The sequence below is a fragment of the Neoarius graeffei genome, chromosome 3 (genome assembly GCF_027579695.1).
Source record: "Neoarius graeffei isolate fNeoGra1 chromosome 3, fNeoGra1.pri, whole genome shotgun sequence".
Classification (NCBI taxonomy): Eukaryota; Metazoa; Chordata; class Actinopteri; order Siluriformes; family Ariidae; genus Neoarius; species Neoarius graeffei.
Genome location: NC_083571.1, coordinates 27716289 through 27860467, shown reverse-complemented (window position 1 = coordinate 27860467; position 144179 = coordinate 27716289). Strand labels below are relative to the sequence as shown.

At 43.9% G+C, this 144179-nt stretch overlaps 4 protein-coding genes and 1 long non-coding RNA gene across 6 annotated transcripts in view; 2 read left to right on the top strand and 3 right to left on the bottom strand.

Moving 5' to 3' along the window:
- LOC132883231 (CD209 antigen-like protein 2) overlaps positions 1-14446 on the bottom strand; it is a 144508-nt gene extending 130062 nt beyond the window's left edge. For both annotated transcript variants that reach the window (XM_060916588.1, XM_060916589.1), the window contains exon 1: positions 14216-14446. In XM_060916588.1, coding sequence (XP_060772571.1) covers positions 14216-14372 — 157 coding nt within the window. In that variant the 5' untranslated portion in view covers positions 14373-14446. The remainder of the gene's footprint in view (positions 1-14215) is intronic.
- Positions 14447-32736: 18290 nt separating this feature from the next.
- LOC132882533 (C-type lectin domain family 17, member A-like) lies at positions 32737-35158 on the top strand. The gene is given in 5 exon segments (XM_060915634.1): positions 32737-34093; positions 34209-34320; positions 34526-34601; positions 34659-34765; positions 34863-35158. Coding segments are annotated over 5 exon segments (780 nt in total). The 5' UTR covers positions 32737-33744; the 3' UTR covers positions 34999-35158.
- Positions 35159-40045: 4887 nt separating this feature from the next.
- Positions 40046-42571, bottom strand: LOC132883236 (uncharacterized). Its single transcript, XR_009654293.1, has 3 exons — positions 42041-42571; positions 41744-41880; positions 40046-40127 (listed from the first exon to the last, which is right to left on the bottom strand). It is a non-coding gene; the product is annotated as an uncharacterized LOC132883236 (long non-coding RNA).
- Positions 42572-70321: 27750 nt separating this feature from the next.
- LOC132883230 (CD209 antigen-like protein C) lies at positions 70322-131310 on the bottom strand. The gene is made up of 6 exons (XM_060916587.1): positions 131120-131310; positions 118036-118416; positions 109730-109735; positions 92030-92154; positions 91797-91906; positions 70322-70511 (listed from the first exon to the last, which is right to left on the bottom strand). The coding sequence occupies exons 1-6, from the start codon at positions 131274-131276 to the stop codon at positions 70364-70366; spliced, it is 927 nt and encodes a 308-aa protein (XP_060772570.1). The 5' UTR covers positions 131277-131310; the 3' UTR covers positions 70322-70363.
- Positions 131311-136712: 5402 nt separating this feature from the next.
- LOC132882532 (C-type lectin domain family 4 member E-like) lies at positions 136713-140893 on the top strand. Its single transcript, XM_060915633.1, has 5 exons — positions 136713-136815; positions 137456-137674; positions 137784-137908; positions 140465-140571; positions 140683-140893. Exons 1-5 carry the CDS (start codon positions 136713-136715, stop codon positions 140891-140893), a joined length of 765 nt encoding a protein of 254 aa, XP_060771616.1.
- Positions 140894-144179: the final 3286 nt, after the last annotated feature.

The window sequence follows — 144179 nt, the reverse complement described above, 5'->3', positions numbered from 1 at the left end:
GACCCTGGTCCTGGGACGGGGCCACGGGGCCTCCTGTATGTCCCTCATCAAGCCCGGGCCAAGGTTCTCCAGTGGGGTCACTCTTCCCCTCTCACCGCCCACCCGGGAGCTCGGAGGACCCTGGACTTCTTGAAGAGATGCTTCTGGTGGCCTAACATGGAGAAGGAAGTGAGGTCATTCATCCTGTCCTGTGATATCTGCACCAGAACCAAGAACCCACGACAGTGTCCCCAGGGTCTCCTGCATCCTCTGCCTATTCCCCGGCATCCCTGGTCCCATGTGGCAGTCGACTTCATCACGGGCCTGCCAGACTCTCAAGGTAACACTGTCATTTTGGTTATAGTCGACAGATTCTCGAAGGCCTGCTGCTTCATACCACTGTGCAAACTCCCTTCTGCTCTGGAAACAGCTAAATTAATATTTAATCATGTCTTCCGAGTCTTTGGTCTCCCTCAGGACATCGTCTCAGACCGGGGGCCCCAGTTCTCCTCCCGAGTGTGGCACGGGTTTTGCAAGCTCATCGGAGCCACTGCCAGCCTCTCCTCTGGGTTCCACCCACAGTCCAATGGCCAGACGGAGAGGCTCAACCAGGACCTGGAAACCACCCTGCGAGGCCTGGCTATGGATAACCTGACATCGTGGAGCACCTGGCTGTCATGGGCAGAGTATGCCCACAACACCCTGCAGTCATCGGCCACCAAGCTGTCGCCGTTCCAGTGCCAATTTGGGTTCCAGCCACCTCTGTTCCCGGACCAGGAGGAGGACGCTGGGGTGCCCTCGGTCAACCAATATGTGAGACGGTGTCACAAGACCTGGAGCAAGGTCAGGAGGACCCTCATCCAGACCTCCAGAACCAACCAGACTCAGGCCAACTGCCATAGAAGGCCTGCCCACGTTTTCCGCCCTGGGCAGTGGGTTTGGCTGTCCGCCAAGGACCTTTCGCTATGGGTGGAGAACCGCAAGCTTGCTCCTCGCTACATTGGGCCCTTCAAAGTTGTGCGCAGGGTGAACCCTGTCTCCTACCGGCTCCAGTTACCACGAACGCTAAGGATCAACCCCACATTCCATGTTTCCCTGTTGCGGCCCGTATTGTCGTCCACTTATGCCCCTGTCCCTAGGAATCCCCCGCCCTCCCCGCATCTTCCAGGGTCAGACTGTGTTCACTGTGCATCGCCTGCTTGACTCCCGCCGGGTCCGCGGTGGGCTCCAATATTTAGTGGACTGGGAGGGCTATGGTCCTGAGGAGCGCTACTGGGTCCCAGCTCGGGACATATTAGATAAGGAACTTTGTCGGGACTTCCATTCAGCCCATCCGGATCGCCCTGGGAACGTCAGGAGACGCTCCTGGGGGGGGGGGGGGGGTCCTGTTAGGACTGGGACTGTTTTGGCCTCTAGAGGCCACTGTTATTTCCTTTTCTTGTCATGTTTGTTTTAGCCTCTAGAGGCCGCCACTGTTCCTGTGTTTTGTGTTTGTGTTGATTGCCTGTTTGTCTTCATTAGTGTCACCTGTTTCCAATTTATTTTGTGTATATATACTCCCTCAGTTCAGTCCCTAGACACGGAGTCTTTATGCTATGCTGTTAGTGCTAGTTCCCTCTGTCCCATGTACCTTGCCTGTTTCTTAGTATTCTTGGTTTTGTTGCTTTCTTTTGGACTTTGTGGATTTTTGTTTTGACCTTTGGATCTTCTGAGCGTTTGAGTTTTTGCCTCTTCTTTTCTGAGTTGGATTTTGAACATTGCACCTTGGGATATTTTTGTTTTTCTTCTGAACTTTTGGATTATTCTTTTTGTTTTTTTTCCCTTGGATTGTATATATTGTAAATAAACTGTTTTTGATACTCTACTTTCGCCTCACGCCTCTGCACTTGAGTCATCCCCCTGGTGGCCTAGTGGGGGTTTGCTAGATTATCACACCAGTGACCGGGGTTCGAATCCCAGCAACTCCTGTGCTCTCCCGGGTTTCAGCACCACTGTGACAGTTCATGTAGGTAGGTGGGTGGAGCACAGAAGGATGGCAGGCCAGAACTGAGTTCACAAAACTCTCTTTTTTTCAGCGTTCATATATACTCACACACTCTCAAGGCAAGGCAAGTTAATTTATATAGCACATTTCATACACAGTGGCAGTTCAATGTGCTTTACAGAAATAAAAGCAAAACAGTAAACAATAGAAAATAAAATTACATAAAATAAATGGAGTAGAAATAAAATAATAAAATGAGATAAAAGTTCAATTTAAAAAAAACAGCAGAATAAAATAGAATAAAAGTTAAGTAAAATTTAAAACATGGAGAGACTGTAAAAGTAAAGAGTTTAAAACATATAGAGATGGCAATATTAATAATTTAGCAGAAAGCATCTGAAAACAGCTTGGTCTTTAGTCTAGATTTGAAGCTGCCAACAGCAGGAGCATTTTTGATGTCCTCTGTCAGTTGGTTCCATAGCTGCACTGCATAGTAGCTAAAAGCTGCTTCACCACACTTTGTTTTAACAACAGGTTTTAACAGTAAATTTTTCTGCTGCGATCTGGTAGATCTGATTGGGTTAGGCCGCTGCAACATATCAGAGAGGTAATTGGGCCCTGTACCATTTAGAGATTCAGACACACGCACACACATCAGCCGTCTGGTTCGGGAGAGAGAGCTCTCTCTGCTCTCACGCTCTCTCCTTAAATAGGGTGCGGTCACTGGGAAGACACACAAACACATTAATTAACGACAGGTGTAGTGATTCTGCTACTTACCTTCCCTGACTCCGCCCTCCTGTCACAGACCGATGCTTGACCACGCCCCCGCTGCCACACACGCCTTTATAATAACGTGTGAATCGACACCAAGTTTGAGATAACTGATTGTTATTGTCGGCAGAGAAATAAAGGATAAAAACAAAAAGTTCAAAGTGGAGCAGTGTAAATATAGTTAAAACAACATCTTTTCAATGTACTTTACTCTCTAAAAAAAATATTTTTTCCAGTGGTGCCTGCAATTACATTTCCATTTCAAACAATGTCAGCTTTTGTGGAGCAGTGTGAATATAGTTAATACAAAAACTTCTGTACTTTTCTGTTCTTTTTTTGTAGCTTGCTAAATAAAAACATATTTTTTCCAGTTCCATTTCAAACAATGTGTCTGAATATGATGCGTAAGTGTGTAATGTTTGATGTATGATGTGTTTTGTACCAGTCCAATTGATTCCTCTATTCTAAATGATTACTATTTGAGAGTATTTTATGCAAAATTTATGCAAATGACATATGTAAATGTATGCAAATTTGTTTCAAGGTCATCCGATTGACCCCCACCCCCCTATATTTTCAATCCGTGGAGAACCTTGGAGAGCCTTTCAATATAACTGGTTCCAGAGCTACAACTGGCTTGAATACTCCTATAGAAGGAATGCTGCATTCTGCTATGGTTGTAGGGTGTTTGGTAGAAATTTGAAAAAGGATGTATTCGTGACTGATGGGGTCAAAAATTGGAGGAAGGTGCTGAACTTGTTTCAGAAACATGAAACCACTCAGTCTCACAAAGACAACGTAGTTCGCTGGCAAAGTTATCAAGCTAGTCTGTTAAAAGGCAGTGTTGTGCAGCAAATAGAGAGGGCAAGTTCCTCTGAGGTAAATGAGAGAAGGGAGTACTTGAAACATGTTGTGGCAGTGACCTGCATGCTGGGTAAACAAGGTATTCCATTCAGAGGTCACGATGAATCATCTGAAAGCCACAACAAAGGGGTTTTCTTGGCATGCATAGAACTTCTGAAACAGTTTGACCCTTTCATACAAAGTTACACTCCTCCATCAAATACTACATATCTTTCATGTGCTAATCAGAATTAAATGATAGTGTTGTTCAGAGGAGGTAACTGCAGCTGTTGTAAGCGAGATGGAGTCAAAGATGTATGCCATTATGGCTGATGAAGCCAGAGATGGAAAAGCGGAGCAGCTGTCACTCTGTGTTAGGTATGTTTCAGGGGGTATAGTGAGAGAGAGGTTCCTAGCCCTTACAGAATTGATGAGTTTCGATGCTGCATCCATAACCACCACAATTGAGGATCAGTTGACAGCAAAAGGCATTGATGACTTGAAATGTGTGGCCCAAACCTGTGATGGGGCGGCAGTCATGAGTGGGGCAGTGGGGGGTGTCCAGGCCCATTTTCGAAAGAAGCACCCTGAAGCAATTTATGTGCATTGTTATGCCCATGAATTAAACCTTGTCTTATGTCACACATGCAGAGCCATTTCTGAGGCCAAAGAGTTTTTTGACGTGCTGGAAAGTGTCCACTCTTTTTTTTTCAGTGTCTCACTTGTGAACCACCACAAGTTTGCAGACACACAAAAAAAGCTAGGGTTGCAGCCAAGTCAACTCGTCCAGTTGTCAAACACATGTTGGGCATGCCAACTTCGTTCAGTGAATGCAGTACTTGACAATTTCCCTGCCATCATTGAATGCCTACTTGCCATCAACACACCTTTAGCAGTGGGACTGAGAGCAAAACTCCTCTAAATTCTCATCAGTGTATTTGCTGTTTGTTTTCCACTCTCTCCTGTCTGTAACAGCATGTTTACACATGTATCTGCAGGAAGAGAGAGGCTAGTGATGTTGAGGACATGCTGACTGTACGACCTACTGGATGCTGACATGTTCCCTTCTCTTAAAGCTACTGTTCAGGCTGCTTTAACCATTCCTGTTAGCAGCTGTAGTTGCGAGAGGTCTTTCAGTGCCTTGCGTCATCTCCATACCTGGCTCAGGAGAACCATGGGGCAAAACAGACTTCATCATTTGGCTGTGATGTCAATTGAGAAGGAGCTACTTGACAGCATCAGTTATGAAAATGTGATTGATAGATTTGCCAGCTTTAAAGTGAGACGACACAGCTTAGTTCACCCAAAGTAGAGGGGATGATTTGCTTAGTAAGCCAGAAGAAGAGAGGTTAGGTTTTGGTGTGGTATGAATCAAGGTTAAAAACAGATATTGTATTATTATTATTATTATCTTTGACATCATTATTCAGTGTCTGTTTTAGAGTGTGAAGAATAAGTGGTTAATAGATATGCCACCCTTAAGGTAAGGCAACACAATTCACTTTTTTTTTCTCCCAAAGTTAAAGATGCTGTAAGTTGTATGCAAAAAGAATAGGGGAGATTTTGGTTTGAGATGGACCAGTATTTTTTACTTTGATTTGTCATTTATTAGGCATATATTCATTGACCTGTCTGGCTTTATTACATGTTTTGCAAAATATAAGATGATTGTAAAAATATAAGTGATTGTATAAGCTATGTGATTTCGGCTTACCATTAAAGTAGTGGCGATTTTAGGCTATTTTTAGGGGTGCTTTAATGATTAAAGGTAGTTCTTTTAGATGAAAGGTGTTTTGGTCTTATAATTGAATAATGAAGATATGCAATGGTAAATTTCCCCCACTTGCTTCAGAGGAATTATTGCATTTGAGTTTTTGTATGAGTATAGGTTGACTTACAATGAACCAACTAGCAACAAAGACAAAGAGGCTGTCCACACGGCAACGGATTCAGGTGAATCTGATAAAATTGTTTATCGTTTTGGCCTGGCGTCCACACGGCACCGGCGTTTTGGGTGCCCCAAAACGATATTTTTTGAGAACGGGTTCCAGAGTGGAAAAATCTGGCAACGGCGCCGTTGCGAAGTAGTCTGGATGAGTAGAACGGATTTGTTTACGATGACGTCACAACCACATGACTAGAACAAGCAGCACTCTCGCTGTTTTGTATGAACCACTGCATTGCATTCACTTTTGTATACAGCTTTTCTTTTAAATAAACAAGTAACTGAACCATTTCTTGAATTTCTTTTTTTATTGGATAAGACTGCTTTTCAAAATGTTCCCACACAATATCTCATCTCATCTCATTATCTCTAGCCGCTTTATCCTTCTACAGGGTCGCAGGCAAGCTGGAGCCTATCCCAGCTGACTACGGGCGAAAGGCGGGGTACACCCTGGACAAGTCGCCAGGTCATCACAGGGCTGACACATAGACACAGACAACCATTCACACCTACGGTCAATTTAGAGTCACCAGTTAACCTAACCTGCATGTCTTTGGACTGTGGGGGAAACCGGAGCACCCGGAGGAAACCCACGCGGACACGGGGAGAACATGCAAACTCCGCACAGAAAGGCCCTCGCCGGCCCTGGGGCTCGAACCCAGGACCTTCTTGCTGTGAGGCGACAGCGCTAACCACTACACCACCGTGCCGCCCCACACAATATAAAAAGTTATATAAATTATATAAAAATGCTTTTTCAAAATGTTCACACACAATAAGAATTTGTTATATAAAACTATGCACACTAATAAAACTAATTAGTACACACAGAAGGCACGATTTCCTCGCGTAGTCGCAGCCATCTTCTTGTTGTTGTGTGTTTGTTCCTGTGAGTGCTTCACGCTGGGTAGAAGGGGTTTATGCGCATGCGTCCTACTTCTTCTATTGTTCTGGTGTCTCCGATGGGACCGTCTTACAGCGCACGTAGAGGTGTGGCATGTGTATTGCATCGTTTTCAGCAAGCGTTGCGTTGCCATATGTACCTGATATTTTACTGATCCGTTGCCCATGTGGATGCGCTATTTTTTTTAAAAAATAAAATCTCGTTGCCGTTGTCATGTGGATGTAGCCAAAGAGCCTAGTGGTCCTTGAGTCAAGTTTTTCCTTACCACTTTACCACCACCACATTTCACCAGAGCATTAACACCCAGAAACTGACACAATGTTCTCTCATGCAGTAGGCCTATTACTCTTACTTACTTTGACATGACTAGCCTTGTCAGTTTATAATAAGCCTAATTCACTTTTGGAGAATGATGATGCATTCTTAACCATTACTATCATACACCCATTACCATTAGCCTAACCATTACTATCATACAAGTTTTACCAAACGTTCTAGGCCCTATCTAGTGAAAACATTTAAATCTGCATGATTTTATATTTATTTTTATTTATATATATTTATATTTATATTATATTATATTTATATTTATATATTGGGACATTAAGATAACAATGTCGGACTCTCTTTGGCAGGAAATAAGAAATTTTTTTTTTAATTTTATTAGAATCCGTTAACAGGTAGAACATTATGCCAGGCAATATAATACTTTTGAGGAGTTACATTCAATACCAATGATTGGTAGTCAACCGTAATGTCTGCAAACAGGGAACACTATTGTATTTATAAAAATGTGATATATTGTATGCTCTAGAAATTTGTTGAGTGGAAATTCAGTTGAGATGGCTGCTCGTGTTTTGTTTATTCAATTCACACAAAACAGTACTTTTTAATAATTTAAATGTTAAACATATTGGTATATACACCTCTTTATAATGGGAATGCGCATAAATTAATGTTACTGAAAGTCATTCCAAAATACTGAAAAATGTTTTCAAGAATACTGAAATTCAAAATTTGGGATAGGCATCTCTGCAATATCAGTTTTTGAGATTTGTAAATTATTGCATTCCGTTTTTATTTACAATTTGTACTTTGTCCCAACTTTTTTGGAATCGGGGTTGTATTAAAATGACAAATATGATAAAAATGTGTTAAAACCTCGAAAACATGAAAATCCATGCTTCGAAAGTTGTTACGTCACATATGCTCGAATGCACTCATTTCACTCAAAATCAATGTTCCTTGTCAAACGGTTGCTTTCTGCCCTGAAAAGGCGATAGAAACAGGCTGAAGGCGCTCCTGCTGAAGGAAAGCTGTTTTCATGCACTCCGTGACACAAAGTGTGTTTTCCCACTCTGATCAAGTGCATATCCCAGTACTATGTTGAAAACTCGTTTCAGACGTGCTTTTACAGTTAAAATGACCAACATGAAGAAAATGTGTTAAAAGCTCGAAAACATGAAAATCCATGCTTAGAAAGTTGTTTCATGTCACATATGCTCGAATGCACTCATTTCACTCAAAATCAATGTTCCTTGTCAAACGTTTGCATTATGCCCGAAATGGCGATAGAAACAGGCTGAAGGCGCTCCTGCTGATGGAAAGCTGTTTTCATGCACTCAGTGACACAAAGTGTGTATTCCCACTCTGAACAAGTGCATATCACAGTACTATGTTGAAAACTCGTTGCAGACGTGCTTTTACAGTTAAAATGACCAGTATGAAGAAAATGTGTTAAAAGCTCGAAAACATGAAAATCCATGCTTAGAAAGTTGTTTCATGTCACATATGCTCGAATGCACTCATTTCACTCAAAATCAATGTTCCTTGTCAAACGGTTGCTTTCTGCCCTGAAAAGGCGATAGAAACAGGCTGAAGGCGCTCCTGCTGAAGGCAAGCTGTTTTCATGCACTCAGTGACACAAAGTGCGTTTTCCCACTCTGAACAAGTGCATATCACAGTACTATGTTGAAAACTCGTTTCAGACGTGCTTTTACAGTTAAAATGACCAATATGATGAAAATGTGTTAAAAGCTCGAAAACATGAAAATCCATGCTTAGAAAGTTGTTTCATGTCACATATGCTCGAATGCACTCATTTCATTCAAAATCAATGTTCCTTGTCAAACGTTTGCTTTATGCTCTGAAAAGGCGTTAGAAACAGGCTGAATGCGCTCCTGCGTTAGGAAAGCTGTTATGCACTCGGTGACACAAAGTGTGTTTTCCCACTCTGAACAAGTGCACATCACAATACTATGTTGAAAACTCGTTTCAGACGTGGTTTTACAGTTAAAATGACAAATATGATAAAAATGTGTTAAAAGCTCGAAAACATGAAAATCCATGCTTCGAAAGTTGTTACGTCACATATGCTCGAATGCACTCATTTCACTCAAAATCAATGTTCCTTGTCAAACGGTTGCTTTCTGCCCTGAAAAGGCGATAGAAACAGGCTGAAGGCGCTCCTGCTGAAGGAAAGCTGTTTTCATGCACTCAGTGACACAAAGTGTGTTTTCCCACTCTGAACAAGTGCATATCCCAGTACTATGTTGAAAACTCGTTTCAGACGTGCTTTTACAGTTAAAATGACCAATATGAAGAAAATGTGTTAAAAGCTCGAAAACATGAAAATCCATGCTTAGAAAGTTGTTTCATGACACATATGCTCGAATGCACTCATTTCACTCAAAATCAATGTTCCTTGTCAAACGTTTGCATTATGCCCTGAAAAGGCGATAGAAACAGGCTGAAGGCGCTCCTGCTGATGGAAAGCTGTTTACATGCACTCAGTGACACAAAGTGTGTATTCCCACCCTGAACAAGTGCATATCGCAGTACTATGTTGAAAACTCGTTTCAGACGTGCTTTTACAGTTAAAATGACCAATATGAAGAAAATGTGTTAAAAGCTCGAAAAATGAAAATCCATGCTTAGAAAGTTGTTTCATGTCACATATGCTCGAATGCACTCATTTCACTCAAAATCAAGGTTCCTTGTCAAACGGTTGCTTTCTGCCCTGAAAAGGCGATAGAAACAGGCTGAAGGCGCTCCTGCTGAAGGAAAGCTGTTTTCATGCACTCAGTGACACAAAGTGTGTTTTCCCACTCTGAACAAGTGCATATCCCAGTACTATGTTGAAAACTCGTTTCAGACGTGCTTTTACAGTTAAAATGACCAATATGAAGAAAATGTGTTAAAAGCTCGAAAACATGAAAATCCATGCTTAGAAAGTTGTTTCATGTCACATATGCTCGAATGCACTCATTTCACTCAAAATCAAGGTTCCTTGTCAAACGGTTGCTTTCTGCCCTGAAAAGGCGATAGAAACAGGCTGAAGGCGCTCCTGCTGAAGGAAAGCTGTTTTCATGCACTCAGTGACACAAAGTGTGTTTTCCCACTCTGAACAAGTGCATATCCCAGTACTATGTTGAAAACTCGTTTCAGACGTGCTTTTACAGTTAAAATGACCAATATGATGAAAATGTGTTAAAAGCTCGAAAACATGAAAATCCATGCTTAGAAAGTTGTTTCATGTCACATATGCTCGAATGCACTCATTTCATTCAAAATCAATGTTCCTTGTCAAACGTTTGCTTTATGCTCTGAAAAGGCGTTAGAAACAGGCTGAATGCGCTCCTGCGTTAGGAAAGCTGTTATCATGCACTCGGTGACACAAAGTGTGTTTTCCCACTCTGAACAAGTGCACATCACAATACTATGTTGAAAACTCGTTTCAGACGTGGTTTTACAGTTAAAGATCTGGGTGAAGATGGGAGCCAGCTGGTCAGCACAGACCTTCAGACAAGAGGGTGACACCATCTGGGCCAGGTGCCTTGCTGATCTTCTGTCTGCGGAAAAGATGACAGACATCCTCTTCACAGATCTTGAGTGCTGGTGGGGGGTCAGAGGCGGGGGGTGGCAGAATGGCAGGGGGCATAAATGGGTCTTTAATGACTGAAGGGGGGAGAGGTGTGAATGTGTTGAATCTGCAGTAAAACACATTCAGCTCGTCAGCCAGTTGATGGTTCACTGCAGTGTTGGTGGATGGTCTATAGTTAACGTTCTGTAGGCCTCTCCACACTGACATCGGATCGTTTGCTGAAAGGCTGTTTATAATCTTATCAGCATAGTTCCTCTTAGCTGCTTTCACCTCCATTGTCAGTCAGTGGGTTTACATGCACATCCAAATCGAGCTACTGTCGGTAATCGAGCTAAGGGTCCCAGCAGGGGTGCCAGAGAAATCCAATCCTAGATGCACACAAGGAAATCGAGCTATTGTGTGAGGTACATTGTTGCACCCGAGCCACAGGTGGCGCTACACGCCCCATCGTGTTGGTACACTTCCGGTTGTCATCATGAAGAAGAGCTATTCAAGAGTATAAACAAAGTTATCAGGTCCGTGTTCACAAGAAGAGTGTATGTACGAACAGAAGTGTTCCTAATAAAATGGCCACTAAGTTGAAGTTGATCTGTAATGGTGAACATATTAACTGTTAGCCTGCTAACATGCTAATAACTTACCAACTAATTGGAAATGGGTGCGTACATGCCCAGACACAAGTGTTCCTAATAAAGTGGCGGCTAAGGTGAAGTGTCACGCCGACCGAGGCTGTTGTGTTTCCCGCTTGAGGTCTCATCACTCGTCACTTCTGGAAGGGGCAGTGCTGAAGTAAGTAGCTCGACTACATAGCTCGATAGAGTTTACATGCACTAAGTAGCTCGGCTACATTCGCATAATCTAGGTCGCGTAGCTCGATTATGAGAAATCCAGTTCGGTTCGATTTCAGCCGAGCTAAGGTGTTTCCATGGCATTTAGAACTTCGATTTCAGTCGAGCTATGGCAGAAATTCGATTTTCTCTATGTGCATGTAAACGCACTGAGTGTGTTTCTGGTCTGATTATACAGAAGTGTCTCCACTTTTGTAGGCATCTTCTTTGTTCTGATGAACTTGCCTGAGTTTTGCAATGAACCAGGGTTTATTGTTGTATATGCGGAAGGTTTTGGTAGGCACACACACATCCTCACAAAAACTGATGTAAGATGTCACAGTATCAGTCAGTTCATGCAGGTCTGAAGCTGCAGCCTCAAAAACACTCCAATCAGTGCAGTCAAAGCAGGCTTGTAGTTCCACTTTGGCCTCATTGGACCATCTCCTCACCGTCTTGACTACAGGCTTGGCAGATTTCAGTTTCTGCCTGTAGGACGGGATAAGATGAACCATACACTCAGTGCACTTACATGCACATCCAAATCGAGCTACTGTTGGTAATCGAGCTAAGGGTCCCAGCAGGGGTGCCAGAGAAATCCAATCCTACATGCACACAAGGAAATCAAGCTATTGTGTGAGGTACATTGTGGACCCGAGCCACAGGTGGCGCTACACGCCCCATCGTGTTGGTACACTTCCGGTTGTCGTCATGAAGAAGAGCTATTCAAGAGTATAAACAAAGTTATCAGTTCCGTGTTCACAAGAAGAACGACGACGAGGACAGCAACATCGAGAGAGAGAAGATGGACGCTGCTTGCTACTACTACTGTTGTCATGCCGACCGAGGCTGTTGTGTTTCCCACTTGTGGTCTCGTCACTCGTCACTTCCGGAAAGGGCAGTGCTGAAGTAAGTAGCTCGACTACGTAGCTCGATAGGGTTTACATGCACTAAGTAGCTCGGCTACAATCACATAATCTAGGTCGCGTAGCTCGATTACGAGAAATCCAGTTCGGTTCGATTTCAGCCGAGGGTGTTTCCATGGCATTTAGAACTTCGATTTCAGTTGAGCTACGGCAGAAATTCGATTTTCTCTATGTGCATGTAAATGCACTGAGTGATCAGATAGTCCCAAGGCTGCATGGGGGACAGAGTGGTATGAGTCCTTTAAAACAGTGTAACAATGGTCCAGAGTGTTGGTGTCCCTGGTGGGACACTTAATGTGCTGTTTATATTTTGGCAGTTCATGGCTGAGGTTTGCTCTGTTAAAGTCCCCCAAAACAATGAGCAAAGAGTCCGGGTGTTTTTTCTCCACATTGTTTATCTGGTCAGCCAGGTGTTGAAACGCCTCATTAATACACGCCTGAGGGGGATGTAGACTCCAAACAGAATAAACGAGGAAAACTCTCGCGGAGCATAAAACGGTTTGCAGTTTATGAATAATGACTCCAGATGAGGACTGCACAATTTGTTTAGAACTGTGACATCAATACACCTTCGTTAATATAAAAGCAGATTCCGCCTCCCCTCGTTTTCCCCATGAGCTCCGTTTCGCGGTCCACTTGATGCAGGTGAAATCCAGGCAGATGGAGAGAAGAGTCTGGGATGTGTTCACCAAGCCAGGTTTCGGTGAAGCACAAGGCAGCAGATCTGTAAAAATCCGTGTTAATTGAGTTGAGGAGCAGCAGTTCGTCCATCTTATTGGGCAGAGGGCGGATGCTAGCCAGATGAATAGACGGGAGCGCAGTGCGAAAACCCCGCTGCCTCAAGGCCTCTGTATGCTCGTGCGACAAGGCTTTCGCAGATAGCTTTTCGCAGACAGTTGTAATTTATTGTTGAGCGGGGATAATAGGCGTGCGCGATGTTATTCACCGGCACAATGCAAGGGGGCGCGAAGTCGCTAGGAGTAGTTGGTGGGTGTGGTTAGTGGAGTGTTTATCCTCCGGTTACTTATAATGACTAGAACTTTTTTTTTTTATAATGACTAGAACTGGAGTCGTATAGATGTACGTACTTCCTCAATCAACCGCTCTTCGTGCTGCTCCATCTTCGCTCGTGTTTTTAAAAATGCCGGTCGTGAAAACAAACCAAACTGGGAAAGTAGGGAAGCGGAAGTGCGTGTACAGCGGATGTAGAGTGGACCAATCAGAGCCCTCTTGTCTGCGGCGCTGTCAGCGAGGCTTCTGCGGTGGTCACAATTTTTGGGAGGTGCGCGCAGAGCGTCTGCGAAGGTGGGGGGGCTATGCAGACACTGTCTGCGACGCTATCTGCGAGGACTGGGTTGTCAGCATAAATTGGCCTTCAGTCTGACGAGCGCACCAGATCGCTTCCCCCGGTGTCTCCGGTGTCCTCTGCGTAATCCATAGAGAGCTGCTGCTCCTCCAACAAGTAGCTCTGGAAAACTTTCTGGATCAATGAAAACCGATGAAAAAACTTTACTGGTGGTTATTCCAATGTTTATAAGTTCTTTTCTGGAGTATGTGACCAGTGAAGGAGTGCAAAAAACACAACAAATACACAAAAACATAGAAAGTACAAGAGGGCAAAGTACCGAGGCAACCATCCGCGACGCCATTTTGGATAAGTCAGCTAAAGATGCAAGAAGTAACACTAATGTCAGCAGTTTTTTTTTTCTTCCACCAGAGCTCACTACTCTACATATCTTCTAGTCAAAGACAATAATGCAATGGTTTACTTTATTGGCAAGCACATGCACTTCTACAGTGGTATAGAGAATGGTGGATTCACACACATGATAGCTACAGTAAAGCATAACCAGATTGTATAAGACCAGTACTGAATTGGAGTGCATCAAATCATTACTGATTTAAATTTATTGTTCTTGTATCATACACTATGTATAATGTGTATAGCATCATGTGAAATGGGGAGATTTACACCCCTAGTGTGAATGTGATGGGAGCTAGTCAGTATTAGCCATATGCTAGTTGTGTGTGTTCTAATAAGTGTCAATTTTACAGATTTTCTTTTTTTATTTCATGAAATTTTACACAAGGTAATTAAATTAAGGAGATTAGTGGATTAGTACATACACTTATGAGTGAGTGTATTTCACCTGAGCTCTCAGATTGCTTGAAGCTTCTGGCCCTCTGGGTCTCCACTTTGTCCTCATTCACATAAATATCTTCAAATGAGTTCTGACTGCCACTGGAATCCACTTGATTGTCTTCTGTAACATCTACATTTGCATAAATCTCCTCACTCATCTCCATTCTTCTCTTTGCAGTAATCCTGAGCTTTCAATGAGCAGACACAGTTTTACGGGTGTTTAATTGTCTAAACGACACTCAAAGTGGCTGTCTGAAGGAGCACTGCCTACGTGACTAAATCTATTGCTATTATGTTGAATGCCTATTTCCTGTTTAATGCAATTCCTTTAAATGTCCATGAAGCAACGCATGTGGTCAATGTGTTATTTTTGGATGTGAAACTGACATTCTGAAGACAGTATAAGCTGGAAGGCCTTAATGTATCAGTGACATGTCACTACACTGTGATGTGACTACCAGACTCCCTCCTGAGGAGTTCACTGAATGTTTTATTCATATGAAGTTAATTATGGATGATGCTTGTGTAGATGTTTCACTGACATGGATGGATTTCTTGTTTCTGAATTGAAGCAGCTCCACCGCATACCATCCTGCTGCATCATCTGTTCATAAAGCAAAAACATATAGTGGTTAGTTCCACGTTCCGCATTACTGTGTTCAGAGAAGTAATGAACATTTTTTGGTTACGTTTTGTCAGGAACATTTCAAAACAGATCATACTACTATATGGTGCAGAACAATAAAGTATAGTCTCTGTCAGGCAAAATCATGATGAATGAATACAATTTCTTTCAGCACTGTTGAATTCTTGAATGTTTTTGTTCAGAAGATACTGACTAATTTTCAAAAACAGCAGATCTGAGAGTAGCTCTGTATTAATGCACTCCTTCGAGTAAGTTATAGTTGCTATAGAGATCTTGCAGTCACGTGACCGGAAAGTACACAACCGCCATCTTGTCGGTCAAAAACACCGCTGAATACTGCTGCACTCGTGTACAGAATGGATCGATTTCAACCGACGGACTACACGGCTCATTTTTCTAATGAACAGATAACTAGTTTTATGTCTAAAATAAACGATCTACAGATTTGTGACCCTTATGGCTTACCGGACGGAGTTTTTACGACCGGATTTTGAACTGTCAGCGGAATACCCGGACGTGTATAATTACCTCATTAACTTTCCCTCGCTGTTCAGTGGTGAAGCACTGCGTGCCTATAAATCTCTGGACAGTTATCTCTACAGAAATTCAGAATTTGTCAGCGACTCAGATGTGGCATCTTGTAAACAAGAATCCTCATTGGATGGGTAAGTCACTTAAGTATTGAATATAGCACTGACCAGCTGATTATAGAATAGAATAAGGTAATTCCAGTTATAATTCCAAATCGTCCGTCTTGTTTACATGGATCTGGCGTTGGAGAGGTAGAGGCCTGGCAGTGGAGATTTGAGTGGCTGTTTTCTGAGCTTAGTCAACAGGCCGGCTCTGCAGCCTCGCTTTTGCTTCCGCTCCCGGCACCGCCTCCTTCGCTTTGCTTCCGATAACAATCCACGGAAACCCCGCTGGTCTCGCTATCTCGTCCGGAATGTTTTTTTTTTTTCTCATCCGGAATGTTGTGCATGTGATAGAAATCGCTACAAACCATCATTTTCTGCTGGAAACCAATGTCCAGTAAGTCCATACGGTTGTAGTGGATATTGAAGTCCGGTACAGACAAACAACACGCAAAAATACACACAAAAAACATAAAAAATGTGCACAGGTAGGGAGAGCTTGTAGCCGCAGCCATTGTAGTAGAATTGTATATAGTAGGGTTTTCCAGAAGAAAAGGTAGAAGTAAAAGCAGAAGTAGAAGGCGGAATATGGCGTTTGACCGACAAGATGGCGTCTGTCACAATCTGGATCGGCTGTGACGTCACATGCAAGTTCTGTGGTTTTCACACTTTGACCCCAGGAAGCTACTGCAGTTAGGTCACTTCCTTTCTGGCAGTTGAGCAATTAAAGGTGGAGTATGAGATTTTTTTCAGGAGTATTTTTTACCATATTGCTTGGAAAGCTCCTCACACCCATGTTGCAAGCAGTACAATAGAAGGTTTGACCCAAAAACGAAATATTTTAATCCAGTCTACAGTGTAAAATAAAGGAAAAACGCCATCCAATCATATCGAGGTACCACCTCAAAATGATTGGATACTGACATGTCAATCAGACTGAAGCCCGCGAGAAGCCCGGCCCGTCTGTGTGTGTGTGTGTGTGTGTGTGTGAGAGAGCAAGCAGGGAGAAGTGGGAACGGGAGGGGGGAGGAGGAGAGTAAGGCGGCCGGCAGGCTTGGTGTTAATCGCAGTTCTTGGAAAGTTTGTGGTATTATATAACACAGCATCATTCTATTTTCCTTTTTTTTTTTTTTGCTTATTAGGATTATAGTAGTTTGAGTGGAGGGGGTATTTTGCGGGAGTATCGGCCAACGGCCTGTATAGGTCCGGTAGACGATACACTTGCGCAATATTCTCTACCATGGCATGTAGTCAGGAAGAGGAGGATTGCTGGAGCATGGATGATTTAGATGGGGATGGTGGTAGTTGGCAATTAAGGAAAATGCATAAAGCCAAACGACTGAGAGTTAAAGGTTCTGAGGAGAGATGGAATGTTGTTGTGAGGTTTGAAGATGGTGGAGTTAAAAACATGGATCCAATAAAGCTGACAAAATAATTAAGAATCAGGTTGGAGAGGTGAAATATGCTAGGATTCTAAATGATGGCAATTTATTACTAGGATGTACGTCTGAAGAGCAAGTTGGGAGGGCTGAAAAGTTGCAAGCTATTGGAAAAGCAAAGGTAGTGAAGGTGGCTAGAGTTGGTGATCAAGGGAGTAAAGGTGTGATTTATGGGATTCCCTTGTCAGTGGAGATCAAGGAGCTAGTTTGGCATCTAAAAGAAAGGTGTGACGCTGTTCAGAGTGCAAAGCGGTTAACTAGGGGATTTGAAAAAGCGGAAACTGAGTCGATTTTAATTCAGTTTAGTACTAAAGAGATGCCTACAGAGCTTTATTTTGGATACATGAGATACAGTGTGAGAGAATTCATCCACAAGCCAATGAGATGTTTCAAGTGTCAAAAATTTGGTCATGTTGCTAAAATGTGTAAAGGGGAGAAAAGATGTGCAAAATGTGGTGGGGCTCATGATTATGGAGAGTGTGTAGAAGGAACTACTCCTAAATGTTGTAATTGTGGAGGACGTCATAGTGCAGCTTATTGGGGGTGTGAAGTAATGAGAAGGGAGACAGAAATTCAGAATGTGAAAATGAAAAGCAAAGTTACCTATGCAGAAGCAGTTAAAAGGGTGGAACAGTCAAGGACTAATGGAAGAAGCATTAGAGGGGAATTAGCTACAGATAAAGAATGGTTGATGAGACAAGAAATTGTTAAAGAGAAGGAGAAAAAGGAGTGGGTGGAAAAGAGAGATCTAGTTATCTTTATTGCAGGGGTGATTAATGCAACAGCTGAAGTTAAGTCCAAAACAGAGAGAATTCAAATTATTGCCAAAGCAGCGACTCAACATCTGGGTATGTTGGGTTTAAAATGGGAGGAGATCAGAGATGGCCTTAGTGTGGCATCAGCAGGCCAGGAGGGAAGTAGTGTGGGATGATCATACCGGTTATGTTACTTTTACAATGGAATGCAAGGAGTTTGTTAGCAAATGGCCAAGAGTTTAAACAGTTTATAGACAACAGGAGTGTGGTTCCAGACATAATGTGTATCCAGGAAACATGGTTAAAACCTAGGTTTGATTTTGGTATTTCTAATTATATAGCTATTAGGAGGGATAGAGAGGAAGGGAGTGGTGGGGGCTGTATTACCTTTGTAAAACAGGGTATGCCATATAGGGTGTTGGGTATAGGGAAGGAACAAGAATATGTGGTAGTTGAAATATGGGCAGATAATAAGAAAATAGTAGTAATTAATTACTATAACCCATGTAGGCAAATACAGTTAAAAGAGCTAGAAGAAATAGAAGAGCAGGATAGAGATAATATTATTTGGTGTGGCGATTTTAATGCTCATAATACATTGTGGGGGGGAGATAAGATAGATAATAATGGGCAGGTGATTGAGGAGTTAATGGATGAAAAAAAATTAGTTTGTCTGAATGATGGTAAAGGTACTAGGTTTGATATTAGAACTGGGAAAGAGTCAGTACTAGATCTGACAATTTTATCTAGCAGACTGGTATCAAAATGTGAGTGGGAAGTACATGGAGGAAGTACTATGGGACGTGATCACTACCCAATTATATGTAAGCTAGACATTGATGTAAGGATGAGTACAGATGACAGTCATGGGAGGTGGATTTTTAAAAAGGCAAACTGGGACAAGTTTATGGAAACTAGTGATTTGCTCATTAGTTCAGTCCAGTTAACAGATGATATAGAAAGGAATGAAATAGAGGTGCGTCAGAGTATTTATATGGCTTCAGTGACTGCAATACCAAAAAGCTCAGGAAAATTTATAAAAAGAGCAGTTCCATGGTGGAATGCTGAATGTGAAGAGGTTGTGAGGGATAGGAACAGAGCCTTCAGGAGGTTAAAAAGAACGCATAACTTTCAGCATCTAATTCAGTATAAGAAGTCTCAGGCAGTAGTTAAAAGGACGATAAGACAGAGGAAAAGAACATATTGGAGATAGTATTGTAGTTCAATTGGAAGTAATGTTAGTATTAACGATGTATGGGGAATGATTAAATAAATGGAGGGTAATAGGAGGGAGTGGAATTATCCCGTTCTTACAGATGGAGTTCAGTTGGCTATATCAAACCTGGAAAAAGCAGAAATGATAGTTAATACTCTGAGTAAGATACATAGTTCTATTAATTTATCAGAAGAAAGAAGGGGAAGGGAACAAACAAGGAGTATTTATGCTGGGGTTATACAAAAGAAAGGAAAATTAGAGGATAAATATAATGTTCCTTTTACAATAAGAGAGTTAAGAAATGCCCTGGATGGGTGTAAGAACTCAGCTCCTGGTAAAGATGAAGTGTGCTATGATATGTTAAGACATTTAAGTGATAAGGGAATTGAGGTTGTTTTAAAGATGTTTAATAAAGTTTGGGAGCAAGGAAAGATTCCTGCAGTACGGAAGGAGGCTGTTATTGTTCCAATTAGAAAACCAGGAAAAGATGCTAGTAATCCGGCAAATTATAGGCCTATAGCTTTAACTTCTCACTGAGGTAAATTGATGGAAAGAATGGTTAATTGTAGGTTAATGCACTTTATTGAAGAAAGGGGTTTGATGGTGAGCTGTCAGAGTGGTTTTAGGAAGGGGAGACGTACTGTTGACTCAATCGTATGTCTTGAGGATGAAATAAGGAAAGCACAAGTAAAGAAAGAAACTGTTGTGGCAGTGTTTTTAGATGTAGAAAAGGCCTATGATATGCTTTGGGTGGAGGGACTTTTAATTAAAATGCATTTATTAGGGATTGGGGGAAACATGTTTAATTGGGTAATGGACTTTTTAACTAATAGAAGCATCCAGGTGAAAATAGAGAAAGATATGTCAAGAAGATGTTTGGTTGAAAATGGAACTCCACAAGGAAGTGTTATTAGTCCATTGTTATTTAATATAATGATTAATGATATTTTTTCTAATGTTCAGCCAGGGATAGGGAGATCTCTATTTGCTGATGATAGTAGCTTGTGGAAAAAGGGGAAAAATGTGAAGTACACCCTGAAGAAGGTTCATGAAGCTTTAACCTCAGTAGAAGAATGGGGTAAGAGATGGGGTTTTAGATTCTCTATTGAAAAGACTAAAGTAATGTTTTTTTACTAGAAAGAAGGTACCTGAAAATATGCAACTACAGCTGTATGGTAGACCATTGGAAAGGGTTAAGAATTTCAAATTTCTTGGTGTTATTTTTGATGTAAGACTTACCTGGAGAGATCATATTTCAAAAATAATAGACAAAAGTAAAAGAATCATGAACTTAATGAGATGTCTTGCTGGAACAGAATGGGGAGCAGATGTAGCATCCTTGAAGCAGATTTATGTTTATTTAATTAGGTCAAGAATTGACTATGGGTGTTTAGTGTATGGTTCTGCAGCCAAATCCGTTTTAGCTGGATTAGATGTAGTTCAAGCTAAGGCGTTGAGAATATGCATGGGAGCTGTACGATCTTCTCCAGTGTGTTCGCTACAAGTGGAAACAGGTGAAATGCCACTTGGTTTAAGAAGAAGGCAGCTTCAAGCTAACTATTGGGTCAATTTGATGTGTCAGAGATGTGATCACCCTGTAAAATGTGTAATTGAACCATCATGGGGGAGGGAGGTGGCAAGACTCTCAAGTTTTGGGTGGTCTGGAGAAATCGTAGCACAGGAATTGAACATTCTTAATAAGAGCTTTTGTTCAGTAGTAATGTGGCCTTTAATTCCTGTATGGCAATTGGAGGTTCCAGAGACTGACTTGAAGTTGCTTGAAATTAAGATGGAAAATCCTGAGGTAGACTTGGCATTTGAATTTCAGTGTCATGTAAGAGAAAGATATAAGAACCATATATTAATTTTTACTGATGGGTCAAAAGATCAAGAAACAGGAGCTACAAGGTCAGCCTTTTTTGTTCAGAGTTTTAATTTTCAAGCTTTTAAAAGAACCTCAGATTTTTTAAGTGTATTTACTGTGGAGCTCTATGCAATCCTAATGGCAATACAGTGGGTTGAACAGATACAGAGTCAGAAAGTACTGATATGTAGTGACTCTGTGTCAGCTATTAGCTGTATTGGAAAAGGTTCGTCAGAAAGCAGACAGGATCTCATTTATGAGATTTTACTGATAATTAATGAGGTGAAAAGAAGAGGGATAGAGGTGTCGTTTATATGGGTCCCAGCTCATGTAGGTGTCACATCTAATGAAAAAGTGGATAAATTAGCTAAGAAAGCTTGTCAAAGAGAGTCCATAGATGTAAATATAAAGTTATCAAAATCAGAGGGCAAAAGTATTGTGTGGCAAGAAACAATTTTAAAATGGCAACAGAGTTGGCAACAAGAAACAAAGGGTAGGCATCTATTCTCAATTTCTAGTAGAGTAACTGACTCGGTTGTAAAAGAGGGAGTAATCGTAAGGAGGAAGTTATTTTTGCAAGGTTGAGAATTGGGCATACATTTTTAAATAGCACTCTGTTTTTATTGGGAAAACATCAGAATGGTCTGTGTTCTTGTCAGGAACCAGAGACAGTTCATCATCTCATCTCATCTCATTATCTCTAGCCGCTTTATCCTTCTACAGGGTCGCAGGCAAGCTGGAGCCTATCCCAGCTGACTACGGGCGAAAGGCGGGGTACACCCTGGACAAGTCGCCAGGTCATCACAGGGCTACAGTTCATCATGTCATACTCTTTTGCAGAAATTATGACAGTCAAAGACAGGAACTGCTCGCACAGTTGTGTGGACTTGGTTTGGAAGAGGTGACTTTGAAAAGCATTTTAGAAATAGGATCAAGTGGAAAGGGAAGACGATTTTTCTTAAAGTTTTTATTGGATACTGGTCTGTATAGTAGGATATAGTGTAATTGGGCCTTAATTAGGCATCGATCCTGTAGATGGCAGCAATGCAACTATTTGGATGCCGGCTGCCGTAAAACTCCAAAGAAGAAGAAGAGCAAGCAGGGAGAGACAGAAATAGGTCCCTCCAAACAACGGGGATTTACACGAAAATGGTAGGAGATATTCACAAAATTCTTTCACAGTGAGCGCTACAAGGATCTCCTGAACACACTGATGTAAGTTTTTTGTCTGTAGTGTAAAAAAATGAGGTCACTAGAGCGAGTTAAAAACGATTGACTTTTCTGCTAAGTTTATAATGGAAGTCAATGGGGCTGCGCGGCTGTGCTCTCTTCACTTTCAGGCTTCTCATTCAAAAACTGCAAGTCCTATCATGTAGGTAGACACATTGTGTGAATCAGGACAAGTGTGGCTACTTTTGAGAAAATTATGTGTGTGGAGTGAAAATTGGGGCTGAAAACACAGTTTAAATGAGAAAGTTTGAGATTTTTCCAAGCTCTCTACACTCTAACTTAATGAGACGCGGGAGGTGGGAGCATGGTGAGGGCGGGCTTGCTTCTTTTCAAAATATGGCTTTCGGGAACCGTTATTCCAAAATCTAGTACCCCATCTTTAAGTCTTTTTCTGCATACGAAGCTGATCATTATTAGGAAACTTTACAAGACTAGACTATGATGGCAGCACAGGGTCACACTCTTTGATCACTAATGTACACATTTGTAAAATGATTTAATGAACTGTTCCTTGCAACTTCTTAAATTATATTTAAAACCAAATTGACTACACGTGTAAGAGCCCAGCTTGGGGCTGCATTTCTGGCCACCAGAGGAAGGAATAAGACTGGTTTGAAGTAATCAGGAGCAATGAGCAACACCTGTCTTCCTGGATACTGAAGAGTTGCATGCAGGCTTTCATTTGCTCAGTCTTTGTTTCAGAGTCCTGGGAAAAGTCTTGGCCGGTAATCTCTGTTATTTGAAGACTAGAGCTATACTCCAGTCTTTCCTCTGGTTTCTGTGTCTGTAGTATTCCAGAGATTCTGAGTAGTGCAGGGTGGCCTTGTTTGAAGACTGTCGTGCATTCTGGTTATTGGAGTCTTGCATGTAAATTGGAGCAGACATGACACTCCAAACTAAAGTGTTGTCAGATTGCCTGTCTAAAACAACTTCAAAAGTGCTTCAAGGAACAGTTCACTGCATAGCCGAGACACTTTACAGTGGGAGATGGAGAGCCAGAACCATCCTGAGTCAGTCACATTTTATTTAACTTCACTTTTTTCAGTATGTTGAAAGTTGGAATAAAGCAGAAATAGCTGCTGCTTGAATTGACACCTGAACTACAAACTGATCCCCTGCAAACAGAGCTGTGTGACAGGTCAACACACTTAACTGGTTTTCGTAAGTTCATGTACATAAAGGGTCAAACTTCTCCATCTGTCGCTATAGACAGAGTTTTCTATTCTGATTGTTCAGAAGGTGTTGATTAATTTTCTTGAACAGTACCTTTGAACCTAATGCCAGCTGTAATTCAAATCATAGTGTAAAAACTTGCTGCCCCAACATGATGAACACAGACACAGACCCAAGAGGATAAACTGGAGAATGCATTTTATTTAGAATAAATGTTGAAGTTAAGGTGGAGCCATTGCAGCAGAGCGTGATCAGTGATGAGCATGAACTGATGACCTGCTAGATCAGATGAGCAGAGTCTACTACTCCTTCACCATTCAAGCTACTTCCTCTTCAGTAGCATAATGGCAGGCCTCTGGGAAGCGGTATGGGCACCGGAGGGGTTGCTATCGTGTTAGGTCAGGTAAGTGTGCTGGGATAGCTCTGGTTCTCTGCTGTATCAGCACCTGTGTTGGTACCAGAGTCCCCTGGCTCCCTCTGGTGTTACTTGCTGCTGCTGGAGGCTGGACTAAAGTAGGTGTTGAAGAAGAGGTTCCATCTTGCTGCTGTAGTGTGTAGAGGGTAGTGCTGTTTTGAGACCCGCATTCACCACCACTGTAGCAACTCATTGCTGAACACAGACATGGACCCAAGGGGAATGTTCTCTTTTATTTATAACCCTGATTCCAAAAAAGTTGGGACAAAGTACAAATTGTAAATAAAAATGGAATGCAATAATTTACAAATCTCAAAAACTGATATTGTATTCACAATAGAACATAGACAACATATCAAATGTCAAAAGTGAGACATTTTGAAATTTCATGCCAAATATTGGCTCATTTGAAATGTCATGACAGCAACACATCTCAAAAAAGTTGGGACAGGGGCAATAAGAGGCTGGAAAAGTTAAAGGTACAAAAAAGGAACAGCTGGAGGACCAAATTGCAACTCATTAGGTCAATTGGCAATAGGTCATTAACATGACTGGGTATAAAAAGAGCATCTTGGAGTGGCAGCGGCTCTCAGAAGTAAAGATGGGAAGAGGATCACCAATCCCCCTAATTCTGTGCCGACAAATAGTGGAGCAATATCAGAAAGGAGTTCGACAGTGTAAAATTGCAAAGAGTTTTGTGGCAGCGGGGGCATGGTCAAGCGTTGGTCTGTGACCGGAGGGTGGAGTTGGGGAAGGTAAGTGGCAGAATCACTGCACCTGATGTCAGTTAACCTGTTTGTGTGTCTTCCCCAGTGACCGCGCCCTATATAAGGAGAGAGAGAGCAGAGGAAGGGGGCTCTTTCCCTAACCAGACGACTGATGTGTGTATGCGTGTGTCTGGGAGAGTGTAAACGCTGAAAAGTGTGACAGAGTTTTTGGAAACTCAGTTCTGGCCTGCCGTACTCCTGTGCTCCACCCACCCGCTCAAAGTTTTACAGTGGTGCCGAAACCTGGGATCGGAGCACAGAGGAGAACAGCCCCATGGAGTCCTCCCCCTTCACAGACCTGATCCACGCCCTCACCATGGCCCAACAGAGCCAGCACCAGGCGCTGATCGCCCTCCGAAAGGAGCAAGAGCAACTGTTCGAGGCCCTGGTGCTGGCGCAACAGGAAGATTGTCAGGCGTTCCGGCACCTCCTTGCGTCAGCGGGGTCCACCACCTCCACAGGCCCACCCCACCTCACCCTAACGAAGATGGGCCCGCACGCCGCCGCCGAGGCCTTCCTTGCACTATTCGAACAAGCAGCAGAGGCCTGGGGCTGGCCGGTGGAACAGCGCGCGGCATGCCTCCTCCCCCTGCTAACGGGCAAGGCGCAGCTGGCCGCGCTACAGCTCCCCGCTGACAGGCGGCTGGTCTACGCAGACCTGCGCCAGGCCGTCCTCCAGCGTGTGGGGCGCACCCCCGAACAACAACGCCAGTGCTTCCGCTCTATGCCTAGCGGAGGTCGGCCAGCCGTTTGCGTTTGGCTAGCAACTCCGGGATGTCTGCCGGCGGTGGCTGAGGGCTGACAACCACGACACTGAGGGAATCGTCGATCTGGTGGCACTGGAGCAGTTTATCGTCCGACTTCCCGAAGGAACAGTGGAGTGGGTCCAGTGCCATCGCCCGGCGTCGCTGGATCAGGCTATCGAGTTGGCAGAGGATCATTTGGCGGCTGTTCCCACAGCAGGATCGCAGCTCTCCTTCTCTCTCTCTCTCTCTCTCTCCCCCTCCCCCCCTTCTGTGTATGTCTCTCTCCCCCTTCAGGTGAGTGAGCCCCAGAGCGCCGGTGCAAAGAGAAAGCCCAGGCCGGTTTGCTGGCGCTGCGGGGAGCTGGGGCACCTCCAGCATCACTGCTCGGCAATGGAGGTGGGCGCGGTGGTCCGGATCCCCAATGCGCCAGGAACCGCCCTCGATCGGGCCGGAGCGTATCGCATACCGATGAGTGTCCAAGGGGATATGTATCAGGTTTTGGTGGACTCTGGCTGTAATCAGACCTCAATCCACCAAAGCCTGGTGCAACATGAGGCATTGGGGGGAGCACAATTGGTGAAGGTGTTGTGTGTGTGCATGGGGATGTTCACAGCTACCCTTTAGTGTCGGTCCACATTCTGTTTCGAGGGGAGAAATTTAGAGTAAAGGTGGCGGTTAATCCTTGCCTTACCCACTCGATAATTTTGGGGACTGATTGGCCGGGATTTCGGGAATTAATGACTCATTTAGTGAAGAGTGGGTCCTGCCATAGTTCAGCAGGGGGAGGCCCCGGTGTGGGATTGGTGGGATCAGCTGTCTTAGAGCCGTCTATGTCATCTCCACGTCAGAGTAAGGAGCAGCAGGCTCCTCCTCCCTCTCTCTGGGAATCCCTCGCGGATTTCCCTTTAGAGCAGTCGCGAGACGAGACTCTGTGGCATGCGTTTGACAAGTGAGAGTAATCAATGGTCAAATGCTCCAGCCAAACGCCACCCCGTCCTTCCCCTGCTTCTCCATTATGTGGGATAGATTATACCGAGTGACACAGGACACTCAGACTAAGGAGACGGTCTCACAACTTTTGATCCGAAAGAGCTGCCGGGAATTGGTATTCCAGGTGGCTCACTTTAATCCCATGGCTGGACACTTGGGGCAGGATAAGAAACTAGCCCGAATAATGGCCCGGTTCTATTGGCCAGGGATTCACTGCGATGTCCGTAGGTGGTGTACGGCGTGCCGCGAAAGCCAGTTAGTAAATCCAGCGGCCATTCCAAAAGCACTTTTGCGCCCTCTACCGTTAATCGAGACCCCGTTCGAAAGAATTGGGATGGATCTCGTCGGGCCATTAGATCGGTCAACATGAGGGTATCGCTTTATTTTAGTTCTAGTGGACTATGCAACGCGATACCTGGAAGCAGTGCCTCTTCGCAATATCTCAGCACGCAGTGTTGCGGAAGCACTCTTCCACGTCATCTCCCGAGTCGGAATCCCCAAAGAGATTCTGACTGATCAAGGCACTTCGTTTATGTCACGTACACTGCGCGAACTGTATGGGTTACTGGGAATTAAACCGATCCGCACCAGCGTTTATCCCCCACAAATGGACGGTTTAGTCGAACAGTTCAATCGCACCCTCAAGAACATAATTAAAAAGTTTGTACACAAGGACGCATGCAATTGGGATAAGTGGCTCGAACCCCTGTTATTTGCAGTGCGAGAGGTCCCACAAGCCGCCACGGGGTTCTCCCTGTTCGAATTATTATATGGGCGCAAGCCGCGCAGCAGCCTAGATGGGAAAATTGTGGGAGGAGGAACTGTGGGAAAATTGGGAGGAGGAACCTTCACCGAGCAAAAATGAAATCCAATACGTGATTGACCTGCGCGCAAAACTCCACACACTCACACACCTAACCCAGGAGAATTTGCAGCAGGCCCAAGAATGGCAAATCCGCCTGTATGACAGGGGTACGCGCCTTAGGGAGTTCGCACCGGGAGATAAAGTACTTGTACTGTTGCCCACGTTGAGCTCCAAATTGATCGCCAAGTGGCAAGGACCCTTTGAGGTCACACAGCAAGTCGGGGACATTGACTATGAGGTGAGGCGAACGGACAGGGGTGGGGCGCTACAGATTTACCACCTCAATCTGCTCAAACTCTGGAACAAGGAGGTCCCCGTGGCATTGGTGTCGGTGGTTCCGGAGAAGGTGGAGCTGGGGAGGCGGAGCCGGAGGTTCAAAAAGGAACATTGACATCGCTTACCTCTCCGGTCCCCTGTGGAGACCACCTCTCCCCGACTCAACTCACGGAGGTTGCCCAGTTGCAGACCGAAGTTTCAGACGTGTTCTCGCCCCTGCCCGGCCACACCCGCCTCATAGAACACCACATTGAGACGCCCCTGGGGGTGGTAGTGCACAGCCGCCCTTACAGGCTACCCGAACACAAGAAAAAGGTGGTTCGGGAAGAACTCGAGGCCATGCTTGAAATGGGCATCGTCGAGGAGTCCCACAGTGACTGGAGCAGCCCGGTGGTCTTGGTTCCCAAGGCCGATGGGTCGGTCCGGTTCTGTGTGGACTATAGAAAAGTCAATGCAGTGTCTAAATTCGATGCATACCCAATGCCTCATATTGACAAGTTGCTGGATCGACTAGGAACGGCTCGCTTTTACTCGACACTGGATTTGACAAAGGATTATTGACAGATCCCCTTGACTCCACTATCCTGAGAAAAAATGGCCTTTTCCACACCGTTTGGCTTAAACCAATTTGTCACACTTCCTTTTGGGCTGTTTGGGGTGCCCACTACGTTCCAGCGGCTTATGGACAGGGTCCTCCGCCCCCACGCCACCTATGCCGCCGCATACTTGGACGACATAATAATCTATAGTAATGACTGGCCGCGGCATCTGCAACACCTGAGGGCCGTCCTTGGGTTGCTGAGGTGAGTGGGTCTCACGGCCAACCCAAAGAATTGTGCGATTGGGTGGGTGGAAGTACGGTATCTGGGCTTCCACTTGGGCAATGGGCAGGTGCGTCCCCAAATTAATAAGACAGCAGCGATTGCGGCCTACCCGAGGCCCAAGACCAAAAAGGGGGTGAGACAGCTCCTGGGGCTGGCTGGCTACTATCGTAGGTTTATGCCTAATTATTCGGACATCACCAGCCCACTGACTGATCTCACTAAAAAGGGGGCACCAGATCCAGTCCAGTGGACAGAGCAATGCCAGCGGGCTTTCTCTGAGGTGAAGGTTGCACTGTGTGGGGGGGCCACTGTTACACTCCCCTGACTTTTCTCTCCCCTTTTTGTTGCAGACGGACGTGTCAGACAGAGGGCTGGGGGCTGTTTTGTCCCAGGAGGTGGAGGGGGAGGATCGCCCCGTGCTGTATATCAGCAGGAAGCTGTCAGTGCGTGAGGAGCGCTACAGCACAATAGAGGAGTGCCTAGCCATCAAGTGGGCGGTCCTCGCCCTCCGCTACGACCTGCTGGGACGCCCTTTCACCCTCTGTTCGGACCACGCGCCCCTCCAGTGGCTCCACCGCATGAAGGATGCCAACACGCGGCTCACCCGTTGGCATCTGGCACTCCAGCCCTTTAACTTCAAGGTGATCCACAGGCCGGGGGCGCAGATGGTTGTAGCGGACTTCCTCTCCCGTCGGGGGGGGGGGGGGGAATCGGCTGCAGGCCAGACAGCTGCCCGGCCTGAGTCGGGCGGTGGGGGTATGTGGCAGCGGGGGCGTGGTCAAGCGTCGGTCTGTGACCGGAGTCGGGGAAGGTAAGTGGCAGAATCACTGCACCTGATGTCAATTAACCTGTTTGTGTGTCTTCCCCAGAGACCGCGCCCTACAGTGGTGCTTGAAAGTTTGTGAAGCCTTTAGAATTTTCTATTTTTCTGCATAAATATGACCTAAAACATCATCAGATTTTCACACAAGTCCTAAAGGTAGATAAAGAGAACCCAGTTAAACAAATGAGACAAAAATATTATACTTGGTCATTTATTTATTGAGGAAAATGATCCAATATTACATATCTGTGAGTGGCAAAAGTATGTGAACCTCTAGGATTAACAGTTAATTTGAAGGTGAAATTAGAGTCAGGTGTTTTCAATCAATGGGATGACAATCAGGTGTGAGTGAGCACCCTGTTTTATTTAAAGAACAAGGATCTATCAAAGTCTGATCTTCACAACGCATGTTTGTGGAAGTGTATCATGGCACGAACAAAGGAGATTTCTGAGGACCTCAGAAAAAGTGTTGCTGATGCTCATCAGGCTGGAAAACATTACAAAACCATCTCTAAAGAGTTTGGACTCCACCAATCCACAGACAGACAGACTGTGTACAAATGGAGGAAACTCAAGACTATTGTTACCCTCCCCAGGAGTGGTCGACCAACAAAGATCACTCCAAGAGCAAGGCGTGTAATAGTCGGCGAGGTCACAAAGGACCCCAGGGTAACTTCTAAGCAACTGAAGGCCTCTCTCACATTGGCTAATGTTAATGTTCATGAGTCCACCATCAGAAGAACACTGAACAACAATGGTGTGCATGGCAGGGTTGCAAGGAGAAAGCCACTGCTCTCCAAAAAGAACATTGCTGCTTGTCTGCAGTTTGCTAAAGATCACATGGACAAGGCAGAAGGCTATTGGAAAAATGTTTTGTGGATGGATGAGACCAAAATAGAACTTTTTGGTTTAAATGAGAAGCGTTATGTTTGGAGAAAGGAATGCACGGCATTCCAGCATAAGAACCTTATCCCATCTGTGAAACATGGTGGTGGTAGTATCATGGTTTGGGCCTGTTTTGCTGCTTCTGGGCCAGGACGGCTTGCCATTGTTGATGGAACAATGAATTCTGAATTATACCAGCAAATTCTAAAGGAAAATGTCAGGACATCTGTCCATGAACTGAATCTCAAGAGAAGGTGGGTCATGCAGCAAGACAACGGCCCTAAGCACACAAGTTGTTCTACCAAAGAATGGTTAAAGAAGAATAAAGTTAATGTTTTGGAATGGCCAAGTCAAAGTCCTGACTTTAATCCAATCAAAATGTTGTGGAAGGACCTGAAGTGAGTAGTTCATGTGAGGAAACCCACCAGCATCCCAGAGTTGAAGCTGTTCTGTATGGAGGAATGGGCTAAAATTCGTCCAAGCCGGTGTGCAGGACTGATCAACAGTTACCGCAAACATTTAGTTGCAGTTATCGCTGCACAAGGGGGTCACACCAGATACTGAAAGCAAAGGTTCACATACTTTTGCCACTCACAGATATGTAATATTGGATCATTTTCTTCAATAAATAAATGAGCAAGTATAATATTTCTGTCTCATTTGTTTAACTGGGTTCTCTTTCTCTACTTTTAGGACTTGTGTGAAAATCCGATGATGTTTTCGGTCATATTTATGCAGAAATATAGAAAATTCTAAAGGGTTCACAAACTTTCAAGCACCACTGTATATAAGGAGAGAGAGAGCAGAGGAAGGGGGCTCTCTCCCCAAGCAGACGACTGATGTGTGTGTGTGTGCGTGTCTGAATGTCTGGGAGAGTGTAAATGCTGACGTGTGACAAAGAGTTTTTGGAAACTCAGTTCTGGCCTGCCGTACTTCTGTGCTCCACCCACCCGCTCAAAGTTTTACAAGTTTGAACATATCATCAAAAGATTCAGAGAATCTGGAAGAATCTCTGCGTAAGGGTCAAGGCCGGAAAACCATACTGGGTGCCTGTGATGTTCGGGCCCTTAGACGGCACTGCATCACATACAGGCATGCTTCTGTATTGCAAATCACAAAATGGGCTCAGGAATATTTCCAGAGGACATTATCTGTGAACACAATTCACCGTGCCATCCGCCGTTGCCAGATAAAACTCTATAGTTCAAAGAAGAAGTCGTATCTAAACATGATCCAAAAGCGCAGACGTCTTCTCTGGGCTAAGGCTCATTTAAAATGGACTGTGGCAAAATGGAAAACTGTTCTGTGGTCAGACGAATCAAAATTTGAAGTTCTTTATGGAAATCAAGGACACCGTGTCATTCGGACTAAAGAGGAGAAGGATGACCCAAGTTGTTATCAGCGCTCAGTTCAGAAGCCTGCATCTCTGATGGTATAGGGTTGCATTAGTGCGTGTGGAAAGACACAATCAATGCTGAAAGGTATATCCAGGTTCTAGAGCAACATATGCTCCCATCCAGACGATGTCTCTTTCAGGGAACACCTTGCATTTTCCAACATGACAATGCCAAACCACATACTGCATCAATTACAGCATCATGGCTGAGTAGAAGAAGGGTCCGGGTACTGAACTGGCCAGCCTGCAGTCCAGATCTTTCACCCATAGAAAACATTTGGCGCATCATAAAATGGAAGATACGACAAAAAAGACCTAAGACAGTTGAGCAACTAGAATCCTACGTTAGACAAGAATGGGTTAACATTCCTATCCTTAAACTTAAGCAACTTTTCTCCTCAGTCCCCAGATGTTTACAGACTGTTGTAAAGAGAAAAGGGGATGTCTCACAGTGGTAAACATGGCCTTGTCCCAACTTTTTTGAGATGTGGTGTTGTCATGAAATTTAAAATCGCCTAAATTTTCTCTTTAAATGATACATTTTCTCAGTTTAAACATTTGATATGTCATCTGTGTTCTATTCTGAATAAAATATGGAGTTTTGAAACTTCCACATCATTGCATTCCATTTTTATTTACAATTTGTACTTTGTCCCAACTTTTTTGGAATCAGGGTTGGAGAATAAATGCTGAAGGGAATGGTGGTGGGGGGTATAAGTGTAATGCTCAGTGTCAATCAGGTGCTTGTTCGCAGGTGGACTATGAGGTGTAGGCCAAGATCCCTGGAGCCCAGTAGCCTCCGTGATGCAGGGGAAATCGAGGAAGGCAGCTCTTGTAGGGAGCATGCCATCTTCTCCATCAACTTCAGTGTCGGCTGAGTTTCCTGGAAGCAGAAAAGAGCCGTGTTAGTGACTATGCTGCACTGCAACTCAACTGACCTGTGGTGGTGGCAGCACCTGTTTATACTCTTCTGATTTCTGGAGGAGGGTGAGGAGAGGTGCCACTTAATCAGCTTTAGGTAAGGCTGGTTTGTCTACACCTCCCTGTCATCATGTACTCCCTGAATGTCCAAAGCAGGAGTGTTGACCTGGAGCTACCCGTTCAGGACCTGAGGAGCAGGAGTGTAAAGAGTGATGATTTGTGTGGATGGATTTTAGAGCTGCCATTACTCCAGGTTGTAATATATTAGTGTTTCTGTAGGAACAGCTAATTTAAAAGGACTTGCATGATGGACACGAAATGTTATCTCAGACTAATAATCAAACAATTAAATATGTGTAAATAACAAAGAAAAACACAAACATTGCTGTAGTGAGCACTTTTTGTTCCAAAAAATGTATTGAACATTTTGGGAAGGAGCATCCATCATCAAGTTTTGCGAGTTTTCAACCACAAGAAAGAATTCAGGGCTGAAGAATTTACAATTTCCTGTTTTTTTTTTTTTTTAATTTGTCTTATTATCTTAACAAGCAAGGAAAATGAGAAAAGGGAGTGAATGACAGTTTATATATGTCGCAATTTTATTCATTTATTTTTATTTTAAATTGATAGTAAAATTGCTGTTGTTGCATTAAAGGAATAAAACACTTCAAGATGAGTTGTTACATGAAAATAATCTACTTCGGGGTGATTGTAGTCACTCTGCTTCACATCCAACTACATCACATGACCTCATTGTTGATTGTTTTATGCCTGACTCATTGTTTTTGCTTATAGGTTCAGCAATACATCAACAATCACAGCTCAACACTCCATCAGAGACCTGATTAACACCACCACACACATACACACTCTTCTTGCCTGAGAAAGAAACACAGACCTTGACTGTAGTCAGGACTGATTTGCTGTAATTTCAGGCTGATTTGTAAAAGCTGTTTAGTCCAAGATCAGGATTAGTGACGAGTTCAGAATGGAGATGAGTCAGGAAGTATACAAAAATGCAGGAGTTACTGCACAGAAAACATCTCACTCAGATGAAGGCACTTATGAGGATGAGTTGAACTTGGAGACTCGTGCCATGGACATTCCACAATATTCAGTCACGCACATATTCATTAATTTGTTCATTTATTAATTTATTCATTTTCCACATAACTTGGTAGCAAGTCAAGTCAGGAGAATTCACCCCAGATGGGATAACAGTCCATTACAGTTTAGCAATACACATTATTGAAAATATCTTTATACAGTGTAGTATGAAAGTTTTACCTGCGCAACATGTAACACCAAAGAAAAAAGTTATTACACACCACAGATATTACCATGGAGAAGTACTTCTTACTTTGCTGTTAAAAAGGAGGAAGGAGAGGGAGAGAGGAAGAGAAAGACAATACTTTAGTCTCATAGTTTCATCAGCAGATTTTTCTTCAGTTGATTGTCTCCATGACTCATTCAGTCTATTTAATTATCTGTGTCAAGGTCACAGCTGTAAACTTCCTCTGGAAAAGGTCATCTGCCAGATGTTGTGAATGTAAAAGTAAAGTTGACTTTTAAAAGTCCAAATGTCAACAACATGTACTGCCTCTAATTCCAGCAAACTCCGGCCTGTACGGCTTGTCCGCAAGTCTGCAGTTATGTCTGAAGATTGAATAACAATGTGCAAAATTCTGCTTTTAACTCCTCACTCAAATGTGTGTCTGTGTCCGTTATCTTCCATAGGATCCAATGCTGCATGGAGCAGATGGTACAGACTGACTGTAGTGTGTGTGATGCTGCTGTGCGTTCTCCTGCTGAGTGCCGTCACGGTGCTGTCGATCAAATTCAACAACCTGAAGACAAAAAACAACCAGCTGCAGACCAGTTACACCAATCTGACTACAGAGAGAGACCAGTTACACCAATCTGACTACAGGAAGAGAGACCAGTTACACCAATCTGACTACAGGGAGAGAGACCAGTTACTGTGGGAGAAATTTGGACTATATAGTGTACTTCATAGACTTGGTAAGTGAATATTATACATATGTTGAATGTTAAAAACTCACATGTACACTCACATCTGAAGCATTATGAATAAATCATGATGCGTGTTAATATTTATGTAAATACTCTGTACAAGGATGGAGAGTTTTCGGATCGAGCATTTACTACATTTCTACTGAAAGGAAGAACTGGACTGAGAGCAGACAGGACTGCACAGATTGAGGATCAGACCTGGTGATCATAAACAGGTGAGAATAAATGAGTATCTAAACACATCATCCACTATAATAGGAACACCTGCACATGTATGCTGTTATCCAATCAGTGCCAGTGATGGCCAAGAACAAGAATGTGAGGTTGGTGGGGTGGAACCTGATGGTTTTTTGTTGTTGGAGCCCATCCACCTCAAGATTTGATGTGTTGGGTTCTGAAATGCTTTTCTGCTCACCACAGTTGTAAAGAGTCTGTATCTGTACGATTGTGGCAGCAGTGCAATGCCACATGGTTGGCTAAAAAGATGAATGTGCAGGTGTTCCTAATAAAGGGAAGGTGAATGTATATTCATATTGTGCGATTACAATTACAGGGCTTCATCAGGAAATACTTTGGCAGTACTGAAGCTTGGATTGGTCTGACTGACAGTAAGAGAGAGGGAGATTTTAAATGGGTAGATGGTTCACCACTGACCACTCAGTAAGTCAGCACTGAACTGAATTTTACTCATCATGCAGATTTTCTCTCTGTTTGAAGCTTTCAATATAAAATAGACATTCTGACTCTGTATTTTCAGATTCTGGTTGCCTGGAGAACCCACTAATGCTGGAATTGGAGAGGACTGTGTTATAACAAGCTTTAGAGCTGCTAAATCTACCCTGTCGACCTGGGTTGATTATCCCTGTGACCTTAGATGTAGCTTGGATTTGTGAGATGAAGATATTCTCATCTCAGGTGGCTGATACAGCTGTTGCAGAAGCCATGTATCAGTTGTTTCAATTGCATTGACTGAAGGTGTGTAACTCCCCAAAAGTTTGTTTGTTTTTTAAGTCTGGGTGTCAACAGTGGTTAAATTGATGTGTTTTTGATGAAAATAAGTATTTCATGATGAAGGATTTTTCTCTGAATAAATTTATTTCAATTAAAGGTTGGATTTTCTTTTTTTTTCAGTGTGAGATGAAGCGGGGGTTTTTTTCCCCATTTTAGTTCGGTCAGGCACCACCCGAACTGATGATCACATCATCAGCTTTTCTTTAGCTAATCAGACACAAGGTGCTCCACCACTCTTACCAGAGCAGTTGGGCATTAGGTGCCTTGCTTAAAGGCACTTCTGCCATTTCTGCTGGTCCAGAGAATTGAGCCAGCATCCTTTTGTTTGTAAAATTGCTTCTCTAACCATTAGGCCATGGCTTCCCCAATGAATAGATGAAGTGACTTCACCAAGAGTGTAGTGGTTAGCGCTGTTGCCTCACAGAAAGAAGGTCCGGGTTCGAGCCCCGTGGCCAGCGAGGGCCTTTCTGTGCGGAGCATGTTCTCCCCGTGGGTTTCCTCCGGGTGCTCTGGTTTCCCCCACAGTCCAGAGACATGCGGGTTAGGTTAACTGGTGACTCTAAATTGACCGTAGGTGTGAGTGTGAATGGTTGTCTGTGTCTATGTGTCAGCCCTGTGATGACCTGGCGACTTGTCCAGGGTGTACCCCGCCTTTTGCCCATAGTCAGCTGGGATAGGCTCCAGCTTGCCTGCGACCCTGTAGAACAGGATAAAGTGGCTACAGATAATGAGATGAGACTTCACCAAGAGATAGATTTTTTTTTGTCTAAACTCTTTTTACTAATCTTGACAAGGAGTGCCAAAAATTGTGGAGAACACTGTGCACATACGCGCGTGCGCACACACACACACACACACAAAGGCAGATATGCATTTATGATTTCTAAGGGTATTTCACACTTAGTCTGAATACTCAAGTCCACATCCAGGACCAGGTATCAGTTTACTTTCATATGTTCCTCCCAATCTGTCACTCAATTCCATACTTCACATTTATGCACTCAGGTGTACAAAATTTCAAGCACTCACACCACAACTGTGAGCAATTACAGGGCCTCTGTCCTATGAATGTCTGTTTTATACAGTATATATCAATAATTATCAATAACAATCACCAAGCTGCCACTGTTGAGCCACTGACCAAGGCCCAACCCTATTGGTTCAACCTATCAATATCGACCTCATGGAGAAGTGGGGAACAAAATCTCATCATCTCTAGCTGCTTTATCCTGTTCTATAGGGTGGCAGGCAAGCTGGAGCCTATCCCAACTGACTATGGGCGAAAGGCGGGGTACACCCTGGACAAGTCACCAGGTCATCACAGGGCTGACACATAGACACAGACAACCATTCACACTCACGTTCACACCTACAGTCAATTTAGAGTCACGAGTTAACCTAACCTGCATGTCTTTGGACTGTGGGGGAAACCAGAGCACCCGGAGGAAACCCACGTGGACAACATGCAAACTCCACACAGAAAGGCCCTCGCCGGCCACGGGGCTCGAACCCGGCCCTTCTTGCCGTGAGGCAACAGCACTAACCACTACACCACCGTGCCGCCTGGGGAAAAAAATGTTCAAAAAAGTTATCAATAACATCACATAAGTAGAAATTAAAGTTTCCAGACCTGATATACACCATGATATGATAAATTTGAACTGAACCCTAGACCACCGTTTTCAAAAGGACCCAAGATCAGTTCTTTGGACTGCTGTCAGGCTTGAAAAATAGTGTTCACACTTCACCAATTGTACCAAAACCAAAGTGAAAACAATCTAAATGTTTTACATCCCATAATGTCCTGCTGACTTCAGACCATGTTTCTTCTCAGTACCAAGCATGATAAACAGAAGAGCAGTAACTGTTTAAAAGTGGAATTAAAATCCATCCATCTGTACTGCTTATTGGTCAGAGTTGTGGATGTGCTGTGTCAGGTACACGAGGGAGGTGGATGTACAGTATGTGCAGAAGTGTTCAGTTTAATACAGTGTGATATATACACAAAGTTTATAAAACACACACAAAGGCAGACAGTCCAAATCGGAGGGCAAGATCAGAAACGTGAAAACAGGCAAAGGGGTCGGTTGAGGCACAAACAGTATATCAGAGGCTAGGTGAGATCAAGAACTAGAAACAGGAACAAGAATCAAGAAACCAGGAAAACAAGAACAAGGGTTGAAAGGCTTGGTATTGTGTACTTAACGTCGTATAATACTTCGTAATGCATTTGCATCAGCGCAGTCCTTAAATAGGCAAACATGATGTTCTCTAATTGAGTTCAGGTGCACTTTTCACAGTACGTGTGCTGGAGTCCACTCAGCGCGTGTGCAGCCTGAGGTGTGCCTTCAGGTGCATGCGCCACAGTGTGCAGGACAGACAGAACCCCCTCCCAAAGAGCTCTGTCCAGGAGCAAAAATCCATCATACTTGGCCCTGCTGGGGGTTCAGGCATACAGGAAGAGTTAATTATAAAACACAATCACCAGGTATACATATCCAAAAAGTTAGGCAGAATTGAAGTACAAAGACAAGCAATGGTCATGTGAGGCACAAACAGGCGATTGTGGAAGAGACAAAAGGCAAAATCGAAAATACAATGGGGAGTCAAAAAAAAAAAACAGAATAACATTCGAAACAAATGTCTCGGTAAGGTCAGACACTTGACTATTTTGTAAAGTCGGTATGAGTTCAGCATCCTGAAATGCATGCACAATGATTGCCCTCTGATCTGGAACAGGTGCACTGCATTTAATCCTTGAGGGGCTCACTGCTTGCTCAGAGCACAAATGCTCGTGGATGCAGGTGACAGTTTGAGGCACACCAATCGGGAACGCACATGGACGTGACAACTTGCATCATAGAAGCTACTCTGTAGCACTCTAGAGTCAGTAGTCTTTTTGTCATGACACATAGAAATCAGAAAGCCAAAATCATCTGTGGTACAATGGGTAAGCCCACAGCCTGAATTAATCCAACTGAATACATAAATCATTCATTATATTGTTCCTGTATAATGCTTCACAATCCTGTTTCATAGTTAAAAGGCAGCTACAGGAACCAAGCAGAGATGAATGAATAGTGGTACATTGAAACTTTATTGTTATCTTGTATCACTGTGACTTCACACCATGTATCATGAATTATAAAAAGAAAGGACAAAGAGGAATCCAAAAGGAGGATGGATGTAACATTGAGTAATTTGCATTGTAACTGTCTTCACAGTACAAAGTGATTGAATTTTACAGCTTTGAGGAGTTTAAAGCACATTTACACTCATGCTTACACACAGGCCTTCCAACAGGGGGGGACAAACGGGTATGTTGTCCCGGGCCCAGGAATGGGGAGGGCCCAGAACTGGGCTCTCATGAAGTTGCGATTATTTTATTTCATTTCAAAATGTGTTGATTTGGGGGAGAAATGTGCTATATTTGCATTCAATAAATGATTTCTAGATCGTTTGCCTTTATTGTCTTTGAAAAAGGCGTCAAGAACCCCCTACCACCCCTAATGCAAAAATGGTTTGGTCTGACTCTTTGATTAAGGGGAAAAAAACGACATCGTTTGATCATAGCGCTTTGACAATCAGCGTGCATGCCATTTGCCAACATGCACAAGTCAGGAGCACAGAAAAGAAAAGAGAAAAAGAGAGGAAAAAACCAAGAGACTCAGGGGCTCACTGCATAAATATTTTAAAAGAGATTCGAATGATGCAGCAGGTACTAGCAAAGGCAGTGGGGCAGCTGAGCCAGGTAAGACACAGCCAACTTTTTCCAGCCCCATAAAGTAACCCCAACCAAGGCACGCGCGGCACGCAATTCATGTTACAAACAAGGGGAGAGCAAGTCATACTGAACACCATATCAAACGCACAGGGCATTGAATCATTTCATAACCACAACGGCTTAATAACATTGTGTTTCATATATCTGATTGAAGCTAAGAATATTCACATTAGCCCGCAATCATATCCCGCCATTTCTCGAATGGTGTTCTTCTCTGCTTTTCACACTGGACAGTACGCACGCACAGTATACTATGTTCACCCCCAGCCCTGCCCTAAATCCCCCATCCATCGCTGCTCCTTCAAGAGCACCCCAATCGCGTGATTATAGTAGACTATCCACGAGTTTAGGAAGGCATTGCGGGGGCTGTCGTATGCAGGCTTGGGGCATAACGGAATACATTTAATAGCATTCGGTTAAAGGATACAAAATAACGGGGGGGGGGGGGGGGGGGGGGGGTGTTAGGGGGGGCCCATTCAGAGCATTTTGTCCCGGGCCCAGCCAAAGCTGTCAGCGGCCCTGCTTACAGATCACTACCGTAGAATCTGTATTATTTCCTAAACAAACTTGAATGTAAAAACAGGGTCTAAAAGAAAAGCAGGTGACTCCATGATGGTTGCAGAGGTATTAAGAGGATTTTTCAGACACAACACACTGACTTACACAGATAAAACTATAAATTCAGTTTACTGCTTTTCATTCTCATACAGCAATTCAGTTAAAGCTCGTCTTCTCACAGATCCAATTAAACTCATCATCACAGTGATAATCAGCCCAGTTAAAGAAAGGAACAGTTAGAATACAGTCCTTATTTACTTCACGACTGTTGGGTTCTTCTTGTCCCCAGTACCTGAAGGTGAGGATCAGAGGATTTTCTCAGGGCAAAGAAGAGTCAGTAACTGTATCATAAGCAAATATCAGTTCAGTGATTTCTTACCCAGTGGTCAGTGTTGTATCATCCACCCACTTCCATATACCCTCAGTCTCTGTCATTCAGACCAATCCAAGTGTACCTGTTATGCAGCAATTTACTGATTAACTCTTGTCATGGTTATAGTAAAAAATAAATAAGTCTCTCTCTCTCTCTCTCTCTCACCTGTTCCTCTCTGCTGTTTATGATCACAAGGTCTTCACCTTGCTTTCTGCAGTCCTGTTGGCTCTCAGTCCAGCTCTTTTCTTTAGTTGAGATGTAGTAAGAACTATAATTGAAACAAGTCCATCCTGGATCTAGACCATTTTAATGAAAAAAGGGAGAATAATTCTTAAAATTAGTTAAGCCTCAGCACTGATAAGACACTATATTGTACTGCCCTCAGTCCAGGTTTTCACCTCAGTAGAGACAAAGTAAATACTGGAGTTGAAATATCTCGCTTTGAAAAGTGAAATTGATCACAGAAAAATACATTTAAGGCTGTGTTCAGAGTTGGGTAATATTTTAATACTGAAATGATGCATATCTTTATTCAGACCTTAGATGTACAGTAACTACAGTCTCAGGCACCATTTAGAAGTTACAGGTGAGTTGCATCTGTGGGGTTCAGTAAAGGGAGTAAATTTAAAGAAAAAATTAAGCAAAAATGTAAGCTTTTAGTAGATTTTAGCTTGAAGTAGATTTTAAGCTTGTCCATAATGTTGATGAGAACTGAGAGAAACACTGACAGAAAGTTGGAGATAATAGTTTGAGCATTAGGACACTTGTTTTCAGTGGGGTTTCTTTGTTTGTTTTTAGCAACATTACAGGAAAACAGCTGGAGTAGTCTTCATGAAACTTTCAGGATAGATGGGCATTGGTCTCAAATAGAACCTCCAACATTGAGGGTCATCCGGTCAAGATTATACGATGACGATCCTCTAACGATAATCTGAAAGCTGCTACGCTCGGCATTCAACACAGCCTGGTGTCCAAACTGATTAAGGACTTCCTGTCTGATCGCTCCCAGACGGTGAGAGTAGGCCCCCACATCTCCTCAGCCCTCAGTACTGGCTCCCCACAGGGCTGTGTGCTGAGCCCCCTACTCTTTACCCTCTGCACCCACAACTGCAACCCCGCCCATTCCAGTAATGGCATCATCAAATTCGCAGATGGCACTACGAAAGTGGGGGAGGGGATGAGTCCACTTATCGGGATGAGGTGGAGTAGTTGTCTGGATGGTGCAGATACAACAACCTGTTCCGCAACAGGAAAACCGACATTCAGCCCATCCTCATCCACAGGGAATGTGTGGAGAGGGTCTTGGACTTCCGGGTTCCTGGGGGTGCACATTGAGTTGAGGAGGACATGACCTGGAGCACTAACATCTTCCTCAAGAAGAACCATCTCACTCAAAATCTGCTTGTGGCCTTCTGTTGCTGCTCCATTGAGAGCACAGTTACTCAGGATTTTTTTGTATTTTCTCCCCTAGCATAGTAACAAACAGCTCTTACAATGTGTTCCTTAACATTCCCTCTGTGGCCATGACTGACAGTTTCTTGACCCGCCTTCCTGACAGCTTGCAAGGACATGAGCGATGATTGGTCGGGGTCAAACTTCTTGTTTGCCAATCTCTGGACCAAGACATGGCAAGAAGTTATGGCACTAGGATTGCCTAATCTGACATGGTGACCATCGTAAAAAGAAAAATATAATATAGTCTGATCCCAGCATTAAATATAGGTCTTTATATATCACTGACTAACTGAATGTCACACTAATAAGCTTTTCCTTTTTATTATACCATAGCAAGGGGTCTGTACAACTGTAAAGGTACTTGTCCATTTCAGTGAAAATGAAAAATAAGTAGATTGAATAAAGAATAAATATGATGTGGATACTTTTGTCAGAAGTCATAGGTGTGTAATCTTACTTCCGAACGCTTCCTCCAGAGAACAGCCAAAGTGTCGGAGTTGTTCTTCTGACAGAAGTCCTCTTCCTCTCAATCATGTGGTGATAAAGGTCACCGCTGTGGTCACCTCGACTTTCATATCGAAATATTTTCATAAACTGCAGAATATCAGACAATACATTTTACTTTCCAAGGTAGAGTTTTACATTAAAATGAACCATCTTTATGTTAGCTTTTAGTCCTCTGGCATGAGCACTAGGTTGGCACTTTTCCTTTGTTCATAACACAAAAACAAAATGACTATTAAACACAACTCACCTTCTCCAAACTTGAGTCGATGCCACCCTGCTAACTTCTGAAGCAAGCTCTGGAAAAGAGGTTGATGTGTCAGCCTCTGGAGAGAACTCAGGAGTGAAGGACTCCCTCAAAGTGGTCAGACACTTGACCACTTTGCAAAGTCTGTATGAGTTCAGCATCCTTATATGCACACGCAATGATTGCTCTCTGATCTGGAACAGGTGCATTGCATTTAATCCTTGAGGGGCTCACTGCTTGCTCAGAGCACAAATTCTCATGGATGCAGGTACTCCCAGGGGGTAGCTTCTCTTAACTCTTCTTGTCCTTACACTCTCCCCTCCAAGATATAATGGCATCCCAACATTATGACACTATTAGTCCTCATGTAGCAATTATACACTGCATGTAGGAAGGCTATAACTTAGTCGGAGTCAGAGTTCCAGAGGGTCCATGAAGATGCATTGCTGTTTACCACAGTTCAAGTTCAAGTTTCAAGTTCAGGTTTATTATAAAGCCCTTTAAAAACAACAACAGTTGACCAAAGTGCTGTACAGTCCATCTAAGATGAGAGTAATTAAATAAATAAATAAAAATAAGTAAGAATGAAGTGAATATAGTGCCCTGTCACACTACGATGTTCTCACCAGCATTTGAGTAACGTGTTGCGAAACGCAGAGGAACGTCGAGAACGTTAGAAAAAAGTTACAAGAAAGTTAGACGAGTGTCGGCAAACGTTGGGGAACGTCGAGGGACGTCGGCGAATGCTGAGGGTGAAAAATAGTTTTGGGTGTGCACAAAAATTCAGGACGTTCTATCAAAATGCTACTTACACGTTAGAGGAACGTTACACGAAAGTTTGCCGGCGTTACTCGAACGTTACTCGAAAGTCAGGACGTTCCCTGGACGGTAGGTGGATGCTGGCCCATCAGGGTCGAGTGTCCAGCGCGTGCCTAGCGCTTGGGTAACGCTTGCCTAACGCCTGTGTAACGTCCATCGAACGTCTGTCCAGCGTGTCGCCAACGTTTTTCAGCGTTCGTCAGCGTTCGCCGAGCGTTCTTAACGCTCATGTAACGCTCTTTCAACATCTTTCTAATGTCTGTCAGCATTCTGAATTTTTCCAGCGTCTGTGTAACGTCCATGTAGCATCCTTGTAATGCGCCTGTAACCTACTGGTAGCGTTCAGGAGCATTTGGCAGGCACTTGCCAGAAATATATTTAAAGGGGCTTGCAGAGGCCACCGACAGTCCTGTTGGAACTTTCACAGAGTGAAGACTTCAGAACAATGACAGACCAAGAGAAACACCAGTATGCTGTTGCTGCTCTCATGCATCACAACAACCTCCTGCAGTTGGCATTGCACCAGGTTAAGATGTCCAAGGCAGAGTCAAAGAAGAAAAGGAAGAGGAGAGGGAGAAAGAGCTGGGTGAGACCCTGGATAGGAAGGCGACCACAGTTTGGTGTTTATGACAAGCTGATGGCTGAACTCCGAGCTGAAGACCAAGCCTCCTTCCACAACTTCCTGCGCATGCCAGCAGTGAGGTTTGATGAGCTGAGACAGAGAGTTGGTCCCAGGATCACCAAGAAGGACACTCGCTTTAGACCGGCCCTCGACCCTGGTATGAAGCTGGCCCTGACTTTGCGACACCTTGCCTCTGGTGACAGCTATGCTTCGCAGAAGTTTGCCTGGAGAGTACCTCACAACACACAGTCACTGGTGGTCAGAGAGGTTTGCCATGCCATACTGGACGAGTACCTGGATGAGATGCTGACCTGCCCCAGTACGCCAGAAGAGTGGAAGGAAGTTGCTGACAGATTCTATCAGAGGTGGAACTTCCCCCATGTCCTGGGAGCACTAGATGGCAAGCATGTGGCCATTAGGTGTTCTGCAGAGAGTGGCTCCTTGTATTACAACTACAAGGGGTTCTATTCCATCGTGTTGCTGGCCCTTGTGGATTCTGACTACAAGTTCCTGTGGGCAGATCTTGGAGGCCTGGGATCAGCATCCGATGCCCAGATCTACAACTCCAGTGAGCTGAAACATGGAGCTGAAGAAGACCTGCTTGGGTTTCCACAGCCTATACCTCTCCCACAAGACACTACAGATGTTCCATACTTCTTCATTGGAGATGACGCCTTTGCCCTGAGAGCCTACATGATGAAGCCCTACAGTCTCCGTGGTCTATCACAGGAGGAGCGCATTTTCAACTACAGACTGTCGAGAGCCAGGAGGGTCGTGGAGAACGCCTTTGGGATCCTTGCCAACAGGTTCCAGGTGATTCTTGGCACTATGCAGCACAAGCCAGAGACTGTGGAGCTGATAGTGAAGACCTGCTTGGTCCTTCACAACTTGATGAGGGTCAGATATCCAACGCTGCAGAACCAACAGCTGGACCAGCCAGAAGGTCCAGAAGAAGACTTTGTGCTTGGTGCCTGGAGAGATGGCTTCAATATGGAAGACACACAGGTTGTTGCAGGCCCCAACACTGCGACCAAGGAAGCCAAGAAGCAGAGGAACCTCATCAAGCACTGGGTCAACTCCTCAGCTGGGGCACTGGACTGGCAGGACAGGATGGTGTAGACCTGGACCCTAGTGTTGCAATGGAGAATGGACTTAATATAGACTATACTTTTTGGTAGACACAACTTTTAGAAACTGAAATATTGTATGTGTAACTTACAATGACTTATTTGTCGATAACAGTAATAATAAAAGTAATTGTGTGTGTCATTTCGAAGTAATTATTTTTACTGATCGCCCTACTTTTTTAGCCAATCTGTTCTAGGCATGATCTCTTTTTCAATTATTTATTTTACTGAGTTCCCGGTCGGCGGCACGGTGGTGTAGTGGTTAGCGCTGTCGCCTCACAGCAAGAAGGTCCTGGGTTCGAGCCCCGGGGCCGGCGAGGGCCTTTCTGTGTGGAGTTTGCATGTTCTCCGCGTGGGTTTCCTCCGGGTGCTCCGGTTTCCCCCACAGTCCAAAGACATGCAGGTTAGGTTAACTGGTGACTCTAAATTGACCGTAGGTGTGAATGTGAGTGTGAATGGTTGTCTGTGTCTATGTGTCAGCCCTGTGATGACCTGGCGACTTGTCCAGGGTGTACCCCGCCTTTCGCCCGTAGTCAGCTGGGATAGGCTCCAGCTTGCCTGCGACCCTGTAGAAGGATAAAGCGGCTAGAGATAATGAGATGAGATGAGATGAGTTCCCGGTCGACCCCTTTTCACGTAACCAAACGTATAAAACAGTATTAATAAATGTCATAGTTTTATTTTGTATTGTTTTATTCTTTTTCATTTTTTTAACTTTTTTTTTTTTTTTTTTGGATTTTGTATTTTTTTATTATATTTTTTATTTTATTTTAGATTTTACTTTTTATTTTTTTATTTAAAAATAAAAAGTAAAATAAAAATAAAATAAAAAATAACAAAATAAAAGAAAAATATAAAATAAAATAAAACATATAAAATAAAAGAAAAATATAAAATAAAATAAAACATAAAATAAAAGAAAAATATAAAATAAAATAAAACATATACAATAAAAGAAAAATATAAAATAAAAAATATTTTACTTTTTATTTTATTTTTTATTTTATCTTTTATTTTATATTTTATTGTATATTTTTTATTTTACTTTTTATTTTTTATTTTATCTTTTATTTTATTTTATATTTTATCTTTTATTTTATTTTATATTTTTTATTTTACTTATTTTATTTTTTATTTTTTATTTTTTTTCATTATTTTTTTGGGGGGTACAATATTAAAAACAAGAAATTGAAAGTTTCACGCAAGAACCAGGCAAAGTTCAAACTATGTACAACATTTATTTACAGATTCCTAAACAAAAAGTTCTAAGAGTCAGTCTCTGGGTCCACTGGTGGCTGTGGAGTGTTGAGCGTATCATTCAGAGAGGTAGCCGTGGACGGGGTGGCAACTGGACCTGGACTGTCCAGGGTGCTGAACAAGTCGCTGACACTGGCTGCTGTAGACACTCCGGTGGGGAACACGGTAACGTCCGTGGCGGCACAAGTGACAACCAGGGCTGGAGAGCTGCTGCCTTGGTTGCTCTGGTCCATGGTGTGTCTTGCAGAGCTGATGGCCGTAGAGACGGAGGCATGGGTGGTGGCTGGTGCTGTCAGCATGTGGAAGATGGGAGAGTTCCTACTCTGTTGCTGGAAGAACCTTTGTGGCTGGTAGTCGGAGTGAGGCTGCTGGAAGGACGAGTGAGGCTGCTGGAAGGACGAGTGAGGCTGCTGGAAGGACGAGTGAGGCTGCTGGAAGGATGAGTGAGGCTGCTGCTGGTGGTATCTGGCCATCCACTCCCTGGTCTGTGACTGCCAAGGAGTGCCAGTGGGCGGGTTGTCATGCCACTGGCTAGGGTCCGGCTGAAACATGTCGCTCTGGGCTTGCCTGGTGGTTGTGATGCCAGGAGGGGGGGCCGACCGACATGTAGCTGAGAAGGTAGGCAGGTCCTCCTCTTCCTCTTCAGTGTCTTCATCCATCAGCCGCGTGAGGATCATGTTGATGCTGGCCCTGGCCATCTTGAACTTCCGGCTCGACATTGTGAGAAGGCTGTCCCTCACGTAGTTCGCAAAGGTCGACTCAGGGGTCACTGCTGGAGGCTGGAACAAACCCTTGAGTATAGCCTCTGACTCCTTGACCTTCTCCTGCAGGGTAGCCAACACGTCATCCTCGGTGGTGGTATCCTCATCCTGTCCAGATCGTCTGGGCCTCTTGGAACTGCTGCTGCTGGAGGCTGCTGTGGCAGGTGTGGAAGATCTGGAAGGTATGGCAGTACACTCCGTGATAGAAGGTCCAGATACCGGTAAATCCTCCTGGACAGTTGCTGCAGCTGAGGCTCTGCTGGGTAGGATGGGCTTGGCTGGCTCCGGTCTGTGTCGCACTACCTCCTGCAGGAACCTGAAGTTGCTGAGCACCCACTCGTCCCTCTCTGTTCTTCTTGGGGCACCGTCACCGCTCTTGTGTTTCATGAGTCTGGTGTTCTTATCCCGCAGTGACCGGAACCAGCCCTTCAAGTGCTTCACTGTCTTCTGCATCTTCTCTGCCTGGGCCTCCCACAACTTCTCCTTGTTTGTGATCTTGTGGTAAGCCTGGAGCTTAGAGTCCCACAATGTCCGGTTCTCTTGTAACCACTCGACCATGATGGCCTCATCAGATTCAGAGAGGCTGTAATTTATCCTGTCACTCTTCTTCCTCTTGCCTCTGTCCTGTGAGGAGGCTGCTGACAAGCTTCTGGAGGAGGAGGAGGAGGAGGAGCAGCTAGACCCTGGAGACCCTGGAGAGGCTGGAGATGGCGACTGGGACCTGGAGGGGGTGATTGTTGCCCTCTTGTTCTTCGGCTGCTTCTGCTGCTGGCTGCCTGCTGGCTGGCTGTCAGCCTCGCTTTCAACAGGAGGGGGATGGACCACTGCAGTGATGGAAACAACCTCCTGGCTGGGAGAGGATGCTGCTCGTTGGCCCCTGCTGCTGCCCCGACCTCTGCTGCTGGCCCTCTTGCTCTTGGGAGGCATACTTCTTTTCGTTTCGTTCCGTTTGCGATGTTGACTGCGCGGTGGTTGAACTGGAAGTGATGCACTCTGGCCAAAAGCCCCCCCTTTTATACTGCGCGTCCAGCCGCAGGTTGGTGAAACGTAACAGGAACGTCACACAAACGCTCCACGTGTTACTCGAACGCTACAGGAACGCTAGGCAGACGCTGTGGAAACGTCGAGAACGTCAGCTAGATGCTGGACAAACGTCGAGAACGTTACCTGGACGCAAGGCAGACGCTACCCAAACGCTATGATAACACTATCAAAGCGCTGTGGACGCTATGAGAACGCTAGGTTTTGCTGCTATTTTCGACCACAAACGTCGCCTGACACTGAGGGAATGTTGGCTGAGCGTTACCCAAGCGTTACAAGAACGTTACAACATCGTTGACCTAAAAACTTAATTTGAAGAACGTCGACGTTCCCCGGCGTTTCTCAAATTTTTAAAAACGCAACCAAACGTCGAACAAAACGCTATAGTGTGACAGGGCCAATACATAAAAATCATATATAAAACCTAAAAGCAGATAAAGGACAGAGACATAAAATCACACATAGACCCTAAAAGCAAATCATGGACAACAGACATGGATCTTCACTATACCAAGTCACATAACATCACACCACTCATAGAGAGTCAAACACCAGGGAGAAAAAGTGTGTTTTCAGGTGGGACTTGAAGATGGGCATTGAGGGGGCAAGCCTTACATGCAGTGGGAGTTCATTCCATAGTTTGGGGCCTATAACTGCAAAAGCACAATCCCCCCTACTCTTTAGTCTAGAAGGTGGGACAGTTAGCAGTAGTTGGTCAGAGGACCTCAGTGATCTCAGGGGTGTATGATGATGAAGGAGGTCTGCTATGTAGGATGGGGCTAAATGTTTCAGAGACTTAAAAACAAACAACAGAATTTTAAAATGTATCCTAAAACGCACAGGGAGCCAATGGAGAGCCTTCAGAACAGGTGTGATGTGCTCACGCTTGTGTGTTCTGGTCAGGAACCGTGCCGCAGCGTTCTGAACAAGTTGGAGCCTTGACAAGGAAGAGCAGCTAAGACCAGCATACAAAGCATTACAGTAATCAAGGCGGGACGTAATAAAAGCATGTATAGCAGTCTCCAGATTACTAGGAGATAAAAAAGGTTTGACCTTTGATAGGAGTCTTAAATGGAAGAAACTAGATTTGACAACAGTATTTATTTGTTTCTCCATTTTGAAGTCTGAGTCAAAAATTACACCTAGATTTCTTACTGAATCTTTGACAAAAAGACTCAGAGGGCCAAGGTCCAAGTTATTTTTGCAGGCCTTGCTGGGTTTGCAGAGTAAAACCTCAGTTTTGTTTTCATTTAAACTTAAAAAATTCAAGGACATCCAGGCTTTAATGTCCTCAAGACAATCAATGAGCTTAGAAACTGACTGGGAGTTAGTGGGCTTCAGTGGCATATAAATCTGGGTATCATCAGCATAACAATGAAAGGAGATGTTATATTTCTTTAAAATGGAACCTAATGGCAAAAGGTAAAGGGAGAAGAGGATAGGGCCAAGAATTTACCCCTGGGGGACCCCATAGGGGAGGGGTGCAGAGGAAGAGGTGTGTTCTCCAATGCTGACAGAAAAACTTCTGTTAACAAGATATGACTTGAACCATTCCAAGGCTGTTCCCTTTAAGCCAACCCACTGTTCTAAGCGATCAATAAGGATGCTATGATCTACTGTGTCAAATGCAGCTGTAAGGTCAAGGAGTACCAGAATCACAAAATCACCACTATCAGTAATTTGCAGCAAATCATTAAAGAGTTTAAGGAGTGCTGACTCTGTGCTATGCCGAGCTTTAAAACCAGATTGAAAAGGCTCTAAAAGATTATTTGCATCTAAATGAGATTGAAGCTGTTTAAATAAAAAATTTTTCCAACAGTTTAGATAAAAATGGGAGCTTAGATATAGGACTGTAATTAGAGAAGACTGAGGTATCCAGGTTTGGCTTCTTAATTAAAGGCTGCACAACAGCGTGCTTAAAGTGCATGGGTACAATGCCTGATGTAAGACTGGAGTTTATTATGGCTAAAATACTGGCTCCAGTAGTGTCAACAGTGTCTTTAATGAGACGTGGAGGAATAGTGTCTGTGGGCCCAGGTGTGGATTTCAGCTGCCCAATGGTTTCCAGGAGGAGAGAGAGAGACACAGGTTCAAATTCACTAAACACCTTGTGGCATGTAACAGAGGAGGATGGATCAGCCAAGGGAGGAGATATAATAGATCTGATATTAGAGATCTTTTCCACAAAATAATGTAAAAATCCTTCACATCTTAAGGGAGTAGCATCACTCCCGGTAGGTTGAGGTGCAGTTAAGGCACTGTCAATAGTTTTGAATAACGTGCGTGGATTGTTGCTGTTCTGTTGGACGACATTAGAGAAATATTTTGTTTTCTCACTTTTGACAACTCTTTGATATTTGACCCAGCTGCTTTGTAAGATATCAAAAGAAATTTGCAGCTTATCTTTTGTCCACTTGCGTTCAGCTATTCTGCATTCCCGTCTGCACGCGCGAGTAACATCATTTAACCAGGGCTCTATTTTATTTCTTGGCCGCAGTTTTTTGACTGGAGCTATTGCATCGAGAATGTTGAGACAAGCAGAGTTAAATGAGTAGATTAGGTTATCTGGACTTGAGTGTTCTGTAAGATTATCAGCGGCAGGAGAAAAAGCCGCCGAGAACCGAGCAGTAGTGGTGGAATTTAAAATGCGGCGGTAGCGCACGGGAGCACAACGCTCAGCTTCACAAGCGAGGGAGACATCAAATAATACAGGCCTATGGTCAGAAAAAACAGCATCGCACATATTAACGTTACACACAGATAACCCACAGGAGAGTACCAAATCTAATGTGTGACCGTGCACTTGAGTGTATTCAGTCACAGACTGTATAAGACCAAACGAATCAATAACGTTCAGAAAGTCATTAACCATTTGCTTTGATGGACAGCATACATGTATGTTAAAGTCACCTACTATTAGAACTTGATCATACTTTGGCAAAATTTCTGACAGGAAATTGGAAAAGTCACTGATAAAGTCCTTATTGTAGTTCAGTGGCTGATAGATCACAGCACAAAAAACTGGCTGAGAGTGCTTGAGTTCAAATGCCATTAGCTCAAAACTAGAGAAATTCTGGACTGATGTTTGCGTACATTTCAGGCTGTTTTTAAACACAGAGGCTACGCCTCCACCTCTTCCTGTAGTCCGAGGTGAACTAAAATACGTGCAATCAGGCGGCAGCAGTTCAGTGAAAGGGCCAGACTCACCCACATTCAGCCACGTCTCCGTTACACAAAGCAGATCCAGTCCATGAGTTCTAAAAAAGTTATTCAATATGAAAGTCTTGTTGACAATCGATCTTGCACTGACCAAGGCAATCTTGGCTGAAATCGAGCCACATGCCTTCCGGGGTGCCCGACCAAGGGGCCGAATGTTACCGAGGTTAATCCCTCCTTTCCGGGATCGGAGTGAGCGCAGGAGCCGGGGATGGTAGTCCACTGGTCCAACAACGGGCCGCAGCCATGACCGCACAGGTTCCAAGCAACAGCGGGTTTGGAAACAGCAGTAATCCAGTCCGAGCGTGGACAGAGCCTGATGAGGTGTCCTCGATGATCGTGACCGGCCATAGATCTTAAGTTTAACAGGAGACCGCTGCGCTTTCCCCGGCGGCGTTTGCGCTTACGGCTTAGCAGTGCAGGAGCGCGCAGGAGGTATGCAGGTATATCCGAGAGGAATGGAGGGGAATGAAAGGTCTTTCTGCCCAATTCATGAAAGGCCAACCTCTCGGTAGACCATCGGATGTCAAGCAGAGTTTGGCGATCGCATATCCGTAGAGCAAATGCATTGTCAACGATAACAAATAGCAAGAGCAGGAACATGAGCAGATGAAGAGACGCACAAACAGAGGCCAACGCTGACAACAGCGGATGGCAAGCCGGAAACACTGGCGCCATCACCACAGGCACAGGAACACATGCACTTCCTGTTCCTCGGACCGAGCCTCACCACAGTAAAACATATGACCTGTATCTCCCATTAATGCCATATTGTTGCAGGAGGTGTCATTGTACACGATAACAATCCACTGCCACTTCCATCACTAGCATGGGTTTCTGCATCTTTACTGAATAAGGCACCTTAACATAGCAATAACCTTCTAATTGAATAAACACAGGGTGCAGTAGTCATAGTGGGTTACCTCACTGTCTAATTCTTTTCACAACAAAAATCACTCTCATTCGTGTTCATTCTTGAAAACTGTATCATAACTTTACTAACATAACTCAGATATATTTTTGATCTCTGAATGGAAAAGTAATGGAAATCACAGTCTTATTGCTGCTATAACAACTCTACTACAGTATGTAGCCCTTTGAAAAATAGGCCACATTGATTCATAAATAGGATTTAAAAGGGTTAAAAGTATTCAGAGTTCTGTATTGCACTGTATGCAGTAGGTTTTGAATTTCATGGCTCAAGGTCATGTGTCCTGATGTTTACATGATGTATTTTGTTTCTTTAAATACTAAGTTTTTTAAAAAAAAAGTTTTAAATAAAACTTTTTTGTTTTATTTCTTTTTCTATTTTTTTTTTCTGTGTGTTTGTGTGGTTTGATGTTTGTTTGAGTGTTTTGTCCACCGGTTGTGGTGTAGCTCCGGACCCAGTTTTGGGCGTCGGTTCCCTCCAGGCCTTGGTTCGCTGTGGGTGATGCCTGCGCTCCCAGCTGTGGACTGCAGTGAGCTCGTTGCTCATTTTACATCGTGGTTGTCCAGCACTCTGTGCTTTAATGCTTGGCGTGATGTTCCGAGCGATGTTGCTCGGTGGTGTCGCGGCGGCTGTGCAGGCGGTTTGGGACACACCAGCGCTCTGCGTGGCGGAGCTTCTCTGCTCGCTTTGTGGATTCATGGCGTGGCGTTCTAGCGATGTTGCTGGCGGCGGTGCTGGAGATGTGGGACCTGTTTTCGTGCGCCTTTTGGTGGGACTGTGGCTGCTACACCACGGGAATTACATCCTGACCCCTACTTGGTGGACTTTTTATTTTTTATTAATTTATTTTTTTATTATATATATATATTTTTTTTCTTTCTTTGTCTATTATTGTAAGTCTGTGTGTGTGTGTGTGTGTGTGTGTGTGTGTGTGTATTTGAACCTCCTGTAAAGCGTCTTTGAGTACCATGAAAAGCGCTATACAAAACAGATGTATTATTATTATTATTATTATTAAGTTGAAGAAGCTGGAAATATTGTGAGAATGTTTTATTTTCTATACATTTGTAAAATAAATTGAAATGTATGATTTTGCTTTGAGTGTATTTTCTGAGCCGATTAGTAGTTGGGGGGAAAGGTCAGGTGGAAACAGGAAGGGATGCATGAGGAGAACGAGAACAGAATGAGAGTAGGTGGAGAAGAAGGAGGAAGCGAATGAAAAGTGCGCTGGGACTCTGCTGCATTTGAGGAGTAAAATACCAAGTTTAGATAAATTATTGTGAATGTGCCGAGACACACGGACAATGAGTCTTTTGAGAGACATTCTACAGTGATATTATGGTGTTATAACAGTGTAAATGTTGAGAACTCAGACAGAGCTCACAACGAGGATACCAAGCTAGAGGAGTTCAGAGGACTTTGCCCGAGAGTAGAAGACTCTATGCAGTTCCAAGATCTCCATGAGCACCAGGAACCAGCAGTGACGACATCTCCGCTCCACAGCATCGCCATCACGGTGAGGAGAACGAGCCACGCGTGCACTTCTTTTTTTCTTTTGTGGCTTTGCCGCAAAGCAGCCATATTGTTTTAAGGCTTCACCGCACCCGAACGACGATACAGGCCTGCACCTTGGGACTGACGACTGGTTGGGGACCCAAATTTACACAGTTTATGTCTTTAGTTTATGTTTATATATACAGCACCCTCCACAATTATTGGCACCCCTGGTTAAGATGTGTTAAAAGCCTTAAAATAAATTAAATTTTTATTGCAGAACCATAATCTCACACTGAAAATTGTAGATAAATATAACCCTTAACTCAAGTAAATTTAAAAAATAAATAAATCCCTGACTAAGAAATAATTATTTTTCATAAAATCACCTGTTCCACAATTATTGGCACCCATAACAATTCCTAGAAAATAAATGTAATTGAAGCATTTCTGTCATTTCTACTGTAGTTTATAAAGTTGATGAGAGTATCTAGGAACCTTTAATTAGTAATTCATCACATTCTGTTTCCCTGGGGTATAAATATGATGTGACACAGAGGCCTATTTCTCTTATCCACTCTTCAACATGGGAAAGACAAGAGAACACACCATTCAAGTAAGGCAGATGCGTGTTGACCTTTATAAGTCAGGCAATGGCTACAAGAAAATAGCCACTCGCCTACACCCGCCCATATCTACAGTCAGAGGAATCATCAAGAAGTTTAAAACAACTGGAACAGTGGCAAACAAGCCTGGACAAGGATGCAAGTTTATCTTGCCACCATGCACAGTGAGGAGGATGGTAAGAGAAGTAAAAGGTTCTCCAAAGCTCACTGTTAGAGAATTGCATCAAAGAGTAGCATCTTTGGGTCACAAAGTCTCCATAACAACCATCAGGTGCTATCTACATGCCTACAAGCTGTTTGGGAGGCATGCACGGAAAAAGCCTTTTCTCACTTACAAGCATAAACGTAAATGTCTGGAGTTCACTAAGCGGTACTGGGACTTCAGCTGGGACCGTGTGCTTTGGTCAGATGAGACCAAGATAGAGCTTTTTGGCAACAAACACTCTAATACATCACAAAAGATGAGTATGTGGAAAAGCACCTCATGCCCACTGTGAAGTATGGGGGAGGATTGGTGATGCTGTGGGCCTGTTTCTCTTCCAAAGGCCCTGGGAACCTTGTTAGGGTGCATGGCATCATGAACTCTTTGAAATACCAGGACATTTTAAATCAAAATCTGGTGGCTTCTGCCCGAAAGCTGAAGATGGGTCATCACTGGGTCTTTCAGCAAGATAATGACCCTAAACATGTGGCCAAATCTACACAAAAATGGTTCACCAGAGACAAAATCAAGCTCATCCCATGGCCATCTCAGTCCCCAGACCTCAACCCAATTGAAAACCTGTGGGCTGAGCTGAAGAGGATAGTGCATAAGAGAGGACCCAGGACTCTGGATGATTTAGAGAGATTGTGCAAAAAGGAATGGTCAAATATCTCTCTCTGTGTATTCTCCTATCTTGTGAAGTATTATAGGAGAATATTAAGTGCTGTCTTGTTGGCAAAAGGGTGTTGTACAAAGTATTAACATCAGGGGTGCCAATAATCGTGGCACACATGATTTCATGTAAAATAATTATTTCTTAATTTGGGATTTTTCCCACTGAATAAATGCACTTGAATTAAAGGCTGGATTTTTCTCTTTTTTTGCATTGTTGTCCTATATTATTTTAAAAAATGAATTTATTAGAAGCCTAAGAACATATCTGTGGCAGCGGGGGCGTGGTCGAGCGCCGGTCTGTGACAGGAGGGCGGAGTCAGGGAAGGTAAGTGGCAGAATCACTACACCTGACGGCAATTAACCTGTGTTTGTGTGTGTCTTCCCAGTGACCGCGCCCTATTTAAGGAGGGAGAGTGAGAGCGGAAGGGAGCTTCCCCGGACGAGAACACTACAGCGTGTGTGTGTGTCTCTAGTGTTTAAAGTTGTCACACTGAAAAGTGCGGCAATAAAGCTCATATTTAACCCTGATCTCTGTCCTGCCGTCCTCTGTGCTCCACCCCCACATATGGAATGTTTACAGTGGTGCCGAAACCCGGGAGCAGTGGAGCACCAACCAAGCAGCCCCATGGAATCCTCCCCGTTCGCCGACCTGGTCCACGCCCTCGCCACAGCCCAGCAAAGCCAGCACCAGGCGCTTGTCACACTCCGGAAAGAACAAGAGCGGCGCTTCGAAGCCCTGGTACTGGCCCAGCAGGAAGACTGCGAGGCGTTCCGGCACCTCCTCGCGTTGGCGGGGTCCACCAGTACTCCGGCCGCGGGCCCGTCTCCCCTCACCGTCACTAAGATGGGCCCGCAGGACGACCCCGAGGCGTTCATCACGCTGTTTGAACAGGTCGCAGAAGCCTCGGGGTGGCCGATAGAGCAGCGCGCGGCGCGCCTCCTCCCCCTCCTAATGGGAGAGGCACAGCTGGCCGCACTACAGCTCCCCGCCGACCGCCAGCTGGCCTACGCGGACCTCCACTGGGCCATCCTCCAGCGCGTGGGGCACACGCCAGAGCAACAGTGCCAGCGCTTCCGCGCTCTGCGATTGGAGGAAGTCGGCCGGCCGTTCGCGTTCGGCCAGCAGCTCCGGGACGCCTGCTGGCGGTGGTTGAGGGCCAACGACTGCAACGCTGAGGGGATCATCGACCAGGTGGTGCTGGAACAATTCATCGCCCGCTTACCAGCAGGAACCGCGGAGTGGGTCCAGTGCCACCGCCCGGCGTCGCTGGATCAGGCAGTGGAGCTGGCGGAGGATCATCTGGCAGCTGTTCTGGCGGCAGGACAGCAGACGACGTCGACCCTTCTCTCTTCTTCTCTCTCTCTCCCCCTCCTTCTGTGTCCCGTCCTCGCCCCATTCCCCCACTGTGGAGACGGGGGCCGGCTCCACCCCAGCTGGCCTGCTGCACCCGCGGTGCCCTCCCGTTTCTCCCTTCTGTGTCTGTCTCTCCCCCCTCAGGTGAGTGAGCCCCAGAACACCGGTGCAGAGGGAAAGCCCGGGCCGGTTTGCTGGCGCTGCGGGGAGCCGGGCCACCTTCAACAACAGTGCACGGCAATGGAAGTGGGCGCAGTGGTCCGGATCCCCGATACGCCAGAGGCCGCCCTCGATCAGGCCGGAGCGTATCGCATACCGGTGAGTATCCAAGGGGCTACATATCAGGCGTTGGTGGATTCTGGTTGTAATCAGACCTCAATCCGCCAAAGCCTGGTGCAAAACAAGGCATTGGGGGGAGCACAGGGGGTGAAGGTGTTGTGTGTGCACGGGGATGTTCACAGCTACCCTTTGGTGTCGGTCCACATTTTTTTCAGAGGGGAAAAATTTATAGTGAAGGTGGCGGTTAATCCTCGCCTTACTCACTCTTTAATTTTGGGGACTGATTGGCCGGGATTTCGGGGTTTAATGACATGCCTAGTAAAGAGTGGGTCCTGCTGTTTGACAGGGGGAGGTCCCGGTGTCGCTTTGGTGGGATCAGTTGTCGCATAGCCGTCTACATCATCTCCGCGTCAGAGCGAGGAGCTGCCAGCTCCACCTCTCTCTATTGGGGAATCCCTCGTGGATTTCCCATTAGAACAATCGCGAGACGAGACTCTGCGACATGCGTTTGACCAAGTGAGAGTAATCGATGATCAAACGCTCCAGCCGAACGCCACCCCGTCCTTCCCCTACTTCACGATTATGAAGGATAGATTATATCGAGTGACGCAGGACACTCAAACTAAAGAGCGAGTCACGCAGCTGTTGATTCCAAAGAGCCGCCGGGAATTGGTATTCCAGGCGGCTCACTTTAATCCCATGGCTGGACACTTAGGGCAGGATAAGACACTAGCCCAAATAATGGCCCGATTCTATTGGCCGGGGATTCGCGGCGATGTTCGTAGGTGGTGTACGGCATGCAGCGAATGCCAGTTAGTAAATCCAGCGGCCATTCCAAAAGCGCCTTCGGAGACCGTGCCCTATTTAAGGAGGGAGAGTGAGAGCAGAAGGGAGCTTCCCCGGACAAGAACACTACAGCGTGTGTGTGTGTCTCTAGCGTTTAAAGTTGTCAGACTGAAAAGTGCGGCAATAAAGCTCATATTTAACCCTGATCTCTGTCCTGCCGTCCACTGTGCTCCACCCCCATGTACGGAACGTTTACAATCTCTTAACGAGCCAATAATTGTGGGGCACTATATATATATCTCATCTCATTATCTCTAGCCGCTTCATCCTTCTACAGGGTCGCAGGCAAGCTGGAGCCTATCCCAGCTGACTACGGGCGAAAGGCAGGGTACACCCTGGACAAGTCGCCAGGTCATCACAGGGCTGACACATAGACACAGACAACCATTCACACTCACATTCACACCTACGGTCAATTTAGAGTCACCAGTTAACCTAACCTGCATGTCTTTGGACTGTGGGGGAAACCGGAGCACCCGGAGGAAACCCACATGGACACGGGGAGAACATGCAAACTCCACACAGAAAGGCCCTCGCCAGCCATGGGGCTCGAACCCAGACCTTCTTGCTGTGAGGCGACAGCGCTAACCACTACACCACCGTGCCACCCATATTTGATAATTTTCCTCAATAAATAAATAAATGACCAAGTATAATATTTTTGTCTCATTTGTTTAACTGGGTTCTCTTTATCTACTTTTATGACCTGTTTGAAAACCTGATGATGTTTTAGGTCATATTTATGCAGAAATATCGAAAATTCTAAAGGGTTCACAAACTTTCAAGCACCACTGTATGTACATTTAAGATTCTTTGTTATTGTACAAAAAAACATATACAGAAGTTCAAGTGCTCTCAATCAAGTACAGGACACAAATATTAAAATAAAGGATAATAATAATAATAATAATAATAATAATAACGCCCTTTAGCTGACTAAAAGGTGAAGGGTGTTTTACACTAATTTTTGGGTGCTGATTTCAGGAAAAATGTCAGTTTGTATCTACCATGTCACATTTAGTGACAAAATGTGCTGTCTCTGTGACTGATTTAAAGGCATTTTTAGTGAGAGAGGTGACAGTCACAATCAAGAAAGATCTACGTATTAGAAAGTCTTAACCTGTCATAGTTTTGCCAAGCCTTGTGCATATAAGAGTAGGGTTAGGGTCAGGGTTAACCCTAACCCTGATTATAATCTTCTACTGAAGCTCAAGACCTGCAGAGAGACTGTCCCAGCACACCCCACTTACGGAAGTCTAAGAAGAGGAAATTCACCCCTTAATTGTTTAATGTCACTGATGTGAAGATTATGGTGGCATAATATCCATCCATAGATCCATTATCTGTAGCCGCTTATCCTGTTCTACAGGGTCGCAGGCAAGCTGGAGCCTATCCCAGCTGACTATGGGTGAGAGCCGGGGTACACCCTGGACAAGTCGCCAAGTCATTGTAGGGCTGGCACAATACAACCCCGATTCCATAAAAGTTGGGACAAAGTACAGATTGTAAATAAAAACAGAATGCAGTGATGTGGAAGTTTCACCACACTTGCTGCTTGATGCATGTTTAAAGAAATTACGTTAAATAGGAAATAGGAGTTCAACATAACAGCAATAGACCCAGTCATGCGGGCAGTGCACTTCACACAGCCACTTTGAGTGTAGTTTAGACAACTAAACACCCGTAAAACTGCATCTGCTCATTAAAAGCTCAGGATTACTGCAAAGAGCTGAATGGAGATGAGTGAGATTTATGGAAATGTAGAAGTTACAGAAGACAATCAAGTGGATTCCAGTGACAGTCAGAACTCACGTGAAGATGTTTATGTGAATGAGGACAAAGTGGAGACACAAAGGGCCAGAGCCTTCAAGCAATCTGAGAGCTCAGGTGAAATACACTCACACTTATAAATAAGTAGATATGTACTAATCCACTAATCTCCTTAATTTAATTACCTTGTGTAAAATTTCATTAAACAAAAAATGAAAATCTGTAAAATTTTGACTCTCTTATTAAACACCCACACACACAACTAGGATATGGCTAATACTGACTAGCTCCCATCACATTCACACTAGGGGTGTAAATCTCCCCTTTTCACATGATGCTATACACATCATTATACATAGTGTATGATACAAGAACAATACATTTAAATAAGTAATGATTTGATGCACTCCAATTCAGTACTGGTCTTATACAATCTGGTTCAACACTGACAAGTCGATGATGATTTACTGTACATGTGTGTGAATCCACCATTTTCTATACCACTGTAGAAGTGCATGTGCTTGCCAATAAAGTAAACCGTTACATCTACAAACCCGATTCAAAAAAAGTTGGGACAAAGTACAAATTGTAAATAAAAATGGAATGCAATGATGTGGAAGCTTCAAAATTCCATATTTTATTCAGAATAGAACATAGATGACATATCATATGTTTAAACTGAGAAATGTATAATTTAAAGAGAAAAATTAGGTGATTTTAAATTTCATGACAAAAACACATCTCAAAAAAGTTGGGACAAGGCCATGTTTACCACTGTGAGACATCCCCTTTTCTCTTTACAACAGTCTGTAAACATCTGGGGACTGAGGAGACAAGTTGCTCAAGTTTAGGGATAGGAATGTTAACCCATTCTTGTCTAATGTAGGATTCTAGTTGCTCAACTGTCTTAGGTCGTTTTTGTCATATCTTCCATTTTATGATGCGCCAAATGTTTTCTATGGGTGAAAGATCTGGACTGCAGGCTGGCCAGTTCAGTACCCAGACCCTTCTTCTACGCAGCCATGATGCTGTAATTGATGCAGTATGTGGTTTGGCATCGTCATGTTGGAAAATGCAAGGTCTTCCCTGAAAGAGACGTCGTCTGGATGGGAGCATATGTTGCTCTAGAACCTGAATATACTTTTCAGCATTGATGGTGTCTTTCCAAATGTGTAAGCTGCCCATGCCACATGCACTAATGCAACCCCATACCATCAGAGATGCAGGCTTCTGAACTGAGCGCTCATAACAACTTGGGTCGTCCTTCTCCTCTTTAGTCCGAATGACATGGCGTCCCTGATTTCCATAAAGAACTTCAAATTTTGATTCGTCTGACCACAGAACAGTTTTCCACTTTGCCACAGTCCATTTGAAATGAGCCTTGGCCCAGAGAAGACGTCTGCGCTTCTGGATCATGTTTAGATACGGCTTCTTCTTTGAACTATAATGTTTTAGCTGGCAACGGTGGATGTCACGGTGAATTGTGTTCACAGATACTGTTCTCTGGAAATATTCCTGAGCCCATTTTGTGATTTCCAATACAGAAGCATGCCTGTATGTGATGCAGTGCCATCTAAGGGCCCGAAGATCACAGGTACCCAGTACGGTTTTCCGGCCTTGACCCTTACGCACAGAGATTCTTCCAGATTCTCTGAATCTTTTGATGATATTATGCACTGTAGATGATGATATTTTCAAACTCTTTGCAATTGTACACTGTCAAACTCCTTTCTGATATTGCTCCACTATTTGTCGGTGCAGAATTAGGGGGATTGGTGATCCTCTTCCCATCTTTACTTCTGAGAGCCGCTGCCACTCCAAGATGCTCTTTTTATACCCAGTCATGTTAATGACCTATTGCCAATTGACCTAATGAGTTGCAATTTGGTCCTCCAGCTGTTCCTTTTTTGTACCTTTAACTTTTCCAGCCTCTTATTGCCCCCATCCCAACTTTTTTGAGATGTGTTGCTGGCATGAAATTTCAAAATGTCTCACTTTCAACATTTGATATGTTGTCTATGTTCTATTCTGAATACAATATCAGTTTTTGAGATTTGTAAATTATTGCATTCCGTTTTTATTTACAATTTATACTTTGTCCCAACTGTTTTGGAATCAGGGTTGTATTTCATTGTAATATTTAATGAAAGATATGTATCGTACATGTATCAGATTTGTGTTTCATATTGCATATATTTTTGTCGGTAATATCCCATTTAACTATTTACTATGCTATTATACCTAAGTTCTTCCTTATTTTAATCAATATTTCATATTCTGTCTGAATATTTTAATAAATATTTTATCAGGGAATATCTGTAATTTTCTGTATATTGTAGAAAGCTGACATTTAGAAATACAGCAGATATATTAAATATGCCTATGTCTTAAAAACTTGAGGTCCAGAAAATTTTTTTGACAGCATGATTTAAATCAGCACCCTCAAATTTGGTTATTTAGCTAGTTTTAAATGAAACAGCAAAAACTTTTTTTTTTTATGTGTAGGGCAGTGTAGTAGATACCTTTAACAAGTTTTGATAAGATAAGATAAGATAAGATAAGATAAGATAAGATAAGATAAGATAAGATAAGATAAGATAAGATAAGATAAGATAAGATAAGATAAGATAAGATTGACTTTTATTATCCCACAAAGGGAAATTTACATTGTTACAACAGCAAAATATATAAAGAGAAAAAGATAAGACAGTGAATATATATATATATATATATATATATATAAGAAATAAACTTCAAATTTAGAGATAAAAAAAATTAACAAATTTGCATAAATTAACAGGTTCGCAGATATATAGTTAACATAAGTGTATTACAAAGGTGGCACTGCACATGTAAGTACTGCACAGATATTATTACCAGTATTACCCAGATAGATAGTATTGCACAAGTAAGTTGGTATATTGCACAAGAGCCATTTTAACCATGTGTACCTAGCAGTTTGCTGTAAAGTACTGATGCTGATAGTCAGTGCACACAGTATACGTTCAGAGGGGTTTCTATGGATGTAGAAGTGATCTGGACAGTATTGATCATTATTGTGAGGAGTGTCTGCTTTGCTTGGTGAGGTGCTGGTTGTACAGTCTCACAGCAGTAGGGAGGAATGAGGTGCTGTATCTCTCCTTAACACACCGCAGATGGAGGAGCCGGTCACTGAAGGAGCTGCCCAGTGCTGCTACTGTCTCCTGCAGTGGATGGGAGGTGTTCGCCATTAAGTATGACAACTTGGCCAACATCCTCCTCTCCTCCACTACGTCCACTGAGTCCAGTGCACAGCCCAGGACAGATCCTGCCTTCCGAATCAATTTGTTCAGTTTTTTCCTCTCTGCTGTTGTGATACTGCTTCCCCAACAGACAACTCCATAGAATATGGCTGATGCCACCACAGAGTCATAAAAAGAGTCCAGAAGTGGACCCTAAACTCCAAAGGCCCTGAGCCTCCTCAGCAGATGGAGTCTGCTCTGGCCTTTCTAGTACAGTGCATGTGTGTGATCAGTCCAGTCCAGTTTATTGTTGAGATGAATGCCCAGGTACTTGTAGCTCCTAACGATCTCAATGTCCTTTCCCTGAATGTTCACTGGGGTAGTTGAAGAGAACCTTGTCCTGCAAAATCCACCACCAGTTCCTTGGTTTTACTTGTATTGATCTGGAGGGAGTTCCATTGGCACCAGTCCAATTTTAGGAAATATACATAATGCAAATGTTACATCACAAACTGTTAGGGATCAATTTGATTCTGTTACTGTAAATAGTGCGATTAACGGGAGTTAAAAACAAGTGAAATTTAGTTACAAATGAAAGGAAATTTTCCTGTAGTTACGAGTTACTTGAAATGTAAATACTGTAAATAATACAAAAAATTAGCCCTGTGATGACCTGGCGACTTGTCCAGGGTGTACCCCGCCTTTCGCCCGTAGTCAGCTGGGATAGGCTCCAGCTTGCCTGTGACCCTGTAGAACAGGATAAAGCGGCTAGAGATAATGAGATGAATACAAAAAATTCAGTAATAATGATAGTTTATGAAAATACTATTTAAGATAATGTAAATCTTGGCTAACTGATATAGCAAAACCTTACCATAAATTTCCAACAGAAATGCTAAAAATGAAATCATAACACACAAGTGTAAATCAATGGCAGAATGGTCAATCAGAAATGTTACATGAATGTTACAGATAATACCATGATGGCTAACAGTCACACAGGTAAATATTGCACTTATCAAACATTATTTTGTTCAAATATGAAGGCTAGATTTCAAATGTAAACAAATGGCATAAAAAACTGGCAGGATTATAGTATTGAGATCAACTCTTTAAAAATCTTGAAACAATGACATTCTAACACTAAATAAAAATGACTAATTTATAAGCCATCACAAAATCACCACAGTCTCTCAGATCAATAGCACCTGTGTGGATCTTCCATATAATACCATAGTGCTGCAGTAAAGTCAAAGTCTTGCTCAGGTATTTTGTTGTAAGAGAGGCAGATTAGGGAGTCCAGCCTCTTTCCCATCAGGTTGGAGCACAGACTTGTCTTTACTCTGTTCTGGATGCTAAATGATCGCTCGGCTCCCGCATTTGATGGTAGGATGAACTCATAGTATTTTGCTTCCTTTCAAGCCTGATTTCGAAGTCTGACCAATAAGAACGCTAAATTTTTGGCAGTAAATTTGATTTTCTTGTTTTTACTTCCATATATGGGGCGGCATGGTGGTGTAGTGGTTAACGCTGTCACCTCACAGCAAGAAGGTCCGGGTTCGAGCCCCGTGGCCGGCGAGGGCCTTTCTGTGCGGAGTTTGCATGTTCTCCCCGTGTCCGCGTGGGTTTCCTCTGGGTGCTCCAGTTTCCCCCACAGTCCAAAGACATGCAGGTTAGGTTAACTGGTGACTCTAAATTGACCGTAGGTGTGAATGTGAGTGTGAATGGTTGTCTGTGTCTATATGTCAGCCCTGTGATGACCTGGCGACTTGTCCAGGGTGTACCCCGCCTTTCGCCCGTAGTCAGCTGGGATAGGCTCCAGCTTGCCTGCGACCCTGTAGAACAGGATAAAGCGGCTACAGATAATGAGATGAGATGAACTTCCATATATGGAAAACATGCACTCCAGTCACGCCCTGGGAAACCTCTGATCGTCGACAAAAACGTCCACAGAAATGAACAAAATTACTTCACAAAACAACATAATTTCACAAACTTTGGGTTAACATGGGTTAGTATAAAATTTATAGGCCATGTTTGGGGATTTATGGCCATGTTTTTTGAGAAGTGGCCATGGAAAACACGGCTGCATGGCTCACTAGCTAAGCATACAGTGGCATGCAGAAGTTTGGGCACCCTTACTGAAACTGACTGTTACTGTGAATAGTTAAGTGAGCAGAAGATGAACTGATCACCAAAAGACATAAAGGTAAAGACGATACATTTCTTTTCAGCATTTTCTGCAAGATTTGTGTATTATTTTTGTTTTGTGCAATTGGAGAGTGAAAAAAGAAAAGGAACACCATGCGAAAGTTTGAGCACCCTAATACATTTGAGTTCTCAGGTAACTTTTACCAAGGCTCCAGACCTTAATTAGCTTATTGAGCTGTGGCTTGTTCAAATTCTTCATTAGGAAAGGTCAGATGATGCAGATTTCAAAGCTGTATAAATTCTCTGACTCCTCAAACTTGTCCCTAAAATCAACAGCCATGGGCTCCTCTAAGCAACTCCCTTGCATTCTGAAAAATAAAATAATTGATGCTCACAAAACAGGAGAAGGCTACAAGAATGTAGCAGTGTTTTCAGGTAGCTGCTTCCTCAGGTTGTAATGTTATTAAGAAATGGCAGTTAACAGAAACAGTGGAGATCAAGGTGAGGTCTGGAAGATGAAGAAAACTTTCTGAAAGAACTGCTCGTTGGATTGCTAGAAAGGCAAATAAAAACCCCTGTTTGACTGCAAAAGATCTTCAGAAAGATTTAGCAGACCCTGGAGTGGTGGTGCACTGTTCTACTATGCAGCAACACCTGAACAAATATGACCTTCATGGAAGAGTCATCAGGAGAAAACCTTTCCTGTGTCCTAGCCACAAAATTCAGCATCTGAAGTTTGCAAATGAACATCTAAATAAGCCTGATGCATTTTGGAAACAAGTCCTGTGGACTGATAAAATCAAAATAGAACTTTTTGGCCACAATGTGCAAAGGTATGTTTGGAGAAAAAAGGGTGCCAAATTCCAGGAAAAGAACACCTCTCCAACTCTGAAGCATGGGTGTGGATCGATCATGCTTTGGGGTTGTGTTGCAGTCAGTGGCACAGGGCACATTTCATTGGTTGAGGGAAGCATGGATTCAAATAAATACCAGCAAACTCTGGAAGCAAACATCACACCATCTATAAAAAAGTTGAAGTTAAAAAGAGGATGGGTCCTACTATAAGATGATGATCCCAAACACACCTCAAAATCTACAATGGAATACCTCAAGAGGCACAAGCTGAAGGTTTTGCCCTGGCCCTCACAGTCCCCTGACCTAAACATCATTGAAAATCTGTGGATAGAGCGCAAAAGAGCAGTGCATACAAGACAGCCCAAGAAACTTGTAGAACTGGAAGCCTTTTGCAAGGACGAATGTGTGAAAATCACCCAGGTAAGAACTGAAAGGTTATTAGCTGGCTACAAAAAGTGTTTACAAGCTGTGATACTTGCCAAAGGGGGTGTTACTAGGTACTAACCATGCAGAGTGCCCAAACTTTTGCTTTGGGCCCTTTTCCTTTTTTGTAATTTTGAAAATGTAAAAGATGAAAATTAAAAAAAAAATGTTTTTGCTTAAAATATAAAGGGGATGAGTCATCTTTAACTTTATGCCTTTTGGAGATCATTTCATCTTCAACTTGCTTAACTGTTCACAGTAACAGCAATTTTGACCAGGGGTGCCCAAACTTTTGCATACCACTGTATGCTTGTTGGGCTCTGGAGTGACCTCCAGAGAGGACACCGCCCTGCTGGCCTCTGGAGTGAGCTCTGGAGAGGAAATCGCCCTGTTGGCCTCTGGAGCAAGCTCGGGAGAAGAGGCTGACATGTCAGCCTCTGGAGGGAGCTTTGAGTGAAATCTGCCCTGTTTACTGCTGCATCTGTCTCTGGAGGGAACTCAGGAGTGAAGAACTCCCCCTTTGCCGCTGTGCCAGCCTTTGTAGGGAGCTCTGGAGTAAAGGACCACCCCTCTGCTACTGTTTCGGCCTCTGGAGGGAACTCGAGCGTAAGCCTCCCCTCTGCTGCTGCGTCAGCATCAGAAGTATCAGCCCCCCAATTTTTGAGGGAATCCTCCTTCCTGAGAGCCTGGAACCAGAATTTTAGCATCACATCAAATAACTTGGAGTTTCTGAGGCATGGACGTTCAACTCTGAATAGGTACTCAGCCCACCAGCATGCTCACCCAGTGAGCCAGTATACCATGCATACTACTCATCAGTTCTTGGTAGGCTTGGGCTCCACAAGGTCCTCATAGAATAGCCTGCATTGGAACAAAAATCCATCTGGCGAATAATCCATTCCATTATCGGGTGTATAATGTCCATTATAGCATAGTGCATAGTCCAATCCTAGCCGCTGCAGGAAACATCCTGATTGAGGCTGAGGAAAGAAAACCCTGGCATGGTGTTGTGGAGCATGCCTGCTCTCTTCTGTTACATCCATACTAGAGTCAAAGTAATCTGTTGTGTATTGTTGGCAGTAGATGGATGTAAATACAGGAAAAGTTAATTATAAAACACAATCAGCAGGTATACAAATCCAAAATGTTATGCAGAATTGAAGTACCGTACAAAGACAGGTAATGGTCATGAGAGGCACAAACAGACGATCAGAGGAAGAGACCAAAGGCAAAATCGAAAATACAGCAGGGAGTAAAAAACCCCACAACAGAATAACAGTAGAAACAAACAGCCCGATAAGGTCAGACACTAGGCACTGAGCATTTACTTTGCAAAAATTTGTATGAGTTCAGCATCCTTATATGCACACACTATGATTGCCTTCTAATCTGTAACAGGCCCATTGTGTTTAGTCCTTGCTCAAAGTGCAAATGCTTGTGGCTGCAGGTGACAGTTCAAAGTGCGCCAATTGTGAACACACACAGACATCACAGAATCCCCCCCTCCCCTCCCCACAAAAAAAAGATGTCCCTCCTGGAGCTAAAAACCTCCTTGGACAGCCCCAAGGATGAGGACCTGGCATTGGACGAAGTCCCCTTGGAGCTCCGCTCTGGCTCGGGAAGGACGTGGCACCAGAAAATGGGGTTAGGTGGAGGTTTGGGTTCTGGTTGGGCACTGAATGGGGGCGAGGCCACAGGTGGAAGCTCTGGTTCAGGCTTGTACTTGGACTGGGCTGTATGCACGTGGAGGCTCAGGCATGGGTTTTGACATGGACATAGGTTTAAGCTGTGGTGGAAAAGTGTAATAAAACTCCAAGCTTGTTCAGAAGAAACAAACAGAAATATAGATTTTTTGAAAAGATGAATTCAAAGTATACCACTTGCAAGGGGGTTTTCTCGAATGAAAGTGTTTTCACCCAGAGAAGCACGCCCTGCCTTCCCACACCCATCATTATATACTTGTCAAAATAACAATAGCACAACAAATATCTTCTTAATATCAGGGTGTCCAGCCTTGGCACCCTCTCCGTCACAAAACACTGTCTCTGCACGTATGCATGTTTTACTAACCTAGAAAATCAACAAGAGACACAGTGTTTGACCTTCTAAGCATCTAAAAGGCACAAGTTCTCTAAAAATGATATTCTTCCCCTACACAGTGGCTTTCAAAGCTTACCTTTCTAAAGATCACAAAAAGCACAAGAATAAATCTAAAAATTAGATTTTCCTCTACAGAGCATAGTCATGGGCTCGGGCATAGGCTCAGGCATAGACTCGGACAGGGGCATGGGCTCAGGCACAGATATGGATTTAAGCATGAGCATAGATGTGGGTTCAGGCATAGATCAAGACAGGGACATGAGCATGGGCCTGGACCCTGGCATCAGCATGGGCATGGACTCAGGTGTGGGCCTGGGCTTAAGCGTGGGCATGGACCCTAGTGTCAGCATGGACATGGCCTCAAATATGGGCATGGATTCTGACCTTGGCATGGACTCTGGCATCAGTATGCACTGTAAAAATAAATAAATAAATAAAATTTAAAAAAAGTTGTTTTGAATTTAAAAAAATGAGTAACCTGGTTGCCTTAAAATTTAGAGTTCATTAAAACTCATATAGTAAGTTAGCATAATGAGGCAATCGAATTGCATTGTGCTAAATTACTGTATGAGTTTCAACATACTTGAAATTTTAAGGCAACCAGGTTAATCACTTTTTTAAGTTAACACAACAAATTATTTTTTACAGTGTAGGTAAGAACTTTGATATGGGCTCAGGGATAAGCATAGGTTTTGGCATTCTGGCACTGACAAACTTATGTGACATGGTTATGCACATTAATCAGCATGTGGGGCCACCAGGATTTGGCCCTGAGGAGCTGGTATGTGCCCCTAATTATGTGAGCCTATGTGATGAGATGGTGTCTGTCGGCCTCTGGTGCTGGCTCTGGAGTGGAAGCCACCCTGTCAGCCTATGGAGCTGGCTCTGGAACTGGGGCTGCCCTGTCAACCTCTGTAGCGAGCCCTGGTGCAAGCAGGAGGGAACTCAGGAGTGAAGGACTCCCCCTTTACCACTGCTCCAGCCTCTGTAGGGAGCTCTGGAGTGAAGAACCACCCCTCTGCTGCTGTGTCGGCCTCTGAAGGGAACTCTTAAGCACAAGCCTCCCCCTCTGCTGCTACATTAGCATCAGGAGTATCAGCCCAGCATTAGAAATAAATGGCTCGGTAAGGTCAGACACAACTATTTTGCAAAATCTGTATGAGTTCAGCATCCTGAAATGCACGTGCCATGATTGCCCTCTGGTCTGGAACAGGTGCATTGCATTTAATCCTTGAGGGGTGCACTGCTTGCTCAGAGCAGAAATGCTCATGGATGCAGCTGACAGTTCTTTTTTTGTCATGATACATAGAAATCAGAAATCCAAAATCATCTGTGGTACACTGGGTAAGCCCACAGCCTGAATTATTCCGACTGAATGCATAAATCATTCATTATATTGTTCTTGTATAATGCTTCACAATCCTGTTTCATAGTTAAAAGGCAGCTACAGGAACCAGGCAGAGATGAATTTATAGTGGTACACTGAAGTTTTATTCTGTTATCTTGTATCACTGTGACTTCACACCATGTATCATGAATTATAAAAAGAAAGGACAGAGAGGAAGCCAAAAGGAGGATGGATGTAACATTGAGTAATTTGCATTGTAGCTGTCTTCACAGTACAAAGTGATTGAATGAATTTTACAGCAGATTGATGAGTTTAAAGCACACTTAAATTCATGCTTATACATCACAACCGTAGAATCTGTACTATTTCCTAATGGCCCTTTTCCACTACCCTTTTTCAGCTCACTTCAGCTCGCTTCAGCTCACTTCAGCCCGACACGGCTCGCGTTTCGACTACCAAAAAACAGCACGACTCGGCTCGCTTCAGCCCTGCTTAGCTCCTAAAACTCGCACGGTTTTGGAGTGGGGCTGAAGCGAGCCAAAGCGAGCCGAGTGAGGCTGGGGGCGTGAGCAGACACTCCCCTGTGCACTGATTGGTGAGGAGGAGTGTCCTCACATGCCCACACGCCCCGCGAGCACGCTGGGATCTGTAAACACCGTAAACCCGGAAGAAGAAGAATTACGAATTACGAGAATTTCTGAAGCCTTATGCGCCTCGCCTCATCTATACGCTCTTGCCAGTATCTGTTGGCGTTGTCGGTGACAACAAGCCACAGCACCAAGACCAGCAACACTAACGACTCCATGTCCTCCATGTTTATTGTTTACTATCCGGGTCGTGAGACTACCGCTTAAAAGCTCACTGATGTCACTGTTTGCGCCGCTTAACGACATCACGTGACGTCCACCCACTTTCGCTAACTCCACCCAATGTGTCCACCCACTTCCAGCCAGCACGGTTCAGCGCGGTTGTAGTCGAAATGCAACTCCAACAGCCCCACTCAGCTCGACTCAGCACGGCACGGCTCAGCCGTGTTTGTAGTGGAAAAGCGGCATAAATGAACCTGAATGTAAATATAGGTTCTAAAAGAAAAGCAAGTGACCCCATGATGGTTACAGAGTTATTAAGAGGAATTTCAGGCACAACACACTGACTTACACAGATAAAATATAAATTCAACTTCCTGCTTTTCATTCACATACAGCAATTCAGTTAAAGCTCGTCTTCTCACAGATCCCAATAAACTGATCATCACATGGATAATCAGCCCAGTTGTTGAAAAGATTAGTCCTACCACCTGTTAGAATACAGTCCTCATTTCCTGCATGACTGTTGGGTTCTCCTTGTCCCCAGTACCTGAAGGTGAGAATCAGAGGATCTGCTGTTTTCTCAGGGCAAAGAAGAGTCAGTAACTGTATTATGAGCAAATATCAGTTGAGTGATTTCTTACCCAGTGGTCAGTGTTGTATCATCCACCCACTTCCATATATCCTCCGTCTCTTGGTCATTCAGACCAATCCAAGCGTGTCTGTTATGCAGCACTTTACTGATGAACTCCTGTCATGGTTATAGTAAATAATCAGAATAAATAAGAGTCTCTCTCTCTCTCTCTCTCTCTCTCTCTCTCTCACCTGTTCCTCTCTGTTGTTTATGATCACAAGGTCTGCACCTCGTTCTCTGCAGTCCTGTCTGCTCTCAGTCCAGCTCTTTCCTTGAGTTGAGATGTAGTAAGAACTATAGTTGAAACAAGTCCATCCTGGATCCAGACCATTTTAATGAAAAAAAGGGAGAATAATTCTCAAAATTAGTTAAGCCTCAGCACTGATAAGACACTGTATATTGTAGTGCCCTCAGTCCAGGTTTTCACCTCAGTAGAGATGTAGTAAATACTGGCGTTGAAACATCTCGCTTTGAAAAGTGAAAATCATCACAGAAAAAGACATTTAAGGTTGTGTTCAGAGTTGGTTAATATTTTAATACTGAAATTGTGCATATCTGTATTCAGACCTTAGATATACAGTAACTACAGACTCAGATACTATTTAGAAGTTACAGGTGAGTTGTGTCTGTGGGGTTCAGTAAAGGGAGTAAATTTAAAGAAAAATTTAAGCAAAATTTTAAGCATATAGTAGATTTTAGCTTGAAGTAGAATTTAAGCTTGTCCATAATGTTGATGAGAACTGAGAGGAACACTGACAGAAAGTTGGAGGTAATAGTTTGAGCATTAGGAATAAAAAAATAATAATAAAAACCCTGAGAATTCACTTTTAATTATTAGAGGGATTTTTTTTTCCTGTTGTGCAATCATGCTGGGCTTAAAGGTAAACATTATTGTGTCTTAATTGAGGAGGATGAGATCTGAGAGGTTTGGATGGTGTATTGAACAAACATTTTTTTGTGTGATGTATATTCAAAATATCTCAGAACTTGATGAAAGTGAAAAGGAAGATGTTTTGCAAAGTTACAGAGACTGCTGTGCAAAAGGCTGAATGTATTGTTTGTCGATATCAGACTAGGACATCAGTGATAATTTTTTTGTGGCCCAGGATGTGAGACAGTAAAGGAAGTGCATGATGTTTAAGGATTTTGACTCTCCTTTATTACCTCACCCGGGACGGAGTCCACTGGGGGCAAGTTATTGTTTTCGGTGGGGTTTCTTTGCTTGTTTGTTTGTTACCTCACCTGGGACGGAGTCCACCAGGGGGCGAGGTATTGTTTTCAGTGGGGTTTGTTTGTTTGTTTGTTTGTTTGTTTGTTTGTTTGTTTGTGAGCAACATTACGGGAAAACAGCTGGAGCAGGCTTCATGAAACTTTCAGGATACTGTAGATGGGCATTCGTCTCAAATAGAACCGCCAACATTTTGAGCATCATCTGGTCAAAGTGAAGGTCACCAAAAAGGTCAAAATTGTTTTGTTCATGATATCTTCCTTCATATTCATCATATTTAAACCAATTCCAAAATGTTCATCTTTCAATTCTGCTTCCATTGATATGCTACATGATGGGGTATCTCTCATAGTTTTCTTAGCAGTTGGGGGCAAATGTCAGGGGGGTCATGGTCATTGCTAAAATTTTCATATTTTCCATTATAACTTGAAAATGGTTAGAGATAGAGGGATGTTTATCATTATCAGCATATAGGAAGCCATATATAGGCTTTCAATTGGTGCCATGGCCTTTGCCCTTGTTTGTTTATTTGTTTGTGTGTCTGTCTGTTAACAATCTAGGTGTCTAGACAGTTGCACCGATTGACTTCAAATTTTCAGGGAAGGTGGGCAATGCCCATAGATTACTTGATTAAATTTTGGGGGTTATCGGGTCAAAGTGAAGGTCAAGGTCACCAGAAAGGTCAACCTTTCAGTCAAAATATATTTCCCATTATAACTCAAAAACGGTTGCTGATAGACAAATGTTTACTATTATGAGCATATAGGAACTCCCACATGGCCTTTCATTTGCCACCATAATCTTTGACCTTGAGTGACCCTGAAAGGTCAAACTCAAGGTCACAGATTTTCAGAGGGCTATAACTTGAAAACGGTTGATGGTAGACAGATGTTTACCATTATCAACTTGTAGGAAGTGCCATATGGGCTTTCATTTGGCACCATGAACTTTGACCTTGAATGACTTGGAAATGTTAAACTCAAGGTCATGGATTTTCATAGGACTATAACCTGATGGCTGATGATTGAGATATATTACCATTATCAACATATAAGTATAAAATAAGTACTGCCAGGTGAGGTTTGTTTTGCCTGGCAGCACTTTTTAATAATGTGTATGATGGCCAAGCTATCAGAGTAAATAAAAATGACATTCCCTGTCCATTCATGCCCTTTGATGAGGGAGGAGAGCATTATGGGATAAAGTTCCCACAGGTTGGAAGATTCATTGTGTAAGTGAATAAATTCAACAAGCCATGGAGAAACAAACCAATGGCCTCCTGTATATTCCGACCAAAGCCATTTATCGGACGAGCCTCTGTGTGTGGACTTGCAAATTTTTGGCCAACAAAACCTCATCCTGATAAAAGAAGGAAAAGCCATTCCATTGTTCAGTGAAAGAGAACTGATGAGGAGACACTGAGGAAGCAGCAAATGAAAGGGTTCGCCAGCGATATAATGTGTATTGTAGAGTTAAGGTTGTTCAAAGAAGTTGAAGTTTGGTAAAATGTGGAAAATTAACAAATTCAGACAGGGCAGGAATGACATGGTTGTGCTGACTTGCAGGAGGGAGATGTGGAAGGATGTTATGTCTAAACCTATACAGAGAAAGTCTGAAGAGGTGGAGGGTTGTAAAATTGCTTTGTATGAGAGTGACAAAATTGCTAAAGGCTGAGTCAAGAATCAAGAGGCCAACAGAAGAGGAGAGCAGGTAAGGTCAATGATGAGGAATGATGAGGAAATCATCCATTACGTGCAGGATGAATAGTGTGTAATATACATACATTAAAGAGGATCCAGTATAGCACTTCAGCTAGAGTGTTGGAAAACTCTTGAAGTGTAAAGTGAATAAAATTTTGTGTAGAAAATTTTGTGCAAAGAGTGTGTTTAATGACATGAAGAGTGTAATCCACTTTCAATAGCTGAATGAAAATTTAGAGCTGCAGATTAAGTTGTTGATGGAAACATTTAAATGTTGAAAGACATAACTGCACATAATCCATGTTCTCTGTCAGACTCGGAGCAGTTCGTGTCCATAGAGCTATTACAACAACTGAGCATATTTAAAGCATTTACTCACCCATATTTTCTTTTTGAAATTCATCTTTTTGCTTCTGTAACTAGTTTTTCTCTTTAGTCAGGTCGCTGTAACTGGTTTGTAACTGGTCTTTTTCTGTATTAAGGTTGGTGAATTTGATCCACAACACTGTGACGGCAATCAGGAGCAGAACACACAACAGCACCACACACACTATCCATTATGAAATTACAGGGATAAACATACATTGAATATACATGATTTAAATGTGCACATTGGTTCTGTGTAAATGAAGTGAGTTGCATTTCCACAGTTTGTTTTCATACAGCTAGCATGATTTGAGAGTCGTGGAATAAAAATTCATCACAATCATGGGGTTTGTGAGGATCTTGTGTAATGAGCCAGTCAGTGGAATTTAAGCCGTCCCAGTGAGGTGAGGCAGTGTGCAAGTTCCCAAGTGGTGGGAGTGTGGAGCCTTGGGTCCCTGAAGTTGTGGAAGGAGCCTTTCGATCCTCCCAGTTAGTGCATTGTCTATGCTGGGATCTGGTGTGGGTAAACACACAGAGCATTAGGGAGTGCATTTGTTTCATATGTGTTTCCTTTTACCCTATTACCAAAAGGGTTAGGGTTAGAGGTAACACTAACGTTCGCAGGTTTTTGTTTTTTTTTCCACCAGAACTCACTTCTCTATACATCAGCTAGTCAAAGACAATAAACAGATGGAACGGTTTACTTTGTTGGCAAGCGCATGTGCATGAAATAACATTTATTTCTGTACCACTTCTCCAGTGGTATGGAAAATCGTGGATTCATGCACATGATAGCTACAGTAACTCCTACATTTGCATAAATCTCCTCACTCATCTCCATTCTTCTCTTTGCAGTAATCCTGAGCTTTCAATGAGCAGATGCAGTTTTACGGGTGTTTAATTGTCTAAACTACACTCAAAGTGGCTGTCTGAAGGAGCACTGTCTACATGAGTGGGTCTATTGCTATTATGTTGCATGCCTATTTCCTGTTTAACGCAATTTCTTTAAACGTGCATCAAGCAACACGTGTGGTCAGTGTGTTATTTTCAGGTGTGAAACTGACATTCTGAAGACAGTCTAAGCTGGAAGGCCTTAATGCATCAGAGACATGTCACTACACTGTCATGTGACTACCAGACTCCCTTCTGAGGAGTTCACTGAACATTTTATTCATATGAAGTTAATGATGGATGATGCTTGTATAGGTTTTTCACTGACCTGCATGGTTTTCTTGGTCCGAAATTGAAGCAGCTCCACCCCATACTATCCTGCTGCATCATCATCTGTTCATAAAGTGAAGTAAAAACAGATAGTGGTTAGTTCCACGTTCTGCATTACTGTGTTCAGAGAAGTAATGAACATTTTTTGGTTACATTTTGTCAGGAACATTTGAAAACAAATCATACTACTACATGGTACAGAAAAAATAAAGTATAGTCTCTGTCAAGCAAAATCACAATGAATGAATACAATTTCTTTCAGCACTGTTGAATTCTCAAATATGTTTGTTCAGAAGATACTGACTAATTTTCGAAAACAGCAGATCTGACAGAAGCTCTATATTAATGCACTCCTTCTCGTAAGTTATAGTTGCTATCGTATTCTGTTGTTTTCACACTTTGACCCCTGGAAGCGACTGCAGTTAGGCCACTTCCTTTCTGGCAGCCGAGCAATTAATAGTCTTTTTCTGCATACAAAGCTGATCATTATTAGGAAACTTTACAAGACTAGAGTATGATGGCAGCACAAGATCGCAGTCTTTGATCACTAATGTACACATTTGTAAAATGATTTCATGAGCTGTTTCTTGTAATTTCTTAAATTACATAAAAAAAACCTGACTATCCACGTGGAAGAGCCCAATTTAAAACAGTGCTTTATACTCGCACACAAACTGTTTTACAATTATTATTATTATTATTATTATTATTATTATTATTCCAACCAACTTAAGTTCATTGAGAATAACATGTTGGTGCTTTAATCAGCCTACCCAATCATGATGTGACGGCCATGAGCTTTTGAGTAATGATTGTTTTTTTTTCTGTTTAGTGCGTCTCCCCAATCTGTCTTGAAGCGCAGGTGTGTGCAAGGGGCGGGCCGCTTCTAATGGACTATGGCTTCCACCGGCGCGCAGGCGGAGCCTCTCCTTCAAAACGAGCGTCACCCGCGATCGAGGGGGGCTTCTTTTTTTTCTTCTCACCTGGACTCTACAGACAGACAGCACATTCCACTCCACTCCTGCATTTGCACACACTACTGATAGCCTACCATCCCTCTTTACACTATTGACTTTAATCGCAATTTTTGTTGAAACTGAGATTTTGGGACTTTTAAAAAATAAATAATATGTTGGATTTTTCCTTGCAAACGTCGTGTCGTCTCCCCCATTCTTTTTGGTATTGTGGTGACTCCCCTAGGTCACAACAATATGGGGGCTCGTCTAATTTCTTTTTTTTTTTTGCTGAATTTTTCCCTCTCGCTCCTCCGCTTTGGGTTTGCCACGAGAATGTGTTTGTTTCCACTTCCGACATTTGTTTTGTTCCACTTCACTTCTTTTGTGAGGGGCGGCGTGCGTGCATTTGCCTATTTTCACTTTTACCTTTCGGTAATTGTTTGATAGTCGCCTAGGTGGCGTTTGTAATCGTTGGGGCATTCCCCACTCGCGTGTTGGCTATTAAGATAACCCGGTACTGCTGCTCTTTCGGTAGTCTCACCACAGCGTACCTTCCCTGATAGGCTGAGGGTGTGCTCTTGGGCGCACCATTTCTTTTTTTAGTTTGTTTTTTTCACGGTGAAGGTGGGTAGTAGCAGTTGTCTCGGGTGCACCTCCGGGGTGCGCACCTCACGTGCCCACTCGTTTTGTGTGCTTAAAATCCCCCCATCGGTAACCGCAGAAGACCTAGGGTCTACTTAGTTTAGTTTTGAAAGTGTTTTAGTTGGGTAGATGGGGATGTAAGCGTGAGACTGCTGATAACAGTTGTGTGGTTATTTGGTTTTGGATTTTCGGTACGCCTTGAATAAAGCAGGCTGTTTTGTTTGGATATGTCGATCGTTGACGATTTCGTTGCCACTCCCTCTGTGGAGACGTTTAATTTATTAACTAAAATCCAGCTCTTGGACATTGCCGAGCGTTATAAGGTTCCTCTAACTAGTGAAGACAAACGTTCCAAGTCGCTCATGCAACTAGTTGTTAAAGCGGCGTTGATTAAAGCGCAGGTGCTGCCCGAGGAGGAGGCGACTCCTCCCTCTCCGGCAGTGGCGGCTGAAGTGACATACGAACAGCAAAAAGAGCTCCTTAGGCTTCAAATGGAGAAAAGTAGACTGGAGTATGATAAAGAAATAGAAAAACGACGCCTCGACCAGGAAGTGGAATTGTCTAAATTGGATGTCGAGCACCAGCATTTAGCTTTGATTGAGCGTGGCAAAATGCCTGCTGGTACTCCTGGGGAATTTGATGTGGCACGTAGTTTAAAGCTGGTGCCTAAATTTGATGAAGCCAAAGTGGAAACTTTTTTCACTCTGTTTGAGCGTGTCGCCAATGCGTATCACTGGCCCGACGTCGAGCGCACACTGCTACTGCAGTGCACCTTAACTGGCCGCGCCCAGGAGGCCTATTCCGCGCTGGATGGCACCGAAAGCCTGAAATACGACTCTGTTAAACAAGCGGTGCTCAAAGCTTACGAGCTCGTTCCTGAGGCCTATCGCCAAAAGTTCCGTAGCATGCGAAAATGACCTACGCAAACCTATACCGACTTCGCCCGTGAGCTTGCCGTTCAGTTTAATCGTTGATGTGTAGCATCTGGCGCTGAAACACAAGCTGGCCTTACAAACCTAATTTTGGTCGAACAGCTAAAAAACACACTGCCCGAAGCTATGGCCACTTTCCTTAGTGAACGTGAAGCGATCACACTGACTGCTGTAGCTGCGTTGGCCGATGACTATGCCCTCATTCATAAAAGTAGGTTCTCTGCTCCACCGAGCCGTGACATTCGCTGGTCACGGAACACCCGAACACCCCGCGATGCTGTACTTTCGAATAGGGGCGCTCCTCGCACTCGTAATCAACCAGATCCAAGCAGCGTTTGTAATTACTGCTTGGGGAAAGGGCACTGGAAGTTTGAATGTCCCGTCTTACGGGGTAAAGAGAAATGTAAAATTCCCGTTAAGGACAATGCCTTGGCTGTGCCAGTTGGTCGTCTCGCTTGCGTGGATGAAAGTTTTTCACCCTTTGTGTTTGATGGTTATGTGTCACTGCGTCGTGGCAGCGATAAAATCGCAGTGAAAATCCTGAGGGATACGGGCTCCGTAGAGTCTTTCATTTGTAGGTCCGCCTTGCCCTTTTCAACGTCTTCTGATACCGGCCAGTGTGTTTTTGTTCGTGGCATTAATTTGAATGTCCTGACCGTGCCCTTACACAGCGTGTACCTAGAGTCCGTTTTAGTCAGTGGAGATGTTTCACTCGGTGTGCGCCCTATGCTCCCTGTCCGTGGGGTTTCTGTTATTCTTGGGAATGGGTTAGCTGGGGCTTGTGTATGGGCAATTGGGGTGATTGAATGTGGGGGTATCCAAAATTCAAGTAGTGCTCTCCCAGACCGTGAAGTTGCGCCTGTGTCCGTGGTAACGCGCTCATCCAGTAAAAAGACATCTGCGCTGGAGAACGATGATGCTCATTCTTTAACTGGTTTGCCGGCCTCGATCTCTCGCCAGCAGGTGATTGACGCGCAGCGGTCGGATGCTTCCCTGCAGACGCTGTTTCCCAAGGCTCGTGGCTGCGACGATGACGTATCTGAAGGTTACATACTGAAGGACGAGGTCTTGATGCGTAAACGCCCTCCAAGCGGCCCAGCTGACGAACATGCGTGGCAGGTAGTGGTGCCAACCACCTTGCGTAGCCTGGTGTTAAAAACTGCCCATGATGACGCCGGGCACATGGGTGTCCGTAAAACCTACGACCGAGTCACACGCTACTGCTACTGGCCTAGGGTAAAACGTGACATTACGGAACATGTGCGAGCCTGCCATGTCTGTCAACAGACTGGCAAGCCTAATCAAATGCCAAAACCGGTTCCTCTGCGACCCATCACCCCTGCGCCAAAACCGTTCGAACACCTCGTCATTGATTGTGTCGGGCCACTTCCTCGGTCCAAAACTGGATGCAATTATTTGCTAACTGTCATCTGTCAAACCACCCGTTATCCTGCGGCGTACCCGCTTCGGTCCATTACAGCCAAACCCGTTGTCAAAGCGCTGTCTCAGTTCATGTCAGTGTTTGGTATCCCAAAAACCATACAGTCAGACCGCGGAACGAACTTTACCTCCAAAACCTTTGGCCAGGTGTTGCGCTTACTGAACATCCGTCACAACAAGGCGTCAGCGTACCACCCCCAAAGCCAAGGGGTCTTAGAACGGTTCCACCAAACGCTCAAGTCCATGTTGAGAGCATACTGTGTGGAGCTGGGAAGCTCCTGGGACGAAGGACTGCCCTGGTTGCTGTTGGCGGCCAGAGAGGTGACCCAAGAAAGCACTGGCTTTAGCCCAAATGCGCTGGTGTTTGGCCATACAGTGCGAGGTCCGGTAGCAATGTTGATGGGCGATGTTGACTTGTCTAGCGGTCCTCTGCAATCTTTAACTGACTACGTCAATGGGTTTCGCCGTAGATTGTATGAGGCGGGGAAAATCGCACGGGAAAAACTGCTCTCCACGCAAACCAAAATGAAAAAAGCATATGACAAAAAGACTGTACATCGCGTGTTTAAAGTTGGCGATCAAGTAATGGCCCTTCTCCCAGTCGTGCATTCGCCTTTCCAGGCCAAATTCGCTGGCCCTTACAGGGTTGTTCGCGTAGAGCAAAATGACAATTATGTGGTGGCAACACCGGACCGGAAGACTAAAACCCAACTGTATCACGCCAACTTGCTGAAACAATATTTTGATCAGGCAAAGGTTGAACCTGCTACTGCTTTGGCTACCTCTGTCTGTCCTCTCTCTTGCTTGTCTGTGGCAGGGTCGGCTGGGGAGAACGACAGACGTCCATCCTTGGGTGAGATGACTCCTCCAGCGGTGGCAGCGCTGCAGGAGGTAGAGGTTCGTGAACCTGATGATGCGGTCTTGTTAGGAAGGCTCAAAAATTCTGAGTCATTGGCTAACCTTCCGATGCTGTTTAACCATCTTACCCCACAACAGTCGTCCGAATTGGAAGCTTTGATAAAGGAATTTCTGTCCTTGTTCTCCGACACCCCCACCCAAACATCTGTGCTTACCCATGACATTGACGTTGGGGACTCTCCCCCCATTAAACAGCGTTTTTACAGGGTTTCCGGGGAAAGACAAAAAATCCTGGAGGGGGAAGTGCAGTATTTGTTGAAACACGACCTGGCTGAGCAGTCATACTCTAGCTGGGCTTCGCCTTGCATCTTGGTGAACAAAGCCGACGGTACCTATCGATTTTGTACGGACTACCGTAAATTAAACAGCGTCACTAAACCTGACTCCTTTCCACTACCACGCGTAGACGATTGCGTTGATCAGGTGGGATCTGCCAAGTTCGTAAGCAAGTTTGACCTGCTCAAGGGATATTGGCAGATTCCCTTGACTGCCCGTGCACGAGAAGTCTCCGCGTTTGTTGCACCCACAGGTCTCTACGTTTACAAGGTGATGAGTTTTGGATTGCGTAACGCGCCTGCCACCTTCCAGAGATTAATGAATAAAGTTGTCGCACATCTGGAAGGCGTTGCGGTGTTTCTGGATGATGTGGTCCTGTGTAGCGAAACGTGGGAATCACATTTGCATCGCATCCGCCAGCTTTTCACACGGTTGGCCCAAGCCAAGCTTACGATCAACCTGGCCAAATGCGAGTTCGCTAAAGCAATGGTTACCTATCTTGGCAAAGTGGTAGGGCAAGGTCTCGTGCGCCCTATTCGCGCCAAAGTCTTGGCTATTGACGCATTTCCACAACCAACTTCAAAAAAGGAACTTATGAGGTTCCTGGGGATGATTTGGCTATTACAGAGGGTTTTGCCAAAACTTTTCATCTATCGTAACGCCCCTCACTGATCTACTCAAAAAGAGCAAACCGTTCGTTTGGAGTCCTGCTTGTCAAAACGCTTTTGACAAGATCAAAAGCGTCCTCACCTCTGCGCCACTCCTCGCGGCACCGAAATTGTATGAGCCTTTTAAATTGCAAGTTGACGCGAGCGGGGTAGGCGCTGGAGCTGTTCTACTGCAAGAGGATGATGAGGGTGTTGAAAAACCAGTGTGTTACTTTTCGCGGAAATTCAACACTTATCAGTTGCACTACTCCACCATCGAAAAAGAAGCGCTCGCCTTGATTTGGGTCCTTCAACATTTCGATGTGTACCTGGGGGGTAGCGTAAGCCCAATTATGGTCTACTGCGACCACAACCCCCTTACCTTTCTCCACTCCCTCCAAAATCCCAACCAAAGACTAATGCGCTGGTGTATTTTCTTGCAACCTTTCCATCTAAACATCAAACACATCCCAGGGAAAGAGAATGTGGTAGCGGACGCGCTGTCACGCTCTCCAGCCCCATAGATCTACCCACTGTGTTTGTAATGGTGTTATACTGTGTCTTCTATTCCAGGGCCCGGAATTTGAAGGCACTGCTGGGTTGCCACCAGGCCCAGTCGGATTGGTAATGTAGTATGAAAATGGTGAACATGGATTTGTGACTGTTTTGTGTGAATGCCTTTGGTGTATGGTGTTATATCCCCTTGATATTTGCAACTTAGAAACGCTACTAAATGTGGACTAAAGTGGCTTGAGAAAGCAAGAACCAAATACGCTTGTGTTGATTGATAACCATGGTTAGACTGTGAAATGTTTTGAGAATTTAGAAATTATAAGTGCACTAACTATTTTGTGTTTTCGGAGGGTATTCATTTGCTGGAAACCCATGGGGTTTCTCTTAAAGGGGGAGGTGTGACGGCCATGAGCTTTTGAGTAATGATTGTTTTTTTTTCTGTTTAGTGCGTCTCCCCAATCTGTCTTGAAGCGCAGGTGTGTGCAAGGGGCGGGCCGCTTCTAATGGACTATGGCTTCCACCGGCGCGCAGGCGGAGCCTCTCCTTCAAAACGAGCGTCACCCGCGATCGAGGGGGGCTTCTTTTTTTTCTTCTCACCTGGACTCTACAGACAGACAGCACATTCCACTCCACTCCTGCATTTGCACACACTACTGATAGCCTACCATCCCTCTTTACACTATTGACTTTAATCGCAATTTTTGTTGAAACTGAGATTTTGGGACTTTTAAAAAATAAATAATACGTTGGATTTTTCCTTGCAAACATCGTGTCGTCTCCCCCATTCTTTTTGGTATTGTGGTGACTCCCCTAGGTCACAGCAATGACCTCTTGACTTCAGCTTCCTTTATGGACATTGTTGCAGGTATTTTCACAGGTGACTGGACTGAAATGTCATTCTGTGCAGGTTGACTCTTTTCTGAAGCAACGTCTTCCAGATGTGGTGAGCATGGTGGTGGAAAAGTCATCTCACTGGTTTTCAGCAAGTGCCATTGGTTGCAAGTGTTTTGATCACAAAGGACCTGAGTTTTTCGTGACTTTTCAAAACAATTGCTGGTTACCTGTTGTTTTTGACTCTTACTTGCACCTTCTGTCCTTCTCCAAGAGGCAATAGATGTTTTGCTCAACAGTCAAAGTAACTTAGTAAAAACAAAGTAAAAGCTCTGTCTGGAATGTCTTGGCAGATCAGTGGTTCTTTGGTGTTATTACACCTGAACATGTTACAAATTGCACACTTTAACACACCATCCTCAATCTCCTTTGCCGTCTCGGGCCAGTACATGACATCTCTTCCTCTCTCTTTTCATGATGCCTAGATGAGATTCATGAACTCTCTCCAGCTGTATATGGTGTTGTCCTGGCACACATCCTCAGCCAGTGAACAAGTCTTTGTATTCATTTCGAATGTCATCTTCATTTTCAACTTTGAACACTCTTCTGATGAGCCCCAGTTTCGTGCGTGCATCTCTGCCTAAAATTGCTGGTGAGTTGCCTTCTACAATTTGGAATTCTAACTGAAATTCCAACAAGAAAAAGACATGTTCTCCAGCAGGCTAGAAAAATCATCAAAGAACATGGCTGACGTAACTCCATTCTTGTTTGAAGAAGGAGGTCTGTAAATTGATATAAGGTGAAGAGATTTGCTCCCAGCATTGAGATTGATGTCGAGACACTCCATGGCAGTGTATCTGTTAGGACTTGGACTGTTTTGGCCTCTAGAGGCCGCTGTTATTTCCTTTTCATGTCATATTTATTTTGGCCTCTAGAGGCCGCCACTGTTCCTGTGTTTTGTGTTTTTTTTTTGTTAATTGCCTGTTAGTCCTAATTATCTTCACCTGTGTCCTTAATTAGTTTGTGTATTTATACCCCTGAGTTCAGTCCTCTTGTCACGGAGTCTTTGTGCTGTTATGTTTATCACCAGTTTCCTTTGTACTGTGTTTTGTGGATCTTCTGAGCTTTTGCATTTTTGCCTTTTTCTTTTTGAATTATACTCTTTGTTTTTGTTTTTTTGTTTTGCCCTGGATTGTATATAGTGTACATAGTATAAATAAACCTTTTGTTACTTTTTCTACTTCCGCCTCACGCCTCTGCATTTGAGTCATTCCCCTGGTGGCCTAGTGGGGGTTTGCTGGATCATCACACCAACGAACCAGGTTTGAATCCCAGCAAAACCCTAACAGAAAGACTCCGTCATGACCGACTCAGCAGAGGCTGCTTCAACTGTCTACCCGGCCAACCTTCAGGGAATTATGGCAGCTTTGACACGCTTCGGAGCGACCATGGACGCTCATGGACGTACGCTCACCAGCCAACGTGAGGCCCTTGCTCACCACGAGGAACTGCTTCAGCAAATTGGGAAAACCCTGGCACAGCTGACATCTCTGCCTGCATCTCCTGATCCAGTTCCTGCTCCTGATCCAGCTCCCACTCCTGCTCCAGTGCCTCCTGCCATGCTGCCTTCTTCACCTCGCGAACCCAGCCTTCCTGCACCACAGAGGTATGACGGCAAGTACAGTGAGTGCCGAGAGTTCCTTACCCAGTGTCAACTCACCTTTGAGCTTCAGCCTACCACCTACACTACGGATCGCCGCAAGATTGCCTTTGTGATCACCTTATTAGCTGGTAAGGCGCGAGCCTGGGCTACTGCTATCTGGCAAAGACAGGGACCTGAGTGCTTTGATTTCCAGCTGTTTTCTGAAGAGATGCTTCGGGTCTTCGATCAGGCAGACATCAGTACCGACGCAGCCCGAAAGCTCATGTCCATCCGGCAAGGAGGAAGCGTCGCAGATTACGCCATCTCGTTCCGAACACTCGCAGCAGTAAGTGGATGGAACGAGACTGCCCTGGTGTCAGCCTTCCACCATGGTCTGTCTGACCCCATCAAGGACGGTCTGGCCTCTATTGGATGCCCAAGTGACCTCGAAACCCTCATCTCACATGCTATTCGTCTGGACAACAGGATGAGAGAACGCCACCAAGCCTTGAGACCCCCCAGCCTCCCTACCTCTACCTGGAGACCGTCTACCTCCTTCAGTGACTGTCCAGAACCCATGCAAGTGGGTCGTACTCGCCTCTCCGCATCTGAGAGGGAGCGCAGAAGGAGGGACAAGTGCTGCATCTACTGTGGCAAGCCTGGTCACTTCCGAGCATCATGTCCCGAACTCTTGGGAAAAGGACCGCCCCGTCCAGCCGAGGGAGGGTTGTGACGGGGCCTACCCTCTCTCCCGGACTCCCTGGCCAAGGAATCTACATCCCGGTCTCCATCTCCTGGGGTGAGTCTGTCCACTCTTGTCAAGCTTTGATAGACTCAGGGGCGGCTGGGAACTTTATGGATATTCACTTCGCCCAAAGCATCAATATACCTACTGCACCTCTTGAAGTCCCTCTGTCTGTGTCTGCCCTCGATGGCCAAGCATTAGGTGATGGTAGAGTCACTCAAGTTACTTCTCCAGTCTTCCTCCAGTCTCAAGGTCACAAGGAAGAAATATCCCTGCACCTGATTCCTTCACCTGAGTTCCCAGTTATTCTAGGCCTTCCTTGGCTTACTCGCCACAACCCTCGCATAGACTGGGTAACAAGCCAGGTTGTGGAATGGGGCCCTGCATGCCATGCCTCTTGTCTTCTCTCTAGCTCTCCTGTGTCTCCTGCCGAGCCCCCTGATCTCACCGAGTTATCTCAAGTTCCCACAGAGTACTGGGATCTCAAGGAGGTATTCAGCAAGAGCAGGGCCGCCGTTCTTCCTCCGCACCGGGCCTACGACTGTGCCATCGACTTGCTCCCTGGGACTACCCCTCCTCGTGGCAGACTGTTTTCCCTCTCTCAGCCAGAATGCAAGGCCATGGAGGAATACCTCAAAGATGCCCTGGTCTCTGGGTTCATTCGACCCTCCACCTCACCTGCTGGTGCTGGCTTCTTCTTTGTCGGCAAGAAGGATGGGGGGCTTCGACCATGTATTGACTACGGGGGCCTGAACAAGATCACTGTGCGCAACCGATATCCCCTTCTGCTGATGTCCACTGCTTTCGATCTGCTCCAAGGCGCCACCGTCTTCACCAAGTTGGACCTACGGAATGCATACCACCTCATCCGTATCCGACAGGGAGACGAGTGGAAGACTGCCTTTAACACCCCGTCTGGGCACTACGAATACCAGGTGATGCCCTTCGGACTCACCAACGCACCAGCTGTTTTTCAGGCCCTAATCAACGACGTCTTAAGGGACATGATTAACCTGTACGTCTTTGTCTACCTCGATGACATCCTTATCTTTTCCAAGACCGTGCAGGAGCACCGCCACCATGTCCGCCAGGTTCTCCAGAGGCTGCTGCAGAACAATCTGTTCGCCAAGGCCCAGAAATGCGAATTTCATGTTCCCGAGGTCTCCTTTCTGGGATTTATTGTACGGACAGGCCAACTCCAAATGGACCCTGCCAAGACCCTGGCCGTCCGGGACTGGCCGACTCCCAAGTCCGTTAAGGAGGTTCAGCGGTTCTTAGGATTCGCTAACTTCTACCGCAAGTTCATCAGGAACTTCAGTTCTGTGGCAGCACCCATGTCAGACCTCACGAAAGGGACAGGTGGATCTTATGGCTGGTCTCCTCAGGCAGAAAAGGCGTTCAAAGACCTCAAGGCCCGCTTCTGCACGGCACCCATTCTGGTCCTCCCGGACACCTCCCAACCATTCATCGTGGAGGTGGACGCCTCGGACAGTGGTGTCGGCACGGTACTCTCTCAACGTTCGGAAGGAAAGCTGCACCCCTGCGCTTACTTCTCCCACCGCCTGAGTCCTGCGGAGTCCCGGTACGATGTGGGGGATCGAGAACTGCTAGCGGTCAAACTGGCCCTTGAGGAGTGGAGGCACTGGCTGGAGGGAGCGCAACATCCATTCCTGGTTTGGACTGACCACAAGAACCTGGAGTACCTCCAGCAAGCCAAGAGACTGAACCCTCGACAGGCTAGGTGGGCCCTGTTTTTCAGTCGGTTTGACTTCACCCTCTCGTACCGTCCCGGTTCCAAGAACACCAAACCTGACGCACTGTCCAGGCTGTTCTCTGCCACTAACAGGGAGAATGAAGTCGGGCCTATTATCCCGGTGTCTCGGATTGTGGCCCCTGTCCGCTGGGGTATTGAGGAGGCTGTTCGACGAGCCCAACGCCAGGACCCCGGTCCTGGGACGGGGCCACCGGGCCTCTTGTACGTCCCACATCAAGCCCGGGCCAAGGTTCTCCAGTGGGGTCACTCTTCCCCTCTCACCGCCCACCCGGGAGCTCGGAGGACCCTGGACTTCCTGAAAAGACGCTTCTGGTGGCCTAACATGGAGCAGGAAGTAAGGTCATTTGTCCTGTCCTGTGAGGTTTGCACCAGAACCAAGAACCCACGACAGCGTCCCCAGGGTCTCCTGCATCCTCTGACCATTCCCCGGCGTCCCTGGTCCCACGTGGCAGTCGACTTCATCACGGGTCTCCCTGAGTCACAAGGTAACATGGTCATTTTGGTCATTGTTGACAGATTCTCCAAGGCCTGCCGCTTCATACCTCTGTGCAAACTCCCCTCTGCTCTTGAAACAGCGAAACTTATATTTAATCATGTCTTCCGAGTCTTTGGTCTTCCACAGGACATCGTCTCAGACCGAGGGCCCCAGTTCTCCTCCCGAGTGTGGCACGGGTTCTGCAAGGTCATCGGAGCCACTGCCAGCCTCTCCTCTGGGTTTCACCCACAGTCCAATGGTCAGACGGAGAGGCTCAACCAGGACCTGGAAACCACCCTGCGTGGCCTGGCTATGGATAACCCGACATCATGGAGCACCTGGCTGCCATGGGCAGAGTACGCCCACAACACCCTGCAGTCATCGGCCACCAAGCTGTCGCCATTCCAGTGCCAATTCGGGTTCCAGCCACCTCTGTTCCCGGACCAGGAGGAGGACGCGGGGGTGCCCTCGGTCAACCAATATGTGAGACGGTGTCGCAAGACCTGGAGCAAGGTCAGGAAGACCCTCATACAGACCTCCAGAACCAACCAGACTCAGGCCAACCGCCACAGAAGACCTGCACACACTTTCCGCCCTGGGCAGCGGGTTTGGCTGTCCACTAAGGACCTTCCGCTGCGGGTGGAGAACCGCAAGCTTGCTCCTCACTACATTGGCCCCTTCAAGGTGGTGCGCAGGGTGAACCCTGTCTCCTACCGGCTCCAGTTGCCCCGGACTCTGAGGATCAACCCCACTTTCCATGTTTCCCTGTTGCGGCCTGTACTGACGTCTACGTATGCCCCTGCCCCTAGGAACCCCCCACCCCCCCGCATCTTCCAGGGGCAGACTGTGTTCACTGTGCATCGCCTGCTTGACTCCCGCCGGGTCCGCGGCGGGTTGCAATATCTGGTGGACTGGGAGGGCTATGGTCCTGAGGAGCGCTGCTGGGTTCCTGCTCGGGATGTCCTGGATAAAGAACTGTGTCGGGACTTCCATTCGGCCCATCCGGATCGCCCTGGGAACGTCAGGAGACGCTCCTAGAGGGGGGGGTCCTGTTAGGACTTGGACTGTTTTGGCCTCTAGAGGCCGCTGTTATTTCCTTTTCATGTCATATTTATTTTGGCCTCTAGAGGCCGCCACTGTTCCTGTGTTTTGTGTTTTTTTTTGTTAATTGCCTGTTAGTCCTAATTATCTTCACCTGTGTCCTTAATTAGTTTGTGTATTTATACCCCTGAGTTCAGTCCTCTTGTCACGGAGTCTTTGTGCTGTTATGTTTATCTCCAGTTTCCTTTGTACTGTGTTTTGTGGATCTTCTGAGCTTTTGCATTTTTGCCTTTTTCTTTTTGAATTATACTCTTTGTTTTTGTTTTTTTGTTTTGCCCTGGATTGTATATAGTGTACATAGTATAAATAAACCTTTTGTTACTTTTTCTACTTCCGCCTCACGCCTCTGCATTTGAGTCATTCCCCTGGTGGCCTAGTGGGGGTTTGCTGGATCATCACACCAACGAACCAGGTTCGAATCCCAGCAAAACCCTAACAGTATCTGCATGTTGGTTCATTTTCAGTAATAGTGAGGCCTTTCCATATTGATATTGCAATTCCACCACTAGTTCTGTTTAATCTCGACTGATGAGTAATCACATGAGTAGACAGTGCATTTGAAAAATCAGCAATAGTCCGTTCATCCTGTCTGTCACCGTTCAGCCAGATCTCAGTTCTAATCATAACATCAATTTGGCGAGAAATTATAAAGTCACATAAACTGGCTGACTTGTTCTTAATGGAATGGGCATTCCAAAGAGCAAAACAAACTTTAGGACTATACGAAGTTGGGATGATTTTAGAAATATTTACATTTATCCTTCTTTAGATGATTTATCTTGATCCAAAGTAACAGAAGTAGTAGATGAATATTGATGTTGCTTTTTGGATTATGCAATATAATAACACAAGCTTGTAAAGGCATTGATGATGCAATGTTATCATAATTGTGCTTCATTGATTCTGGGAAAATTTGGATAAAGGTGGCCAGAAACCATTTTCTGAATTTGAACTTGGATTCAAATTTATAGAACATGGAACAAAACTTTGGTATTTGCCATAACCCAATAATGTTATAATGGGCCTTTGCAAGGTGTGAAACAACTTCCGGTTTATTATTACTTAATAACTCTATAACCATCATGGGGTCACCTGTTTTTCTTTTAGAGCCTATTTTTACATTCAGGTTTGTTTAGGAAACAGTACAGATTTTACAGTAGTGATGTGTAAGCATGAGTGTAAATGTGCTTTAAGCTCATCAATCTGCTGTAAAATTCATTCAGTCACTTTGTACTGTGAAGACAGTTACAATACAAATTACTCAATGTTACATCCATCCTCCTTTTGGCTTCCTCTCTGTCCTTTCTTTTTATAATTCATGATACATGGTGTAAAATTACAGTGAAATAAGATAACAGAATAAAGCGTCGATGTACCACTATTCATTCGTCTCTGATTCCTGTAGCTGCTTTTTACCTATGAAACAAGATTGTAAAGCATTATATTATTATTATTATTATTATTATTATTATTATTATTATTTTCTTTTTCTTTCTTCTTTCCCCATATCTTATTCTTTTTTTATATTTGTATATGTAAATACTTAATTTAATTTATCGAGAAGTTTTCTCTATTTATATTCTCTGTTTATCCTGTAATGATGCTGCTGGAATTTTAATTTCCCTGAGGGAACCCTCCAAAAGGAATCAATAAAGTTCTATCTAATCTAATCTAATCTAATCTAATCTAATCTAATCTAATCTAATCTAATCTAATCTACAGTAGTAGAACAATGTAATGAATAATTTATGTATTCAGTAGGATTCATTAGGGCTGTGGGCTTCGGCAGTGTACTGACATTAACCAACATTAGTGGAATTTCTTGCCTTCTGAATGTGTTTGAGACCAAAACAATAAATAGTAAATAATAAAAAATACAGTAAACAGCCCTATTCCACAACCATAGTCATCCATATTATGTCAAGAACTGCTCAACTAAGTAAAGAAAAACAACAGTCTGTCATTACTTTAAGACATGAAGTGACTTTTAATTCATAAAAATAAAGAAAAAAACATTGAATTAGAAGTTGTGTCCAAACTTTTGATTGATACTGTACTTATTCATTGATACTTCAGTTGCACACACAATGACTTTATATCACATGAATAAACAACAACAACAAAACCTTTCCATTTATCATGACAGAACGAAAGAGCACAACCTTTCAACAGGAGAGCCTGTGGTCTAAACTGTTGCCATGGCAATTGTTGGAATCGATCAGTGATTCCTGATACTATCATCAGTCGCCCCAAGCCTAATTTGTTTCTTGTGTTTCTTGCTTTTTGCATGACAAAGTTATTGGTTTTGACCCTTGTCTGTGCTCATAGATTACTCTGGTTTCTTGCTGCCCGCCTGTGCTATGACCCCACTATGGACTCTGACTGTGATTCTTGGATTATGCGAAATAAATTCAACTCTGATCTCACACCTGTGTGTCTTACAGTACCTCATCAGCTCACACATTAGACTCTGCTAATATGGATTCTACACAGCATATAAAAATCGACACACACAAAAATCGACACTGGGAGCATTATTTGTGAACATCATTGCTTACAGAGATCCTTATTAATGTTATTCCAGTAATTGTGGTTAAATGTAAACTTAATTAGCAAGCTATTACATTTGAGCTCAGGAGCTCAGGGTGGATTAAAAAAAAGCAGGCAATTCCTTGAAAACAAATTATTATAAATGCAATATAGAACACAACATTTTCACAACACAAAGTCTTCGTGATCACACCCTTAGTTTTACATGATAGGACTAGAGAATACAAGAAGAGTGCTGAGGCTAATATAGTTACAACAGCATTTCTGTATTTCAAGAATTGTGTAAAGCTGCCTTCTGGCGATCGTTTTAAGCATTACATATGATTAAAAAATGAACTCAATCACTCCATAAATTCAGCTTGATTTGTGAATATTTTACTGGACTGTTCCTTAATTATGAAAAAACCCTTTTCTCACAGATCCATAATTGATTTTGAGAGCATGACAAGTCGTTCCACCCTTTCTTATCTGAACTATAAAAATTCTCAGCGCAGTCCTCATCACCTACATTATTCGGTTCTCCATCAAACCAGTACCTGAAAATCAGAGAAATACGTAGAAACAGATCAGTGTTCATTGAAATTCAATTCCACACATTTGTAAATCAACTGATCAGCCCATGTTAACTGAGATTCTTAACGATCACAGCAGGTAATATTGTTGTGATGAGAATATAAAAGGGAATTATATTCATCTCATCTCATTATCTCTAGCCGCTTTATCCTGTCCTACAGGGTTGCAGGCAAGCTGGAGCCTATCCCAGCTGACTACGGGCGAGAGGCAGGGTACACCCTGGACAAGTCACCAGGTCATCACAGGGCTGACACATAGACATAGACAACCATTCACACTCACATTCACACCTACGGTCAATTTAGAGTCACCAGTTAACCTAACCTGCATGTCTTTGGACTGTGGAGGAAACCGGAGCACCCGGAGGAAACCCACGCGGACACGGGGAGAACATGCAAACTCCACACAGAAAGGCCCTCACCGGCCACGGGGCTCGAACCCGGACCTTCTTGCTGTTAGGCGACAGCGCTAACCACTACACCACCGTGCCACCCCTGGGAATTATATTATTTCAGCATTTAGTTTAATGTAGTATCAAATTATCAATCAGCAGATGATCACCTTGTCATGTTATGACTGTGATTAAATGCAGTAGATGGCCTCATAGTAGTAGCACTCTGCAAAATGGGAAGATATTTTGGAATATATACAGATAAATACAAGTCTCTTACACAGTGGTCAGTGGTGTACCATCCACCCATTTCCACTCTCCCTCTGTATCTCTGTCACTCAGACCAATCCAAGCCCTTCTGCTGCTGCCCAGCAAGTTCAGGATAAACTCCTGTGATGGAGAGAACAATATCAAAGTATTTCTCTCTACATGTGATCTGCTATATTTATAAAAGCACAATATGAATACAGATACTGTTCTCATTTGTATTCTCTCTCTCTCTCTCTCTCTCACCTGTTCCTCTCCGCTCTTTATGATCACCAGGTCTGCTCCTCGCTCTCTGCAGTCCTGTCTGCTCTCAGTCCAGCTCTTCTTTATTTGCGAGATGTAGTAAAAACTGGAACCGAAACAAGTCCATTCTGGACCCAGACCATTTTAATGAAAAAAGGGAGAATAATTCTCAAAATTATTTAAGCTTCGATATTGATGACACTGTACATTGTACTGCTCTCAGTACATATTTTCACCTCAGTAGAGATGTAGTAAATACTGTAGTTGAAATATCTCGCTTTGAAACATTAAACTGATCACAGAAAAATACATTTAAGGCTGTGTTCCGAGTTGGCTCACATTTTAATATAGAAATTGTGCATGTCAGTATTCAGACATTAGATGTACAGAAACTACAGAATCAGGCACTATTTAGAAGTTACAGGTGAGTTGTGTCTGCGAGGTTCAGTAAAGGAAGTAAATTTAAAGAAAAAATTAAGTAAAATTTAAAGTTTTTAGTCGATTTTAGCTTGAAGTTGACTTTAAGCTTGTCCATAATGTCAGTGAGAACAGACAGAAACACTGACAGAAAGTTAGAGGTAATAGTTTTTGAGCATTAGGACTTAAAAAAAAAAAAAAACTGAGAATTCACTTTTAATTAGTCGAGGGACATTTTTTCCTGTTGCACAATCATGCTGGGCTTGAAGGTACTGTAAACATTATTGTGCCTTATTTGAGGACGATGAGATCAGAGAGGTTTGGATGGTATATTGAACCAACATTTTTTATGATGTATATTCAAAATATCTCAGAAGTTGAAATTACAGAAACTGCTGTGGAAAAGGCTGAATGTATTGTTTGTAGGTATCAGACGAGGATGTCAGTGATAATCTTTGTGGGGCCAAGGATGTGAGCAAGCAAAGGAAGGACATAATGTTTCAGGATTTTTACTCTCCTTTATTAATAATGTGTATGATGGCCAAGCCATCAAAGTAAATCAAAATTACTTTCCCTGTCCATCCATGCCCTTCGATGAGGGAGGAGATCATTATGGGATAAAGTTCCCACAGGTTGGAAGATTTATTGTGTAAGTGAATAAATTCAACAAGCCATGGAGAAGCAAACCAATGACCTTCTACCGTATATATTCTGACCAAAGCCAGTGATTGAACGAGCCTCTGTGTGTGGACTTGCAATTTTTTGGCCTACAAAACCTTATCCTGATAAAAGAAGGAAAAGCCATTCCAGTTTTCTATGAAAGAGAACTGATGAGGAGACACTGAGGAAGCAGCAAATGATAGGGTGCACCAGCGATATAATGTGTATTGTGTAGTTAATGTAGTTCAAAGAAGTTGAAGTTTGGTAAAATTTGGAAAGTTAACAAATTCAGACAGGGCAGGAATGATAGGGCTGTGCTGACTTGTGGGAGGGAGATGTGGAAGGATGTTATGTCTAAACCTATACAGAGGAAGTCTGAAGAGGTGGAGGGTTGTAAACTTGCTTTGTATGAGAATGCCAAACTTGCTGAAGGCCGAGTCAAGAATCAAGAGGCCAACAGAAGAGGAGAGCAGGGAAGGTCAGTGGTGAGAAATGATGAGGAAATGATCTATTACGTGAAGGATGAATTGTGTGTGATATACATATGTTGCCCTCTGCTATATTTTTTCTTTGTGCTTCTTTGCAGTGGAAAATATTGAGAAGTGTATTAAAAAAAAGGAAGAGTTTGCATGTACTATGCCGAAATGTATTTATTTTTTATGGCCTGAAAATAATCCCTTATTTTCTATAATTTCATTGGCTCCAAAGTTTCCATGAACTTCGACCCAGATCCTGTTGTAGCGGGAGAGAGAGAGTTGGAGGAATCGGAAGACAGCGGATGGTTTGTCTGAGCTCGGATTAGAGGAAGTGAATTTACACCGTATTGATTCCATCTCTAGGACATTGGAAGGGAGTTTAATTGAAGAACGTTATCAGATAGATAACTAGAGTTTCAGTGACTGTGTATGCAGAGTGTGTTGACTGTGAAATCACGTTATGAGTCAGTTTAGTGGTGAAGCCGTGCTTGATCGACATTCTGGCTAACGTGCTCTCAAGTCAAGAAGCAACGCTGTTCACCTGGACAAGACAAACAGGACAGAGGAAATAGGTTGACTGCCAGCATTCACTGGTTGATGTGAGGAGCAACGCGGCTGCGTGTTCCATACAGGCGACGATACAACTTTGTTTCTCTTCAAACTTCAGGCAGGGTTTTCATTAGTAACCGATTGCCGATCGAAATCATCGGTTGTAATGAGGTCTGAATCGGTTGTTTTTTGGGCAAATGCAATTTTCCCGTAATTGTTCAAACTTTCTCGTTGGACTTATTTGAAAAGGAATGCCGTTACTTGCGCGCCATTTTGTTGCTGAGGCTGTGTACATGTGACTAGATAGAAGGTGGGAACCGATTGGCTAATCCTTCTTATATCGTCCAATGATTTAGCGCGTATTATATTATAGCATGTCACGTGGTTCCCACATGGTAAGATGGCAACCCTATCCTGTATGGTATGGGAGCGTTCGCCAAACTAGAGCATGACGTAATATTGCACATGCGCATAAAATTGGTTGGCAAGAACCATTCACAATAGCTGACAAAGTTGCATCATCACCTAGTTTTCATGGCAATTTATTGCAGTATGCAAGTTCATTGCCAACTGATGCTAAGCAAAGATATGCACCAAAGCTTCTGTACAACAGTGGCACCAAAGTTTTGCCTGATCCTTACGCAGTTACGGACAAATGGGACCCAAATCCAAGCACCTGGCCTGACCTGACCTTCAGCGATATCTACCTGTATTTGATTGACACGCCTTCAATATACACAAAAGAATCAATGAAAGCCTACAAGTCTCTTGATGCATACAAGTGTTAATTATTCAGTTGTTTTATTGAAATACTCATTTATATTTGCTTTTTGTGCCTAATAATAAAAAGACAAAGATTAAATAGGCACAATATAATCTTTGAAACACAAGTTAATGTTGTTGCTTCACACGCACACACCAAAGATATACAGTACAGTACTAAACTTAAGCAAGTTCTACATTTAGAATATGCACAAGTAGTGTTTTAAATCCAGGCTATGCTATTTATCTTCAAATACATATCATGAAAAGTTCGACCAATCTTCTAATGTCAAATATTTATACTGCAAAAAGTACATAAATTTGCCGCGAGTGCGTTTGTAGAAATCGTACTCATGTGTACTGCATATGTAACCCGCACGACGAGGGAAACAACCTGTGCTTGTGCGGGAACAGTCTAACTCCAACTCTAGGTTCTAAGGAGACTGGTTTAGGTTATGGCTAGACCACAGTCAATTACTCACCCCAAGCAACACACAGCACTCACTGATGTCAGAATAATAATACAATAAATATTTATTCACACAATAAATTAGTTCATTCAAGGGAAAGTCATTAAATTTATACAATAAATAATATTTAGTGCAATAAGGTGCAAGTAAGATCTATCAGTGTGAAACGTGGATAGTAAAAGTGTCAGTCAGAAGAATAATACGCTAAGTTTTGTGCAAATCACTGAAATCCTATTAAATATATGTTAGATATATATATTAAAAATAGATAAGATACTCAATATATTTAATATATTTTAGTCCTATTTGATATCTAAGCCTACTTAAACTATCTTATCATGGAATACTAAACTAATGATTGTGATCAAGTGTTTGATGTGTGTGTATGTGTATGTAACCAGAGAGTACCACCAATAAAATACCAATATCAATATACCACGGGGGTGTAACCCAGGAATGTCATACAAAAAATATCAATGTAAATCCACTACAATGTACCATGGGGGTGTAACCCAGGAGTATCGTACAAAAAATATCAATAAAAATATACCTTCTAAGTGCCGGCACTATTTATCCACGTAGTAATTACAAGGGCTCAACAAGGAATGATAACAAAATATTCTTAGATATTCATAGAAATATTCATAGGAAAAAAAACCCTATGAGATCTCAAAATAATCAACTGAATAAAAAAAAATAAACCCAAATAAAACGAGTGCACTCAAAAAAAAAAATTTAAATTAAAAGGAATGATGACGTCGGATTCAGTCCTACCACAGTAGCAGGGACAGTGGACGTTGATGGGGGACAGTTCAATCAGAGGAAGACAGGGGGGTGTGCAAGGGGAAAATGATGATAAGGTGGGGAGTGCAGATCAGGGCTCCAGGGGTTCCAGGTAAAGATGAAGGTGATTCGGGGGACGTTTCCAGGGGTACGAAAAAACCAGTCAGGATATCGGGTAGGAAAATCAAGCTCACGACGATCTCGGGACTTGATTGCAGGACATAAATCGAAGGGAAGGAAGTCGATAAAAAAGGAAGGCGTTGAAGATGAGGGTCAAATGGGGGGAATCTATTTTCTTTCTATTTGTTCTACTTTCTTCTTTCTTTTCTGTTTTTCTACTTCTACTTCTTCTTAGTCATTCGTTGGTCTATCGTGTCTGATTGAGCGTAGTTGGTTTTCCGCATCTGGTTTGATTCAAAACATTCTATGGCACGCTCTAGGGACTATCAGGAAATTCTTAGCACAATAAAAGAATTAAGGGAGCGTCTGAAAATGACATGGGTTACATTCTCCCCCTCTAAACCGCATGAGTCTCTGCATGCGTGTTAAGACTATTTAGTGCGCCTTCTAGAGGACTTAGACAGTTCTGCTTAGACTTTCGAAGAAGGAGGCAAGAGCTAGCACCAAGGGTCTTCCCAGTTCTCCGTAACACAGTCTTTCAGGTGGACGTCTTTCTCTGGTGGATCTTCGAACTTCAGCGGCTTCTCTCTCTGGCAGGTCAACAGGTTCAACATGGGGTATCGCATCCATGGGTAGCACAGTCTCTGTCTCTTCTTCATCAACTGAGTTTCTCTGAAAAGGTCTAGTCTGTGGCACGGCATTGGTGTGTGGAGATGGCCCATTAACAGGTTCGCTTGCAGGTGAGTGTATGACAGGATCAGTGAAGGGCAATACATTGCTGAGTGGGCTTTTGAACTGATGGACCTTGGTTGGACACGGGTTCAGTCCAGCTGAGGTGGAGGGTTCTGGAGGATACTGTTCTGGGATGTTCTGTGTTGTTTCTCTGGCACCTTCCATTTTGATGAAGGACCTTGTGGAGATCTGAGGGAGTTGTGATGGGTAGCATTCTTCTTCATCACTGCTGAGTTCATCACTGCTGCCACCAACGGATTCATCATTTCTGTTCTGCTGAGTTGTCTTTATCCCGGATCTTAACCTTCTTGTCGGCAGATTGACTTCAGGTTCAGGTCCAGTCTCATCAACAGGCAGGAACCCACAGGGCAGGAGGAGATCTCTGTGGAGGGTGCGGTGCGGAGTGTCACCCCTTTCCTGTCTGATGACATAGACCGGACCATCACCTATTCTCTTCACCACAACATGGACTTCTCTCTCCCACCTGTCTGCGAGCTTGTGTTTTCCTCGAAGGTTCACGTTCCTCACAAGGACTCTGTCTCCAGCAACGAGTTCTGCTGCTCTGACTTTGCTGTCAAATCTTGCCTTGTTCTTTTCGCCCATCTTCCTTGAGCTCTCCGAAGCGAGGGCATAACTGTCTTGCAGGCGTTGACGAAGGCCCTTCACATAGTCTGAGTGCGACTTGAACCCATCTTGGTTTGGCTGAAGACCAAGGAGAAGATCAATGGGGAGTCTCGGCTGCCTGCCAAACATCAGCTCATATGGTGAGTATCCAGTGGTGTCGTTCCTGGTGCAATTGTATGCATGGACTAACGGCTTGACAAAGTCCCTCCAGTGATATTTGTCTTTTTCTTCCAGAGTACCAAGCATGCTTAGGAGCGTTCTGTTGAATCTTTCGACGGGGTTGCCGCGTGGATGATATGGCGTCGTTCTCACTTTCTCTGTGCCAATGAGCGAGCATAGTTCTTTTATGGTGCGGGATTCAAAGTCCCTTCCCTGGTCACTGAGTAAACGACTTGGAAATCCATAATTCACAATGAAGTTGTCCCATAACGCTTTCGCAACTGTGTTGGCTTTCTGATCTTTTGTTGGAACTGCAATGGCATACTTTGTAAAGTGATCTGTGATGACAAGGATGTTTCTGATGTCTCTGTTGTCAGGTTCAATACTAAGGAAATCCATGCATACAAGTTCCAGGGGGTAACTAGTTCGGATGCTTTCCATGGGAGCAGCATTCTGGGCATGCGCCTTCCGTCTCACACACCTCTCACACGTCTGGCACTTCAGCTCAACAGACTGGAACATCTTCGGCCAGTAAAACCTAGCACGGGCAAGGTGGAGAAGACGCTCAGCGCCAAGGTGGCCAAGTTCATCGTGGAGACCATGCAGTGCTCTGGCCCGATGTTTAGTGGGTAGAACCAGTTGATGGACTTCAGTGCCTCTGTGCAGCCATCAACTGAGCTATGACTTGCCTTGGACGCAGCATGACATCCCGGTCAGTCACATTCCTCAGGACAATGGGAATCTTGTTTGAAGATCTGTGTGGGATCTCTTGAAGGGCACTCTCAACAAACACACCACCTGGTAATGACGACCATTCTGGGGACTCAATCACACATAGGGAGTGTGAGGGGTTCTTTGTCATTCTGACGTCACCAAAGACGGACACTTTTCCTCCTGCGGGGATGGAGATGGAATGGCGCCCATGCAGCTTGATGTTACAGGCTGAATTCTCTTCCTGATGACTCAAGGCAACATGCTGGAACAGCAGGACACAGTCACGATTAAGGTCAGGTCCTTGCAAGAACTCTGGCCCATGCTTTTCCATACCTTCTTTGTATAATCTATCTAAGACATTGGTTCCAACCAACAGGGGAATCTGGGTGTTGAAGTGACAGTCTGGAACGATGAGGACTAAAGAGGAGATCTGCTCAGTGACGCCAGTAATGTTGCCCGGAAAGGAGATGAGGGCTTGGATGTAGCCTTTATAGGGGACATGTTGACCACCTGCACCTTCTATCTGGAACAAGGCTTGAATGGGCTGGATGGGGATGAAGGACAAGTTGTTCATGTAGAATGTCTCTGAAATGGTGGTGACTTGGGAGCCAGTGTCGAGGATGGAGTCACACATTATTCCTTCAATAAAAACAGAGGCAGTGCATCGGGGCCCTACGAGTCCATGGGGGAGGAACTGATCATTCTGACACTGATGGTGATTTTCCTTTCGGTGTGTCCTCCTTACAATGGCATCGAGAGGTTTGGGACTCATATTCTGGCACTGAGCTCCTGAACGTCCCGAAACAGGAGCTGCGACTCGTTTAAAGGCATGGATGAAACTGTGTGCAATCTCCTATGAGCTTCACGTTTTCTTTTCAGCTCCTCATTCTTCTGGTGGACCAGAACAGGGTTGGGGGCACTCGAACAGCGAGCAGCAATGTGGCCATCTTCACCACATTTAAAACAGAACCAAGGCTTTGGGAAGCGAGGAGTATCATGACGAGGCATGGAGGCATTTGTGATCATGCAGCTGGCTTCAGCTGGGCTCATGCTTGGCTGTGGCCTCACATTATCTCTGGTGGACAGAGTGGCAACCTGGTTGCGCAGCTCTGATATCTCATTAAGCAATTTCTTTGTATCATCATGCTTTTCTTCAACAGGTGTGTCAATGCTGTTATAACAGGTGGGTAGGCCATATACTGTGTGAGCGTGTGCCATAGCTTTTGTGCTTCCCATGTGTTTTTTCATCCTGTCCATCTTGGCTGCACGGCGGTCTTCTTCGGTCCTAAGCGAAAGAAGCAGCTCAGGAAAAGATGGTGGATTGCTCTTTTTCTGTTCTAGCTGGAGTCCAATAAGTAAGGAGTGGTCCCAGCACCCTCTGCAAAACTGCCTGAGTAACTGTCTGTCTGACTCTTCAAGAAGGATTCCCCCTCTAGAAACGACCTTTGTGAGAAGAGTCTGAAGTCTGAACAGGTAGTCTGATGGCTTCTCTCCAGCATTTTGGCTTGCATTCAAGAACTTGGCAAACAACTCTTCTCCATCTTCCACCACACCGAAAGCCGATTCAAGCTGATTCACATATGCGTGGGGGACTGAAGTGATCCCAAGTGGCTTGACCATATCCGCAGCTGGGCCAACCAAGCTCTCCAAAATCTTTCTCACTTTCTGTGAGTCAGTGACATGGGCATCACTCAGAAGCAGCTCGACTTGACTCTTCCAAGCATCATAATCTACTTCGCCATTGGGCTTTGGAAGTCTTCCTGAGAAGGTTCGGACTTTGCTCTGACCTGTGTATAAGGGTGCTGAATCATTCCTGATGACATGCTCTACAATGACTCTCTGGACACTGGGAGGGTTTAAAACATCACTGCCAAGGCTCAGTGGACTATGTACAGTTGAGTGATTACTTGAAGGGAGGACTGAAGGAGGCCGACTATTGCATTGGGAGCCCATACTATGAGCAGCTTCAACATTCATGCCGTTCTCAGTGTGTGGCATTGGGCTACATCTTGGGGAGGGACCACTGAGCGTCTTCTCTGAAGCTTGTGACTGAATACGCCTCAGCTCTCTTTCCAGGATGCTGGCATATCCCGAGGTGGCACTACCACCTATGGCACTCAATTCTTCAAGGTACTGGTGGGCTAGCTCTTTGCCTAAATCTTCTTGGCATATGTCTCTAATTGTTCTCACATGCCATAAAATGGCTGGATCATTGGGACTGGGTATATGACCAAGGGTATCTGGGTTGATCTTAGTTATTGAGGTTTCTGAAGCATAAACTATCAGTGCCCTACCATTGGGTTGACCAGGCTCATCAGGAATTCTAATGCACTTTGAAATCTTGCCATTTTGTTCGAAGAAGCTAATTATCATTTCCTCAGTGCTTATTTCATCTACACCTACTACTACCAAGCAGCATTGCCCATGTACTCCATAACGGTTGCAAAGATCCATATTAGACTATGGTGAGCTCTTATTTCAAGTAGGTAAATAGAACCTAATGAGGCGTGGTCAAGGGGTGTGGTATGTGGTCTTAAACACTAGTTAACCAATCTCCTGGCTGGCTCGCCAACTTTCTGTAACCCGCACGACGAGGGAAACAACCTGTGCTTGTGCGGGAACAGTCTAACTCCAACTCTAGGTTCTAAGGAGACTGGTTTAGGTTATGGCTAGACCACAGTCAATTACTCACCCCAAGCAACACACAGCACTCACTGATGTCAGAATAATAATACAATAAATATTTATTCACACAATAAATTAGTTCATTCAAGGGAAAGTCATTAAATTTATACAATAAATAATATTTAGTGCAATAAGGTGCAAGTAAGATCTATCAGTGTGAAACGTGGATAGTAAAAGTGTCAGTCAGAAGAATAATACGCTAAGTTTTGTGCAAATCACTGAAATCCTATTAAATATATGTTAGATATATATATTAAAAATAGATAAGATACTCAATATATTTAATATATTTTAGTCCTATTTGATATCTAAGCCTACTTAAACTATCTTATCATGGAATACTAAACTAATGATTGTGATCAAGTGTTTGATGTGTGTGTATGTGTATGTAACCAGAGAGTACCACCAATAAAATACCAATATCAATATACCACGGGGGTGTAACCCAGGAATGTCATACAAAAAATATCAATGTAAATCCACTACAATGTACCATGGGGGTGTAACCCAGGAGTATCGTACAAAAAATATCAATAAAAATATACCTTCTAAGTGCCGGCACTATTTATCCACGTAGTAATTACAAGGGCTCAACAAGGAATGATAACAAAATATTCTTAGATATTCATAGAAATATTCATAGGAAAAAAAACCCTATGAGATCTCAAAATAATCAACTGAATAAAAAAAAAAAAACCCAAATAAAACGAGTGCACTCAAAAAAAAAAATTTAAATTAAAAGGAATGATGACGTCGGATTCAGTCCTACCACAGTAGCAGGGACAGTGGACGTTGATGGGGGACAGTTCAATCAGAGGAAGACAGGGGGGTGTGCAAGGGGAAAATGATGATAAGGTGGGGAGTGCAGATCAGGGCTCCAGGGGTTCCAGGTAAAGATGAAGGTGATTCGGGGGACGTTTCCAGGGGTACGAAAAAACCAGTCAGGATATCGGGTAGGAAAATCAAGCTCACGACGATCTCGGGACTTGATTGCAGGACATAAATCGAAGGGAAGGAAGTCGATAAAAAAGGAAGGCGTTGAAGATGAGGGTCAAATGGGGGGAATCTATTTTCTTTCTATTTGTTCTACTTTCTTCTTTCTTTTCTGTTTTTCTACTTCTACTTCTTCTTAGTCATTCGTTGGTCTATCGTGTCTGATTGAGCGTAGTTGGTTTTCCGCATCTGGTTTGATTCAAAACATTCTATGGCACGCTCTAGGGACTATCAGGAAATTCTTAGCACAATAAAAGAATTAAGGGAGCGTCTGAAAATGACATGGGTTACACATACAAATCAGCTGTTCGTGCATTTTTACTCATCTTTTGGTTGATATCTAAGCAATGCCACAGCACAACAAATTATTTCTGATGAGGAAATTTTATCTAACATCATTGTATTAAACTGCAAAACAAAATAATAAAAAAATCATGTGTCTTACCAGATATAAAGTGTCGAAAGCAAACACGGTCATTGTCAGTTGGTTCCCACTTGTCACGCTTAATTGCTGTGATCCAAAGCTTTCAGCGAGCTTCAGGTTTTTTTGGAATACAGTAAAAGCTCTTGGGATCATTCTTGTCAAATCAGCATGTGCAGCTGATAACACAACACAACGCTACCATAATTAATTAATGACCCAATAACTCTGATCAGCCATTTATAAATAGCCTCTTGCCAAGCAAAACATCACGTGACCATTTCGTGACGTCACGGCGAACGCTCCCATAGTGTGATGGTGACCACGAAAAAACGAAAGCAATTATACATTTGTTTTCTTCAAATCGTTATACATGCAATTTCTTTGGTTTGCAAGTGTTCGTGTTATGTTCTGATTTCCCAAATCTTGAACGGGCTTTGTGGCATTCGAACCCAGTGTTCTCCATGGGTGCTTTTAAAGTGGCGCACCACCACGCTATAATTCTGGCCCGCCACCCTTCCTGTGGCCAAAAAATGATAAATAAACGTAACTTCATCAGAATGCACCAAATAAATCATAAAGTATTTGCTTTATGATAATTTTGTAACTATTTAAAACACAGAAGACCATTAAACGAATGCATACGGGGCTACCTGAAGTGGCCACGCGATTGCAATAAAATAAACATCCGGCCAGCTGCATACAGATTGTGACCCAGAGCTCTGCAGATTGAGGTCTATCCCTGTGTTACACTACACAGGGTTCTCCACAAGGGGTTTTAGAGGTGCGGGCCGCCCCCCTTTCTGTGATTCCCACCCCTGTTTAATTTCTGCCGCCCCTTTCCAAAAGGAAGAGACGTCCCTTTGTTTTCTTTGTGACAGATAGCCTTTCTCTGTTGGAGTACCGACAACACGACAACACCCGAGTGTGAAACTCATTTACCAGCAATTAGTTTAGTCAGTCTGACGATTATAGTCTAAGAAAAGCGTTTCACACTTCTGCGTTTTTGACACATTGGTCTTGCGCTGGGAGATAACACGCATTTATAATAACATGTGTGAATCGACACCAAGTTCGAGATAACTGATTGTTATTGTCGGCAGAGAAATAAAGGATAAAAACAAAAAGTTCAAAGTTGGTGCGGCAAGCATGATATTGCCTATAAAACCGTGAGGATATAACCTGGCTGTCAGTGTTGTGACTAGGGGTGTCAAATTATCGTGTTAATTGCGATTCATTAATTACAGTCATATTTAGCGCGTTATGTTTTCTAATCGCGTTAATCTCATTTTTAATCTCTAACTTTACTGTTTCTGTATGCGAGTTGCCTTTTTATAAAATCCGTTTTTATGTGTTGGGCTTCGTGTGCTTGAGTTGTTGGGGGTGGAAAACTATGGTCAGTCACACCTGAAGTGGACAATGATTGGCTGTTATTGTGTTTGGGCTTGTTTAGCATAAACTGATAGGCTCCCATTGAACTTGGGGAGGACAGGGTGAAGAGACGTGAAAATGGAGGAGCATGTGAGAGTTGTCAGTCTAATGAACGGGAAATTTACATTTCAAAAATGCCCCGAAGGCACCATCGATAAAGGTAGAGTGATATGCCTTCTTTGTAAGAAGGAATTTGCTTGCCACCGAAGCAGCTCAAGTTTAGCATACCACATCAACGCAAAGCACCCAGTCGCGAGTGCAGCCACAGTTAACGTTAGCAGTGAAGACATTAGCAATTTAGCGAGCCATAGCAAAGCTCTTCGCCAAACTAAACTCGAGAACACCCCGCGTATGAGCAAGTCTGCGACCGACAGGCTGGCGAATGTTCTTGCCAAGTGGATAGCGATGAACTGCAGGCCGATAAACATAGTGGAAGACGACAGGTTAACAGAGGTGTTGCGAACCGCGTCCAATGACCCATCATACAAGCCACCGTGCAGGACTACAGTGACGACCAAAATCAGTAAGATGTACAACGGCAAAAAGAAAAACAAACTTGAGATTTTGGTGGAGGATTTGCCCAACTGTGTTGCTATAACTGGAGATCACTGGACCTCAGCTGGCAACCACAGCTATTTGGGGGTGACCAGACACTTTACTGATGGTGAGTGGAACCTCAACTCATTTGCGCTGACCGTCATGAAAACAGAAACCAGGCACTTTGCTGTTGAATGCAAAAGGAAAAGCAACAAGTTCAGTGTTCAATACTTGTATTGCTCAGAAAAGTGTTCTTACTGTTTTTTGATATGTTAACTTACAGCACTTTATATGGGCCTGATGGGCCTTTATATGGGCCTTTTATATTATTTTTATTTTCTAATTATTTGGAGCTTGACAAAAGAACAGCAATATTCCCTCCCTGGTGGTCGAAACTAAAGGTTGCAGGCAGCACTTGAGACTAGTCTCAAATACAGCGGAATGTAAATGGCTATGACTGCATCTGTTCAAGTCTGTTAAAAACAATAAATGACTTTATAAAGCCACTTTTTGTTATATATCAATCTTTTGATCTGCCACAATAATGTAATGAATTTAAATGAAAATACCTCAAGTTGAGGGCTTTTCTCAGTAATTTTTAGGTGAGATTAAAAAAGAGAATAATTAGATCAACTAATTACAGATCATAATTAATTAATCTCAATTTTTTTAATCTCTTGACAGCACTAGTTGTGACATATGTAAATGTATGCAAATTTGTTTCAAGGTCATCCGATTGACCCTCACCCCCCTATATTTTCAATCCGTGGAGAACCCTGACTACACCGCACCACATTACACTATACTGACACATAGCAACGCTGGAAGCCACAAGCTGCAGCTAGTCAGCAGCTAAATAACTTTGCAGGTGTTTGTAGTGTAATTGTGCAACGGTTATGCTTATCTATCGTCTTTTCTGACCATACACAGTTACAGTAATCATATAACAGCACACACACACATTAGTTAAGTTCAGGTGTTTTCTTTTACGTATCTGTGATCGTGTAGGCGAGAGCTGCATTTTCCCGTTGCTTTACTGTTTGTTTACTGCAGGGCTTCCAGGTTCCTGGGTCAAAGGACCTGAACTACGGAGGCCGGGGTGGCTTTGTAGTGCCAGTCTTGGGCACGCACACCAGCTAGTGCATCGATTGGAGTGGTTTCACCCAATTAACATTAATTATGTGTATTGTAAAAAAAGTATGCATTTATTGTAATTGGGTATTTTGTTCATGCATGGGAGTTCATTTATTTTTCACACACAGAAAAAATATATAATTAATTCAGGGATGTGCAACAGGTGCATCAGTCTCAACTGAAATGTCAAAGGAGTCTCACACTGACAGTAAAGATGATATGTACAGTAAGAATGTGTTAATTTTTTGTAAAATGATTTTAACAATGGTTTAGCATTTCCTATCCATTTATTGGCCAGTTTCGCTGTCAAAAAAAGCCCAAAGTCTATCAGCTTCAGGGGCATTTCATCCCCCTGGCCCCCCCACCGGGGCTCCGCCCCCCACCGGTCAGACACCGATTCAACAGACTCTGAATTCTACTCAGTAAAGGTTTGTAAGGTTAAGAAAATACTTGATGTGTAATTTGTTATATTGATTTTTCTATAAATATATTTCAGATGGACCATGGAGAGCTAACGATTGGCTGTTAGAAATTGCGAAATTCGTTTTCGGCCAGGGGGCTTCGCCTCCCTGGTCCCCCCACCAGGGTGTTGCCCTGGAACCCCGGCCTAATCTGTTACTTTTCACATTTCATCTGTTGTTTTACATATTATTGAAAACCCTGTTCAGGTACTGTTGGGTTCACCCAGAAAGAGACCCTGGATTCCTTCGTGCTGACGCCTTTCCCTCGGGCCCGAGGACGAATCAACAGCTCGAAAACAGACAAGGGAACACATGTGAGTTGTTCACATGCCAGTTTATTCGCTCAGTCACTTCGTCAAAATGAAAACATTTTTGGAAACGTCTTATAGTGTTTCTGTGTTTATGTTTTGTCTTCATGTGTGTGTGTGTAATGGGTGTGCGTCTATGTGGAAGTGTGTAATGATCTTGAATCAATCATAATATAAAAACATATTTTTGCTGACAGTAAGGTACAGATAGATATCAGAGTTTTGGCTTATAATCAATATTATGTCTGATTTTCATGGAATAGTATGGAATGTTAAACACAGATAATGTCTCGTCTACAGAGAAGGTCAAAGACACTAGTTTGCACAGAAAGGATCTTAATAATTAACATGAATAATTCTTAATACATGAATGTGTGGTCAGTCAGTAAATTACATCTTGATTCCATCAACATAAGTAAAATAACAAATAACAGTATGTCTTTAATAATGCTAAAACAAGGAATGTTATAAGAAAATAAACATAAAAAATAAGAACAACTTAACCACAAGAACAATGAGAATATGTCTGAAAGAGAGAGAACAATTAAACAACTAACAGGACTAAACTCATAACTAAATTAGGTTAATGCTTTTAAACTAAAAATCCTTAGAATCATAAGATGTTAATTATAATGTCATTATGAAACTACTCTAGAACTATTAAACTAACATTAATCACGGAATGTATTCATTAATTACGGGATCCAAATCACTACCATAGTACATTTCAATATATTTCAGTATATTTCATAGCTTTTTATGAAGCTATGACCTAAGGTTCAATTGAATGAATTAACATGATCATGAACTTTAATTCTACCATTTCAGAGTCGATCTGACACTAAAACAGACCTTCAGACACTTCTCTGTTCAAAATACACATTCATAAACAAAATGTTCCCAAACAATGTCCAGCCGGACCTAAGGTCATTTCAACTATAATTTTGACACAGAATAAGCTAAGAATTAATATTTCACTAAACTTACATATATCTACATATATCCTGATTTAACCTACTGATTCTGATTCATATTCTGATCATAATCTACATATAATAGAATTTGACCCAACAGGTACTGGCGTGTCACCTTTTTATTTCTTGTTCTACTGAGCGAAGCGGCCATTTCGTTTCTGGTCACACCGAACCCAAGCGACTCAACAGGCCTGCATTGAGGGTGACGTTTAAGTTTAGTGTGGTTGTAATGCTGGCATAGGACATTTTCTACACTTTATTTGAGTTAAATAGTGAACTGGAAACTTTTATATATGTTACATTCAATATTTGTGTTAGGACTTGGACTGTTTTGGCCTCTAGAGGCCGCTGTTATTTCCTTTTCGTGTCATATTTATTTTGGCCTCTAGAGGCCACCACTGTTCCTGTGTTTTGTGTTTTTTTTTGTTAATTGCCTGTTAGTCCTAATTATCTTCACCTGTGTCCTTAATTAGTTTGTGTATTTATACCCCTGAGTTCAGTCCTCTTGTCACGGAGTCTTTGTGCTGTTATGTTTATCTCCAGTTTCCTTTGTACTGTGTTTTGTGGATCTTCTGAGCTTTTGCATTTTTGCCTTTTTTTTTTTGAATTATACTCTTTGTTTTTGTTTTTTTGTTTTGCCCTGGATTGTATATAGTGTACATAGTATAAATAAACCTTTTGTTACTTTTTCTACTTCCGCCTCACGCCTCTGCATTTGAGTCCCTGGTGGCCTAGTGGGGGTTTGCTGGATCATCACACCAACGAACCAGGTTCGAATCCCAGCAAAACCCTAACAGAAAGACTCCGTCATGACCGACTCAGCAGAGGCTGCTTCAACTGTCTACCCGGCCAACCTTCAGGGAATTATGGCAGCTTTGACACGCTTCGGAGCGACCATGGACGTACGCTCACCAGCCAACGTGAGGCCCTTGCTCGCCACGAGGAACTGCTTCAGCAAATTGGGAAAACCCTGGCACAGCTGACATCTCTGCCTGCATCTCCTGCTCCTGATCCAGCTCCCACTCCTGCTCCAGTGCCTCCTGCCATGCTGCCTTCTTCACCTCGCGAACCCAGCCTTCCTGCACCACAGAGGTATGACGGCAAGCACAATGAGTGCCGAGAGTTCGTTCCTTACCCAGTGTCAACTCACCTTTGAGCTTCAGCCTACCACCTACACTACGGATCGCTGCAAGATTGCCTTTGTGATCACCTTATTAGCTGGTAAGGCGCGAGCCTGGGCTACTGCTATCTGGCAAAGACAGGGACCTGAGTGCTTTGATTTCCAGCTGTTTTCTGAAGAGATGCTTCGGGTCTTCGATCAGGCAGACATCAGTACCGACGCAGCCCGAAAGCTCATGTCCATCCGGCAAGGAGGAAGCGTCGCAGATTACGCCATCTCGTTCCGAACACTCGCAGCAGTAAGTGGATGGAACGAGACTGCCCTGGTGTCAGCCTTCCACCATGGTCTGTCTGACCCCATCAAGGACGGTCTGGCCTCTATTGGATGCCCAAGTGACCTCGAAACCCTCATCTCACATGCTATTCGTCTGGACAACAGGATGAGAGAACGCCACCAAGCCTTGAGACCCCCCAGCCTCCCTACCTCTACCTGGAGACCGTCTACCTCCTTCAGTGACTGTCCAGAACCCATGCAAGTGGGTCGTACTCGCCTCTCCGCATCTGAGAGGGAGCGCAGAAGGAGGGACAAGTGCTGCATCTACTGTGGCAAGCCTGGTCACTTCCGAGCATCATGTCCCGAACTCTTGGGAAAAGGACCGCCCCGTCCAGCCGAGGGAGGGTTGTGACGGGGCCTACCCTCTCTCCCGGACTCCCTGGCCAAGGAATCTACATCCCGGTCTCCATCTCCTGGGGTGAGTCTGTCCACTCTTGTCAAGCTTTGATAGACTCAGGGGCGGCTGGGAACTTTATGGATATTCACTTCGCCCAAAGCATCAATATACCTACTGCACCTCTTGAAGTCCCTCTGTCTGTGTCTGCCCTCGATGGCCAAGCGTTAGGTGATGGAAGAGTCACTCAAGTTACTTCTCCAGTCTTCCTCCAGTCTCAAGGTCACAAGGAAGAAATATCCCTGCACCTAATTCCTTCACCTGAGTTCCCAGTTATTTTAGGCCTTCCTTGGCTTACTCGCCACAACCCTCGCATAGACTGGGTAACAAGCCAGGTTGTGGAATGGGGCCCTGCTTGCCATGCCTCTTGTCTGCTCTCTAGCTCTCCTGTGTCTCCTGCCGAGCCCCCTGATCTCACCGAGTTATCTCAAGTTCCCACAGAGTACTGGGATCTCAAGGAGGTATTCAGCAAGAGCAGGGCCGCCGTTCTTCCTCCGCACCGGGCCTACGACTGTGCCATCGACTTGCTCCCTGGGACTACCCCTCCTCGTGGCAGACTGTTTTCCCTCTCTCAGCCAGAACGCAAGGCTATGGAGGAATACCTCAAAGACGCCCTGGTCTCTGGGTTCATTCGACCCTCCACCTCACCTGCTGGTGCCGGCTTCTTCTTTGTCGGCAAGAAGGATGGGGGGCTTCGACCATGTATTGACTACAGGGGCCTGAACAAGATCACTGTGCGCAACCGATATCCCCTTCCGCTGATGTCCACTGCTTTCGACCTGCTCCAAGGCGCCACCGTCTTCACCAAGTTGGACCTACGGAACGCATACCACCTCATCCGTATCCGACAGGGAGACGAGTGGAAGACTGCCTTTAACACCCCGTCTGGGCACTACGAATACCAGGTGATGCCCTTCGGACTCACCAACGCACCAGCTGTTTTTCAGGCCCTAATCAACGACGTCTTAAGGGACATGATTAACCTGTACGTCTTTGTCTACCTCGATGACATCCTTATCTTTTCCAAGACCGTGCAGGAGCACCGCCACCATGTCCGCCAGGTTCTCCAGAGGCTGCTGCAGAACAATCTGTTCGCCAAGGCCCAGAAATGCGAATTTCATGTTCCCGAGGTCTCCTTTCTGGGATTTATTGTACGGACAGGCCAACTCCAAATGGACCCTGCCAAGACCCTGGCCGTCCGGGATTGGCCTACTCCCAAGTCCGTTAAGGAGGTTCAGCGGTTCTTAGGATTCGCTAACTTCTACCGCAAGTTCATCAGGAACTTCAGTTCTGTGGCAGCACCCATGTCAGACCTCACCAAAAGGACAGGTGGATCTTATGTCTGGTCTCCTCAGGCAGAAAAGGCATTCAAAGACCTCAAGGACCGCTTCTGCACGGCACCCATTCTGGTCCTCCCAGACACCTCCCAACCATTCATCGTGGAGGTGGACGCCTCGGACAGTGGTGTCGGCGCGGTGCTCTCTCAACGTTCGGAAGGAAAGCTGCACCCCTGCGCTTACTTCTCCCACCGCCTGAGTCCTGCGGAGTCCCGGTACGATGTGGGGGATCGAGAACTGCTAGCGGTCAAACTGGCCCTTGAGGAGTGGAGGCACTGGCTGGAGGGAGCGCAACATCCATTCCTGGTTTGGACTGACCACAAGAACCTGGAGTACCTCCAGCAAGCCAAGAGACTGAACCCTCGACAGGCTAGGTGGGCCCTGTTTTTCAGTCGGTTTGACTTCACCCTCTCGTACCGTCCCGGCTCCAAGAACACCAAACCTGACGCACTGTCCAGGCTGTTCTCTGCCACTAACAGGGAGAATGAAGTCGGGCCTATTATCCCGGTGTCCCGGATTGTGGCCCCTGTCCGCTGGGGTATTGAGGAGGCTGTTCGACGAGCCCAACGCCAGGACCCCGGTCCTGGGACGGGGCCACCGGGCCTCTTGTACGTCCCACATCAAGCCCGGGCCAAGGTTCTCCAGTGGGGTCACTCTTCCCCTCTCACCGCCCACCCGGGAGCTCGGAGGACCCTGGACTTCCTGAAAAGACGCTTCTGGTGGCCTAACATGGAGCAGGAAGTAAGGTCATTTGTCCTGTCCTGTGAGGTTTGCACCAGAACCAAGAACCCACGACAGCGTCCCCAGGGTCTCCTGCATCCTCTGACCATTCCCCGGCGTCCCTGGTCCCACGTGGCAGTCGACATCATCACGGGTCTCCCTGAGTCACAAGGTAACATGGTCATTTTGGTCATTGTTGACAGATTCTCCAAGGCCTGCCGCTTCATACCTCTGTGCAAACTCCCCTCCGCTCTTGAAACAGCGAAACTTATATTTAATCATGTCTTCCGAGTCTTTGGTCTTCCACAGGACATCGTCTCAGACCGAGGGCCCCAGTTCTCCTCCCGAGTGTGGCACGGGTTCTGCAAGGTCATCGGAGCCACTGCCAGCCTCTCCTCTTGGTTTCACCCACAGTCCAATGGTCAGACGGAGAGGCTCAACCAGGACCTGGAAAACACCCTGCGAGGCCTGGCTATGGATAACCCGACATCGTGGAGCACCTGGCTGCCATGGGCAGAGTACGCCCACAACACCTTGCAGTCATCGGCCACCAAGCTGTCGCCATTCCAGTGCCAATTCGGGTTCCAGCCACCTCTGTTCCCGGACCAGGAGGAGGACGCGGGGGTGCCCTCGGTCAACCAATATGTGAGACGGTGTCGCAAGACCTGGAGCAAGGTCAGGAAGACCCTCATACAGACCTCCAGAACCAACCAGACTCAGGCCAACCGCCACAGAAGACCTGCACACACTTTCCGCCCTGGGCAGCGGGTTTGGCTGTCCACTAAGGACCTTCCGCTGCGGGTGGAGAACCGCAAGCTTGCTCCTCGCTACATTGGCCCCTTCAAGGTGGTGCGCAGGGTGAACCCTGTCTCCTACCGGCTCCAATTGCCCCGGACTCTGAGGATCAACCCCACTTTCCATGTTTCCCTGTTGCGGCCTGTTCTGACGTCTACGTATGCCCCTGCCCCTAGGAACCCCCCACCCCCCCGCATCTTCCAGGGGCAGACTGTGTTCACTGTGCATCGCCTGCTTGACTCCCGCCGGGTCCGCGGCGGGTTGCAATATCTGGTGGACTGGGAGGGCTATGGTCCTGAGGAGCACTGCTGGGTTCCTGCTCGGGATGTCCTGGATAAAGAACTGTGTCGGGACTTCCATTCGGCCCATCCGGATCGCCCTGGGAACGTCAGGAGACGCTCCTAGAGGGGGGGGTCCTGTTAGGACTTGGACTGTTTTGACCTCTAGAGGCCGCTGTTATTTCCTTTTCGTGTCATATTTATTTTGGCCTCTAGAGGCCACCACTGTTCCTGTGTTTTGTGTTTTTTTTTGTTAATTGCCTGTTAGTCCTAATTATCTTCACCTGTGTCCTTAATTAGTTTGTGTATTTATACCCCTGAGTTCAGTCCTCTTGTCACGGAGTCTTTGTGCTGTTATGTTTATCTCCAGTTTCCTTTGTACTGTGTTTTGTGGATCTTCTGAGCTTTTGCATTTTTGCCTTTTTTTTTTGAATTATACTCTTTGTTTTTGTTTTTTTGTTTTGCCCTGGATTGTATATAGTGTACATAGTATAAATAAACCTTTTGTTACTTTTTCTACTTCTGCCTCACGCCTCGGCATTTGAGTCATTCCCCTGGTGGCCTAGTGGGGGTTTGCTGGATCATCACACCAACGAACCAGGTTCGAATCCCAGCAAAACCCTAACAATTTGTAGTTTGCTACAGCATGTTTTTTGGTATAGCGTTAAGTGTATGAGTGCTGAACAGTTGAATGTGCTGTGAGTAGAAGTTTAAGGAGCTCTCTGTAACATTATTTGTGTTTAATATTACAGATATGGATACCTCCAGATATGGAGGTGGCAGTAATGGTGGTTTTAGTTTTGTCGACTACGCTACCCACGGGAGATCTGGTCTCCACGTGGGAAATTACCTTTGATAAGAAACCAACAATTCTCAATTTAACCAGATTTTATACACTTTAGCACATGCGTTCAGGCAAACAGGTTTGTGCAAGGATGAAACAGAGACAGTGTTCTATTTCAAATTGTACAAAATATTTATTTTAAAATACTGGTCATATTCACCTCACTCACACACACACACACACACTGGTAGCAAGGGTGGTACCTGATTAACACTAGGTCACTAACAAAAAAACAAACTAACAAAACAAACCAAACAGCAGGAGAGGGGTTACCAGAGGGAGACCAGAGCAGGGAGTGGGTCAGAATGACCACACGTGACTACATGCACATAGCACTGCACACCCGGTGACACTACTCTGCAAATGACAGTGACTACGTTTACATGCACATCCAAATCGAGCTGCTGTCGGTAATCGAGCTGAAGGTCCCAGCAGGGTGCCAGAGAAATCCAATCCTACATCCACACAACTGAAATCGGGCTATTGTGTGAGGTGCATTGTGCACCCGAGCCACAGGTGGTGCAACACGCCCCATCGTGTTGGTACACTTCCGGTTGTCGTCATGAAGAAGAGCTATTCAAGAGTGTAAACAAAGTTATCAGTTCCGTGTTCTCCATTGCGCGTTTTTCTCCCATCCATGAATTTTAAGGCCCGGTCCCGCTGGCCGATGGACACAAAACGTATGCAAAAAGGACACAGCGGACGAGCAAAATTTCGGGGGTGGCTCTATCCGTTTTCATCCGGTCCAGAAATGGACAAAATTGGCGAAAATTTGCAAAAACAGAATGGAAAAGAACGGATGTGGGTAGTATATAGCGGGGATGTTAAACGCATGTTCATCGGAAGCCTAGCGGATGAAAGCGGATGGAAGTGGATGACAGCTCCGAAGGGGTTACCGGTGATAACTGAGAAGCGGACGCATAGCAGAAAGAGCGGATGCATAGCAGATGAAGGGGATGCATCACGTACGCCTAACGGAAACAAAGGGGATGTTGCGCGGATGTATATCGGATGCAGACCGTTCACTGCGCATGCAGAGGGTATGAATTGCGTCTGCTCCGCGGATATAAAGGGATGCAGCACGCACACCGTCAGCATAAAGCGGAAAGACGTGCTGGCGGCTACATCGATACATCTCTACTACTAGATGATTTTCTCCCCCTTTTTATACAAAATATCGATTGTCCGCTAGGTGTCCTTCTACATACTCTAGACATACTCCAGACATCCTAAATATACGAGATACATCCCAGATATAAACACTTTGTCCGTTTTGAATACTTTATATACGAGATGCATACGCTTACATCCTTTCTATTTCCGTGCTACTAACGATGAATAGACGTTTCATGTACCTTATGTTTCCTCCCTCTTTCCGTTTTCAGCTGCAGCGGATGTGAGTTGCGAGGATGCCCAGAGGATGCAGAGAGGATACAGCAGACGTTTAACGGATGATAACGGACATAGAACGTTTGTTGCTCGTATATGTCGCGGATTTACATCGTACACGGCGGAAAGTTCATCCGTTCTAAAAGTTTTGTGCAGCTCAAAACTTTTTGCGCGGATGAAATCACAGTGGACGGATGCTCAATGGATAGAGCGTATGAAGCACGTATGCAATGAGTACACAACGGATGCATAGCGTTTTCCAACGGATGGCAAAGATTTTTTTACGTTTTACATCCTCTTTGCGGCGGCACGGTGGTGTAGTGGTTAGCGCTGTCGCCTCACAGCAAGAAGGTCCTGGGTTCGAGCCCCGGGGCCGGCGAGGGCCTTTCTGTGTGGAGTTTGCATGTTCTCCCCGTGTCCGCGTGGGTTTCCTCCGGGTGCTCCGGTTTCCCCCACAGTCCAAAGACATGCAGGTTAGGTTAACTGGTGACTCTAAATTGACCGTAGGTGTGAGTGTGAATGGTTGTCTGTGTCTATGTGTCAGCCCTGTGATGACCTGGCGACTTGTCCAGGGTGTACCCCGCCTTTCGCCCGTAGTCAGCTGGGATAGGCTCCAGCTTGCCTGCGACCCTGTAGAAGGATAAAGCGGCTAGAGATAATGAGATGAGAATGAGACATCCTCTTTGCATCCAAAAGTGCAGTGGGACCGGGCCTTTAATATATTCAACTCCTTAAGCTGAATGAGCATGAAGTCTGTCTCCTCATTGCTCCAGAAGTGCACGTTTCTGCTTGCCTGTAGCAGTGGGGGCGTGGTCAAGCGCCCGTCTGTGACAGGAGGGCGGAGCCAGGGAAGGTGAGTGGCAGAATAATTACACCTGACGGTAATTAACCTGTGTTTGTGTGGCTTCCCAGTAACCGCGCCCTATTTAAGGAGGCAGAGGGAGAGTAGAGGGGAGAGCTCATCCCAGGACTAGAACACAGCGCGCGCGTGTGTGTGTGTGTGTTTATTTGTTTGTTTTTCTCTCAAGAATAAAAGTAGGCTGTTAAACTGAAAAGTCTGACAATAAAAAGCCTATTAGTACCAGAAGCTTTGTCCTGCCGTCCTCTGTGCTCCACCCACACTTCAGAGAGCTCTACATCGCCATTTTCTCTTCTCCGTTTGTTCCTCCTGACCTCTTCTGCTGCTCGCTACTACTGTTGTCATGCCGACCGAGGCTGTTGTGTTTCCCGCTTGTGGTCTCGTCACTCGTCACTTCCGGAAGTAGCTCGACAGCTAGCTCGATAGGGTATACATGCACAAAGTAGCTCGGCAGAAATCGCATAAACTAGGTCGTGTAGCTCGATTCCGAGAAATCAAGTTCGGTTCAATTTCAGCCGAATTAAGGTGTATACATGGCATTTTGAACTTCGATTTCAGTCGAGCAACGGCAGAAATTCGATTCTCTCTATGTGCATGTAAACGTAGTGAGTGAGACACACAGACAGATACCCACCACCAAATGCTCGGGCCCCCTGCTGGATATTCCCGATCCTACCGGAAAAGAGGAGAAGTAACAATTAGTAAACAAAATGGCCCCCGGGGTCTGGCTATGTCTGGACCCACCAGACTAACGGATGGGAGATTTACAAACCACGCGTGATGGCACACACAGATCACTACAAATTATACATCCCCAAGGGCACAGCAAAACACCTTGGCCAAGGCAAAAAATGTGGAAACAAATATAAACCCCCAGCCGCCCTGGAGGACAAACTCCTACCAGCAGCGCAGTACCAAATGAAACACTTACCAAGAAAAATGGAAACAAACAAACAATATAAAATAAATTAGCAAAAGAAAACAAAAAGGTTGAGACAAAAAAAAACCCAAGAGACAATAACAAATGAATCAGTAACCTAGTCGTTGAGTTTCCCAGGGCCCCTGTTCCCACTGCCCTCACACACACTCACTAAGCACGGTTCGAGAAGAAAAAACACACACTCAAGCCAGCATTCTTACATGCATACTACAGCTGATTATTGAAACAAAACACACACTCACTCAAACACACTTGCATACACCCGAACCACGATGGGGAGACAAACTCGCACACCAACAGCACACATACACGCACACTTCCAAATAAAACTCTGTAGAGACAAAACAGCAGCTGGTATCTGGAATGCAGCCCTAATTGCCTGCAGTCTTAGCAGCGACCCACCGCGAACCAAGAGGAAGAGTTCTTGTCGCACTTTCAACTGCAGCACAAGGTAGAGTAGCCGGTAGCTCGTATACAGGTCAGGCACGCGACAGCGCAGCCAACTTCCCAATTGCTCTGCCCAGTCACTTGGTAAACATACACCCAAACAGGCAACAATGCCGAACTGACGCAGGTACACTCTTAATGTCCTGCCCTTCACGGTCGAGATGTAGACCTAACCAAATGCCGTATGCAAGCAAGACACTCTAAAGCCAATGCCAAACTCAAGCTGAAGCAGTTGAATTCGCTTACCTGACCGCCGCTGCTCCCTACTTTTACGGCAACTCAATCCCAAGTCGCCTGTCATGACGTCAGTCAATGCGACTGCTGCCAGGCTTAAAGGTGCCGACACACCACTACACAGAGATTATTTTCTTTAAACTGAAGTAGAGTTTCACAATGAATCATTTGATTTATGGCAAAATTTGATTTAAAATAAATTTAAAGGTTGAAAAGTGATTTGACAGCATCTTTAATACACAGAATTATCACGGAAGACAAATTAGAGGGTTCAATATATATATATTTTTTAAATTTCTTTTATATTTTGGAAAGTAAAGAGATTTCTATTTTCATTATTTACAGAGTTATTGATTATTTCACAAGGGATTTTCTGAGTTAATACCAGGTCATATGAGCTCATAAACACACATTTCAAACCCTAAAACAATAATACAATTTCCATATAGCTTAAAAGAACTCAGGGCGCCCCATAGAGAGATTCTGGCTAATCTAAGGTGTCATGTCCATCGCAGTGGCATGGGGGCGCTACACATACATGAAAGAGGATCCAGTATAGAGCTTGACCGAGAGTGTTGGAAAACTCTTGAAGCTTAGAATGAAGAAAATTTGCTTTCCCAATATACTCTGAACAGATACCAGGAAATCAGGGTGAAGTGGTACAGTATTGAAAGCTGCCATGAGTTAGCCTTGGCCACATAGGTTGTGCTCCTAGTGTGTTTAATGAGATGAAGAGTGTAATGCTCTGTCACTCACTGAATGAAAATTTAGACCTACGGACTAAGGTGTTCATAGAAACAAACCTTTAAAGACATAACTGCACATAATCCATGTTCTCTGTCAGACTCAAAGCAGTTCGTATCCATAGATCTGTTACAACCACTGAGCATATTAAAAGCATATACTCACCCATATATTGTTTTTGAAATTCATCTTTTTGCTTCTGTAACTGGTCTCTCTCTTTAGTCAGGGTGTTGTAACTGGTCTGTAACTGGTCTTTCTCTTTAGTCAGGGTGTTGTACCTGGTGTGTAACTGGTCTTTCTCTTTAGTCAGGGTGTTGTAACTGGTCTGTAACTGGTCTTTCTCTTTAGTCAGGGTGTTGTACCTGGTCTGTAACTGGTCTTCCTCTTTAGTCAGGTTGTTGTAACTGGTTTGTAACTGGTCTTTTTCTGTATTCAGGTTGTTGAATTTGATCCACAACACTGTGACGGCAATCAGCAGTAGAACACACAGCAACACCACACACACTGCAGTCAGTCTGTAGCATTTCATCCCTGCAAGGTTGATTCCTGTAAATAGAGAGAAATTAAGTAATGTAAGTAATGTAATTTTTTTTTAAATATTTGTACATCTATTGTTCAGGAGTTAATCTGAGAAGAGTCATGAGTTTACACAATGGTGTAAGTTATAGCTCTTGGTAAAATATATAGGTTATATCATGGAGTGAACTACATAAATATTGCCACCCTTTAGGTAATAGGGTAAAAGGAAACACATATTAAACAAATGCACTCCCTAATGTTTTGTGGGTTTGCCCAGATACCAGCTTAGACAAGGCACTCAATTGCTGGGAGGATGGAAAGGCTCCTTCCACAATTTAAGGGACCCAAGGTTCAGCACTTGAGGTCTATCCCTGCATTGCACTAAACCACACCACATTACACTATACTGACACATAGTAACGTTGGACGCTACAAGCTGCAGCTAGTCAGCAGCTAAATAACTTTGCGGGTGTTTGTAGTGTTATTGTGCAACGGTTACGCTTATCTATCGTCTTTTCTGTCAATACACAGTTACAGTAATCATATAACAGCACACACACATTAGTTAAATTCAGGTATTTTATTTATCTATGATCGTGTAGGCGAGAGCTGCATTTTCCCATTGCTTCACTGTTTATTTACTGCAGGACTTCCGTGTTCGTGTGTCAAAGGACCCAAACTACGGAGGCCGGGGTGGATTTGTTGTGCCAGTCACGGGCAAGTGCACCAGCTCGTACATTGATTGGAGTGGTTTCACCCAATTAACATTAATTATGTGTATTGTAAAAAAAATGCATGCATTTATTGTCTCATCTCATCATCTCTAGCCGCTTTATCCTGTTCTACAGGGTCGCAGGCAAGCTGGAGCCTATCCCAGCTGACTACGGGCAAAAGGCGGGGTACACCCTGGACAAGTCGCCAGGTCATCACAGGGCTGACACATAGACACAGACAACCATTCACACTCACACCTATGGTCAATTTAGAGTCACCAGTTAACCTAACCTGCATGTCTTTGGACTGTGGGGGAAACCGGAGCACCTGGAGGAAACCCACACGGACGCAGGGAGAACATGCAAACTCCGCACAGAAAGGCCCTCGCCGGCCACGGGGCTCGAACCCAGACCTTCTTGTTGCGAGGCGATAGCACTAACCACTACACCACCGTGCCGCCCCTGCATTTATTGTAATTGGGTATTTTGTTTATGCATGGAAGTTCATTTATTTGTCACACACAGAAAAATATATAATTAATTCAGGGATGTGCAACAGGTGCATCAGTCTCAACTGAAATGTCAAATGAGTCTCACATTGACAGTAAAGATGATATGTACAGTAAGAATGTGTTAATTTTTTGTAAAATGATTTTAACAATGATTTAGCATTTCCTATCCATTTATTGGGCCCACTGCCACCTTTTATTTTTGAAAATTGGAGAACCCTGGAACTGTAATTGCCATGAGACCCAGGAATGAAACCTACCATTAATACAGCAGTGTAGGTTTCTGAACTGATTTGGATGATCACAGAAATCACCACAGCACATTGCATACACAGATATTCTCATTGAAACTCGGCCTATTGAAGTGAAGCAGAATCAAAATTACTCGACGGGCAGATTGTGAAGATTTCATTGTTAACATTTTCAATTGTTGTGGGTTTTTTTGTTTTTGTTTTTCTAGTTCTTTTACTGTTTGTTTGAAGTTCCAGAGTTTGGTGCTTGATGGTTGTAGTGTTTGTTTTACTGAAAAAAAAAATCATTTGGAAGAAGGTATGTTTTTTTTCTATTTAAGAATTCATATTGTAATAGTAAATGATGGATAACAGAAATTTATTATTCTTTAAATGAGAAATATGATGTTCGGTCTTATTCAGTGGTCGAGTTGTAAAATCAAACCAGGGGGGATGGTGAAATTTTTAGTCGCGTGTCGACCCATCGGTCGGTCCGTCGGTAGGAAACTGGTTTGCTTTTAGGAGGGTTTGCACACAACGTAGGTCTGTGGACCTTGTTCATTTACCAGACATATAGTATTTTGTGCTGATAAAGTGTGTAGTACACACTGTGTACCTTTTTATTGTTATAAAAAAACATAATACACTGGTATTTTACTGTAAAACATGCACAGTGTGGATGTCATGTGTCATATTTAGTCAGTCTCCTGGCTGACATACCTACCACATTCTCCATATTAGGGTGAAATGCAGATGACAAATTTGAAGTGCAACTTCATAGTCATGGTAGGCTCCTTTTAAATCGTTTGGTAAATAATTTATTAAAACCTCAGCAGGCAATGTAAATGAACAACTGAATCTTTTCATATCAAGTCAATAGAATTTTTATTCAAAGCTGAACATTGGGAACATTGAATTAAATACAGAGGTACAGTAGGTAGGTAACCAATAAGCTAAAACAAGCAACAGTAAATTGTAAATCAGACTAAACTTCCTAAAAGATGTTTGAGGCATTATGCATTTTTTTTTGTTTTTTCCTTTTTGTTATTATTGTGTTTATTCTTATGAGTAATGCAAATTATACATGTCCACATCGGTTATTATTTTAATGGAAAGAAAAGAAAAGTACTTATAATGTTATTTCTGATTTATTTATTATCTGAACAAGGATTTGAGCTTTGAAAAATGACCGGATTCTTTCTGTAACGTTGATTCCCGCTGTTATCTAGGTCACGTGACACCTTAACGTTGACAGTTACCAAGGAGCTGCCTTGGATACTTTGATACTTTGCTTCGATACATACCAGCACTTTGATACATACTGGATACAAGCTAGCAAAATGAGTTAAAAGCAGGCATCTTTGGAAAGTTTCTTTGGAAAGGGGAAAAGGCCCATTGTGTGAGGAGACAGAAGAAGAGCCTATGACGAAGAAAAAGAAAGCTGAATTTTAGCAGACACTTTGTCGAGTCCTACACCAATCCTGCTCTGCCTTACATGTTGTGACCGGCTCTCTAATGAGGCAGTGAAGCCTTCAAAACTGCTAGTGTTGTTTATTTTAGCCTTCCTGTCTTGAATAACACTTTTTGTTGCCTGAAGAATAACAAACGAACGTCCAGGCTGATTAAATTAATGGCCTTATACAAGAAATCAAAGCTAACATGAACCTGAGTAAGCTATCGATAGCTGGCTAGACTCCAAACTAACATTCATTATGATAGCTGTGTTGTTATCCGCCACCCACAAATTAGGCTACATATCGGTAACTTTACAGCATGATAGTGGGCTCACAGAAAGTGTGACTGATATTCGTAACTCTTGACTTACCTCCTGAAATGTTTTTTCTTGCGATCTTAAATCCGAACTTGCTTAGGTCTTGCTGTCCACTCCGCTTGGCCATGATGCTGCAATCTGCTGCTGTCACTGACGCCGAATGAAATAAAAAATAACGGAACCCCAACTGAATGTCACCTCTTCAAACGCTTCGCTTGCGCGTGCCCTCTCTCGCAGTAGCTTATTGTATGCTCAGTTTCAGCAAAACTACGTGGAATGGCATTTCTAATTCCAATGTTAAATAGAAGTAATGTCCACATTTATTGATAAAATTGCTCAAGGGAAGGGAGGGGGATGCCCGTTTTAGAGGGGGGATGATTTTGACCATTTTTTATTCCAGGGGGGATGGCATCCCCCCTCAACTCGAGTACAGGTCTTATTTACTCAGCACTGTGTATTCAGAATTTTTGTTATCTGCAAAACTTATTCCTGTCATGCTCCGCCCCGGACATCCACTCCAGAGCTTACGGATCTCCCACGTCAGCGCCGATCCTGATCCGGGACGGGAATTCCATCCTGCCTGCTTCCCCGTTCAGTGAGCGCTCACCTGGATTCACTTCCTGGTTTTCACCGCTGCCTTTATAAACGCCGTTCTCAGCTCAGACTTTGCCAGAACGGCTCGTTAGTTTATCCTGGCTGGTTCTGTGTCTCTAATGCTTTTCCCGGGTTTTCTCTCTAGCGATTTGTTTCTTGTTCATGGTGGTTTTTGTCTCTGTCACAGCCAAAGTAGAATTCATATAGATGTGAATTACAATTTATGTTACATGGTGTATATAATTTCATGTGAGTGTGTAATTTCATATAAGTAGTTTATTTCATGATTAAGATGATGAATAATATGTGACAAGGTTAAAAGAATTAGAATTAGAATCAGAATTCATATGTTAAGAATTAGAACTGTCTCATGCTTCTTAAGAATTCATATGTGAAGAATTAGAACAAGAATTAGAACTCACACTTCTCAAGAATTAGAATTAGAAGTTATTCAGCTATATAAGAACGGTCTCGCGCTTCTCAGGGTAGATCTCGAGAAGCCGTGGAAGCGAACAGTTTTTCTTACCTGACTCACTGACTCTCTGACTCACCAACTCTCTGTATCTTAGAACCTTTGTAATTGTTAAACGAGGATTAAAGTTCAACTTTCAAGACGTTTCAAGTGGATTTATTGCAAGGCACACGAACACAGAGTGGAAACAGTTACTTTGGGACAGAGACTTCGTCAGCGTAAGCTATAGCACTTTTCTCAAGGTCTCACTACGAACGAGCCTCTACAATAGTAAGAAAAACTCGCTTGACATTGGATTACAAAACGCTGGAGAGGTTCGCTGAAACTGGAAAGAAGATTCATCGAGGGATTTACCGAGGGACTTCTGAACTAGCGCGATCACGCGCTACACTCGTGGCTGGTGATTGACAAGTGGACGTGGCTGCAACATGACTGTCGCAAGTGGAATCGGAACAAAAAACCGGACCGACGTTCAAAGCAACCATGACGGATGAAGAAGAAAAGATGGTAAGCCTTCCGAGGGAAAAACATCAGCGTAAACCAACACAACGGTCATTGGAAAATAGTCTGCAGACAAGAATTGACTCCAGAAGAGCAAAGCTAAAGAAACTGACTGAGAAAAAAAAAACAAATTGCGTGATTTAATGGATAATGATGCAAACGTGGAAAATATAAAAAAGAAAGTGTTAACCAAGTATGAAGAGCTGATAGGAGAATTCAATAAGATAAATGCTGAGGTCAAAGACCTGTTCAGTCAACTTGGATGCATAGAGAATATGAATGCAGACCAAAGTGATTGGTTTCAGCCAAGATATGATGAGCAATGCAATTTTGCACGAGAGGTTAGATCATGGATACAAGAGGCAACGCTTTGCATAGAAGAGTCTGAAAGAGTGAACAATGAGGTAAATCCTGAAGATAGCATTTCAGTCACATCCAGAAAGAGTAAAAAAGCCAAGTCTGTCTCTTCTGCTTCTGTAGTGTCATCAATTCACGCTGAGCACGTAAAAGTTGAAATGGAGAAAGCCGCTTTGTTAACCAAGACAGCTGCATTGAAACAGAAAAGGGCTTTGGAGGAGCATGAGCTATGGCTCAAGGAGCAGGAGCTACGGCTCAAAGCTGAAAAGGAAGAGCAGGAGCTACGGCTCAAGGAGCAGGAGCTACAGCTCAAAGCAAAAAAAGAAGAGTTGGAGGTACAAGCAAAGCTCGCTGCATCAGATGCAAGATTAGCAGTGTTAAGAAAATATGAAGACTCAGATGTGTCAGGCGGCTCTAAAGGCAGTAGAGTGGATCCACCGACGGCTACTCAGAGACAACATGTCAGCCACAATAGGAGCAGTGGGGCTAGTAATATATCTCAGCATAGCCATAGTGGTGGAATAGCTGCCAATGCAACGCCTGTTGTGTGACAAGAGCCTGTTACTTCAAAGGGCAATTCTGCAAACACGGATAACCTGGTTTCTGTCATGCAACGCCAAAATGAGATAACTAATAAAGCAACAAAAGCTATCTACATTGCCATCGCCGAATATTCCAGTTCTGATCAACTGTAACAATGCAATGTCGGATCTAGAGTACTTGGATGAGATGGAGAATGCTGCGAACATGCGCACAGTCATCTCCAAGCTCCCATACAGGCTGAGGGAGAAATTCAGGAGTGTCGCCACTGACATTCAGAAGAAAGATCGGCGAACAAAGTTCCAAGACATGGTGTTATTTGTAACCAAACAGGCTGAAATGGCAGCACACCCTGTGTTTGGTGAAATCTCAGGTCAAACAAAGCGCCAACCTGAAAAATCAGCTGGCAAGAAAACAATCATAATGCTAGCTACCGAAGCTAAAGAGCAGAAAGTAGTGAAAGATGTTGCTGGTGCCGAGAACAAGAAAGCTAAAGAGAAGAAACCAAACATAAACATGGCTTTCGTGAAACCGTGCATCTTCTGTCAGGGAGATCATATCATGGAACAGTGCAAGAAACTTCAAAAAAAGCTACACAAAGAAAAATTGGAATTCCTTAAGAGTAAAGGACTCTGCTTCAGCTGTCTTATAGGAGGACACATGAGCAGTACCTGTGAAGAAAAGAAGAGCTGTGAGATGTGTTCAGCTAAACACCCTACACTGTTACACATAAAGCAGGAACCTAAAGACATACCAAAAGAAGAAACTTCAAGGGAGAAACCAAAAAAGGAGTCTTTACAGGAAGAACAAACTGTGGTCAGTGGATTCGTGGATGCAGGGAAAACTTGCTCTCAGATGGGGGCCGGGGGTGCAGGAACCGTCCTCGCCATCGTTCCGGTGAGAGTGAAGGCAAAGAAAGGCAACAAGGTGCTGACTTGTTATGCGTTCCTGGATCCAGGGAGCAACGCCTCCTTTTGCACTAACAAGCTAGCCAACGACCTTAACCTGCAAGGAAAAAATGTGAACATCCTACTTACTACTATGGGAGACCAAAAGACCGTCTCGTGCAAGGTGTTGCCAGACCTAGAAGTCAGCAGTCTGCAGGGGGATGACTTTGTCGGGCTCACTGGTGTGTTTACGCAAAGGGCCATACCTGCTAGTCAGGAGAATATCCCAACCCAAGAGGACGTGGATAGGTGGCCACACTTACGAGGTGTACGAATTCCATTGATCAAGGTGGATATCGATCTTCTAATTGGGACTGATGTCGCAAAGGCTTTAGAGCCAAAAGAGGTAATCTGCAGCATGAAAGATGGGCCGTATGCAGTACGTACAGTCTTGGGATGGACAGTGAATGGGCCGCTGCATGAGAACATCGGAAGCTGGTCAAAGAACGGATACCCACAGATCCAAATGAATCGGATATCGGTGGCTCGACTTGAAGAATTGTGGACCCAGCAATTCAAGTATGACTTTCCTGAGAATGCTCAAGGAGAGCAGCTTGAGATGTCAAAGGAAGATCAACTGTTTATGGACAGAGTCACCACATCCACAAAACTGGTTGACGGTCACTACTCTATCGGATTGCCATTGAAGAACAAAGATGTGAAAATGCCTAACAATAGAGCAATGACAGAGCAACGAGCGCTCAACATGAAAAAGAAGCTTCAGAGAAACCAGACGTTCCGAGAGGAATACGTCAGCTTCATGAACCAGGTCATAGCCAAGGGATACGCCATCAAAGTCCCAGACGAAGAGCTTAACAGGAGTGATGGAAAGGTGTGGTTTATTCCACATCATGCTGTCTACCACCCCAAGAAGCATAAACTTCGAGTGGTATTCGACTGCAGCGCTTCATATCAGGGAACCACACTTAATGAGCAACTACTGCAAGGGCCTGATATGACAAGCAGTCTGGTTGGAGTCTTAACACGATTTCGTCAGGAGCCAATCGCAGTTATGGCAGATGTGGAGGCCATGTTCCACCAGGTCAAGGTCCCATCTGAAGACGCAGACCTTCTCAGGTTTTTATGGTGGCCTGACGGGGATATCTCAAAGGAGCTGCAGGAGTACAGAATGGAGGTACACTTGTTCGGAGCCACCTCTTCACCCAGCTGTGCGAACTATGCGCTGAGAAGATGTGCTGAGGACAACAGGAGTACTTTTGATGCAGCAGCTGTGGAGACAGTGTTGAACAATTTTTACATGGACGATTGTCTAAAATCAGTTAACTCAGAACAGGAAGCGATCAAGCTACTCCACGACTTGATGGCCATCTGTCAAACAGGAGGCTTTAGACTGACAAAATGGATGACCAACAGTCGAAACGTGTTGTTAACCATTCCGCTTGAGGACCGAGCAACAGAAGTCAAAGATCTTGATCTCGACCAGGACTCACTCGCCATCAAGAGAGCCTTGGGAGTACAATGGTGCATCTGGTCAGATCATTTCAAGTTTCAGGTGAACATCGAGCAGAAGCCTTTTACCAGGAGAGGAATCCTGTCTACAATGAGCTCTGTCTATGATCCACTAGGAATGTTGTCACCAGTCATACTACCTGCTAGAAACATCTTGCAAGAATTGTGTAGACTAAGAACAGCCTGGGATGACACTGTGCCAGAACACCTCGCACAATAATGGACCAAGTGGACTGAAGAACTCCAACAGCTCACTGACTTTCGAGTAACACGATGCTTTAAGCCACCTGAATTTGGCAAAACTGTGCAAGCTCAACTGCATCATTTTTGTGATGCATGTGAAATAGGCTATGGTACTGTCACGTACTTAGTCCAGAAGAATAGCAGCAACCAAGTACACTGTTCATTCGTCTTGGGGAAGGCAAGGGTCGCCCCTCTGAAACCAACTACCATCCCGCAGTTGGAGCTGATGGCAGCTGCCTTAGCTGTGAAGGTGGATGTCATGCTGAAGAAAGAGCTTCAGTTGCCGCTATCAGATTCCAAGTTTTGGACAGACAGTACTGCCGTACTCAAGTACATAGCCAATGAGAACATCAGATTTAAAACATTTGTGGCAAACAGGATTGCCATAATTCTGCAAGCATCAAAAGTGCATCAATGGAGCTATGTCAACACTCAGTTGAATCCTGCCGATTATGCCTCGAGGGGTCAAAGGGTGAACGCCTTCATGAGGAATGACGTCTGGATTGCTGGTCCCAGCTTCCTCAGTAAACCAGAAAGGGAGTGGCCAGATGAACCCAATCACCTAGAAGAGCTACTCTTCATGGATACGTCTCAAGAAAGCTGTGGCGTGGTTCACGCAACTCAAGCGAACCCTGGTGAACCTGTCTAGGAAGAGAAAAGAGTTGAAAGGATTGTGCAGGGATGAACAACAGCTGAACAAAGAGATGTTGAGCTACAAAAAGGGTCTCAAACATACTTACCTGACTGTGGATGACCTGTAAAAAGCAGAGATCGCTATTGTTAGCCATTGTCAAAACGATAACTTCCAAGAGGAGATATCTGCTCTTCGGAGAAAGGACTCTATTAAGAAGAGTAGTCGAATCTTCAGACTCAATCTGCAACTTGAAGAGGGAATCCTTCGCGTTGGAGGGAGGCTCAGTCGAGCATCCATGCCAGCAGAAGCCAAGCATCCGATGATCATCCCTAAGAACCATCACGTGGTGGACTTGATTCTCCAGGATGCACACGAGTGTTTAGGACACAGTGGACGTAATCATGTCTTGTCTCACACACACCAAAGGTACTGGATCATTGACGCTCCCTCATCAATCAGAAGAATGCTGTCTCGGTGTATTACCTGTCGAAAACAACATGGTGCATCAGGCACACAAATGATGGCAGACCTACCAAGAAACAGAGTTCTTCCAAATGAACCACCCTTTACCAGAACTGGCGTGGATCTATTCGGGCCATTCAGCGTCAAGCGGGGAAGAGTGTCTGTAAAAAGATATGGGGTGATATTCACCTGCCTTGCATGTCGTGCGGTCCACATAGAAATGGCAACATCATTGGAGACCGACTCCTTTATTCAAGCTCTGCGGCGCTTCATTGCGAGAAGGGGTCAAGTGAAGGAAATGAGATCCGACAAAGGGACCAACTTTGTTGGAGCCGACCACGAGCTGAGAAAAGCAATAAAGGTGTGGAATACTTCACAAATCGAGAACAGCTTGCTCCAACGTGACATCACTTGGTTATTCAATCCACCATCTGGATCCCACCACGGAGGGGTGTGGGAAAGAATCATCCGCTCCATCAGGAAGATCATGGATGCCACTTTGAGAGAACAAAGCTTGGACAAGGAAGGTCTTCAAATGTTCTTCTGTGAATGTGAAGCCATCTTGAATAGCAGGCCTATCACTATGCCTTCTAATGACATTAATGACTTGGAAGCCCTTACCCCACAGCACTTACTCTTGCTCAAGACTAACCCCAACCTACCACCGGGTGTCTTTGATAAGGATGATACTTACGCACGCAAGAGATGAAGGCAAGTCCAATACATGAGTGATCTGTTCTGGAAACGCTGGACCAAAGAATATCTGCCTCAACTCCAGAAAAGGCAGAAATGGAACAATCCAGCGCGCAACTTCATCCCGGGAGATATAGTCTTGGTCGTTGACGAATCAGCCCCCAGAGGATCATGGCTGATGGGAAGAATCGTAAAGACTGTGGAGGACGAACATGGAGTCGTCCGCAAGGTTCGAGTCAAGACGAAGATGAATGAACTTGAGCGGCCGATCACCAAACTCTGCCTGCTTCAAGAAGCAGAATGAAAAGGACTGTTAAGTACATTCAATGTTGTAATTGTTTCTAGGATAGAAAGCAATTAGGGGCCGGGTATGTAACGGCCAAAGTAGAATTCATATAGATGTGAATTACAATTTATGTTACATGGTATATATAATTTCATTTGAGTGTGTAATTTCATATAAGTAGTTTATTTCATGATTAAGATGATGAATAATATGTGACAAGGTTAAAAGAATTAGAATCAGAATTCATATGTTAAGAATTAGAACTGTCTCACGCTTCTTAAGAATTCATATGTGAAGAATTAGAACAAGAATTAGAACTGTCTCACACTTCTCAAGAATTAGAATTAGAAGTCATTCAGCTATATAAGAACGGTCTCGCGCTTCTCAGGGTAGATCTCGAGAAGGGAAGCGAACAGTTTTTCTTACCTGACTCACTGACTCTCTGACTCACCGACTCTCTGTATCTTAGAACCTTTGTAATTGTTAAACGAGGATTAAAGTTCAACTTTCAAGATGTTTCAAGTGGATTTATTGCAAGGCACACGAACACAGAGTGGAAACACTTACTTTGGGACAGAGACTTCGTCAGCGTAAGCTATAGCACTTTTCTCAAGGTCTCACTACGAACAAGCCTCTACAGTCTCCTTTTTTTACATGGACTATTTTTGCTATTTGTTTTTTCATCCTGTTTGTTGACCTTTTTGCCACGCCCTTTCCTTGGATTAAACCCACTTTATTTATTGGATTACTGTCTGTGTCGTGTTCTGCTTCTGGATCCTAATTTCACCCCATCTCCAGCACCCATAACAATTACGCAGGGACTGAAAAATTAGAGATGAGCATTTAGGAAAATACTAAAGCAAGACAGTATTTTGCTGAGATGGCAAATTGATCCATTTCAAATGGTGCATGCTTCAAAACTGACATGATTTGAATCGTGGAGGAATAGATTCCACATGTCTAATTGTACAGATAATTGTTAATTTAGAGATGTTTGCAGTTTACATATGCATGTTTGTGAAGAGAATTGTCTTATATATGCTTTTTCCTCAAGCTGAACATGTTTGCAATAGTTAGAATTCAAGAAGATTTGCTGTTTGTCATATTACTTGTCCTAATCCTATATTTATAGAAAAATTTCAGATGGACCATGGAGAGCTAACGATTGGCTGTTAGAAATTGTGAAATTCGCTTCCCCTGGTTCCCCCATCAGGGCATTGCCATGGACCCACATGAGCCCCGGCCTAATCTGTTACTTTTCACATTTCATCTGTTTTCCATGAAAACCCTGTTAATACACTGTGGACCTGTTTCTCTATTTCTGTAGATCTGTAATTTCATAGTGGAGACTAATTTTAATGATGTAATGATTGAACTGATATCACAATCCCAAACAAGCATTTTTATAGCTAAACAAATAACACTGTCACCCGTGAAATCGCTCTTACACTGGGTTGGTTGTGCTTAATCTCGCCTAGTATGGTGTCAACCTGGCAACCCTACTGCAGCCATGTTTACTCAGTGAAGTACATTCTGAAGGGATGTGATCAAACAGCTATACTGAGATTTTGATATGACACTTGCATTTGGATATAAAACTTTATTTACAATGACAAATTTAAGTTATTTTACATGGAAAAATGTGAGGAAAGGGAGTACTGTTTTTTTTTTGTTTGTTTGTTTTGTTTATGAATGTCTTAATGTATGAAAATTGTGGTAAATGATAAAGACACCCCAAACAAGATTCAACTCTTTTTACAAATGGCACCTCATATTAAATTGCTGTTTTAGTGTGTGTGTGTGTGTGTGTGTGTGAGAGAGTCAGCTAAAGATGCAAGAAGTAATACTAACATCAGCAGTTCTTTTTTTCTTCCACCAGAACTCACTACTCTACATATCTTCTAGTCAAAGACAATAATAGATGCAATGGTTTACTTTATTGGCAAGCACATGCACTTCTACAGAGGTATAGAAATTAGTGGATTCACACACATGATAGCTACAGTAAAGCATAACCGGATTGTATAAGACCAGTACTGAATTGGAGTGCATCAAATCACTACTGATTTAAATGTATTGTTCTTGTATCATACACTATGTATAATTATGTGTATAGCATCTTGTGAAATGTGGAGACTTACACCCCTGGTGTGAATGTGATGGGAGCTAGTCAGTATTAGCCATATGCTCTGTGTGTGTGTTTGTCAATTTTACAGATTTTCTTTTATTTCATGAAATTTTACACGAGGTAACTAAATTAAGGAGATTAGTGGATTAGTACATACACTTATGAGTGAGTGTATTTCACCTGAGCTCTCGGATTGCTTGAAGCTTCTGGCCCTCTGGGTCTCCGCTTTGTCCTCATTCACATAAACATCTTCATATGAGTTCTGACTGTCACTGGAATCCACTTGATTGTCTTCTGTAACTTCTACATTTGCATAAATCTCCTCACTCATCTCCATTCTTCTCTTTGCAGTAATCCTGAGCTTTCAATGAGCAGGCAGTTTTACGGGCGTTTAATTGTCTAAACTACACTCAAAGTGGCTGTCTGAAGGAGCACTGCCTACGTGACTGGGTCTATTGCTATTATGTTGAACGCCTATTTCCTGTTTAAGGCAATTTCTCTAAGCATGCATCAAGCAACACATGTGGTCAATGTGTTATTTTCAGGTGTGAAACTGACATTCTGAAGACAGTATAAGCTGGAAGGCCTTCATGCATCAGTGACATGTCACAACACTGTGATGTGACTACCAGACTCCCTCCTGAGGAGTTCACTGAACGTTTTATTCATATGAAGTTAATTATGGATGATGCTTGTATAGGTGTTTCACTGACATGCATGGTTTTCTTGTTTCTGAATTGAAGCAGCTCCACCGCATACCATCCTGCTACAACATCTGTTCATAAAGTAAAGTAAAAACAGATAGTGGTTAGTTCTGCATTACTGTGTTCAGGGAAGTAATGAACTTTTTTTTTGGTTATGTTTTGTCAGGAACATTTCAGAACAGATCATACTACTACATGGTGAAGAAAAAAAAGTATAGTCTCTGTCAAGCAAAATCATGATGAATGAATACAATTTCTTTCAGCACTGTTGAATTCTTGAATGTTTTTGTTCAGAAGGTACTGATTAATTTTCAAAAACAGCAGATCTGAGAGTAGCTCTGGATTAATGCACTGCTTCTAGGAAGTTATAGTTGCTATAGTGTTCTGTTGTTTTCACACTTTGACCCCAGGAAGCTACTGCAGTTAGGCCACTTCCTTTCTGGCGGTCGAGCAATTAATAGTCTTTTTCTGCATACGAAGCTGATCATTATTAGGAAACTTTACTATGATGGCAGCACAAGGTCGCACTCTTTGATCACTAATGTACACATTTGTAAAATGATTTCATGAACTGTTCCTTATAATTTCTTAAATTATATTTAAAACTAAATTGACTATACACGTGTAAGAGCCCAGCTTGGGGCTGCATTTCTGGCCACCAGAGGGAGGAATAGGACTGGTTTGAAGTAATCAGGAGCAATGAGCAATGCCTGTCTTCCTGGATACTGAAGAGTTGCATGCAGGATTTCATTTGCTCAGTCTTGACCGGGAATCTGTGATTGAAAACTAGAGCTATACTCCAGTCTAGAGGTCTGCGCGGGTCGGATTTTTCAGTCCCGCTCCCGTCCGCGCCCGCATTGTGCAGTCGCATTGTGCAGTCCCGCCCGTGCCCGCAAAGAATTATGATTTTCGCTCCCGCCCACAAAAAAATTATGATTTTCAGCAAATCCCGCATGATGCAGATGTTCGCGTTATTTCTCAGGAAAATTCTTGTCTTGACACAGCGTGATGGTGCCCCGCTCCCTACTCTAAGTGGATTTGAGCATAAATATCTACAGCTCACGTTTGTTATAGTTTACCTTGTTTCTGAATTCAGCATGTAGTATCTCTAATAATAATTGCTGTCAAACAATTAAAATATTTAATCACAAATTTTTATGATATGAGAAACCATTGTAATTCTCTGATTAGCATAAAGAAGTGAATGGGCTTGCTTTGTACCAATGCTTTTCTTTATTGCAAAGCAGAGCTAATAAAATAAGTGAATTGATTTACTGCTTGCGTTAGTCTACAACTTTAATCAGAGAGACATGTTACACAGTGACGGTAGGCTTGACTCAATGCTATCCCAGAAATCCTTCCTGTAATATGCAAATTTGGCCGCCTCTGATTGGACAGGCAAATTTGCATATTACAGGAAGGATTTCTGGGATAGCATTGAGTCAAGCCTACCGTCACTGTGTAACCTGTCTCTCTGATTAAAGTTGTAGACTAACGCAAGCAGTAAATTAATTCACTCATGGTTCTCTTGCTAGCTGGGTGTGAACTGTGAGTCATTGGAGTGATCAAAGACTTTCTCCTTCGGATGATCAATGGCAAGTTTAAAATGCCATTTTTCACTCTATGTGGCAATCTGACTTTCTCTGCAAATTAAGGCATTTTAAAATGTTTTTATTAATGCCAAATGAAATATCCAGCACAAATTATATATGGTAGACATAAATTAATAATTTATAAATTTTATTTCAAGAATGTTTTTAGTTAGCGGGACTGCAGCTTATCACCGCACCCACCCGCCCCCGCATATGTGCACTTCCGGTCCCGCCCTATCACCGCACCCACCCGCCCCCGCATATGTGCACTTCCGGTCCCGCCCGCGCCCACAATGAGCTTTCAAAATTTGTCCCGCGCAGCACTGCTTTGCGGCGGGTCCCTCGAGTCTCGCGGGACTACCGCGGGAGTGCAGGGCTCTACTCCAGTCTTTCCTCTGGTTTCTGTCTCTGTAGTATTCCGGAGATTCAGAGCAGTGCAGGGTGGCCTTGTTTGAAGACTGTCATGCATTCTGGTTATTGGAGTCTTGCATGTAAATGGGAGCAGACGTGACACTCCAAACTAAAGTGTTGTCAGATTGCCTGTATAAAACAACCTCAAAAGTTCTTCAAGGAACAGTTCACTGCATAGCCGAGACACTTTACAATGGGAGATGGAGAGCCAGAACCATCCTGAGTCACTTGCGTTTTATTTAACTTCACTTTTTTTCAATATGTTGAAAGTTGGAATAAAGCAGAATTAGCTGCTGCGTGAATTCACACCTGAACTACAAACTGATCCCCTGCAAACAGAGCTGTGTGAAATGTCAACACACTTACCGTAACTGGCTTTTGTAAGTTCATGTACATCTACATAAAGGGTCAAACTTCTCCATCTGTCGCTATAGACAGAGTTCTCTATTCTGATTGTTCAGAAGGTCTCATCTCATTATCTCTAGCCGCTTTATCCTGTTCTACAGGGTCGCAGGCAAGCTGGAGCCTATCCCAGCTGACTATGGGCGAAAGGCGGGGTACACCCTGGACAAGTCGCCAGGTCATCACAGGGCTGACACATAGACACAGACAACCATTCACACTCAAATTTAGAGTCACCAGTTAACCTAACCTGCATGTCTTTGGACTGTGGGGGAAACCGGAGCACCCAGAGGAAACCCACGCGGACACGGGGAGAACATGCAAACTCCACAGAGAAAGGCCCTCGCCGGCCACGGGGCTCGAACCTGGACCTTCTTGCTGTGAAGCGACAGCGCTAACCACTACACCACCATGCTGCCCTGTTCAGAAGGTGTTGATTAATTTTCTTGAACAGTACCTTTGAACCTAATGCCAGCTGTAATTCAAATCATAGTATAAAAACTCGCTGCCCCTACATGCTGAACACAGACATAGACCCAAGAGGATAAACTGGAAAATGCATTTTATTTAGAATAAATGTTGAAGTTAAGGTGGAGCCATTGCAGCAGCGCGTGAGCAGTGATGAGCATGAACTGATGACCTGCTAGATCGGATGAGCAGAGTCTACTACTCCTTCACCATTCAAGCTACTTCCTCTTCAGTAGCATAATGGCAGGCCTCTGGGAAGCAGTATGGGCACTGGAGGGGTTGCTATCATGTTAAATCAGGTAAGTGGGATAGCTCTGGTTCTCTGCTGTATCAGCACCTGTGTTGGTACCTGAGTCCCCTGGCTCTCTCTGGTGTTACTTGCTGCTGCTGGAGGCTGGACTAAAGTAGGTGCTGAAGAAGAGGTTCCATCTTGCTGCTGTAGTGTGTAGAGGGTAGTGTTGTTTTGAGACCCGCATTCTCCACCACTGTAGCAACTCATTGCTGAACACAGACATGGACCCAAGGGGAATGTTCTCTTTTATTTAGAATAAATGTTGAAGGGAATGGTAGTGGGGGGTATAAGTGTAATGCTCAGTGTCAATCAGGTGCTTGGTTGCAGGCAGACCATGAGGTGTAGGCCAAGATCCCTGGAGCCCAGTAGTCTCCATGATGCAGGGAAAATCAAGGAAGACAGCTCTTGTAGGGAGCATGCTATTTTCTTCTTCTTCATCATCATCATCATCATCTTCAGTGTCAGCTGAGTTTCCTAGAAGCAGAAGAGAGCCGTATTAATGACTATGCTGCACTGTAACTCAACTGACCTGTGGTGGTGGCAGCACCTGTTTATACTCTTCTGATTTCTGGAGGAGGGTGAGGAGAGGTGCCACTTTATCAGCTTCAGGTAAGGCTGGTTTGTCTGCACCTCCCTGTCATCATGTGCTCCCTGACTGTCCAAAGCAGGAGTGTTGACCTGGAGCTACACGTTCAGGACCTGAGGAGCAGGAGGGTAAAAAGCGATGAACCATTTGTGTGGAGGGATTTTAGAGCCGGGCGGCACGGTGGTGTAGTGGTTAGCGCTGTCGCCTCACAGCAAGAAGGTCCTGGGTTCGAGCCCCGGGGCCGGCGAGGGCCTTTCTGTGCGGAGTTTGCATGTTCTCCCCGTGTCCGCGTGGGTTTCCTCCGGGTGCTCCGGTTTCCCCCACAGTCCAAAAGACATGCAGGTTAGGTTAACTGGTGACTCTAAATTGACTGTAGGTGTGAATGTGAGTGTGAATGGTTGTCTGTGTCTATGTGTCAGCCCTGTGATGACCTGGCGACTTGTCCGGGGTGTACCCCGCCTTTCGCCCATAGTCAGCTGGGATAGGCTCCAGCTTGCCTGCGACCCTGTAGAAGGATAAAGCGGCTAGAGATAATGAGATGAGATGAGATGAGATTTTAGAGCCGCCATTACAACAGGTTGTAATATATTAGTGTGTCTATAGGAACAGCTAATTTAAAAGGACTTTCATGATGGACATGAAATGTTATCTCAGACTAATAAACAATTAAATATGTGTAAATAACAAAGACAAACAAACATTGCTGTAGTGAGCAATTTTTGTTCCAAAAAATGTATTGAACATTTTGGGAAGGAGCATCCCACATCAAGTTTTGCAAGTTTTCAACCACAAGAAAGAATTCGGAGCTGAAGATTTTACATTTTCCTGTTTTTTAATTTGTCTTATTATCTTAGCAAGCAAGGAAAATTATTGAAGGGAGTGAATGACAGTTTACACATGTTGTAATTTTATTCATTTATTTTATTTTAAATTGATAGTAAAATTGCTGTTGCATTAAAGGAATAAAACACTTCAAGACGAGTTGTGACATGAAAATAATCTACTTTGGGGTGATTGCAGTAACTCTGCTTCACATCCAACTACATCACATGACCTCATTGTTGATTAAGTGTTTTATGCCTGACTCGTTGTTTTTGCTTATAGGTTCAGCAAAACATCAACAATAACAGCTCAGCACTCCACCAGAGACCTGATTACACCCCCCCACCCCCCCACCCCCCCACACACACACACACACACACTTCTAGCCTGAGAAAGAAACACAGACCTTGACTGCAGTCAGGACTGATTTGCTGTAATTTCAGGCTGATTTGTAAAAGCTGTTTAGCCCAAGATCTGGATTAGTGACGAGTTCAGAATGGAGATGAGTCAGGAAGTATACGAAAATGCAGGAGTTACTGCACAGAAAACATCTCACTCAGATGAAGGCACTTATGAGGATGAGTTGAACTTGGAGACTCGTGCCATGGACATTCCACAATATTCAGTAACGCACATATTCATTCATTTGTTCATTTATTAATTTATTCATTTTCCACATAACTTGGTAGCAAGTCAAGTCAGGAGAATTCACCCCAGATGGGATAACAGTCCATGACAGTTTAACAATACACATTATTGAAAATATCTTTATACAGTGTAGTATGAAAGTTTTACCTGTGCAACATGTAAGAGCAAAGAAAAAAGTTATTACACACCACAGATATTACCATGTAGAAGTACTTCTTACTTTGCTGTTAAAAAGGAGGAAGGAGAGAGGAAGAGAAAGACAATACTTTAGTCTCATAGTTTCATCAGCAGATTTTTCTTCAGTTGATTTTCTCTGTGACTCATTCAGTCTATTTACCGTAATTACCTGCGTCGAGGTCACAGCTGTAAACTTGCTCTGGAAAGGGTCATCTGCCAAATGTTGTGAATGTAAATGTAAAGTTAACTTTTAAAAGTCCAAATATCAAAAACATGTACTGCCTCTAATTTCAGCAAACTCCGGCCTGTCCGCAAGTCTGCAGTTATGTCTGAAGATTGAATAACAATGTGCACAATTCTGCTTTTAACTCCTCACTCAAATAAATGTGTGTTTGTGTCCGTTACCGTCCATAGGACCCAACGCTGCATGGAGCAGATGGTACAGACTGACTGTAGTGTGTGTGATGCTGCTGTGCGTTCTCCTGCTGAGTGCCGTCATGGTGCTGTTGATCAAATTCAACAACCTGAATACAGAAAACAACCAGCTGCAGACCAGTTACACCAACCTGACTACAGAGAGAGACCAGTTACTGTGGGAGAAATTTGGCCTATACAGTGTACTTCATAGACTTGGTAAGTGAATATTATGCATTTGTGGAATGTTAAAAACTCACATGTACACTCACATCTGAAGCATCATGATGTGCTGTGTGTTAACATTTATGTAAATACTCTGTACAAGGATGGAGAGTTTTCAGATCGAGCATTTACTACATTTCTACTGAAAGGAAGAACTGGACTGAGAGCAGACAGGACTGCACAGAGCGAGGAGCAGACCTGGTGATCATAAACAGCAGAGAGGAACAGGTGAGAATAAATCAGGGTTTGTACGGCCTGGAAAAACCTGGAATTTCAAAATATGCTCTAAAGGCCTGGAAAAGTGCTTGAAATTCATATTGAGTCCTTGAAAATCCTGGAAAATTGGTCTTAAACAGATAAAATGATAAAATGCCCTCATTGTAGGTTATATCTAAAGTTTCTGTACACGCGTGCGTACGCGTTTTCATAGAAAAATCATAGCGACGATCAACCATCGGTAATGTTTATAGCGACGTGAACGCCATCTGTTGGTAAAATAATAAGATGCAATGCTGTGATTTGACGCATGCGTTATAGGTCTGTACAAAATGGCGCCACCCGCAAACATCATGCGTTAGCTCATAAGCGATCAGCTTTCGGTAGTTTTAGTGTAGGGTTTTTTTTTTTTTAGTTATATCTATTTTTATTAATTGTGATGCCTGGAAATTGTTCGTTTACTGATCGATGACTACAAAGGCCAGAATACGGAAAGTGGCTGTGGCGAGTGCCGGGAGACAGACACAAGGCACAGTGCACATTATGCGTGAAAATAGCTTTAGGGTTGTTTTACAATCAGGGTACAAAGTTTGTCACAGGCGTCCAAAATTCAAATAAAAAAAAAAAAAACCTATCAAATCTGCACTTTTGGAAATTAATACACATATGAACATAGGCATGTGTAATAGTTTGTATTATAACAAGATTAAGTGTAGCTTTAAGCAGGGCTGGGAGAAACGAATGAAGTGATTCTCGGAGAGGACATTTTTTTTTTTGACAATTCAGAATCCACTACTTCCATAGTGCTTTTAAATATAAGTCTGTAAGCTTTGTGTTAGTTGTCTCTAATATTTATGTCCCAATATCTTGACCACATTTTAGGATGAAAATAATCATTTTAGATATATTTTATATTGAAAAATTAGCTGTCTCGGAGAGGACATTTTTTTGACACAATTACATACTAATTTGATCAAAATAGTCTGAAAACTTACTGGCGTTCAACATTAAAACTTAACTATGTTTCCAATGATATGGAACCAAATATTTGTTTTATGGTATAAAGAAATGATTTAAGTGCATCTCTGTGGTCAGAAAAAGCACTTTTTATAAATGACACGGGTAATTTTGCTAAATATGACTTAAATTGCCATACATTCACCAAAAATAACATCACCAAATTTTTTTTTTTGCATGGTAAATAGAGCTATCACAGGGCTACAACAAACAACCAAGTTTATTTAGTCAAGACTTTTGATATTGAAGATAAGTGTTAAATGTGATTTTTAGCTTGCGTACCCTGATTGTAAAACAACCCTTAAGAAGAACCATCACTGAAAAGAAGGCAGAATTGGATGAAACGGAGAAAGGTTTAGATGGACTGTTAGTCAAATATAAAGGACAGTAATCATCAAATGAGATGGGAATTTTTTTTTTCAATATTTTATTTACTGTCAACTGAATTTAATTCTAGTCTTATTAATATTTTTCTATATTTTTTCATTTTTAATATTTATTTACTGAGTTTTATTCTAGTCTTGATCCAGCAGAAGAGTTTTTGTTTTACTGTCTAATCATAGTCTGGCATTTATCAATGTCATAAGCTATAAATACAGAAGATTAAGTGTTCATAATTATTGTATAATAATATTGCTTGATATGTTTTCATTTTCCAGTAGACAGTGGGTTGTTGCACATATTTATATTTTATTTTGATTTTGTTTGTTCAATGATTCATATTCCTTAATTACAGTACATTATTTTTATGTTTTGTTTGTTTAGTTTGATAATGTTTATGCAGATATACAACTTTAAAATTAATATTTTTATCATTTGATAAAATTTTTATTTTTATGATTTTTTTTATTTACAAATCTTATTTGTAGTACATGATATACAGATTGTTGGCTCACACACAGATGGATATATATATATACACACACCACAGTATAGCAGCTGCAAAAATGTCCTAAATTTGATAAAACATGTATTTTCACAAGAAAAAGAAATAGTATGAATCTTTAATTTCCATAATTCAAAGTTTTAATTGCATTTTGAATGATAATTATTGTTGATACACATAATTATTGTTGTTGATAAAGAAAATAGAAACATTTGTGTGTACATGTTTTTCTTGGCTGAGGTCCAAGCAATGAGGTCCAAGCAAGATTGTAACCTGAAAAAGTCATGGAATTTCATTCCCTCTCAGGGGAAAGAACCCTGTAAATGAGTATCTAAACACATCATCCACTATAATAGGAACACCTGTACATTCATGCAGTTATCCAATCAGTGCCAGTGATGGCCAGGAACAAGAATGTGAGGCTGGTGGGGTGGAACCTGATGTGGTCTTCTGCTATTGGAGCCCATCCACCTCAAGATTTGATGTGTTGTGTGTTCTGGAATGCTTTTCTGCTCACTACAGTTGTAAAGAGTCTGCATCTGTATGATTGTGGCAGCGGTGCAATGTAAACACGGTTGGCTAATTAGAGAACTGCATGAATGTGCAGGTGTTCCTAATAAAGTGGAAGGTGAATGTATATTCATATTATGCAATTACAATTACAGGGGTTCATAAGGAAATACTTTAGCAGTACTGAAGCTTGGATTGGTCTGACTGACAGTAAGAGAGAGGGAGATTTTAAATGGGTAGATGGTTCACCACTGACCACTCAGTAAGTCATCACTGAACTGAATTTTACTCATCATGCAGAAGCTTTAAATTTTATTCATCATCCATTTGAAGCTTTAAATGTGAAATAGACATTCTGTTTCTGTGTTTTCAGGTTCTGGTTGCCTGGAGAACCCAATGATGCTGTAATCGGAGAGGACTGTGTTGTAACAATCTTTAGAGTTGCTAAATCTACCCTGTCGACCTGGGTTGATTATCCCTGTGGCGTAGCTGTAGCTTGGATTTATGAGATGAAGATGTTCTCATCTCAGGTGGCTGATACAGCTGTTGCAAAAGCCGTGTATCAGTTGTTTCAACTGCATTGACTGTGAAGGTGTGTAACTCCCCAAGAGTTTTTTTGTTTGTTTCTTTCTTTACTTGTTTCTTTGTTTGTTTATTTGTTTTTAAGTCTGGGTGTGGCGGCACGGTGGTGTAGTGGTTAGCGCTGTTGCCTCACAGCAAGAAGGTCCTGGGTTCGAGCCCCGGGGCCGGCCGGCAAGGGCCTTTCTGTGCGGAGTTTGCATGTTCTCCCCGTGTCCGCGTGGGTTTCCTCCAGGTGCTCCGGTTTCCCCCAAAGACATGCAGGTTAGGTTAACTGGTGACTCTAAATTGACCGTGAGTGTGAATGGTTGTCTGTGTCTATGTGTCAGCCCTGTGATGACCTGGCGACTTGTCCAGGGTGTACCCCGCCTTTCGCCCGTAGTCAGCTGGGATAGGCTCCAGCTTGCCTGCGACCCTGTAGAACAGGATAAAGCGACTACAGATAATGAGATGAGATGAGTCTGGGTGTCAACAGTGGTTAAATGGACATGTTTTTGATGAAAATAATTATTTCCTGATGAAGGATTTTTCTCTGAATAAATTTATTTCAATTAAAGATTGGATTTTCTTTTTTTTCAGTTTGAGATGAAGCAGGTTTTTTTTTCCCCCTTTCATTTCGGTTGGGCACCACCTGTGGCTGTCTTTTAACTATGAAACAGTCTTGATAAAGCGTTTATCACCCACAAATGGATGGCTTCGTGGAACGGTTTAATCGCACCCTCAAAAACATAATTAGGAAATTTGTAAGCGAAGATGCATGCAACTGGGATAAATGGCTTGAGCCTGTTATTCGCAGTGTGAGAGGTCCTGCAAGTCTCCACGGGGTTCTCCCCGTTCGAATTATTATACAGGCATAAGCCGCATGGCATTCTGGATGTGCTATGGGGAAATTGGGAGGAGAGACCTTCAACCAGTAAAAACGAAATTCAATACGTTATCAACCTGTGTGCCAAACTTCCACACACTCACGCACCTAACCCAGGAGAATTTGCGGCAGTACGACGGGGCACGCGCCTTCGGGAATTCACACCGGGAGATAAAGTACTCATGTTGTTGCCCATGTCGAGCTCCAAATTGATCGCCAGGTGGCAAGGACCTTTTGAGGTCACACGGCGAGTCGGGGACATCAACTATGAGGTGAGGCGAATGGACAGGGGTGGGGCGTTACAGATTTACCACCTCAATCTGTTAAAACTTTGGAACAAGGAGGTCCCCGTGGCATTGGTGTCGTTGGTTCCAGAGAAGGCGGAGCTGGGGCTGGAGGTTCAAAAAAGAAAATTGACATCGCCCACCGCTCTGGTCCCCTGTGGAGACCACCTCTCCCTGACCCAGCTCACGGAAGTCGCCCAGTTGCAGACAGAATTTTCTGACGTGTTCTTGCCCCTGCCCAGCCGCACCCACCTCAGAGAACACCACATTGAGATGCCCCCGGTGGTAGTAGTGTGCAGCCACCCTTACAGACTGCCTGAACACAAACAAAAAAGGTGGTTCGGGAAGAACTCGAGGCCATGCTCGAAATGGGCATCGTCGAGGAGTCCCACAGTGACTGGAGCAGCCTGGTGGTCTTGGTTCCCAAGGCCGACGGGTCAGTCCGGTTCTGTGTGGACTATAGAAAAGTCAACGTGGTGTCTAAATTTGACGCATACCCAATGCCTCGTATTGACAAGTTGCTTGATCGACTAGGCACGGCTTGTTTTTATTTGACACTGGATTTGGCAAAGGGATACTGGCAGATCCCCTTGACTCTGCTATCCCGAGAGAAAATGGCCTTTTCCACACTGTTTGGCTTATACCAGTTCGTCACACTTCCTTTTGGGCTGTTTGGGGTGCCCGCTATGTTCCAGCGGCTTATGGATTGGGTCCTCTGCCCCCACGTGACCGCCTACTTGGATGATATTATTATTTACAGTAATGACTGGCCGCGGCACTTAAAACACGTAAGGGCCGTCCTTAGGTCGCTGAGGCGAGCGGGTCTCACAGCCAACCCGAAGAAGTGTGCAATTGGGCAGGTGGAAGTACGGTATCTGGGCTTCCACTTGGGCAATGGGCAGGTGCGTCCCCAAATTAATAAGACAGCAGTGATTGCGGCCTGCCCGAGGCCCAAGACCAAAAAGGGGGTGAGACAGTTCCTGGGGCTGGCTGGCTACTATCGTAGGTTTATACCTAATTATTTGGACGTCACCAGCCCTCTGACTGATCTCACTAAAAAGGGAGCACCAGATCCGGTCCAGTGGATGGAGCAATGCCATTGGGCTTTCTTGGCGGTAAAGGTTGGACTGTATGGGGGCCACTGTTACACTCCCCTGACTTTTCTCTCCCCTTTATTTTGCAGACGGACATGTCGGCCAGAGGGCTGGGGCTGTTCTGTCCCAGGAGGTGGAGGGGAGGAATGTCCAGTGCTGTACATCAGCTGGAAGCTGTCGGTGCGCATATATAGCTTTTTTGGCTGAAAAGCTATATATCTTGAAAAATAAAAAGTTTTGAGAACTCAGTTCTGGCCTGCCATGCTTCTGTGCTCCACCCACCTGTTCAGATACTACAATGGGTTACTCACTACTCAGCTGTTGGGTTTCCTGGGGTGGCAGGCAGGCACACACACACAGGACCGAAACCATTAGAAAACAACTTGATGGGTTACTCACAACTCAGCTGTTGGGTTCCCCATGGTGGTAGGCACACCCACACAGGACCGAAACCATCAGAAAACAACTTGATGGGTTATTCACGACTAGTGTTGCCACCTGTCCCGGTTTTTCCTGATTGTCCCAGATTTTCATGGTCTGTCCCGGAAAATAAAAATAAAAATCCGGGACACTGAATGTCCCGTTTTTTTTGTACATGATGGGCAAAATGTGTATTTCAACTTGCGAGCCAGCTGAGAACCAGTTTGCTTTTCCATAGCTCGCCGTGCTAAGCGGAGCCACGTCATTACGTCGCTGAATACGTCATTACGTCGCTGTATACATCACTTATGTCACTGTATACGTCAGTTACGGCGCTACGTTTAAATAAACCTTGGCGCAAATATCAAAGCTAAAACAACACGGAAGAAGCAGCAGCAACAACAACAATAATAATAATGGATGACTTCACGTTTGTACAGCTGCTGCTTCTCGTCGCTTAAAAATGGCGATCTTTCGTGGTCTTGTTATTGTTGTTGGTCTTAACAACTCCGCCCCCCCCGCTGACATAAGTGGTTCTTTCCTCTGGCCCAGCAGAGAGTTGGTGCTAGCCTGGAACCGGCTTGGACTGATAAAAGAAACAGACTCTCTGTTGCAATGGTGAAGGCTG

Coding starts and splice junctions, on each gene's coding strand:
- LOC132882532 (XM_060915633.1), top strand. CDS start 136,713: ATGGAGATGAGTCAGGAAGTATACGAAAATGCAGGAGTTACTGCACAG. Junction 137,909..140,464: donor TAAACAGCAGAGAGGAACAG/GTGAGAATAAAT, acceptor TTACAATTACAG/GGGTTCATAAGGAAATACTT. Junction 140,572..140,682: donor GGTTCACCACTGACCACTCA/GTAAGTCATCAC, acceptor CTGTGTTTTCAG/GTTCTGGTTGCCTGGAGAAC.
- LOC132883230 (XM_060916587.1), bottom strand. CDS start 131,276: ATGGAGATGAGTGAGGAGATTTATGCAAATGTAGAAGTTACAGAAGAC. Junction 91,907..92,029: donor TAAAGAGCGGAGAGGAACAG/GTGAGAGAGAGA, acceptor TCTCCATCACAG/GAGTTTATCCTGAACTTGCT. Junction 70,512..91,796: donor GGTACACCACTGACCACTGT/GTAAGAGACTTG, acceptor TCTCACCTTCAG/GTACTGGGGACAAGGAGAAC.